The following is a 144,179-nucleotide window of genomic DNA, read 5'->3' as shown; positions in this document are numbered from 1 at the left end:
TGCCATAGTTTGCTAGGGTGGTTGCAACTGATGCTAATGATTTCTAGAAACCTAGACGCTGTAGAAGGAGCGGAATTCAATGGGAAAGAGGCTCCACCTCCTGGCAATATTCAAAACCAACATTTCTTCAGCACTTCACAGTTTATAAGCTTGTCAGCTTGTGGCGAGCCGGGATGGCCATGGCTTACTCAGCCCCAGGGCGCCTTATGTGCCACGCCAGCTCAGCCAGGTTCAGTGACCCTGAGAGGGGCGGTGAAGGATTGAGAAAAGACAGACAAGAGAATGAAAGCTGGGTCTGGGTGGGACGCTGCTCCCGGATGGAGAGACAGCGCCACGGACTACAAGCCGTGTCTTTATTTTATAGCCAGATGCCACGAGGCAAAGTAAGGGCGTGGTCAAGATGTTTACAACATTCTCGTGAGTTTTGATCCTGCTCAATTACATGCACCTGAACTCTATCAAGCCCACATCACTCAGACACATGGGGCCATGTATTCGGACCATAGGTTCAAGCTGACAACTATTGCTGTTGGCTATAATTGTGCTGGGAGGGCTCTGCCCTCCAAGCTGGGACTTGCACGTGGCCATGAGAGGACTGTGCCCTCTCATTAGTCCGAGGCTTGAACCTGTCCAAATACTGTAGCCGCTCTCCACATCAGCTTTCAGAATCTCACTTAGCTCTGTATCTTGATCTGGGTAGTGGTGGCCTGAGTATGTGTGTGTGTAAAAAGATTATCAAGCGTACATGTATGATTTGGGCACTTCATTCTATGTTAGTTACAGGCAGTAAGAAACTATAAATGCCTAGGTGGATAAATAACATCTCATTCCATCCTGTAACCATCCTATGAAGTCAGCATCTTTGTTTATCCACAGTGGAAACACCTGAGGTTAGGTGACTCACCCTAGATCCAGGGCTGGTGAGTGGAATGACTGGGGAAACAGAATTGACTAGCACCAATTCCTCAGGCCCCACTTAGATGTGGGATGATAACGACATGAGCCAGGCTTGACCCCATGAAGGTCTTTGGGGCTGAAATCTACTGTCGCCACCCAGCCCTCCCTCTGCCTCTGACCCAGGTTTGGCCGGGAAGATGATTTTTCTGGGTGCATATCTCTACTTGCACAGGAAGTCAGCATGGACAAATCCCAGGAGCCTCGGCATCTCAGGAGCCCTCCAAGCTGCTCCCCACTGGTCTCTCAAAGCCCTTTGGGGGTTTGTGCAGAATGAATAATACAAAGGAAAATAAATCAGCTTGAGGCTGCCAACTGTTAGGTGCCATGCCTTACTGTTCATTCAAAAGGGAACAGAATCTACTGGGTCCTTGGACTCTGGAAGGAAAGAGGCCTGGCAGCTCCCTCCTCTGCTTGGTGTTGAAAACAGACCCTTAGAAGGGGGAAAGGCAATAGACTGTGAGAAGGAGAAGAATATGCAAAGCGCTGTGGGAAGCCCCAGCAGAAAGTAACCAACACTGCCAGAGGGAGGTCCAAGGGAGTGTGACGCCAGCTGGGCTTCTAAGCATAAATAAAAGTTCAGTGGGCGAAAGAGAGGCATAGCCACTCCAGGCCTAGCACAATACCCGGAGGCGAAAGGGTTCCGGGTGAGGCTGGGGAGAGCGGAGTTGGGGGAGGCTGGAAAAGTAGAGACGGGGTAAATTAAGAAGGGCCCAGTACCCTGGTTCCTCTCCCTCCACCTGCAAGGGCCCATTCCGGTTAGAGGAGGGCTGAAGAAGACGTGCCTGTGGTCTCAGCGGACCTTTAGACACGCTTGCTGTCCCGATGGGGCAGGCTTCTCTTCTTGTCCTCGTGCTCGTGGGCTCTGCAGGACTTAGAAATTCTGGAGTTTAACGCCACGCAGTGTTAGCAATTGAGCTTTCTTGTGGTTAATGCACCTTGTACCTCACCCTATTCCTCAGTTTAGCAAAGGTCTGTCCTGAGGGACTTGACTTCCTCTAGGCGCTGACCCATCCTCAACTTAAAAGGAAGCACAGCGTCTGTATATATTTTTCCCCATCCCAAATAGCATAGTCAGTTCATGCTTGGAATGCTCCTGTGTAACATGCATCTGAAGAATCTTCTAGAATCACATTCAGGCCCTGGTTTGCCACACCCAAGGCAGAGCTATCTAGCCATGTGGCTTACGGTGCTGCTTTAACACGTGGGAACTTTTCCCAATGGAGCCTGGGAAAATTAGTCCACTCCATTTCTCTCCAAGTTTCCAGCCTCAAGACAGGATTGAATCTCTGTCCGGTTTCAGCTTTCAACGTGATGAATGGGCCCTTGGTTTCTGTCTGCACGGGTGGAAGGTCTAGATTCCCAACTGGGGTGGCCGGTCCACCTGGGGAGAATGGCATTTGATAGACATGAGGGGCAGAGACTGACCCATAGCTGCCCAGGGTCAGAGTGGAGGCAGATACCTGACAAGAAAAAAATTAACGTCATTTTACTCAAGCTAGATGCTCTTGAAATAATATTCTCTAAGCTCTCTAGACCAGGGGATTTATTGAGATGTCGGCATCTGAGCCTGAAATAAACCACACTCAGAGACATTATGTTCTAACTCACTCTTCCTCCTTCCCGCCTCTAGCCCAGCGAACCGCTTCCCTCTTAACCTGATGCACTCCAGGCTGGGAGTGACCAGGGGGCTGTAACCTGCCCCTACACTCTGGAAATCCAATGAGAGGGTGAATGCCCTGTTGCCCTGTGAATTACACCCACGTGCATCTTAATTATCCACATTAGTCCAGCGATCGGACGCGCAAAATGCTTGTGACAGGAAACCACCATACTGTTTAGGTGCTCAGCCTTGGTGGTTAGACCTGGGCCACTTCCCAGCTGGGTGTCCAGCTCTCTAGCCTCAGCTTCCCATCTATAAAACGGGAGCAATAACAGGTCTTTCCACAGAGGGCTGTTTGAAGGAGTAAATGGAATAATGCACCTAAAGTAGTTCGCAGAACTGGCTGGCACGTAGTAAGTGCTCAACAAATACAAGATGTTGATCACGATGATCTGTATTTTCAGAGCAGAAGCTCTAGCACCGCAGCCCCAAACCAATTTCCTCTCCCGGAAGGAGATGACAGTCAGCGAGCTGGAGCGTCGCGCACGGCGCCTCGGTGCCTCGCGGTGACATGGGTTTCTCTGTTTATCCCTCGAGGCATCCTTTCAGCATCTTCTTCCCCAGCAGCTGCTCTGTCAACAGTCCATATGCCGCCTCAGCTACGGAGCAGCTTTCGAGATGGGGCTGCCAACCCTGTAGGAGAACTTGACGAGGAGTTCAGGGGCACGCGTGCCCTGTCATCCATCACTCCGCCCGCGGCGGGCCTCCACTTCCTTCCCTGCTCCTGCAGCCTCCCCCACGCCCTCCGAGAAGCGAGGGGTGGAAATGGGCCGGAGGAGAGGCAGGCAGCTGGGGGCTGCTTCCTGGGAGGGTGCGCACGTGGCAAGGAGGCCAGCTGGAGGAACAGGAGGGGACAGATGCCACGGGGGCCCAGATTTGTTCCTGCAGGAAGAATGCAAGGAGCTAATTGTCTCATTACCCGGGAGCGATTTCTCCATGGCCCTGCCACGCCGTGTGGAAAGAGCCCTCCGTCTGAGCATATCTAACGGTGAGTGGGCAGCTCCCAGAAGAAAGGGGGAGGCTGCCCTGGACCTGGGTTTCATCTAAGCCTGTGCTGCAGAGTAAGTTCTGGCTCTGGGCCCCCAGGCCTTGGAAATACCGCTTCCAAAAATTCACCCTGGGCTCCCCATCCCTTCTGCGTACTTGATTGTCGGCGAAAACTCCACCTGGTGCCTCCCTCTGTCCCACATCACTCTGGACATGAACACACACACACACACACACACACACACACACACCTTACCCATTTATACCATTCGCACTGAGCAGTGGCCTGGTTTCCAATCCATTCTTTACCACGTGAAAGCACTTGGGGCCTGGCCTGGCTCTTTTTGGCACTGGTCCTCAGCTGGTCCTCAACTGGTTCGAAGCTGGTTCACAGCCTTTCCTGTTGCCCGGCCTTTGCCCTGCTGGGTCCCCCGGCTCTGTACCCTTTGTATTCAGCCTTCTCTCTCCATCGCCATCAGCACCATCCTCCAGGGCCAGTTCGAAATCCACCATCTCCGTAGGCTTTCATTCTGTGTCTCCTGTCTCGCTCCCTCTCATTTCACACTGCCGGGTGTTAAAGAAAGGGAGCTGACCTTCCATGCAGCACCTTAGTTTTACAGATACCCACCCCCACTCTCCCACCTCCTCCTCGTATGTGACATCCCTGTGGAGCAGGCATGATACCCATGCCATCCGATAGTAGATGGGACAAGGACTCACAACCCACACTAACATGCTGTCTACATTGAAACGTAGGAGACTAGACCTTGCTTTGCTGGCCAGCCCTTGCAGACATAATTCTGAAGTCCTGGCAGTTGGCCATTTTTCCAGGCTCCTATCACCCCTTCGAGAGAATTCTGGCCTCCTAATCTCACGCCCAAGATGCGATGAGTTTATCAGTAGGGACTGTGTGTAAAAGAGATGCAGTTACTATGTGTTCAACCAAATAGAAGGGGCTTTTTTCTCACTTAACAAAGCTGCTTGCCACCTCATGGTTGCAACACGGCTGCTCACTTCTAGCCTCACATTCACATTCCAGGAGAAAAGGGGGAGAAAGAGGCAACAAGATGGAAGGGGTAACACCTCCAAGAAAACAAAACTTCCCTGCAGTACACACGGCCTTCCACTGAGCATGTCAAGGGCCGGAATGTGTCATGGAGCTACACTTGGCTTCAAGGGAACCTGGGAAATGTCATTGGTCATTTGGGCATGTTGCCACCCCTCACAATATCAGGACTCAACTAATAGGAAAAGAGGAGAAGGACACAAATGTGGGACTGTGACTCACGATGTGACTCCCTCCCTGGAGAACAGGCTCCAGAGGTTAGAGAGCATGTGTGTCCCCAGAATTAAACCTAGCGCCTGGCACACAGTGAATGCTCTATAAATATCTGCTAAATGGCAGAATGAATGAATGAGTGAATGGATGAAATGATGGATAACGTCGCCATTTCTAAAGCCTTTTAAGGTTTAGATAGGCTCAACTGCCAGGCCCTGAACTCCTGTCAACCCAGAGTTCAGAGGCCTCTTCCCCTCCTGTTTCTGTGGCTCCCCCATGTTCTTGGTGTGTAACTTGGATAACCTCTAAGGCGCATTCTCAGGTCACAGTAAGTCAAATCTGTGGCAGCTCGCTCTGGGTTACCTGGGATTCAGGCTCCATATTTTAGCTCATAAATTAATAGCTGAATATGAAGCACAAGATAAAAAAAAATACCCAACATTGGCACTTATCATCTGTAATTACAAAGACAGGATCAGTATGTCTATGCATAATAATCGACTAGAACTCAAGTTTTTGATGCAAGTATTTATTGCTAGGTACATATCATTTTGAAGAAAGGCCATTTTTATCCCTCTTAATAGAAAAAGACACCTGCATAGATAAGAAATACCATCATCATAAAATGCTGCAAATACGATAAATGTATAGAAGCATAAAATTTAACCAGAAGTACTCTTGGATGAATAGGTTTTTAAATAGTTAATTTAAGATGGTGTTTTTATATGACAAGAAAGAATAGGGCACCCAAATCAAATACAGAAACCCTTTTAAAAGATTACCATTTAGATGAACTGTTGGGGGGGCGGGGGCAGGACGGGGAGTCTGGCTTTAGTTTAATTAACCAGGACCTCCAGGAACTGGTTGTGTGTGAGTTCTGGGAGGCCTTGACAGCCCCGGCCCCAGGAGAAGCCACGGGGGGGTCAGATGGCCTCCTTTTCCCCCACTGACTGCAATGTCTCAGGGCACAGGGTCGGAGCTAGGGGTTCTCTTTCTCCTGAGTGATACCCAGCAATGTTGTTGACTTGGCCCATTAATAGCACTTCATTACAATGATTCCATTGATTCCTCAGACTCTTAATCCTGAAAGGTAATGGAAGTGCAGCCTTGTGAGCCCTAACCTAGGAACCTCGGTTTCTTCATCTGTACAGTAAGTGTGGTTGTAAGGATCCCATAAGAAGAAGAATGTGGAAACATGGTGGAGATGGAAACACACTGTATCCGTGAGGATTTGGGAGGTCAGTCATGAATTTCATGGGGAGCATCTCGATGGGATTGTTTGGGTTGGGGGTTTCATTCCCAGCACTGAACGTGGATCATCCAATAGACATCCATGGCAAGCAGGTTTATATTACAAATAAGGAAGGAGTGTTGTCCCACTAACAGAGGCTACATGATGCCCAGGAGTCTGGAAATCTGAGCTCTCATTCTGCCTCTGCTACTCCCTTGCCCTGAGACTTTGAGCTATAAATCTCAGTCTTCTCATCTGCAAAATGGAACGAAATGATCTCGGGGGACTCTTTTTGCTCTAACATAGTAATTCTGATGCTGCAGAATCCAGAATCCCAGAATAGGGGGATTGGGACTGGTTCACCCTGAGACCCTCTGAGGCCCTTTTGGGCGCCCCTGCCCTACCAGTATCAATGTCTCTCCAATGATTGTCTCTAGGCTCTCAGGGTTACTCCTCCGGCTCAGAACCTTCGAGAGCCCCTGGGAGTAGCCACGTTAAGGGTCTCGGGAAAGGGCTGAAATGTTGCCTTTGCCTCAAGCTGTGTGGAAAGGTTCTGCCCACCAAAAGCATGACTGAGGGATGCCCAAGGATCTGCAAGCAGGTGCTGGCTCGATAAGCGAAATAACGTCTATGCTTCCCCACTCCGACCACATTAGTCATTCAAGTGCTGAGGAACCATATAAATTCCTGTCACCCTGGTTTATGTGACCACTAAGATTTATTCCAGGCGACAGGTCGTTAAGGTTTCTTCTCTTTATTTTTTTGTCTCAGATTCACTGAAAACTCATATTTCTGCTCCAAGTTATGGACTGCTAACAGCTATGTTTTTGGTCAGGGAGGCAGTAATAAATCTGAATTTAATAAACTGACAAAAGATCACTATCCCAGAGACAGTCTGAGCCCCTATTCCTCGTCTCCTTTATACAAACACTCTTGTATTGAGATGTCTTTCACATAAAAGCCACATTTGCCATCTAACTATGCACCTCCCCCAATCGATGGTTTGCGGTACCGAGGCTGACCATAGAGTTACAGATGGTCGGAGTCAAGGCTAGTCATAACCCTTGTGTGGGGGAACCTCCGAACTCCAGAATCTGCCAGTCCCGACCCTGTGACCTTGGCGTGTCTTCAAACCTGGGCCTCCGTTTCTTCATCTACAGCGTGGAAATCTTCAGCCTATGCACCTCTCAGGGGTCCTGGGAAGATGCGATTCAGATGAGGGCAGGATGGGCACCATGAAGCCCTGTGCAGTTGGGGAGGGTGGTGGCTGCTCGGTTGGTTTTACATTTTCAGCATGTTAGAGCTGGGGGGCCCTGAGATTCTTCGCCTTTCAGTAGACAACATGAGTTAGCAGCAAATGGACATCTACCCCCAGGGCAGCCCACTCCCCTTTCTGGGGCTTTTTGTTACACCTGCCTGCTCCCCATCCCACCTGCCTGCTCTGGGGCAGGTTTAGGGGAAGAGTTCTCTGCAGTGCTGAAGTTTTCTGGGAAGTCTGACCCACTGGAGACGGCTTGGCCACAGGGCCTCAAAGAGCTTTCTGGCTGGAACTGGAGTCAGCACCCACCTGTCTATCCACCCCTCTGCAGTCGGGAGGGGCTTCGGGGCAGTGTCTGCATAGAACAGGCCTTTAGGAATGTCTATTTGACTGAATTCCAAATTAATCCAAGGAGGCTGGTGTTCTGGCTAAACTCCAGGGGGCATTCTGGTTGGCTGGGAGGCATTTATTCTAATATCCCATCATCCCTTCCGAAGGCAGCAAAACTGTCCCCGGCGATGAAGGCCCACCCCTTTCTTACTGGGGCTTTCAAATGCACCCTCAGAACTTGGACAACTCCACTCCCTAAAACTGTGGAGCAGAAAAAGAACTTTTAGAGGATTAGCATGCAAACAAATACATCAAGCTCTCTATAAACTTATGTCTTCAGGTGCCAGGGGTCTTGTCCAGCATCTAAAAGGGTTCAGGAATCTGGAGAAGGGATGCGGTAAATTATTAAAGAGTCTAGAGACGAAACATAAATTTGGAAGGCATTTTGGGGGGCCAGAGGAGACTTAGCTAAAGAAACCAAGTCCTTCTGTCTCTCTGGACCCCTTGCCTTTTTATTAACACACATTGTCCTAAGGCAAGGTAGATATACATATCAAAGGCAAGGTTTAGTATACAGAATCCATTGTCAGATTGGGGGAACTGCCTACGGCTGTTCAGGTGTTTGGCCAGCAGGAGGCAATAACATGTAGATTGAAATGCCCTCAGCTGTCTGGCAGCAAGCGAACATTTATGCATCCTTTTCAGGTTTGGGGAAATGCCCTCAGCTGTTTCCAACAGGCAATAACATGTGATTTTCCAGCCCTTGCTGAAGGCCCAAGGTCCACCAACCTTTTGATGAACTTCTTGCATTTATGACCTGCTGGAATTAGCTTCCAGCATTCAGGCCCTCTGTAAGCTTCAATCTTTAAGCCCCCTATAAACGCATCTGGATTTGTGAATACCAACCATATAAGAATTTTTCCAGTAAACAGTGGAGACGGAAATGTGTAAACCTTTCTGAGAGCCTGTTTCTGACTAGTTGAGTGAAGCTTACAAAACTTATACTGTGTGTCCTGTCACCCTTTTTACTGCTTCGTAACCTCAACCATAAACCTAGGACAGTGCTTGTTTACAAGCTGTAGTGTCCGACTGAAGCTTGATGCAAATGGTGGGAAAATGAATCCTGTTGACTAAAATTATTATCCTAAAAATAGAGTTGTTTTCAAAAATTGAACGGACTCCTCTGAGCAGTAGTGAGCCTCCCACCACTGGAGGCATGTAAGCAGAGACTGAAAGAGTAGCTGCTGAATGGCCTAAAGAGGAATTCCTGAAATTGGGTGAACCATTGGGTTAGACATCCTCCGAGTCCCTGCAAATCGGAAACTCTGGACATTAAAAGCATCTGTTTCTGCAAAGTTTTTCTGAAGGGCTAGTCCGTGCCAGGCTTTGAGCCGGGGAGAGATGAAGTAAAGCCAGCCCCTGGCAATCCTCAGTGAGATCCCAACTCCGGAGAAGGCAGACAAGCCGACAAGTAACTCAAGTTCAGGTGTGGGAGAAAGGTGAGCCACAGTCAGCTGGGAGTTGGCAGAGGAAGAACCACCTGGGACTGGAGAAAATCCCCCATATCCTGCTTCCTTCCATTGGAAGTCTCTGTCATTGGGAACTTATCTAGATACTAGAGGCCTGGTGCACGGATTCGTACACCAGTGGCGTCCCTCGGCCTGGCCTGCGGACATCCCTTGAGGGGTCCCGGATTGTGAGAGGGCACAGGCCAGGCCAAGGGACCCCACTTGTGCATGATTGGGGTTGAGGAGGAACCAAGGAAGGACTCCAGGGCGTGTCCAGCCCATCTCGCCCAGTCCTGATCAGCTGGACCCCAGCTGCAAGCTAACCTACTGGTTGGAGTGTCTGCCCCCTGGTGGTCAGTGCACATCATAGCGACTGGTGGAACAGTCAAAGGAACAGTTGGACACTGAGCATATTAGGCTTTTATTATATAAGATAATGATTTGATTGAGCACTTAGTTGGTGCCAGGCATCTAACAGCTTTCAGTTCATCTGCATAATGGTCCAGTGAGGTAGGTTCCATTGTTTTCCCCATTTTGCATATGAGGAGATCAGGGTAGACTGGTTAGGTGTGTGCGCCTCTTCACACATGGTGTCAGCTTCCTAAAGCTGCTCCTGCATCTGGCACAGAGGAGGAGAGCCTCATTCAGGAGTCCAGATACCACCTGGGATTTTCCACAAACTCCCTGACTTCCAGCTGGATCAGGTCTGGTTTCTGGGAGCCGCTCCACGACTCTGGAGAGCAGAGCTCCACCAGCCCTGGGAGGGAGGGCCGAGCTGGAAGGCCTGGCACCAGTGTGGAAGAGGCTCCCATAAATGTGGGCATGCACAGGGCCAGGTGAGGAGCCACAGGTGAGCGCTGAGGCCACCAGGCAGCCCATGGTCCCAAGTCAGTGACTGCAGCCTCAAGGGCAGTGGGCACTTGGTCAGTTTTGCTGAGCTGGAATGTGTTTCCCAGAATTCCCTTCTCTGCCTAGTCCCAGGTTAGCTTTGGCCACAGGCACATCTTGTGTGAGATTTGGAAGGAGGAAATGAAGCAGAGCACATTCTTTCTTATACACAGAAGGGCAGGGCGCAAGGCCTGATGCCCCTTGCTTGCTTGTCTGCTGCTCACCTGAGTGTCATGCAGCAGCCTCTGGGCTTCCAGCTCTCCAACTCCTGCTGGTCCCCCACCCCCACCCCGCCTTAGCTTCTCTGCCCCCTGGGCCAGTGTTTTGCTCCACCAGGAAAGACAAAACTTTTCCTGTAAGTCACCCCATCATCAAAAGTTGGGATCTTAGAGGAAGTGAGATACGAAGAGGGTTCCAGCCTATCCTTAGAGGCTCAGTGCATCCTTGCTGCCCACCATCCTGCCCTCCATCCTGCCCAACTCCCCGCCCTGATGACTTCAAGCGCCAGCATCCGACTCAGAAGTAACCGGGAGGGGGCGATTGAGGCTACCAGCTCCCAGGTAGAGGGTGGCTTGTGCGCCTGTCAGAGCCCAGTCTGTGTGGTCCTGGGAGGGCCGGCTGGGACCTCCTGACTTCAGAGGACCTGCAGGGGAGCGGGAAGCGGGATGACTGCTCCTGGTCCCTGAGGAGGAGACTCTGCTCCCTGGACTTGGGCGAAATGTGGTCAGAAGCTCCCTCCCTCTGCTCAGGGGAAAAGTGAAGACTGGCCGTTTTGTTCGCCACTGCCCCGTAGGACCAGAACGGCCCATGCCACGCCCGCACAATTGGTTAAAGGAAGAAAAAGAGGCCTTGACATAGCTTGGTAAAAAAAGAAAAATTAAATAAATGAATGCTGAGTTCCAAATTCTCCACTGTATAACTACTGTTTTTCCCCTAGCAAGTAACAGAAAGAAAAAAATAGATTTAAAACCAGAACCAGACCAGCACTGAACTTTTCAATGGCAATATAACAAGCTATAGAATCACACCTACAGGGTCAATAAAGATAAGTGCAGATATGCAAGGGTGCTGAGGTATGTCACCCATACACCGTGAGAACCTATCAGCCTTGAAATGTCATTGAGCACTGCTTCTTACAGTTGTAGCTATTTTGTGTTTCCCAGGCAAAAAATGATGTGATAACACTGAATATGCTTTTTCAACCTATATGCCCCTCAACCCATAGATTCTAATATCCCAGTATTACCTTCCCCCCAAGAGACTTTCTCTACTCTTCTCACCCCTTGTTTTCTGAGAATTATACCAGCTTTCGCAGAAATCTATAAAATGCAGACTCTGTAGGAGGTGATATGTTGCAGGTAACCTGAAGTGACCAACAGGGAAACTCCTCAGAGTGACATGTCCCAGAACAAAGGATTTCATAAATCTCCATAACTTTAGAAGGAAAAATACTCTATAAATGACACTCTGTAAATGTGGATAAAAAGGATGCATCACATTAAATTCACACCTACTCTGCCCACCACCCAAGGGTATTAGCATTGGAGACATGACTGTTTTACATGTTGTTACGAGGGAAATAAAATCAACGATGACTTTTAACATTCAAAATAGGGGTCGGGGAGGGTTAGAGAGCAACCAAAGGACTTGTATGCATGCATATTAGCTTAACCAATGGACACAGACACTGGGGCAGTGGGGGCTTGCCCGGGGTGGGAATGGCTAGGGGCGGGGGTGGGGGGTTCAAGCGGAGGGGGGTGGGGGGAAGGAGACATATGTAAAACTTTAGACAATAAATAAATAATAAAATGATAAATGTTTCACCTTGAATCTGTATTGAATAAGTAAAAAATGCCATATACATCTTTATTTCTCATATACTGTAACTGTAATTTTACATCAGTGAGCACACATTAATAACTGGTCAAGGGTCACTTTAGACTCAGCAACAAACAGATTTTCACGGTTTTGCAAAACCCAACCTCTTCGTTAATGGAGGAGCCTCTGGATCCAGTTTAGTCTGGGAGAATTTTCTCCATTTTTCAACCAACTTGTGTTTTTATCTCTATGCTTTTTCTTATGACCTCTTATCATGAAAGATTTTTTGCAAACACTACAGAAGAGATCCAAGGGATTTCGGAAAACTGGTTGACAAGTGAAGCCCACAGCAAAGGCCTATCACAACTGTTTCCGACCAATTCACTTGGCTTATTCTTACTCTCTTTTCTACCGTGGAACCAACTATTATGAAGCAGGTCTTTGACTCCTCTTCAACCAGACCTAACAATAAGCTTTTAAAATCAAGTTATACAAATCAAACTCCCAGCTGGTGACAAACACGGGTTTTTTATTGATGGCGGTAGTGATTGCTTTGCTTTTGCTTCGGTTTAACTTTGCTTCTGACATTAAAAAAGCAGTTATGGACCTGGCGTTAGGGACCTCAGGTATGAGGGTGGACAAATAAGGCATCCACAGCGACCTTGTCCCCACGTTGTTATTCTGTCTCCAGTCTCCTTGTTTGTGTCTCAAACAAATAGCTCTTATCTTTTGACACCCAAGCCCAGCGCAGCACTGAAGCATCCTTCCTACACGAGAGGTGTAATTAATCATCTGACAGTGTCTGATGCAAATGATTCCTCGCCAGCCCTAAATGAGGCCAAGTGGACTGATGAGGGGCAGCAGGGAGTAATGAGAAGATAAAGCATCGGAAGGTAGAAGACTGGATCCCAATCTCGCTCTGCCTCTAGCTCACTGTTTAACCTGGAGCATGTCCCTGCCCTGCTCTCTGGGCCTCAGCTTTTCTATTTGACCTGGATGCTCTCTGGGGATCCTCGCAGCTCAGGGAAACTCAGGCCTTTCCTAAAAGGGACTTTGGTCAGAAGTTGGCCTCAGGGTCTCCAGGAGCTTTGCTGGCCTCAGGGAGTAATGCCTACACAGGCAGGAGCGAGGAGTGGTCCAAGAGAATGGAGGCTCAAATCCACCCAGAAGACTAAAGAGATAAAAGAATGCTTAGGCAAGAGCCCTTCCCTGACAGTGGCTGGCTTACAGCAGAGGATGCTGGGAACTGGTGCTGTCTCTCAGCTTTGCCAGCAGTCACAGCTCAGCCTCCGTCAGCAGGACCCCCACCCACCCAAGCAGAGGAACACAGCTTGATGCAGTGGTCATGGTTTTATTGGCATCAATGGGATCAGACTTCACGTAGAGTCCTGCAACCTGCTATTTTAAATAGTGATTATGGACATTACTCATTTGTATTATGAACATAGAGATCTACCTCCCTCATTTTACAGGCTGAGTAGTATCCCATTAAGTGGATGCTTATAGTTTATTTACATGAGCTGCTCTTACTGGACATCTGAAATATTTCCAAGTTCTTCCAAAACTACAGTGGCAATTCTTATGCATACATTTGTGTCCTTTTTTGTTAGCATTTTCTAGAAGGCGTGAAGACCTTTTCCTTCACTTTTCTCCTATAATAAACAATTAACACCTTTTTGCATATATCTCTGCATATGTGTAGCATTTCAAAGAATATATCCCTTGAAGTAGAATTGCTGAACCAAAGGGGATGAGTACTTTATAATTTACTGTTAAATTGCCCTCCTAAAGACCTTATGGATTTATATACTCTTACCAGTGAGAATATGAGAGAATCTGCTTCCCGCTTTATTTTTAAGCTTCTTTCAAACTTTTTAATTTTTGCCAATTTTTCAGGTGGAAAGGGGACTTAAAAAAAAAAAAAAAGAACTATGTTTCCCTGGTTATTGTTGAGGTTGAGCATCTGTTTATATCTTTGTTGACATTTTTATTTCTTCAGTAATTTGCCTGTTCAGAGCCTTTGCTGTTTTTTCTGTGGTGTTATTTGTGTTTTTCATGTTGATTTGGAGGAGCTCTTTACACAATTAATGCTTTATTAATGCTTTATCTGTTTATAGCCTCAAGCATTTTCTGCTGGTCTGTCACTATCCTTTAACTTTGCTTCTCTCTGCCCAATTTTCAAAATTTATTCAGATTAACCATTGATTTGTAAATCTTAATGATATCTACCTTGGTCATTATCTTGCAGGCGTGTTTGTGTTTTCCATTTTGTTTTGGACTTTTGTTGAGTCAGAGAAGATTTTATGTTTATTTAGACACATATACCTTTGCATATCATAAGTCTTTAGAATTTTTTTCCCCACTGTGAGATGAGACAATCACGTTTTTACTGTCATAAACAGTTAGCACCTGGCTGCGATTCTTTAACCCACCCGAAATTTATTGCGTTATGTGGCATGCCATAGGCATTTCACTCTTTGTTTCCAAAATAGTTGGTCAAATTTTCCAATATATTTCATTAAACCAGTCATCCTTTCCTCTCTGGTTTGCAATCTCAACTTACTCATATATTTTTTATTTGGACTTAAAAGAGGCAGAAATGATTATTATCAGCAATCTTGACTTGATTTGCAGGGGTGAGATGAATTGTTATTTGTTTTGGATGGGAAAGGAGAAGGATGTGGGATAAAATCAGGGGGAGGCAGTTAAGACAGTCATGGAATTTGTTGTGAAAAAAAGAAAGTCTGAGGAGGAAATGGCAAAAGAGAAAAGTACTGAGTCATAGAAGGAATGTGTTATCAGGAGAAATGATGGCCACGGGGAAAGAATACTTGGGAGGGCCTTAAAAAGAACACGATGCAAACAGAATTGCGTTGGTTCTCCGGGGCCCCAGCGGGACCTAGCACAGAACGCTGTTAGGTCACGATTTGTTAAATAATTGACAAATATAAAGAAGTAGCGTTGTGGCCATACATATTCATTATTAAAGAGAGAGAGAATATAGAGAAGACTAGAGCGGTTAGCTTCTCTCGATTGAGCATCTACGATGGTCCAGCACTTTATTAGCTGCTTAACATGTATTGTATTTTATAAAGAAGAAAATTCCAGTTCTTGTCATCCCGCCACCCGAGATGAACCACCATTAACACTGCTGAATTCCTTCCAGTCTTATTCTTCTGATGTGTTATGTGACAGTAGGTAACATTTTTGAGCCCTTACTTCCATGCCCAGAATTAATAAAATACTTTATTTAAATCTCTTTTTTTTTTCAATATGTTTAAACCTTGTAAGAATCCTAAGAAGTAGGCACTATTTTTTTTTAATTTTTATTAAATTTATTGGGTTGGCATTGGTTAATAAAATTATATAGGTTTTGCCCTAGCTGGTTTGGCTCAGTGGATAGAGCATTGGCCTGCAGACTGAAGGGTCCTGGGTTTGATTCCAGTCAAGGGCACATGCCCGGGTTGTGGGCTCCATCCCTGGTGGGGAGCGTGCAGGAGGCAGCCGATCAATGATTCTCTTTCATCATTGGTGTTTCTATCTCTCTCTCCCTCTCCCTTCCTCTCTGAAATCACAAAAAAATATTTTTAAAAAATTATATAGGTGTTAAGTGCACAATTATATGATACATCGTCTCTATATTGCATTGTGTTTACCACCCAAAGTCAAATCTCCTTCTGTCACCATATACTTGACCCCTTTTGCCCTTTACCGCCCCCTCTTCCCCTCTGGCAATCACCATATTATTGTGTGAGGCACTACTGTTTTAATTTTACATATAAGGAAGTTGGGACTAGAGAGGTTTTTAAAATGTGCCTATTCTGTATATCTAGTTTTGTAGATTAGTTTTTATCACTTATATCAGTAATGTTTTCCCACAAAATTAACTATTCCACAGGAGAGCTCACTTAAAAGTTGCATAATATTCCATCACGCTGGGCATGTCATCATTTATTCAACCATTTCAGTATTTCTGTTCAGTGGTTAGTGATTTTTTTATAGAATAAGTACTGCTGTTAGGAACACCCTTGTACTTAAAACATTTTGTGCATATGTAAGCACTAGATTTTTTAAAAATAACAGTGGAATTAGCCTGTCAATTTGTATTCAGGCTCTTTCTACATATTGTCAAATTGCCTTCCAGAAAGTTCTACCATTTTACACACCACCAGCAATAAATGACTTCGCCAACAAAATTATTAATTTTAAATCCTAAACAATATAAATGGGTAAACAATTATAAATCATCATTTTAGTTCATTTTTATCTTAAAGGAGAAACAAAACAAACTGGTTCTTCCAAAATATTTAATTCAGTGTCTCTCATATGCCAGGCACTCTTGTGGGAGCCAATGATGGGACAGTGAGCAAGACAAACTTGCCCTAACCAGTTTAGCTCAGTGGATAGAGTGTCAGCTTGCAGACCAAAGGATCCCGGGTTCAATTCCAATCAAGGGCACGTACCTCGGTTGTAGGCTCCTCCCTGGTCAGGACTGGTGCAGGAGGCAACCAATTGATTTGTTTCTCTCACATTGATATTTCTCTCTGTCTTTCCTTCTCTCTTCCACTCTAAAGTCAATGGGGAAAAAATATCCTCAGGTGAGGATTAAAAAAAAAAAAAAAGACAAACCCAATCCCAGCCTTCCTGGGACTTGCAACCTAATATCAGGCCATTCCACACATCATGAATGAATCCAGTTGTAAATTCTATAATGAGCCCTCAGTGTTTATCAGTCCCTTTCAAAGTAAAGTACGAAGAACTCATTTAATCCTCACAACCACCTTTCAGGAAAGAATTACCTCCATTCTACAGATGTGAAAACTGAGTCACCACGAGGAGAAACCAAGATGGCGGCATAGGTAAACACCTGAACTGCTGCCTCTCACAACCATTTCAAAACTACAAAAGAAAAAACGGACATCATCCAGAACCACAGGAAGGCTGGCTGAGTGGAAACTCTACAACTAGAAGGAAAGAGAAAAGCACACTGAGACGCACAGGAGCTGTGGAAGGCAGAGGTATGGAGGCACGCATGCAGAGAGGGCTGGCAACTGAGTACTCGGCTGGCTTTCTCAATCAGGAGGGAGACAAAAGCTCCTGACTGCTCTGAACTACAGTTCCGGGTGAGACTCTGGGGACCCAGACTCATACGGGGAGAAACTGGACTGTCTGGCAGCGGGTGAAACTCGAGGGCAGCTTTGTCTCAGAGGTGCTTGCAGCGATTACCGTGGGACACTGAGACCCAGGGGCCTCTTAGGGCAGGGCTGACAGGAAGCCATTGCTATTTGCTCCGCCCTGAGGCTCTGCCCCATCCAAGCTGAGCGCAGAGGCTTTTGCATATGAATGGCCTGGTCCTTTGAATTCTAAACTTACCTAACAAACTGCAGCTGAGTCAGTGAGACCCAGAACATCCAAAAGAAGGCCCAAGGCCCCGCAGCAGCTTATGTTGCTTCACAGCTGGGCCTCATCTGGGCACCTCCAAAACCCAAACAAAGAAGAGGAATCTGCAGATCTCTATGTAGCTCCTGATGGGTGGCCTCAGGCAGAGGCAAAATTAGCACCTCCTTGGAGATCCAAGAGCCAGTGTACCCCGGGGTCAGAGTGGGACCATCCAGATTACAACTCCTCAGATCCATAAGGGATACACTCAGGGGACAGACTCAGTGAGCACCAAAGCCCCACTGAAGCAAGTCTTGCCTCATAAGGGTGTCTCCAGCACAGAAGTTCTCCCATCGTAGACACAGCTGATCCTCACAGCCAATTGGCCTGGAGGTCAATTCCCCCCAGTGATACCAACAACAATCAAGGCTTAACTACAACAAGACTGTGCACACAGCCCACAAGGGGTGCACCAAGAGTGTCCACCTCAGGTAACTGGGGAGGCTGAGCCACTGGGCCCTATAAGACCCCTAGCACACAAAGCCACTCTATCAACTCAGGGAAGCAGCCAAAATGCAGAGACAAAGAAACAGGTCACAAATGAAAGAAATGGAGGAAAGCAAATGACTGGATATAGAGTTCAAAACCATGGTTATAAGGTTTTTCAAGAATTTTCTAGAAAAGGCCGATAAATTTAGTGAGATCCTTGAGCATATGAAAAAGGACCAACTAGAAATTAAGCATACACTGACTGAAATAAAAAATAACATACAGAGATCCAACAGCAGACTAGAGGATCTCAAGAATCAAGTCAAAGATTTGAAATACAAAGAAGCAAAAAACACCCAACCGGAAAAGCAAAAAGCAAAAAGAATCCAAAAATATGAAGATAGTGTAAGGAGCCTCTGGGACAACTTCAAGCATACCAACATCAGAATTATGGGGGTGCCAGAAGAAAAGAGAGAGCAAGATACTGAAAACCTATTTGAAGAAATAATGACAGAAACCTTCCCCCACCTGGTGAAAGAAATAGACTTACAAGTCCAGGAAGCACACAGAACCCCAAACTAAAGGAATCCAAAGAGGACCATACCAAGACACATCATAATTAAAATGCCAAGAGCAAAAGACAAAGAGAGAATACCGTATTTTCCGGCATATAAGATGACTTTTTAACCCAGGAAAATCTTCTATACGCCCAGTCGTCTTATACGCCGGAAAATACGGTATTAAAAGCAGCAAGAGAAAAACAGTTAGTTACCTACAAGGGAGCACCCATACGACTGTCAACTGATTTCTCAACAGAAACTATGCAGGCCAGATGGGAGTGGCAAGATATATTCAAAGTGATGAATAGCAAGAACCTACAACCAAGATTACTCTACCCAGCAAAGCTATCATTCAGAATTGAAGGGCAGATAAAGAGCTTCAGAGATAAGAAAAAGCTAAAGGAGTTCATCACCACCGAACCAGTATTATATGAAATGCTGAAAGGTATTCTTTAAGAAGAGGAAGAAGAAGAAAAAGGTAAAGATAAAAATTATGAACAACAAATACATATCTATCAACAAGTGAATCTAAAAATCAAGTGAATAAAAAATCTGATGAACAGAATAAACTGGTGAATATAATAGAATTAGGGGCATAGAAAGGGAGTGGACTGACAATCCTTGGGGGGAAAGGGGTGTGGAGGGTGTGGGAAGAGACTGGACAAAAATCGTACACCTATGGATGAGGACAGTAGGTGGGGGGGGAGGGGTAAGGGCAGAGGGCGGGGTGGGAACCGGGTGGAGGGAAGCTATAGGGGGGAAATGAACAATTGTAATAATCTAAACAATAAAGATTTATTTAAAAATAATAATAATAAATAAATAAAAAGAAAACTGAGTCACCAAAAGGTCAAGTAAATTGCCCAAGATCTTACAACCAGTAGGTAGCAAAAGCAAGATTCAAACCCTGGGCAATCCAGCTCACTGCCCTTAACCACAACCATGCTGCCCTCCCTCGGATGGAGGACAGAGAGTGCAGGGTGTTCTGAGACATGAAAATAAGGTGAAAAGAAGATAGAGGAAAATATAAATAAAATGGACTCAAATAAGCAGTAAAAGAATCAGAAATGGAAGGAGTTCATTTGGGTCAGAGGTATTATCATGAGGTGCTGAGCTGTATCTTTCCTCTCCTTTTTTCATAGGAGCAGGTGAGCACCACATGGGGCAAACATCAGCAGATCATACATACACTGGACAATAAACCGGGAACAGTCTAAAGGCAGAGGAATGGAATGGTTTAAATTCTCCTGCAATGAGGCAGCAGAGGAGGGAAGGAGGGAGAGTCCTCTGCCTTTCTAGACCTCAAGGAAAGGGAAATATAAACAAACAGCTTGATCCCAGCAGCATTCAACACCGAGCCAATGAGGAAGAGGAAATGGAATATTGTACTTTTCCTGGGTTTCTGGCCAAATGATCTCCCATCTTGGCCTGACGCTACCACCCCCACAGGCTGACCTGCACTTTTGCAGACCTGGGAGCGACATTCCTGTGGGCTGCAGCGCCATCTAGCAGATGTGATGGAGAAATGGCACCAGAACCACTGGGGCCATCCTGGAGTCCTTCTAGACCAGTGGTCGGCAAACTCATTAGTCAACAGAGCCAAATATCAACAGTACAATGACTGAAATTTCTTTTGAGAGCCAAATTTTTTAAACTTAAACTTCTTCTAAATAGACTCGCCTAGGCCGTGGTATTTTGTGGAAGAACCACACTCAAGGGGCCAAAGAGCCGCATGTGGCTTGCGAGCCGTGGTTTGCCGACCACGGCTCTAGACAAGCACCCATCCTGCTAAGTGCTGAGGTCACCATGCACAGACAAATCCCTGTCCTCGAGATGCTCACGGTCCCTCTGGGGAGAAATCACAGGTTCTAGAGGAGATTTATGCAGGCGTTTGGGGAACAGGGTGGAGCGAGGCTACACAGAGGAAGCAATATTCAAGTCAGGTCTCAAAAGATGAGTCATTGCTTGTCAAGCAGTAAAAGTTGGGAGAAATTTCCGGGAAATGGGACTGGAAGCTCAGAGGCCCAGCGTTGTGAAAGGGTTTTGTTCATTCAGGGAAGGTTGAAACGTTCAAACTGAAAGCCAATAGCAGCCTCACAGACCAGCTCCTTTAACTGCTGTGTTTTCAGGCGAGGAGGGGACCTCGAGCAGCCACACCACACGCTAGGGGTGTCCATACTGGAACCCATGTCTCCTGACTCTTGGTCCAGTGTTCCTTCCGTTGAGCACAGGAGGACAAGGCCTGCAGCCAGCTCCCTGGAAAGGGTCACTGCCGCAGGGAGGGCTGGATGTTTAGGCTGTGCGCACAGAGGTTAGACCTTATACTCAAGAAGATGTGTTGGGTTCAAAATCCACCTCAAGCAGCAGCCATGTGACTTTTTCAAGTCATTATGCTTTGTAAGTCTCAGTTTCTTTATCTGTCAGGTGGGAATCATAATTGTCCTTGCCTCATATGGTTGTTGTGAGACTGCAAAGAGTTAATCTACGTGAAGTTAATCCGGTTTGGCACAATGCCAGGCATACGCTAAGTGCTCAATTATAAGATATTAAAGACTATGATTGTAATCATAAAATGATAAAAAAAAAATAGTCACTTTTATTATCATATTATTGGTATTTCTTACTCAAAGTCATTTATTATTATTAATTATTTATGACTTACTAGTCTTACTGTTTCTTAAGTATGGAGAACTTACTGAAGCCACCGGGGCTAGTCTGTCTGGTAAGAACAAACACAGAGCCACAGTCCTGCTTTCAGACGTGCAGGAACAGAAGGAATGGGGGTGGTCTGAAGGCCCCGTGCGGCCGCGCCAGGCACAGTGGCTGAGCGCTGCAGGGTGGAGGGTTTACTCCATATAAAGCACTCCCCGCCCTTCAGGCCGCCTGGGGAGGAAGGTATCTGCTTGTTAGTGGAAATGTCCGCCCTGAGACCAGATGACCGTTTGTCAGGGCTGCGCCTTACCTTGGTGAGGCAGGAAGTCATCGCGTCCATTTCACTATCTGATGCCTTAAACCGCCTAATTGAGCTCTGCTTTCCAGGGGAATATGATTTGGTTGGTCATCTGGGAAGCTAACTGTCTGTTTATAGATTTCAAAGTCATGAGCAATGCTCAAAGAAGTCGGGACCCAACATGCATAACCTTGTTTTTCAGAGTCACTCATTCGATTTTAGCTGGAAATGTGAGGAAGAGGCTGAGGTGCCCGTGCCAGACTGGAGACAAGGATGGGCCAGAGGGACAGAAGGCAGCTCAGCCTTCCTCCCCGAGGGCCGCCTGGAGGACGCATCTTCATTCTGAGAAGAAGGGAAGGGCCTTGCGATCCCGACAGCCACGAAGGACATAGGGATATCACCCTAAAACCATTAAATAACAGGACGCATTGAACACTCACTACTCTGACATGTATTTAGAGTCTGTCACATGCAAAGCACTTGGAATATTAGTAAATTCAAACTGCAGAGTCTAGATGAGGCGAGGCGTATAGTCTAGGAAGGTAAGGAGACGTGGGCAGAGAATCCTGCAGCCCAAAGCCTGGTGTCAGGAGACAGGCAGGAAGGGCAGCCTGGCTCTCCCAGCAGGAGGCAGCATGGGAGGAAGGTGTTGAGAAAGTGACAGTTGAGATGGGCCTTAGTAACACACAAGATTTGATAGGAGGAAAGAGCTTCTCGGGGGAGCAGCAGTGTGGGCAGATGTGTGAAGGCCTGAAAGTATGAGTTGGGGCCAGCGGGTAGAACCCCACCATGCCCTGACCGACTGGAGCACAGGGGGTGTGAAGGAGTGGTGTGGGATACAAGGCCAGAGAAGTAATCATGCAGCAATTCCATCCCAGGGGTGCACCCGAGAGAGTGGAAAACATGCCTCCACACCAAAGCCTGAACACCAACGCTCACAGCTGCGTTACTCATGAGAGCTCAAAGTGGAAACGCCCCACATGTCCATCAGCTGATGAATAGAACGTGGTCTATCTATAAATGGAATGTCACTTAGCATCTATAATAGTAAAAGCGTAATATGCTAATTAGACCGGATGTCCTTCCAGACAAAGCCGGGGTTGCGAGGGAAGCCCGGGTCCCAAGTGCCAGAGGGAAGCCGGCGCAGGCGGCTGGAGGAAGGAAGGCCTACTCTTGCACGAATTTCATGCATCGGGCCTCTAGTTTGACAATAAAAAGGAATGAAGTACATGCTACAACATGGGTTAACCTTAGAAACTTGCTAAATGAAAGAAGCCAGACACAAAAATCTGCATATTATATGATTCCATTTATATGAAAGGCCCAGAATAGGCAAGTATATAGCAGCAGGAAGACTGGTGCCAAGGGGGATGTGTGTGTGTGTGGTGCGGGGAGGGGGGGCAATAAGGAGTGATGACTAAAGAGTATGAGCTTTCTTTGAAGGAGGATGAAAACGTTCTGAAAGTGATTATGGTGACGATGGCACTCCATTAATATACGAAAAGCCATTGGATTGTAGACTTTAAACGAGTGAATGGGGAAGTGTGTGAACTGCATCTCAATAAGTCTATAATTTTAAAAATGGCCCTTTCCCAGAGCCAGTGTGAGGAGCAGTGGAATAGACCACAGAAAACGCCTGGTCTGGCAGCTCCGGTGCAGGAGGGGACATCAAGGCCCAGAAACTAGAAGGATTTGTCCAGGGTCCCTCAGCAGGTCAACAATAGAGCTGGGCAGAGGATGCAAGGCTCTGCCCACAGGCTCGGGGTCCCTCCCTCGCACGGTGCTATTCCCGTTGCTTTTACCCTCCTGGAAACAGGTCCCTCAAGGAGACTTCCTAGCCACACTGCTGAGAGTCTACCTGGAGACACCGGGGAAGAGACATGGAATCAGAAGACTTGTTTTCAGATCGCAGGGTTGGAAGAAAGGCCACGGTGAGGGCTGCATCCCCTTTGCAGCATTCCCACCAGCTGGTCACCTAGCAACATCTGAACATCCTGATGGCAGGGAACGTGGTACCCCCTCGATGTCCTCTTCCATCTTTGAGCAGTTGAGTAGTAACCAATCCCATCTCCCTTCAGCTTTGTCTTTACGAAGGGAGACCTCAGGGTCGTACTTCAGCCAGACCTCTGGGAGGCCTTACAAGGAACTGCAATTGTGTTTGCCTCTTTCCTTCTGATACCTTCACCCCTATCTTCTGCCCCATGAATGATGGCATTTTTGAACGTTAAACTTCAGGTTTTCTGGCTCTTCCCACTCTTCGAGAGTTCCTCTACTCTCAGCTCACTCCAGGGCTCTCCAGCCAGACGCGGCCCTCGCCACTCGGTGAACTTGAGTGGCAATTCCGAGTGTCCCCGGACGTTTCAAGTGAACGTCCCCCGATCGCTGCAGCTGTTGGGGACTGACTCATCATGCGTTTACCAAAAGCAGCGGCCTCCCCAGACTTCCCTGCCTCTTATTAGGACCAAATGTAGCAGAAAAATATTTTGATAAGTTAACAAGCACATTTTCATTCTCTTTCCTTTTTTCAATGCACAGCCTTTCTCCCATTAAAACAAAATCAGGAGGCTAAGACATTCAGGACTTAGTGCCTTTGAGCAAAGCTGGCATGGTTGAAATGTAACAGGAAAGCAAAGAATCAAAATTCCTGGCTTTTGAAGTGGGCTTTTGAAATTCATAGCAAGAAGAATTTTGAGAGCCAAGATTTTGGTTTGGGAGAGCCAGGCTTTTGCAGATAGAACAGGGCTGTGAGTTCTAGAAGCTCAGTTGGGGGCATGAAAAGCAGAGTCTAAGGAATCAGGGCTTTAATTCCAGCCGTTCCATGAAACACTTCCTTACCACTCCCACATCTTCACTCCCTGCCACCTGCCCTGCTCCCCACTGAGCCCTCCCCACTCCAGGCCTGGGACATCATAGCAAAGCCTTACCTGAGCACAGGCTCTAGCTCACTCTCCCCCACCCCCACCTGTCCATCTTACACAGCCCACCAGTGATCTTTCTGAAATCCTACCTCAGACCCCTCCAGTGTCTCCTCGTGGCCCCCTAGAAATAATTATAACAACTCAATAAATACTTACTTGCTGGAACCATCAAATAAGTATTTATTGGGTTGCTGTGTGTCTGTGTGTAGCTATGTGTGTGCGCACGCGCGCATGTGTGTATGAGACCACTCATGAAAATCCCCCACCATGGCTGAGATGAACATGAAGCAGCCCATCATTTTTGCATGAAGCTAAAGAGAGCCGAATGTGGCTCGCGAACCGCAGTTTGCTGACCACGCAGTTTGCCACATGTGGCTCTTTGGCCCCTTGAGTGTGGCTCTTCCACAAAATACCACGGCCTGGGCGAGTCTGTTTTGAAGAAGTGGAGTTAGAAGAAGTTTAAGTTTAAAAAATTTGGCTCTCAAAAGAAATTTCAATCGTTGTACTGTTGATATTTGGTTCTGTTGACTAATGAGTTTGCCAACCACTGCCCTAGACTCTAGGCAAACTGATTTACTTTGAATTACCCGACTCTGTTATGAATCTTCCCATGCAACTTTGCATCCGGAAGGCGCCTCCCCCTTCTCTCCTGCTCACCGTTCAAAGCCCAACTCAAAAGGAACAGGTTATAGGGTTCCCTCTGGCAATAACCCCCGGGCCCAGCTGCTCAGACCAGCACCCAGGCTGCTGGCCGCTTGGCGAGTGATAAGGCTGTGAGTACCTGTCAGCCACAGAGCACGGGGACAGCAGTGCCAGGAGGGCTGCCTAGAGTGTGGCCCTTCCCCTGGCAGCACCATCTGACAGGCCTGCTGACAGCTCCAGGGCCCAGGTTCACAGCCAAATGCCAGAGAGCTGAGCACCAGCTTCCTGACCAGTCCCTCACATGACCGGGATGCCATGCGGGCCCGGAGGCGCCGCCAGCCCAATCAGCAGGTGGTGGCAGAGCCCCAGGACACTGGAGACTCGGTGCTCACACGAAGCTTCTGGAACCCACTTAAAATCTATTATAGCTCTGCCATGAAGCTAACCCCACGAGGCCTGGTGCCATGCCCACTGTTCAGCCTGACTTTCATTCAGGGACAGACAAGCATTCTCCAGAAGCTCCACTCGCCGAGCCTTGGAGTGTGCGTACGTCTGTGTGTGGCTGTGTGTCTGTGTGTAGCTGTGTGTGTGTGTGCGCGCGCATGTGTGTATGAGACCACTCATGAAAATCCCCCACCACGGCTGAGATGAACATGAAGCAGCCCATCATTTTTGCAAGCAGGAGAGGGGCAGCGTTTCGGCAGCCGCCCTCCACGGTAGAGGTTAGAGGTTTCATTGTCCTTCTAAGCCAAGCTGTTCCCGTTCTCAGTCATTCCCATTTCGTCCGTTTGTGAGACCCAGGGTGAAGTCAGGCTAAGTTTCCAGGGGAAATTAGAGACCCTGAGGCCAAACTGGAAAGAAATGTTGAGCTCACCTGGCCCAAACACCTCACGCTACAAGGAGGGAAACTGAGGCCCGGATAAGGAAGAGAATTGGTCAAGACCCACTGGTAGATCTGGAACAAGAAATAAGACCAGTTTGGTCAGTCCAACCCTCTTCAATGGCACACTGAAACGTCCAGATTATCATTCTCCATAATCCAGAATGAAGGTCGTTTTCCTTCCAGAAAATGGGAGAATGAGTGGCAGCTCAGACACAGGACATGGCGAGGAAGGGGAGGCTGTGGGGAAGGGACAGCATGTTCAAGGCAGCAGACAGTTACGCATCATACACTTCACCTTCATAGTGAGATTTCCATTAAAGGCTGAAGGAACAGGTCCTGACATTTGAAGAAAAGACACCACAAGATTTGTTCTCTTAACTAACACCTTCATATCCAGACCAGGTGGGGAAGCCGAAGTCCCAGGAAGGGACAGGAACCAAGTGAAGGTCGCACACAGCCAGGTGGAGGGTAGGATCAGGGGTTGGACTCAAACAGCCCAGTCCAGCTCTTTCCTTGGCGGAGGGTCAGACCATCAGCAATCTGTCCGGAGGCTACCTGCCAGTCTTGAACTTGAGGCTTCATCTCAGCTTTCTTACCAGAGTCAGCTGTTCTTTCAGGCCAGTTGGTGCCAGGTTGATATTATATTTCTCTCCTGGGCCCCAGAGCCAGGGACACTCTTTCTCAGAGCCCAATGCCACCCCCACGGTGTGATTTCTATGTAGTGGCCCAGGGAACAGCTCACTCCCGGCTGGCAGGCTGAAGCTCTGAGTCAGGCCTGGCTAGCAACTCAAGGATCACCTGCCCGGCAGGAGGGCTTGGGTTTGCTGCCCTCCAGCCATGTGTCCGGGCAGAACAGGCCAAACTCTCCAGTAATCCAGGCAGCACCCCTCTGCTGGGGTGTCCTCAGGGCATGTAGAAGGAAGGATCCAGTCGCGTCTCCTGCTTCCATTCCGGACAGTCTTGGCCTCAGAACCCCCAGTCCCAGACTCGTCTCCAGCACACCCTTCTGTGGGGCCTGTCTAGGAAACCAGCAGGCCAGCTCAGCAAAGGGTGGGGTGGAAGGATATGGCTTCTCCAAAGAAAGAGCCACAGGCATCAGAAAGTAACACCCTGCCCATGGACCAGATCCCCCAATTTCTGTGGGCTGAAAGACCTCAGAGATCTAGCCCAAGTCCTCCACAGTACAGGAAAGAAAACAGAGGCCCAGAGAGGGAAAGGAGCTTGCCTGGGGTCACACAGCACTTAGAGCCAGGCTGAAATCAGTCATTCTCAGCCCACAGGTGCTTGCAGAGCACAAAGGTGACAGACCTCACTCAGGCCCCCAAAACGCCACGAGGGAAACATCTCGGAGCCACCAGTGCCCTTGCAGCATCAAGTGCAGTTACAGCTGAAACCGGTTTGGCTCAGTGGATAGAGCGTCGGCCTGCGGACTGAAAGGTCCCAGGTTTGATTCCGGTCAAGGGCATGTACCTTGGTTGTGGGCACAGCCCCATTAGGGGGTGTGCAGGAGGCAGCTGATCGATGTTTCTCTCTCATCGATATTTCTAACTCTCTATCCCTCTCCCTTCCTCTCTGTAAAAAATCAATAAAATATATATATATTTTTTAAAAGTGCAGTTACAGTCATTGCCTTTTACAGCCTCGGGCATCGCACAAAGCACATAGATACACGGCCTTTTTTCATATGTTCAGTATTCCTGTAAGTGCAAGTATTATTACCATTTCCATGAAAATTAACCCAAAGGCCCCCACTGGGCTCTCTCTAGCCATCCCTTGTCTCTGTGTCCCCTCACTGACGAGGCCAGGCCATGGAGTGGTGAAGCCGGCCATCTCTAGAGCACGCCTGAGACAGGAGGGAAGGACCGCAGACTTTCAGGAGCACAAGATGGACTCTCTGATAAACACCATCCGAAATCCCTCTCCAGCCACTGGAGGGCACAGCCTGGGGATGGCCAGCACTCCCCGCAGGTGGCTCACCCTGAGACCAGCACAGGGCCAGCTGGGCTCACCTGAGCATGAGCCTCCTGGAGAGCGCATGCTGGGAAGAAGCTTGGCCCACAGTAACCCCGGCTCCTCTATATTTGTTCCATCACACAGGCCAGGGCTCTGTTTCCTGCCCCTCCCCTCCCCGCCCTCTCCCTCCTCCTCCTCTTCCTGCTCTCCACCCACAGTCAGCTGCCTGTCCATCTGAGGAAGCCGCAATTAGAGCCTCTGCAGGCCTCCTGCCAGCCTGGTGATGCCCTGTCATGGCTGTGCCCTCGCTGTCACTCAGACCCAGCCAGGAGCATATCTGGAGAAGGTGGCCCAGAGCGGCAGGGCTGGGCTTCAGGTACCTGGAAAAGCCATGGCGGAGCTTGAGGGCACTGGAGCCAGGCACCCTGAGGAAGGGGAACGCGTCACTGTTGCCATGTCCCTGGAAGGATGTCCGAGTGTCAGGAGCAGAGAGAGCAGGGTCACTCTGCCAGGCTCCACGGGACAGCGTGGGAGGGTAGTCACAAGGGGAACATTTTGTTCAAAACAAGAAAAAACTCCTTCTCTCACAAGGTGGCCAGGGTACTTCAGATCAAAGGGCACGCACATAATACTTTGAGTCAGGGAAGTCCAGACTGGGGCCCCTCCTACCTGTGCCCCAGGGAGCAAGGTACTCAGTAGTCATCTTCTCCAAAATGGATCTGGTGAGGTGGATCGCATAGACTCGCTTGGAACTCCGTATAACACATCCAAAGACAAACTTGAAATTCTCCAAGAGGAGAGAGGCTCAGGGTCACATGTGCCCGTCTCAGCCTCCCACACAGAGGCTGTGATGCCAGCCAGGGCGGCCACAAAGAGCAGAGCCTACCAGGGCAGTGGGCACTGAGAAAGGAGCCCTGGTCAGGAGCCAGACCTTTCTGGGATCAAGTCCCAGCTCTGCTTCTTACCATCTTGACCTCTAGCAAGACACTAGGCCTCTCTGAGCGAGTCTCCGGTTTTTTACCTGTAAAATGGAGCTGTAGACCCGGCCCTACCTCCGTCATAGGGCTGTACAAGGATCAAGTGAGAGAGAAGAGCAAAACCTTGGAGGCTATAGGTTACATATACTCAAAGCAATGATGTGTTGAGAATTTCTGGCTATAATTATTTTTATCCCAGGAAGAACATGGGCGACACACAATCGCGTTCAATAATTAATGCCCATGTAACAAACTTTCCCTTGGATACCTGTTGTGCCGGGTTCTAGAATTGCAAACATAAATAAGACAAAACCCTGTGTCCTCTAAGAGAAGCTAACTGGGAAGACAGACTATAAATTCTTCACTACAGCAGAATGCAGTACACAGAGTGGACACAACTTACAGTGAAAGCACAGAGGAGAGCAACTCCACCAGCGCTGGGGGAGGCAGGCATGAGGGCAGTGGAGGAGGGAGCATTAGAATAGAGTCTTACAAACTGAGGACTAACATTTCCGCATCTAATAACAGGCCCCCAAGATACATGAGGCAAAAATTGACAGACCGAAGAAAGAAATAGACAATTGCATAATAATAGCTGGAGACATCAACACCCCACTCTCAGTAATGAATGAAACAGCCAGACAGAAGATCAGTAAAGAATTAAAGGACTTGAGCAGCACCATAAACCAACTGGAGATAACATGGCACAGACATAATACAGAACACTCTACCCAACAGCAACAGCACATACATTCTTTTTTTAAATATATTTTTATTGATTTCAGAGAGGAAGGGAGAGGGAGAGAGAGAGATAGAAACATCAATGATGAGAGAGAATCATTGATAGGCTGCCTTCTGCATGCCCCACACCAGGGATCGAGCCCACAACCCGGGCATGTGCCCTGACCGGGAATTGAATTATGACCTCCTGGTTCATAGGTTGATATTCAACCACTGAGCCACGCCGGCCAGGCACATATACAGTCTTATCAATTACACCTGGGACATTCTCCAGGACAGACCACATGTTAGGCCACAGGTGAAGTCACAATAGCCAAAAGATGGAATCAACCTAAGCAGCCATGGACAATTGAAAGAATAAACAAAATGTGGTATATGTACAATGGAATATCATGCAGCCCTTAAAAGGAAGGAAGTTCTGACACATGCTACAACATGGATGAAATGCCAGTCACAAAAGGACCAATTCTATCTGATTCCACCCCTAGACACATCCAGAGAAGTCAGATTCATAGAGACAGAAAGTAGAATGGTGGCTGCAGGTACTACGACGGGGAGAGGGGGGTGGGCAGTTAGTGTGTAATGGGTTTGGTTTCAGTTAGGGATAATGAAAAAGCTCTGGAGATGGATGGTGGCAACGGTAGCACAACAATGTGAATGTACTTAATGTCACTGAACTGCACACTAAAAAATGGTTAAAATGTTCAATTGTATGTTATGTGTATTTTACCACAATTTTAAAAAATAAATAGTTTTTGGGGGCGGGACTTGGTGGCCTCGGTGGCAATCGTGGACACGTCGAGCCGGTCACTAGTGGAGGGGGTTGATGAAGAGTCGTGAGGGGATGACGGGTTAAGGTTCTGAAAGGGAGGCGCCGGTGGCAGGACTCGATCTAGGAAGAATCTTTTGCTGATTCTCAACTTTTCCTGGAAAAATGAACCATTCCCACCATATGGGGATGAGCTCTGTGGGCCACACCATGCCATCTTCTCACCATGACACGGCCACTTCAGCCTCCCACCTCCACGGAGGGGGAGACGGCAACATGATGATGATGCACATGACCTTCTACGTTGGCTTTAAGAATGTGGAACTGTTGTTTTCTGGCGTGGTGACCAATACAGCTGGAGAAATGGCTGGAGCTTTTGTGGGAGTGTTTTTACTAGCAATGTTCTATGAAGGACTCAGACAGCCCAAGAGAGCCTGCTACACAAGTCACAAGTCAGCATTCGCTACAATTCCATGCCTGTTCCAGGACCAAATGGGATCATTCTTATGGAGACACACAAAACTGTTGGGCAGCAGATGCTGAGCTCCCCTCGCCTCCTGCAAACAGTGCTGCATATCACCCAGGTGGTCATCAGCTACTTCCTCATGCTCCTCTTCATGGCCTGCAATGGGTACCTCTGCGTTGCTGTAGCAGCAGGGGCCGGCACAGGAGACTTCCTCTTCAGCTGGAAGAAGGCAGTGGTAGTGGACATCACAGAGCATTGCCATTAACATCAAACTCCAGGGTGTGGCCTTACCGATTGCAGTGGGAAGCAGTTCAAGACTGGAAGACAATATTCCTACTCGAATCTTCCCTTCTTGCTCCTTAACTCCTTACACACACACCTTCTCAACAGAGGTTTAGCTTCCAGTCTCTGAGCTGAAGTGATAACCCCCGACTGTTCTTCCTGCGCTGAGATTCCCATTTCTCTTGAGGTGAAACCACCCATGAGATGTCTTCTCCTCCACCATCATCTTAGGTCCAAGATACATGTTCTTGTCTAATCCAGGTAGCTGTCTCTCCCGTGACTTGATCACCTGCTTTCTTTTTTTAGTTTTCTGTTTTTATTTTTAACAGACAATCTGAATTTGGTGGGGTTTTCCTGGGTCAGTGGTGGAAAAGGATTGACTTCAGCTAGGATCCAAGGCATCTGAGGGAAATTCTTGCCCAACTAAACCCAGAACCCAAACTTAACACTAAAAAATAAGTTCTAGTCTTTGGACTCAATGAGAGGGAAATACGTTGTGCCTTTCCCTGGGTGTGATGTGTCGCACCAAAACCTGAGTAGTGCACAGAGGGTGGTTTGAGACTCTGAGTCTGGAGCTTACGGAAGTGTGCATTTTGGGGGTGGCTGACTCATCTGTGGTGTTCCCACTTAACATTTTGATTAGAATGAACTTGCCAATAAAAAAAAAGATATGACAATCAAGTTGAGAAAATAAACATAAGTACTTTAAAATAAAACCATTGACATTTTTAAAAATAATAAAAAAAATAAATAGTTTTTTAAAATTAAAGAATGAGGAGGGAGCATTCCAAGTAGTCCAAGTGGGGGAGAAAAGTCTAGAAAAAAAAATTGGTTGTGCAAAAGCACTGAGGTACAAAAGCAACCGAATTAGCAAGGTGCCCCCAACATGTAAGACACACAGAGGCACGGGGCGGGTGGGGGGAGCGGGCTGTACAAGGTCCCCAAATGTCCTGCTAAGGAGTGTGCAACCCGCTCTGTGGGCTCTAGGGAATGACAGGATCGCAGTGTAGCTTAGAACAATGAAACAAGGAGGAGTCTGGGTAGGACGGACAGACAGATGGGGGAGATGTGTAGCGAGCAACACCTGGTCCAGACAGATGTTAAAAGGGAAACTGCTTTCCAGACCACCCCAGGGCTGCGGTGAGAGTGACTCAAGCCATTCGCCTCACGGGGCCACCAGCTGAAGGCGGACGGGATTCCCCTGAAAATGAAACCAGGACCAGATGCGTTGGTGGGGACCCTGAGCGAGAAGCAACTCTTCCGTGTGGTCCTCTCGGCACCGTGCCGCCTGTTGGGGTGACACTAAGCCATGATGAAGGGGCTTGTCTCCCTGAAGTCACACTCTGTGGTTTCCACCAACTCACAGGAAGACAAGTTCAACTGCTCAAATGTGCAAATGGGCATAAGGAGTGGGCGGGGGCCTCTGTGAAGTCTTTGAGTCAAGTCAGTGTGGGAAATCCCAATGCTGACATTTACAAACGGTGACCGTGGGCTGCCCTGTGTCTATGTGGGTCTCAGGTTGCCAATCTACAAAATGAAGGAGTTAGACCCGTAACTCCATCGTTATGCCCCTACCACGAGGAAGGGCAGGACGTTGCCAGACACGGTCAGTAATTAGACGAGCTAGCATGCGCACAGATGCCCACGGATGGGGCACCATGTTCTTCGCTTTTCCCCTTGAGTCGTTTTGGTCTACGATTAGTCTCCCCCTGCCAAGTGTAGGTGAGTGTCCCCTCTGTGATTTCCCTTCTCTCTTTCCCTCTCTCTAGTTCCCTTGTGTTTTTCCCCCTGAAGTTGTCTTCCTCCTATGAGTGGGGGGCTTGGAATCCTATGGATGGAAGGAGAAAAATAAAGGCAAGTCCTCCCCACCTACCCACAGGGCAAAAAAAGCTATGGAATATTCTGTGAATAAAATCAGCTGCCTCTTTGCTAAAACTGGCCTGTCATTCCACTCAAAGCACCACTTGGTCTTTCCAAAGGAAGCAAGCCAAGTGGAATATACATACATAGATGTCCTCGAGGCAGAATTTGCTGCAAACCGGATTGTCCAAAGTCAGTTTGCCAGATGATCAATTCGCTGCCTTGCTGAGAAAGTTCCTCACATGACATTGTGGTTTCTCCACCACCAGAGCCCTCAGGAGGTGGGCTGGCCCCAAGTAACAAAGGGGCTCCCATGTCACCAACTGACTTCCAGGATTGCCCGGGGGGGTCATCTACAGTCCAGCCAGCTGGAAGGGGAGAAGCCCATGTTGGAGGTGAACATCGCCGCCACTTACACTCCATGGCCTGGCTCTGGCTCTCATGTCTACCTACCATGGGGACTGGGAACGCAGTCCCTGCACAGGCAGCCTCTCCCCAGTGGCAACTCTGGGGAGTGACAAGCCCTGCAAAGGAAGCACTTATCTTCAGTGGGCAGCTAGCCATCTCTGGCACGGATGTGCCTCAGACACCACGCTCTTCTCAAATGCTCCATCACACATAGCCAAACGTGGGCCTTTTCTTATTATACACGGCTGCCTCCTCTATTTTGGCAAACTTACAATGTTCCTGCCCCAGCCCCAGCCCCTGCCCCTGCCCCTGCCCCAGCTGTGGACCACGCAAACAAGTGGGCTTTTCCTTAAACACGGCTCACACATGGCCTTATGCTCTGCCCCAGCTTTCACGTCTTCGTCTACTTGGCCTCAGCCTGTGTTTCCACCCCAGCCCTGGTCTGCCCTGGCATCTCCCCCGGCCCTGCCATTTCACCGATGGACTTCCCCTTCAACACAGGCTCTGTTTTCTCTGTTTTTAAAGAGCTGTGCCCATCCACCGTGGAAGGGAAGGCCTGTGGAGCTCTAGGAACCAGTCTGGAGGCAGAAAGCTTAACCTAAGACACCACGGGAATGCACAGAGAGGCCACATTTTGAGTTCTCTTTGGTAACGACGGAAGAGGGAGCCCTTGCATCTTGAAACTGGGAAAGCTAACCTGGCCCCTCTTTGCCCTCACCACAGAAACCTCCCTAAATAGACCATTTAAATTTGGAACCAAAAACAGAATGTGGGGACTTCTGCTTCTAGCCATGATGGGGTAACAGGGACTGACTTACCCTCCAGTCTGAGACCACAACAACAACAGAAGCAGAAAGGAAGGGAGGGCAGATGCTGGTGTCAATATTTATGATTTGCACATGTGGCTCTTCATGGGATTAGCTTTCTGTGGACACAGGGTGGGGGTCAGGGAACTGGCAGGAAGGGTGCGCCACACTGCAGTGTGTTCATACAATCAAACACTCCTCAGCCATCCAAATGAACACACCATCGCCACATGGCCCAACACGGCTGATCTCACACACGGAACAGTAAAACATGCTGGTCACAGAAGACATACAATATGATTTCATTCCTATAAAATTCACAAACAGGTGACTTAACTCCATCATACGAGGTCATAAAACAAAAAGAAAGGCAAGAAAATGATTCTCCCCAAAGTGAGAACAGGGCTGACCCGGCATGGGGAACGAAGGGGCGTGGTCAGGGAGGGGACCCTAGGAGATTACAGGTGTTTGCAAGGCTCCAGTTCTTGACCTGGGTGGTGGTTATACAAGGTTTGCTTTATAATTACCCATTCCAATGTATAATTTTTAAAACTTTTCTCTTTGTATAAATCACATTACTAAAAAAAAATAGGAGAAAAGCTAAAGAAAATATGATTAAATATTAACTGTTCTCAATCCTGGCGAGTCTATGTTACATCATTAATCACACTTCTTGGTAATTTGGGGTTTTTCCTTTTCCAAATTATTATTTATTATGATAATAAATCAGGAGTGAAAGAAGTCAGGCAAAAAGAGAGAACATGCATGACATGTGAAATTTTCTATGCCATTTGTATAAAGTTCAAGAAAATGCAGATCGATATTTTACATTAATTAAGCAGAAAGCAGATCAGTGATTCCTGGGGAGCGGGGGCAGGGAGGGGGCCCAAGGGAGGGAGCAGGAGTTAACTTGTGGGGGTGACAGATATGTATGTTCATTATGTGGTTGGTTTCGCATGTGTATAGTTATGTCAAAATGTATCAATTTATACAACTTTAAATTTGGAAGTTTATTGTATGTAAAATATACATCAATAAAGCCGTTTTTTAAAAAAATAAACTTTGTTGTGCCTTTCCATGCTTCACATAGTCATCAATATATATATATATGTGTGTGTGTGTATATATACATTGTTTTGAAATAAGGGAGCTGTTTTTAAAGTCAGAGGAACCTGAGTAAAGAGCGGTGATGCTGGCTCCCAGAGGCTGTGTGTGCCTTTCGGTCAGTCATGGCATCCAATTATGTCAATGTAATTTTGTTCTACCTTTGATGTTAAAAGGGCCTCCACTCTTCTCCCTCCCTCCTTTCTTCTCTCTCCCCCACCCCACCCTCCTTCTTCTCACTCTATTTCCCTCTCTCTCTCTCTCTCTCTCTCTCTCTCTCTCTGTCCCCCTCCTTCCTCCTTTTCTCTCTCAGCTTTAGGAGACATGACAACACTCATAATAATGATAAACGATCATTTCTGTCATTGAATAGCATTCTATAGTTTATAACATGCTTTCTCATCTCTGTTAATTCTCACAACAATCCTTGGGTGTAGTAATGGGAAAATAAAAGGCAACTGTAACCGCTTCTGCCTCCTAAGGAGGGTGGTAAACTTCATACCAGCGGGGAAATCAATCTCTCTGCTGCCCCTTCCACTTTCAGACACTGATAATGAAGACAACAGATGAGAGATGCAGCCAGTTCTTTAACTCCAGCTCCCTCCCTTCAGCAGTGTGACAGACTGTTTTAATGAAAATTTTTTTAAATTTTTATTGATTGCCCTAACCAGTTTGGCTCAGGGGATAGAGCGTCGGCCTGCGAACTGAAAGGTCCCAGGTTCGATTCCGGTCAAGGGCATGTACCTTGGTTGCGGGCACATTCCCAGTAGGGGGTGTGCAGGAGGCAGCTGATCAATGTTTCTCTCTTATCGATGTTTCTGACTTTCTATCCCTCTCCCTTCCTCTCTGTAAAAAATCAATTAAAAAATATATTTTAAAAAATAATAAATTTTTATTGATTTTTAGAGAGAGGAAGAGAATTGGAGAGAGAGAAACATCATCAATCCTCTGCCTCCTGGAGGCCCCCTACTGGGGACCGAGCTCACAACCCCCAGCATGTGCCCTGACCAGGAATCGAACCAGTGACTTCTTGGTTCATGGGTTGATGCTCAACCACTGAGCCACACCAGCTGGGCATAAATATTTTTTTTAATAAAGTAAGATTACCTCTATTAAGCTCTAAATGGAAATAAACGCAGCTTTACATAAATGTACGCTACATAACAATGGGAATCCACTGTTTCATAAAGCACAGCTCTTGGGAGCACAGCGTGGATCTGCAGTTAGATGAGCCGTGAATGCACAGGCACTCATCCCTACCCTGCGCTCTCCTCAAGCATCGCCTCACTGTCCTCATACACGTGACAGCACATTCTAGCTCCTCACATACAGGTCCGAAGGTACGTTTGCATGGACAAATCTGCTTTACACCTTGAAAATCATTTCCTTTAAGTAAAAACGAAACAGGCACAATGGGAATTTAAAATACATTCCGGTACTGTCCCAATCAAGAGTGTGTGGCTGAAGCTGGTAACATGGGCAGGCCAGGGGAGGATTTTATTAGACAAGTCAGGCAGTTGGTTAAACACCCCAGGGCCTTCTCATCATAAATGCAGCCACGCAGCCCCGGAGTGATGGGGACGGAGTCCCTCCTGAGCACTAAGCTCTTTGTTCTGGCAGTTAATGCGTATGAATAACCAGGGATAGATGGGACCATTTATGAGTCCCTGTGAACGCAGGGAGGGGTGATTTCAGAGGTTCCTTTGGGACCAGGGAGGCCTTATCTAAAATACGCCTGGATGAGCTGGGCTCCTCCTCATCCTCAGGACCTTGTCTTCCGCTGGACTAGACTCCCAGGCTGGGTAAGGACAGAGAAGAGACTGGAGCCCTCACCTACGAGTGTGCCATTGAGTTACTTGCTGAATTACCCTCCAAACGATGATTTGGCCCTGTTCTCTGGCCGCCTGCATTAGTGCAGTTGGGTAGGGAAAGCCTTCCTGTTCTCCGCAAGTGGAAAGCAGTTTAAATACAGCAGGCCTGTCAGCAGAGCTCCTACATCCATAGAGAGGCCCCAAGAAGGCAGAGATTTCCAAAGAGCAGTGAGCTCCCCATCGCTGGAGGTATCCAAGCAGAGTGTGAGACCAGGTGAAGGATTTCCTATTCAAATGGGGGGGGGGGGCGGTGGAGGGTGGCCTAAAGACTTCAGTTTTCCTTTCAGTCCTCAAAGTTGGGGCTCCTAGGACATATAGGACCAAATGCTTCCTTTACTTGTTATGAATATTAGGTCTTGTCATTTAAGTTGATCACATGCCAGGCCCTGTGTTGAATACTTTACTGAACCTTCATTTAACCCTGAAAAAAATAAATAAATAAAAGTCAGCTTTTCGCCCCTTTCACGCGGTACTATGCCCGAGTGTGGCAGACAGTGGAACGGAGGCTCAGGCAGCTGAGCAAAGGTGTCACCGCACTCCTAAGTGCCAGGCTGGGCCTCGGACCCCAGGATCTGTGCTCTCTGCTCTCAGGGCGCTTCACTCACCCAGGGGCAGGGCTGCAGCAACTGGATCACACAGGAACCGGTCCGGAGCCCCACCTGGGACTGTCCCTCTTCCTCTGGCAACCGTTCAGCTCTCAAGGCTTCTATGCAGAGACAGAGATCAGGGTAACGGAGCTGGGGAAAACAGAGCGTGTGAGACTGGCGGGGGTGGGGGAAGCAGTCTCTTAACCTTTTGCACTCAGATGTCGAGATTAAAATTACTCTTTGAATGTATCAATAATTTGAAATATAAAAAAAATCCAAATAAATAAGTTTGTATGAAAAGAAACTCCAGTTTTTTATTCTACTGCCGCGCTTTGTAAAATCTGGGGTATTTAAAAAACTAAATCCCGAGTGGAATAAAGGAATCGAGAAAAAAGCAAGCGAGTGCAAAGGGTTAAAGGTCAAAGGGCTGCTGTACTGAGAACTGGACAAGGACAGCGAGGGGAGAACACTGAAGCTCTGGTTTCCCGAAGTGGACAGTCCAGGGGAGGGAAATCCTAGCCCAAAGCATTTCCGTTCCTTTGGGCTACAGCCTTGGTTCCTCTGAGAGACCCAGGCTGGGTGGGATGCGTGAGGCCAGAGCCAGCTCCTGCTGCCCCTCCTCACCATCCCACAGCCCTCCTGGCAGAGAACCCTCCACCCTCAAGCCTGGGCTGCTGCCTGCAAGTCCCCTCCCTGGGCATGGCCTGAGCCCTCCTGCGGAGCCTGGGTTTGTCCGGCGACTCTCAGATTCTGAGATTAAAGACAGCAGAAGGTGGAAGAGAAATGTCAGAGACTTGGCTCTCTCTCTCTCCACAGGCAGCCCCCAGCGGTGTTCGTCCTCAGAGAGGCCCTGGAAGAAGGATGGTTACTTTCCTTTCTTCCAGGGATAATTAAAGAGAAGTAAGAAAGTACCTGTGTTTGAAGGCAAAATGACGACAATTAATCTCTAAGCACCGGGCCTGGCCGTGAAATTCTTCAGAGAAACAACTTTAGGAGCTTAACGACAATCAAGAGCAGGAAATTGAATTAAGAGAAATAATAATTAAATCAGGAGAGAAGTTTTTTGCAAAGGGGATGGTAAAGGAAATTAAAACCAGTAACGCTGAAAAATGTGGTGAGCAGAGCAGGGAGAGCAGAGGGTGTGAAGGGGAAGAGCCACCAGCAGAGCGGGAGGTGCAGAGAGTCCGGCACTAAGGAAGGGAACTTGGAAACTGTTCTTGAGAGACCAGGTGTCTGAGCTCTTCCAATTTAGGTCTAAATATGCCCAACTCCTAATGGGGACCCGCTCTCCTTTAAGAAAACAGAAGCATCCCGTCAGATGAAGTATTAAAAAAAGCTGTAGACTTGGAGTAGAGTGGCCAACTGTCCCCGTTGGCCCCGGACCATGCGGGTTTTAGCACTCAGAGTGCCATGTCCCAGCGAAGCCCTCAGTCAAGGGCCAATGGAGGTGGTCGGTCACCCTCGGGTGGAGGCAGATGGCCCTGGCTCCCCGCTCGCTATGCAGTCAGCAGCTCCGTGGCTTTGGAGGAGCCACTCCATCTCTGTGGGCCTCAGGTAAAATGAATGGCAGGGGAACCTCAAAAGATAAAAGAAGCTGTTGTGTGTCAGTATCGTTGGAACAGTGTCCATGAAGTAAATGGGAGTTGATAAATAGGAGCTGAACTGAAGAATATTGACAAAGAAAACATAAAATATTAACAAACACAATGTAACAGTACCTTAAAATAATACATGGTGAGTATTTCAGGGGTCCACAGATTTTCTGGAATGACTTAGGGCAGTGGTCGGCAAACTCATTAGTCAACAGAGCCAAATATCAACAGGACAACGATGGAAATTTCTTTTGAGAGCCAAATTTTTTAAACTTAAACTTCTTCTAACGCCACTTCTTCAAAATAGACTCGCCCAGGCCGTGGTATTTTGTGGAAGAGCCACACTCAAGGGGCCAAAGAGCCGCATGTGGCTCGCGAACCGCAGTTTGCCGACCACGGACTTAGGGAATTCAGCACACAGTTGTACGCACAGCTAAGGTTTATTAAGTGAAAGGATACACAATCGGATAGTGAAAGGATACACAATCGGATCATGAGGGGGAAAAGACACAGGTGTAGTCTGAGAAGTTCCATATTTTGATTTCTCCTCGAGGGGAGGTGATAGAAGAATAAAAACCATGCAGGCTAGTAGCGGGGGAAGGATTTTTGGAGTTTAGAGATCAAGAAGTTCCAGAGTCACAGACATGAACAAGGAAGACGGAAAGGGGGTTTCTAAAAGCATTGCTGAGGGTTGTGGATTGGCTTCCCCTTTGATATATGTGCATGTTGTCTTGCTAGGGCTGCCGTGACAAAGTACCACAAATGGGGCGGCTTCAGCAACAGAAATGCGTGGTCTCCCAGTTTTGGAGGCCAGACGTCCAAAGTCAAAGGTGCTGGCAGGTTTGGTTCCTTCTGAGAGATGCGAGGAAAAGAACTGTTCCAGGCCTCCCTACTTGGTTCGTAGATGGATGTCTTCAAGTTTACATGATGCTTTGTGTCCAAATTTCCCCTGCTCATAAAGACATAAGTCATAGCAGGTGCGGGACCATGCTAATGATCTCAATTTAACTTGATGACCCCTGTACTGTAAAGACCCTATCTCCAAATAAGGTCCCATCTGAGGTGCTAGGGGTTAGGCCTTCAACATATAAATTTTGGGGGACACAATTCAACCCACAACTTGGAAAAACGTGTAAAAATCAGAATTACTTTCAAAAAAAACTTTCATTGGAGGGTTGTGTTTCTTTGTACATTCTGTTTGCACACACAATAGCCCAGGAATATTTGTGTTGTACAGAACAGAAGAGAGTAGTGGGAGCGTGGAAGGAGAGGAGGGTCTGGAGGAAGAGCAGCTAGAAGAAAAGAAGAGAAGGAGAAGGAGGAGGGGGGGAAGCGGAAAAAGAACGAGGAAGAGCCGTGGGCTATGTCAAACACCACGCCTGCACCAGTTTTACCTAAGTTTGTTTAAATTTTGGTTTATTGCTAGGCCCACCAACAAGCATGCAAAAGATGTACACGGAATTAATACAAATGCCCATGGCTCCCTGACACTGTCCCTGAGGTCTCACAGAGGTGTACCCCCAGTCCGGTAGATTCAGCAGGTCTTCTGTTGCACTGAGGCATCTGCCGGGCACAGGAGTAGAGAGCCATGGTTCCCCGCCTTTGACACCATTGGGATGGATGTGAGGGGGCCACATCAGCTCACCTAGTAAGGGAATCCTTGCCTGGCACAATCATTACATACTTGTGCCTTTCACTTCTCACTGCCTCCTGGAGCCCACTGAAGGTCTCAGTGCAAAGCCTGCTATAAAAGGAAGTCTGACAAGACCTCATTCTGTTCATTCGGGCGGCACGTCTTCTATAAAAAGAGGCACTGCTGAGTCAAAGGGAGAAAACCGAAGGGAGAATCAGGGCTCTGCAGTCTCTCAGCGCCTTCCAGCCCCACAGCTAGCTGACCAAGCATAGCATCAGGTTATGAATACGCAAAACGCAAAATCACAGAAGGCAGGTGAAATTCCCCAGGTGCAGTGCAGAGGCTGCAAAACAAACAGCATCGTGAAAGAAACTTCAAAGAAGGGCAAGGGACAAAATGAACACACTTGTACAGGTGATGGGCCTGGAATAAACTATAGGCCCAGCCACCTCGGCCCCACGTGTGACTGCTGCTTTTGAGAGCAGGGACTCCCAGTCTGGTGCTGGCCAAAAGTGCTAGGTAACAGAGGCAAAGACCTTCAGGATGCACGCCAACATCTGAGAACCAATGATTAAATTTCCACAACCCAAACCAAACTAGATAGGGTCCTGGGAGAATGAGTTTGCTTTCTTTCCAGAAATCACATTACTGAGTAGAACAGGTGAGACAATGGGGACACACAACCACGGAATTTATTCTCTATACTAGTGGCCCGGTGCACAAAATTCATGCACATTAGAAGGGAATTAATTAGAGGAAATATTTTAATATTGCTATTTGCCCTTTCTCTGTAACAGAAGTGTGAGAGATGAAAGAAAATTAGTACAATGTATATGAAAATCTCCCTCCTGTCAGAGTCTGGGGCACACCATGGTACCCAGAGGCAAGTCCCCGCTCACCCGCATGCGCCTCAAAATCGTGCAAGACCCAGACCTGGTCAGCTCCACCCCCATCAAGCCCCACAGGGAGGGGGGCTCGGCCTCAGGTCCCCTGGTGCAGCCTCAGGTCCCCCAGCCCCGGCACGAGGGCGCGAGGGTGTGATGACCATTTGCATATTAGCTCTTTATTATATAGGATTGCTTATGACAGTCAATGGGAAAGGAAAGCAAGTGTGTTTGCAGGACCAATTTAACCCTTTCATGTGTAATTCAAATTCTTCCCCTTATCTCTTCATTTGCTTTCTGAGTACAAACTTCTAGATCATTCCCCAAAAATAAGCGATCTATGCCTACACCTTCGATTCCCATTTCGTTTATTTGCATGCTTGATCTTGTTTTAATGGTTTTAGCATGGCAAAAAGACCTAGTTGCCAGAGTGACCAGGAAGTTATTTAAACAGTTTGGCCTCTACCTTAACCCTACTTGGTCAACCTGCGTCTTGGCTCACCTACTATTTATGGTCGAGAGAACGCAAAACAGTGCCATTCGGCTGGCTGCCTTTCCCTATTTTGTCTCTCCATTATTAAGTCTCATGCACCTGTTGACCTCCTATATTTACTAATTCATTGTATTTTTACTAGCTCATCTTGCTGCCTTTACTCCCCCGCCCCACTTTGATTAACCAGCAATCAAAGCACACCACTCCGTTTACCTAACTAGAGAGCCTTGCCTCTAGAGAAGTGGGCTGGCTCATGCACAGGCCCAAAACAGGGGTCACAGTGCAGTTCTAGAAAGCAGCCCTGGGCTGGAACAGGAAGCCTGGTTCTGGCCTCTCTTCTGGTAAGAAGATAATCTTGAGCAAGTCCCTTCTCTGGGCCCCAGTCTCCTCTGCTGCATAGGGGAGGACACAGTGAACTCTCAGCACTCCAGCTGAGGTGTCCCAGGGTTCGCTGGCTTTGCTGTCTGACAGGTGATCATATAGTAGGGACTTCCTGGGGGCTAAGGGGAGGGGAGAGTGCCAGTTTTGCAATCCCTGGCACCACTGCCCACACACTATGAGCATACCAGTTCTTAAACTGTGGTCCCAACTATCGATTTCACTAATAGTTGAGGGGGCCTTGAGAGAATTTCCTGTCTGGTTTCTCCATAATCACGTAGCTATTTAGAACTTGTAGCTCCAGGCAGGACTAAGATCCTAGCATCCAAATGTCCAGCCCTTTTAAGCTGTAAGAGACCAGGCCAGGTCCTTTGTACAACCCCAATAGAAGGGCAAGGCACACAACAATCAGTAAATGTTTGTTGAATGAATAACATTGTGCTTTCTCTATCACCGCAGTAGTCCCACACAATGAACAAAGCTCAGGGCTGAAATAGAGAAACCAATTCCTTCTGCGGCACCTCAAACCTCAAACTAGCTATGTAATGCCTGAAGTACACCAAATGGCTGAGTGGCGCGTTCTTGGAATTGTTGTGGGACCTCTAATGCTGTGACACCCTTCCCTTGCCCTCACACCAAATACTCAATAGTCCATCTATGTGACACTAGTAAGTCAGAGACCTGGAGTTAAGTCCCAGCTCCTTCACTTACAAGCTAAGTGGTTTAAGCTTCAGTTTGCTCTTGTGTGAATGGGGCGAAGAGTAAATTCATTAGACTGTTGATTGAATAAGAAACCCACTTCTCTAAAATTATTGAGAATAAGCACTGTGGATCATTCTTCTCATTTAATCATCCTATTTGATGGATCATACAGTCATTTACACATAAGAAAAATTAGACGCAGAGAAATTGGGTCTCCCACATTCTCACAACTGGTAAATTGCAGGGCCAGCAGTTGAACCCAGGTCAGGCAAGCTTCCCAGCCTGGAAGACGGGAGTTAAGTTTGGAAATCCTAGCATTGCAGCTCAAGCTCCCCAAGGGCAGCTGTAAGGGGATCATGCACATAGGACTCCACATACCGTATTTTCTGTTGAATGAAGCCAGCTTTGTAGACCTTTTCAACATTTTAACTTGATGCCAACACTGCATGATTTCAGAATGTTTTTAATTCTTCCTCTGAGGACATTAGCACCTGGGGAAAAACTGGAGTCTAGACTAGGTCAGGTGTGAAAGGAAGTTATGGCATGTTTCACCTCTCCCAGGAACAGATCTTTCCTCAACTACTGTTTTACTGAAACGGAATTTTTGGACTGGAACCCGGATTCTTTGTCTGCCGGAGTCAAAGAATGAATCCATGGACAGAAAATGGTATAGTAAAGGTGTAAATTTATTAAAGAACAAGTACAGAGTCCCACAGAATGAACTCCCACGGACTCCCACGTGGGGAGGGGAAAGGGTCCCACTGAGCTCCTTTTCCCTATGGCTTATAAAGGCTACAGATCCTTGTGCCTTGATATCCCCTCTGATTGGTCACTATTCCCTTAACTCCTGAGCTCAATGGTTGAACTTCAAATGGGACATGTGAGGTTCTCCCCCACTCCTTCCTTATTGTTTTCTTATTCCCTTTGGGCTTTCTTTTCCTCCTTCTGGATGAAGGGCTACCTTCTCTTTATTTTGTAAATATAGACCTTTTGCTGTTCCCAGCTCCCTCATTCTAAGGAAATGTACCTGTTGCAGCTTTTCAGCTCCCTCATTCTATGAAAATATACCTTCTGCTGCTCTGCAGCCCTGTGCTTCCTCCATGGTCCCCTTAATTTCCAAAATTTCTAAAATTTCCTAAAACCTGTCTTTTTCACCCCAAAAAATTCCTGTTTTGTTACCAAAATGTGTTCAGGACACTATTGTGTCCAGAGGTCCTCGTCTTTCCATCCCCCGGCAGTCTCAGGAACTCACCCTTCCCTATGCTGGTTGTTCCCCAATGACTTAAAAGGCTCAGCTCGAGCTGCATTATAATAATTCATTTCCCTAGTTTTAAACACTTAGAATAGAACTGCTGCCAGCATGTGATGGCTGTGTCCATCATTCAGAGGTGGCTAGAATTATAGCTCATAGTCAAAGGAGCCTGAGGATTCTGTGGGCCAAGATAGCCTTAATGGTCCTAAATTTGTTAGGCTTTCAGAATTACTATAAATGGCTCAAGAAACAAGTCTAGGAATCCCTATTTAAAAAGAAAGCAACACAAAATGTGTTATATACATACAATGGGATATTATTCAGCTTAAAAAGGAAGGAAATTCTGACTGGCTATAACATGAACCTTGAGGACATTATGCTAAGTGGAGTAAATCAGTCACAAAAGGACAAAATACTGCATGATTCCACTCATATTAAGTACTTAAGAGTCAAATTTATAGAGACACAAAGTAGAATGGTGCCAAGGGCTGAAGGGGGAAGGAGGAGGTTATTATTTGGTGCATTTAAGTTTCTGTTTTGCAAGATGAAAAAGAGTACTGGAGATGGATAGTGGTGATGGTTGTGCAACAATATGAGTGCACTTAAAAAAAGTTAAGATGATATACTTTATGTCACATGTATTTTACCACAATTTTTAAAATTTGGGGGGGAAAAAAAAGGCAATCTTGAACACTAAGATTGCATTAGCATTGTATTGTCAGAGCCAAAAGTAGCTACATAATAGATGTTGTACATCTCTGTATCCAACCCCCAATTTTCCTTCTGCTGAATGAAGCATCTCCTTGCTCTGCCACTTTAAGTAGCATTTCTTATAAATTACTAGCTCAGAATTCAGTGACTTTCCACTATCAGTCCAGTAGAGACCACAGCTCGGCAGACAGGGCTAATAGGCAGCACTATACAGTGAAGAGAATGCACCCCAGACAACACAACAGCTCCCCCAAGTGGCTCCAGCAGCTCCCCCAGAGAAAAACACACCCGTCTGGATAGAGGAACAGATGTTTTCCAAATTAAGATCATAACTTTTAGCTGTTATTGGTACCACCAACCTGAAAAAAAAAATCCATTATAGATACTATCATCTTTAATTTCTCCAAAATGAAATTAAGACACTTTCCCCCGAATTTCAAAATGAAGATACCCATTTCACACAATCAGCAATTCCCGGGATCCCAGAGGACCAATTTTTCATCATTTTCTCCCAATAATTGCCCATTTGTTAGGATTTACAAGAGCATGCTTACCCATATATTGCCCTAATAAATCTTTTTAAAAAATACATACTTTCAACACTTAAATTTGGTACTCTGGACCTAAATTTACTTTATAGCCAGGACCTAAAACACTTATAAAACAGCTTAACTGTTCTAGTTTTTTTTTTAAAGCTTCATTTATGAGAAAGTCATTGTTAAAATTATCTGTTTTTAACTAATACACCTCTTTATCATGTTGTGATTCTGCTGGGCAACTAAGAGGATTTCACAGGGATATCTTACTCCTTAGAAAATCTGGCTTATATCCTAGACTCCTGAAGTATGCACCTGTAAGCTATTCTTAGTATTTCCTAGGGTCTACCAGAAACTGAATGCTTATTCCCAGAATGGCAACATAAGCTAAGTGAAACTTCAATTTTTTTAATTTTTTGTTTGGAATTATATCAACTCAGTTTGGAAATGCTGATACCTCACTCTGATTAGAGAAGTCTTTAATTTTCACAATGAAAACAAAATTTTATTTGAAAAATCCAACTTATCAAATGAATTCTTCCAAATGGGTTTAGCGACAAGTGATAGAAACTCCTGATCTATATTCACAGAATATAAAACAGGGAGAGAGTTCTTAATTCTTTGTCTCTGAAACCTATGGTTTTAGAGACAAAGAAAAGAATAAGCAAACATTTCTGATTTCTATGACTATTCCCTTGGGTACCAGCTGCCTTTGAATACAGATCTGCCTGATGCAATCATGGGCACACTCCTTAAAAACCTCGGAACGCCCAAAATGACAATCACCAGGACAGAAATACCTAGAAGAAAACAAGCCAAGGCCAATTACAGTACCTTGGATTTGAACTACATGGTCATGTAAGAACCTGTCAATCCCACAAAGAAAACAAGCTCCAAAAGACGTGTTTTCTTCATATTTATTTGTAATTGAAAGGCAGAGGTTAAAGGATAAGACTTGGTATAAATGAATTAAAATGTTTATTAGACATAGAAAAAAAATTGATCCTTAAAATCAATTCTCGTTAAATTCCCTGTAAAACAGTAAGCTTACAGAAAATTTCTTTCTCATGAACAGAAAATCACAATGCTTTTGGTCCAAGATATGATGATTTTTTTTTCTCCTTCTTCAGATGACAGATGGATGTAGCCAAATCTATGAACGAGTGTACTTGCCCCAAATGTGCAACATAAATACAGAAGCGATGAACAGAAGACTCATAACCAATACTGGAACAGGGCCACTGAAAAGAAAAAAGAAAAGGCATGTTTACTTACTTTTAGTAATAATACATCACCATATTTCTTTTTATTTTTAATTTTTTTCTTTTTTTTCTTCTTCTTCTTTTTTTTTAATTTTTTTTTTTCTTTATCTTTTAAATTTTTTTAATCCTCACCCAAGGAGTGAGTATATTTTTTTCATTGATTTCTAGAGAGTGGAAGGGAGAGAGGTAGAGGTGTGGAGTCAGCATTGTGGTTATTTAGATAGGAGAAATCCTTCTCTTCTAGTAAAGCATACTAAAATTATACAAGTAAAATGATTGGATGTCTTAGAGATACTAGTCTCTCTAATTTCATGTATTTGATATTTTCCATAATAAAAATAAAAACTTCTCCAAACTTTTTAAGTACAAATGATCCAATTATAAAACTATTATTTCAAAGTAAGATAAACAATGCAAAGATATCAATGTCCTTGCTACACTATTTTGTTCTTCCAAAATTTGTACAATTATAGGAGTAAACAAATTTAAAAACACATGGGAAGAGAATGTTATCATGCTGCACTCAATCAAAGCCCCTATTTTAAAGCATTGTTAACATATCATCAGCCATAAGAGCACAAAGCTGAGAGTGGAGCTCTCAGAGTCCAAGTGCCAGAGTTTGCAAACCCACTCTGTCCTTTATGAGTTGCGACTGTGCCCCATTACCTATCTTCTCCAAGCCTCAGTTTCCTCATCTGTAAAGTATGGATAATCACAGTACCTCTCTCATACAGTTACTGAGGTATTAAGTAAATTAAAACACATGGATTATACAAGTTTATAATAAGCTCACCGGAAATGCTACTATTATGTTTTTTTTTTAAATTCTAAAATCCTACAAGAGCCAACAACAAACTCTAAGATATTACTTGACTGCTCCAAGATGTGGATTTGTGAATACAAATTCCCAATTGTGTCCTTTCACCATCTTTCTGGTGGGATGAGACTGTGCTTTACAACACTTCAAGGAACAGTTTCTAGCAATTTCTGGGAATACTCAAGCAATAGCAACAAGCAAGCCTGGCTGCCCAATAGCAGAAAGCCCAGAGCCAGCACAAGCCAGACTCACCCACAGGAGAACAGCTTTTACCACCTTAAGGGTTTCAAAGGAGTCCCCTGGATACCCTAAAGAGCAAGGGGCTTCAAAATTTCTCTCTGAAATACCGTATTTTCCGGAGTATAAGACGACTTTTTAACCCAGGAAAATCTTCTATACGCCCAGTCGTCTTATACGCCGGAAAATACGGTACTCAGAAAAATTACCTTTAACAAAGACCAAAAGGTTGTCTGAATACAGCAAACTCATATATCCATGACCCCCTAAGAAGTACTTCCTGAATACATTCTCATCTTACCATACAAGTCTTTAAATTTGTGATCCAAGCCAAGCTACTGGTCAAGTTAAACTAATCCAAATAAATCTAATTTTGTCTCTTTTCTACCAGATAGACGTATGGAGCACAGGATTGAACAGTCAGATTATCTGGTTCTGGCTCTTGCTAGAACCTTGCCTCTCTAAACCTGAGCTTCTGAACCTGCAGTGTTCCTATTCCCCATCCACTGGTTGAGTCAGGAAGCAACTGTAAACAGTCGTGTCCTAGACCCTACCTGATCAGAAACCTGTGGGATTAGGTCTGCCACACACTATCAGAAACCCTGGAAAGTGAGGTGAGCAAGGCATGGGAACAGGGGTCCCCCAGATGCCCATTTCCTATCACCTAAGGAGCACTCTCAGACCTTAAGAACTTGGAAAGTGATATGTTCACCCCAAGGTCTACTCACCACCCACAAAAGGCAAGAAGGCCAAAGAACCTTCGTTAACACAGCCTAATGCAGAAATGTCTATTAGTTGTAATAATATCAGCTTATGGTTCTAGGAAAGCTTTGAAAAACCACCCAACTCATATTCAAATGATTATTCCTCTCAGTGTCGGACAACCAAAACAGAACAATTTCATCTAATTAAGCAGTTTTTCCTCCAGTTCTGTGTTCCCATTGTTTATTCTGGCATAGCTACATGAAGATTTCCCCTTGCTTTCACTCAGTCCATGAAGAGAGATCATTCCAGGCCCTAAACTAATTGGTTGATATACGGACAAACCAACCGAAGCTGTGTGTACTGCAGACTTCCTCAAAGCCAGCACCCCTGGTGGCGGAGACAGTGCTGCCCATCAGCTCTGTGATACCTGACAGAAACACAGGTCTGCTGCCAAGACTTACACTTTGAGGCCAGGTGAATCTTCCGTGTAGAACCGCCACATCCCCCCAGTGCCGGCTGAGGTCGTGCGGCCTGCGCTCCTTGTTCCACAGCTGGCATTTTTCCTGTTAAGAGAAAAAACGTTACAGTCTTTTTTTGGGGGAACCCTTTTAATGGCATTATAACATATGCTACCATTACATTGTTAAAGAACCAAAATAATAATTAAAAAAAAACACATTTTCTTTTGTGAGCACACCCCTAATTCTTGTTTTCACCCCCCGGGTCATGATAACTACCATGAACTGAGTACCTGCCACATGCTAATGCACACACTAACCCTGGAAAGCAGTTCCCATTTCTGTTTTATAAGAGGAAAATGAGGCTCAGAAAAGGTTAAGCCAAGTGCCTACATAAGACCACACAGCCAGCAGGTGGCCAACCTGAGCCGAGGACCCAGTTCTGACTCCAGAGCCCATCCTCTTGCCCAAAGATATGGCACCTCATTTGGACAATGTACTTCAGTTTCTCTTCACATGCATTTTTGTGAAGCCAAGTAACAAACCTCTGCTCTAAAATGTCTGGAATCTACATACAATCAACCTTTGAACAAGGGTTTGAACTGTACTGTATGGGTCCACTTACATGAGGTTTTTCCCCCAATACCATAAATGTATTTTCTCTTCTTTATGATTTTTTAAATATTTTCTTTTTTCTAGCTTGCTTTATTGTAAGAATTCAGTATATAACATAACAACATACAAAATATGTGCTTATGTTAATCAATAAAGATAAGGCTTCTAGCCAACAGTAAGCTATTATTAGTAGTTAAGTTTTTGGGGGAGTCAAAAGTATACGTGGATTTTTGACTGCAGGGGAAAGGAAAGTGTCCCTAACATCCATGTTGTTCAAGGGTCAACTGTAATCTGACTTTTAAAATGTTTTAAAATTGCTGTATTTGCTACAAAAGAGACAAAAATATTAAACTTTAATTATACACTGAGTGGCCAGATTATTATGATCTCTGAACACATAATAATCTGGCCACTCAGTGTAGATCCTATATAATAAAAGGCTAATATGCAAATTGTCCCCTCAACCAGGAGTTCGACCAGCAGGCAGGCCGGCCAACCACCCATGTCCCCTCCCCCTGGCCAGGCTGACCGGACCCCACCCATGCACGAATTCATACACTGGGCCTCTAATACATACATATATATATACACACATACACATACACATACACATACATATATATGTATGTGTATGTGTGTGTGTGTGTATATATATATATATATATATATGTGTATGTGTGTGTGTGTGTGTATGTGTACACACACACATACACACACACACACACTCTGAGTGGCCAGATTATTATGCATTCAGAGATCATAATAATCTGGCCACTCAGTGTAAGCCAGGTCCCAAAATGGAACATATATTTTACCAAAAAATCATTTTGTAGTCTTTTTTCACTATTTTGATATGCCATAAATCTTGGACAGAGGTAGGATATGAAAAAAATGCAGAAAACACCCAACTAGAACTTGTCCTTCACAAGGAAACCAAGGCTGGTGAGATGAGCTGTGTGACGGAGGCAGCCTTCGCATACAGAAGGAGCTGGACAGCACTTACCCAAGCACTGCCACGAACAGGGGGAAACCCTTTCCCTCCTCTCCTCAGTCACTGGGGAAGCCCACCCAACAACCACCCTCCCACCCAGCACTGCTGCACCCCACTTCTCTCTCGCCCGTGCTGGAGTGCTACAGTGCGAGAGTAAGCAGCAAGCACGAGAAGTCAGAAGAGATCTTCTTCAGCCCACTCATAAGAAATCCTACGTAAGGAAAGGAAGAGAGGGGAAACCCTGCCCCATTACTGCCCCTTATCATGAACCAAATCCCAGCACACCCTACCAGACCGCTGTACTGATTTTTCAGTAATTTCCGAATCTGCCGCTATACCGCTGTACCTAATTTTCGGTACTTTGCCTAGTACGTGAAAAAAATGCATCACAAACTAAAAATAACCAACCAATTGTGGTCAAACCTCATGGTTAGCCATTGCAAATGTCTGCCCCCATGTGTTTGAATTGACTTTGTGTGGCTTATAGGGGACAGTTAGGTTCAGGGCCTCAGGTCTGGTAGGGTTAAAATCCCATTCCAGTTATCTGTGGGCTACTGATTCTAAATTTTTTGAAATTCAGGAAAGCTTGTTTACGATCTCCCACATAGGAAGAAAACAGAAATGAAAACCTTATCCCTACCATCCCTTTACTAGGCGTACCAGTTAATAATGAGGATTTTTTTCAATAGGTGGAGTTACACATATGTTGATATATATGCAATTTGATACGTATGCTATTTTTGTTGTATTGCTCCTTCAGATGACCACTTGTTCCAATCAATGGCACCCACACTTTCTAAGCAGCACTTCAAAATGAACGAAGAAGTGGAAAATTGGGTCTCTGAATGGTCTGCCTCAAAACAAAAGTTCTATTGGGACGGTATCCGTAAATTACTTGAAAGATGGGGGAAATGTGTAGCTAGCGATGGACATTACTTTGAATAAAGCACTTTTGATGTTTCTCTTGAAACTGTCGTGTTTTCTTTGATTACAAAATCTGCATTATTACGGTTATGCGAATTATTAACCAGTTAAAAATGCAGATTATTAACCAGTTAATAGTGCAGATTAACCATTAACTGGTTTAAAATGCAGATTAATTATTAACCGGTTAATAGTGCGGATTAACGGGTTAATACGGATTTTTGTAATCCAAAGAAAACACGATAATTTCAAGAGAAACATCAGTTATATCAGAACTTTCAATGAGCTGAAATCTGTCTCTGCTAAGTTCACATTATTAGTTTTACATTTACCTACGGTAGCCAACAAGAAAAATCTCATCACTCTTCACATCCTTATGAATCATTTTCTTGTATCCCTTCAAGGTTTTACCCTCTCTGGATAAAACCCTAGTTCCTTCAAGTATCTGAAGACAACGGGATTGTTTGATTCCTTCCTTCATTCATCATTTATTGTGCAACACCTCACATAGAATAGATTGACTTGGGCAGTTTCTTTCAAAGTTTAATACCAAAACAAATGTTATTACCACTATATGAAAGAAATGCTTTAGGAGCAAAAGGGAGGAGTAATAGCTACTGCTACTTTTTGAGTCAGAGAAGGCCTCCAAAAACCTCTGAACTTAGTCTTAGGAGAATAAATAGAAGTTGTGTGTGGGGAGAGGAAGGGAGGTTCAGAAAATAGTAATAAGTTCACTATTGCTGGATACCAGGAGCGAGGGAGAAGGGAAGCTGATAGGCCAAGGAAAAAAGTCACCAAGAACCTTGCTATCCGCCCCTCTCACCCTTTTTTTAAAGTTCAGCAAAAACAAACTTAATAGAGAAACTAAGCTGAAGAGTGACAGAACCAGAGCACAGGAGGGACTGGAGTGGAATGGCCTGGAGATTAGAAGAGTAGAAAATGCAAAAGTCTATGCCCTAGCCGGTTTGGCTCAGTGGACAGAGCATCTGCCTGTGGACTGAAGGGTCCCAGGTTCGATTGTGGTCAAGGGCACATGCCCAGGTTTCGGGCTCGCACGCCGATTGATTATTCTCTCTCATCGTTGATGTTTCTATCTTTCTTTTCCTCTTCCTTCCTCTCTGAAATCAATTAAAAAATAATAAAAAGTAAAATAAAATGCAAAAGGTCTAGATGAGAAGATGACGGCTAAATCAGGGCAGTAGAAATAGAGACGAAAAGAAGTGATGAGCAGCAGATTTTTGTGTATAATTTAAAGTCTGACAAATGACTGGATGGAGACAGAGCATAGGAAAAAAAATCCAAGATGACGCAGAAGTTCTGGCTCTGGGTGAAGACGTACAGAGCAGAGCAATGAATGGGGGGGGGAGGGGGCAGGGATGATCGGGGACAATGAGTTGGACAAATCTTGTTAAATTGATAGAAATGTGAGTGCAAAGCTCAGGTCCAGCGATGCCAGTTCAATGATACCAGTTTTTTCAAAGTTGTCTCTGCCCCTATTGAACTGTGCAATGAGAATAAAATGTCACCTCCCTCTCTAGACACAAAAGACCTAAAGGCCACGTCACCTGAGGCTCACTTTGTCTTCGTGAATCTTAACATTCTGGGTGACCTTCTCGGGACCAGCGGATTCTTGGGTCCCATTTCTCCCAGCCCACAACCAGTGGGGTCACCGGGATCCTTACCTCTGCCGGACCGTGCTACCCGCCGCCCGGGCGGCCACTGCTTTACTGGGGGAGCGTCCGGAGGAGCCCACGTTGGTGCCACTGGGGGTCGGGCCAGGCTGCGGAGGGAGACAAGCAGACAGACGGGTGAGCGCCGCCCGCAGCCCCCCACCCCCCCGCACCCCAGGCCCCGACAGCCACGACACCCGCACTGGAGGGTGGGGAAAACAGGGGAGCCGCGGAAGGAGGGCAAGGCGCAAGGTACAAGTCGGGGCGCCTGGGATAAGTGGGGACTAAGGAGGGACGGCTGGGGTCACCATACCATTCTGGAAACTGGAGGTGGCAGGGGACCGAAGATGACGGCTGGGAAGCAGCGGAGCCGTCACAGAACCAGCGGCTGGAGAAACTGGTTCAGTCCCGCCCCCGGACCTGCTGGCAGGGCCTCGGGCTCCAAGGACGCCAGGGCTGTCCTTCTATCTGCCTGTTGGAATTTTGCTACCGGCGACTTGGTCCGCTGCTGCGTGGGGTATACAGATCTTCCGTCTTCTTCCTTTAGATCACAGCATCCTTCATAGAGTCCAATTCGTACCAATGGGCGGGTATAGCCATGGTCTGAAGAGAAATTTTCTCAGGCGGTTACTAGGCACCCACAGACTTGCGCTGATGTGGCCTAACCTACGTACGCGCCGGGGGGCGTGGCCAGCCCCGCAGACGCCCACCGGGTGCCCTAGGAAGGAGCAGGCGCGCCGGTGCCTAAGGGTGCGGGACACCCGGGCCATGGCAGGGAAGCGGGCGCGGGATGAGTTGGCTCCCAGCCCGTCCGTGCTGTTTCTGCACCCAGACCTGGGCGTGGGCGGCGCCGAGCGGCTGGTGCTGGACGCGGCGCTGGCACTGCAGGCGCGCGGGTGCAGCGTGAAGATCTGGACCGCGCACTACGACCCGGGCCACTGCTTCGCCGAGAGCCGCGAACTGCCGGTCCGCTGCGCGGGGGACTGGCTGCCGCGCAGCCTGGGCTGGGGCGGCCGCGGCGCCGCGCTCTGTGCCTACGTGCGCATGGTCTTCCTGGCGCTCTACGTGCTGTTCCTCGGCGACGAGGTGTTCGACGTGGTCGTGTGCGACCAGGTGAGGTGACCACGCCGGGCCCTCGCCACGCCCCTTTGCGCTCCTCTGGACCTCTCTCCGGGTCTGCGGTTCGGAAGCACTGGGACTGATCGAGAGAGGTCAGAGCTGGGAGTGGCTGTAGTTCTCGGACGTTAGTGTGGACACACTTAAGTTACACATGACAGGGCCCCGCCCTGAGAAGTTTCATCCAGGAGCCCCGAGATATGGGGCCCCGAAATCTGCATTTTTCACTGGCACGTCGGTGATTCTGATGCAGATGGGCCTGGGGGCTCTCTCTAAGAAACACAAGCATTAGAAGTCAGCCTTCAGTCACTTTTTACTTTTGAGTAACTCGTGTGTCTTCCCTCTTTGCATTATTTCTGTTGACACTAGTTCTAGGCCTTGCGCATCACACTGTCTGTAGCCTTTGCAGCCGGGTCATGTTAAAACACCAAGCCAAACATGTCCCGTCCCCATTAGGACTTCAACGTGGCTCTCCATTAGTCTTCGTAAAAAAGTACAAATTCTTTCACTTGGTAAAGAATGCCCACATAGATCTGGAGTCTATTCTAAACTCCTTGTCTTCCTCCCACCCGCCCCCCCCCCCCAAAAAAAAATATTTATTTTAAAAAGTGACAATTTATGACTAAAACATCAAGTAGTATAAAAGAGTATAATATAAAGTTCCATTCCAGTTCCTCGCCCTAAAAATTGCCACTGTTGAACAGTTTCTCCTATGTCCTTACAGAAATTGTCTATGGCTATACCACCATATGTGTGTCTGTTCATAGATAAATCTTATCTATAATAATAAAAGCGTAATATGCTAATTAGGCCGAAGGACCTTCCAGGCTGCTAGGGAACCAGGTGCCGGCAGCCGGGGGAAGGAAGGCCTACTCTTGCATGAATTTTGTGCAGCAGGCCTCTAGTTTGTAATAATTAGGATTATAACATACCTACTATTAGACAACTTGCTTTTTTTCGCCAAAAAATTCTATTTGGAACATCCTTATCTATAATAATAAAAGCATAATATGCTAATTAGCCCAGATGACCTTCTGGATGAAGCCAGGGGCTGTGAGGGAAGCCTGGGTCCTGGGTGCCAGAGGGAAGCCCGGGTCCCAGGTGCCAGAGAGAAGCCTCGGTCCCAGGTGCCAGAGGGAAGCCAGTGCTGGCAGCAGGGGGAAGGAAGGCCTACTGTTGCATGAATTTCGTGTATTGGGCTTCTAGTATGTCAGTATTAGAGCTGCACTTAATTCTTCATAGTGGCTGGAAAATCTCTTTTAAAAATGTACAGGTAATTTATATATTCTTCTGTTAAAGGACACTAACATTGTGGGGGTTTTTTTGTGAATAGATCAGTTTTGTAATGAACACCCTTGTACCTTCTTTTTGTACTTCTGCCAGTATGTCCTTTGAGTAACTTCCCAGAAATAAAATGAGTAGGTCTAAGAGTTGTTCATTTTAAATGTCAATAGCTATTGTCAAATTTGCCTTCCAAAGAGATTGTGTCACTTTACTCTCCCACATGAATGACAGAGCATTTTGCTTCATGTCTGGTGCATGTTGGATGTTATCAACCATTTTAATTTTTGCCACACTGATAGGGGAAACAGCATCACATTTGTGTTTGTGCTTCTTCATAACTCTTGAGTTACTTTTGATCATCCTTACTTGTGTGGAAGATAACGTCTTTTTGAGAAATGTGGACATTTTCCAAACACCCTGCATGTCTAACTAGTTAATAAGCATGAGGCAGCCGAGACTGCAGCAGATAGAGAAAAAACTGAGCTTGGAAGTAAGAGACCCGGATTCAAGTGCCATTCATCTGCTACTTTCTAACTAAGTAGCTTTGGAAAGCTCACCTTCAGGTGTTAAGTGAGCTGGAGATTAAGTGATTTGTAAGATTATCCAACAGGAAAGTCTAGTAATGCCAGCTAGTGATCATGCTCAGTAATGATTATGGTTAATATTTATTGAGCACATATTACAAGCTTAATTCCTAAGCGTTTTACATATCCCATTGCGTTTAGTAATTATAAAAAAACATGGGGTTTTTTGGTAACTATAATTGCCACCATGTTACAGAAGAGGAAACTGAGGCCCAGAAAGAGGTAGATTACTTGATCATGGTCACACACCTAGCTAGTGGAACTGAGATTCAAACCCTGGCAATCTTGATTCCAGAGACTGCACTCTGAACTACAACAGTTCATTCAGTTTCTTAGAAGGCGGAATATGCTGGAGCTGCTCTGTCCGGTATGGTAGCCACTAGCCACAGGTGGCTATTGAGCACTTGAAATGTGGCTAGTCTGAACTGAGATGTGCTGTCAGTGTAAAATACACACATGATTTTAAAGATTTAATGTGGAAAAAAGTGTAAAGTATCCCATTAACTTTTATAGTATTGATTACATTTTCAATGGTGATATTTTAGATAAACTATATTAAAATTTATTTAACCCATTAAAAATTTTTCATGTGGTTATTAGATTTTCATTTTCATTGGACTGCTTATTCTAGAGAAAACACTCAACTTGCAGCTTTACATATTTAGCACACATCCAGAAAATGGCTACCAGCCTTTAATACACCAGGCGTTGGACTGGGTGAGAGTCTGTAGGAACACAAAGCAGAATGAGACATTGCCCACGAGGAGCCCACAGACTGGTAGGCAGCATGTGTCTGTTCTTTTGATCTTCTTGAAGTTTATTTGACCAGTTACTTTACCTGTTTTTGATCTTTGCTTTGGCTAGGTGTCTGCCTGTATCCCAGTGTTCAAGCTGGCCAGACGGCGTAAGAAGATCTTGTTTTATTGTCACTTCCCAGATCTGCTTCTTACCAAGAGGGATTCTTTTCTTAAACGTCTATACAGGGCCCCGATTGACTGGGTAGAAGAATACACCACAGGTATGGCTGACTGCATCTTGGTCAACAGTCAGTTCACAGCTGCCATATTTAAGAAAACGTTTAAGTCCCTGTCTCACATAGACCCCGCTGTCCTCTACCCATCTCTGAATGTTAGCAGCTTTGACTCAGCTGTCCCTGAAAAGCTTGATGATCTAGTCCCCAAGGGAAAAAAATTCCTGTTCCTCTCCATCAACAGATATGAAAGGAAGAAAAACCTGACTTTGGCGCTGGAAGCCCTAGTAAAGCTGCGTGGAAGATTGACATCCCAAGATTGGGACAAGGTTCATCTGATTATGGCTGGTGGTTATGACGAGAGAGTCCTGGAGAATGTGGAACACTATCAGGAACTGAAGAAAATGGCCCAGCAGTTTGACCTTGACCAGTCTGTGACCTTCCTGCGGTCTTTCTCGGACAAACAGAAAATCTCACTCCTCCACGGCTGCACATGCGTGATTTACACACCAAGCAATGAACACTTCGGCATTGTCCCTGTGGAGGCCATGTACATGCAGTGCCCAGTCGTTGCTGTGAATTCAGGTGGGCCCTTGGAGTCCATTGTCCACAGTGTCACAGGGTTTCTGTGTGAGCCTGACCCCGTGCACTTCTCAGAAGCAATAGAAAAGTTCATCCATGAACCTTCCTTAAAAGTCACAATGGGACTGGCTGGCAGAGCCAGGGTGAAGGAAAAGTTTTCCTCTGAAGCATTTACAGAACAGCTCTACCAATATGTCACCAAACTGCTGGTGTAATCAGACATATTAAAGGTCTTTTTGCTACATTCATTAATATATGATAGAATGTAGATCCAGTTTTGAACCATAAAAGAAACCTAGAATCTAATGCCGAAGAGATGTTTTTTTAACACATTTGATTTTTGAATCTGAGCCACCTTCCTATACACCACACCTTCCTGACTGTTTCATAAAACAGTATCTTTTATGCTATAATAATTCTCTCTTATCAGTGTTAATTAAAATGTGATACAATTCCATGTGTTAATTATATTTTCTCTAGATTATTGCTGCTCTAAGTATAAATTTTGAGTCATATTGTGCCTTAATTGTTTTTGACAGTTTGTGTATCATCGTAAAAGTTGAAGAATTTGGCTTTCTAACATATTGAGAACAGGGTCACTCTAGTTCCCAGAATCAGTGCACCTGTTCCCTGTCCTCTTGGGAAATGTTGGTTAGTCATAACTTTGCCTGGTTCCATAGCAATGATGCTCTGTATGTTTTGTATAAAACATATTCTTGCATACTGAGACAAGTCAATAAAAGATATTTATCATAGGAAAAGACAGTACAATATTAAATTTTGGCTCCCGTGATCCATACGTAGATATGACAGCCAAGCCTGAAATCAGAAACTTAGAGTAAACTGGATGTTGAAAAAGGATTGTTGTCATGCATGTAGTGCTTAGGGTTTATTTCTTAATGCCAACTGATTCATCAGCTCTGTTAATATTTGTGTCGTATTAAGTATTTGTGCCTCCTAAGTGTAAGGCACAAATGCTTTTTACCCTTCAAGGCTTGCCTCATGCCACTGCTATGGAGCTTACCTTGACCCTCCACCCACCTCCCAGAGTGGAAGTGATCTTGCCCAAGAGCACACAACTGAAAAGTGAGTGAGCCAGGATTCAACCCATGGGTACCTGATCCATCCAGGACTGCACATACCAGAAACTCTCACTGTACCCCTTTAATACCATAAATGTCCTTTAATACTTTATGAAATTAAAAATTAATACAGTATTCTGAGTCATATCAAAGTGAGGAGATAAGATGCTCTTCTGTCTTCAAATTAATCCTCTGGTCCTAAAAGATCCAGTGTCCGCACCCACTGCTTTATCCCAGCCCTTTGAGAATCACTGCATGAGGCCATATTGCCTGCCCTCCCTGTAGCAGACATTGGTTCTTTGAAAGCCCTAGTAGAGTTATCAGCGTCATTTACTTGCATGAAGCAGAAATTCAAGCTTAACTAAAAAGATTTTGAGTATTTGAAAGAATCCAAGCCAGATAATACAGTCATGCTCTAGCTCTCTATCCTTAACAAGAGAGGACTGGGGATTGGGTGGGGCTCACAGTAAGGGTGACCTGGCCTTGTTACCCAGAAATATGACCACAAGCAAATGCTAAAATATATTGCAGGAAGCGCTATCCTAGGCCAGATGTCATTTAAGACAAATATAGTCTAGAAAAGGTGTGTGTGTGTGTGTATGTGTGTGTATCGAGGTTTTATAGGGGCACAAGTGTAGCACAGGTGTGACCTCTGTGGCCTGCCCCTCTCCCAAGAAGTCATCAGACGGACTTAGAACAGACTGCTATGATGATGAACTCAGATTGGCCTTTGGTTTTCTGTGTTACTTGCCTAGAATTCCAATTTTTGAGAAGGTGTCCTGATGGTGATAATCCTAAAGTGTAAATTTCCTTATCTGTTAAATGAGTATAATTGGGTCTAAGTAGCCCACCCCACAGGGTGTTTGTGAAGAAAGGACAGAGTGCAGTAGAGGCACCGAATCAGTATATGAATGATGGAGACAAAGGGCGTGAAGCTGATTTGTAAACAGAGTATCATAAACTTGTGAGAGATGAAGGCAGCCTTCCACAGGCCTGGATGAATTGCCCCAGTCTGTTGCCACCCTAGCGAGGGAAAGTCACAGTGATGACACAAACAACCTCAATAAAGTGTATTTTCCTCTCAATGTTTAACTCAGTATCAGGAGTTTTCCCAACTGTCAAGACAGTGGGACTGAAGTAAAGATAAAGAGACCCAACCAACAGAAGAGTCCTAAAATAGATCTGCACATATGTAGTCAATTGATTATTGCCAAAGGTACTGAGGTAATTCAATCGGGAAAAGAGTCTTTTCAAGAAATAGTGCTGGAATGGATAAACACAGTGTGGTATATTCATACAGTGGACCACTCTGCAATAAAATGGAATTAACTACTGACAAGCCCGGTGACATGGATGAATCTCAAAAATACTGAGTGACAGAAACCAGACACAAAAGAGTTCATATTGTATGATCCCATTAATATGAAACTTGAGAGAAAAAAATACCTAATCTATAGCAACAGAAAGCAGATCACTGTTTGCCTGAGATTAGATATGAAAGAACACAAAGGAATTTTTTTTTGAATGATGGAAATGTTTCATATCTTTATCGTGGTGGTTATAATGCTGTAAAATTTGTCAGAACTCATGAAATGATGCTTAAAATGAGTGCACATTATACGTAAATTATACCTCATACAGTTGAGGTTTTTAAAAAAGCACATGTGATGTAGTCCCATTTTTATAGGAAATAAGAGTTTTTCAATGAACAAATGTCAAAGTCTATATGGCTATATAATTATAAAAGTTTATAAAAATGTATACCCAGGTGGTAACATTGATTATAAAAGTTTATAAAAGTCTTTTAAGTCTTGCCCTGGCTGGTTTGGCTCTGTGGATAGAGTGTCGGCCTGCAGACTGAAGAGTCCCAGGTTCGATTCCTGTCAAGGGCACATGCCTGGGTTGCAGGCTCAATCCCCAGTAGGGGATGTGCAGGAGGCAGCCAATCAATGATTCTCTCTCATCATTGATGTTTCTATCACTCTCTCCCTCTCCCATCCTCTCAGAAATCAATAAAAATAAAATAAAATAAATTTGAAAAAATGTCTTTTAAGTCTTAAAAGATGAGTGTGATCATCAGTATGGATTAAATTTTTCTTTTGTTTGCTTGTATTTTTTTATTTCTAGTAGTTGGTTTTCATAGAAAAAAAAAATAATGAACATGAGAAAAAGTATAAAGTAATCCTATTGGTCACGTACATTTTTACAACATAGCTTTGGACATTTGTGTTTCCAATTATTGCCCTACTTGGGATGTATAATTTGTCCTAATTAATCTTTTATTATATATTTAGATTACTCCAACTTTTTGCTACTACAAGCAGCCTAGAAAAAAAATAATTGACTTTATATTCTAAAAGCAAATATTTAACATTTTAAAAAGCAAATTTTAAAAACAACAGAAAAAAAAGTAGGCATATGACATATGACAAAATTGCCTAGCAGTACAGAAAAGAAAAAAAGCAGCCGAAACCAGTTTGGCTCAGTGGATAGAGCGTCGGCCTGCGGACTCGAGGGTCCCAGGTTCGATTCCGGTCAAGGGCATGTACCTTGGTTGCGGGCACATTCCCAGTGGGGGGTGTGCAAGAGGCAGCTGATCGATGTTTCTCTCTCATCGATGCTTCTAACTCTCTATCCCTCTCTCTTCCTCTCTGTAAAAAATCAATTAAAAATATATTTTTTAAAAAAGCAATTTAAGAAAATCACTAACTGATTATGTCATTTTCAAACCAAAGTACCATGTTGACAGCTTGCTTTCTGCCAAACTGTATGCTCCCTTTGCATGTGGAACCAGGAAACCTGATTTAATCAATTTAATAGAGGAATATAGTATCATATGTCAGGATGTATGTACCATTATTTAAAATTTTTAACAAGTACTATTAGGGCTCTAGGTTGCAAGCTAGAGCTGGCTTTCTGACTAATACAGTTTATAACTGTAAGAGAGAAAAAGGCAGAAAAAGAAAATTCTTAGGAAGCTCTAGAAATAGATGACGCCATTCAAGGAAAAAGTGCATACCTACACCAGGGAAGTGCAGGCCTATGGCTGGTCTTGAGGTTCCAATGCTACCAGAAATCCAAAAGCCACCAGAGCCACATGTTTTTATATAAAACTTCATTGTAGATTAGTTTCTTCCTCTTGCCAGGGAACATGGCAACCAATAGCAACCAAGACCTCCGTCTTACTGTCTATAAGAGGAACCAGCCCACTTTCCCAGAGTTTGAAAAGACAAAAGAGAAGATTCTGATGTCTTCTCTTAAACTAATGAAGCAAACCAAGGGGCAAGGTCGTGTGGTTCCCTGACTCAGGTCGACTCCCGTCAACTGTGTTGGACCAGCATCACATGGCCCCAGCGATCCTATAGCTGGGAGAAAGGAGCCCAGGTGCACAGAGGAAGGAGGAGGAAGCAGTTGCCAGAAGAAGGGGACTTAGGCAGATAAAGTAGGTATCCTCTCCAGTATTCAAAGCAGAGGTCCCTTAAAAACTTACACCCAAGGGGCCCTGGCAGACAAGCCATCCCTTCCCACATACCTTTCACCCACTGCTTCCCCTTCCACAATAAATCTGGCTGTTACTATTTAGGACCTACGTTGTGCATTTGACTGGGGATAAAGAAATGAAATAGTTACCAGTTTAATACTCTTTGACTTGTATAATTCTACGTTGCCTGATATTAAGATTCCCAGACCTTGCTTTTTGTTCACATTTGAATAATGACATTTCACCCGTGTTTTAATGTTGACCAATTCTTGGGGATGGGAGTTGTCTAATAAACAAAGAAACATTTTTTGAGTAACATTTTTTTTCAAAGAGAACATATGCATTTGCATAATTAATCCCTGCTGCCTTTATGTGTCATGATTGTATATAAAATTCTTGAATCCCATGTTTTTCTTTCAAAGCTTTGTAAATGTTGTGTATCACCTCCTAGGGCAGCTTGTCCTATAGTATGTTCTTGGGAAAGTAGGCTGTGAAAGATGCTTCAGGAAAAAAGCTTCATGGTCATATAAGGACTGGAAATGTTCCCTACAACTGGAAACAGACCTGTAGCATAGTACAGGTCATGTGACATCCAGAGGTAATGGAGAGGCCTTAACTTTATTCCCAGGATATCCAACCTATTTGACCAGAGTAATATTGAAAGAAAGCAAATGACCAATGATATGGCAATAGTTAACATTTGCTGGGACTTATATCAACTCGTTGGATCCCCACAGCAGCTCTGTATGGTTGATAGAATTTTTCAACCCATTTTAACACATGAGAAAACTGAGGCACCAAGAGCTTAATAAAATAAGCTAGAAAATGGCAAATTCAAACCCAAGGAGTCAGCGCCACATGACTCACACACAGCCTTAGGAGCTGGCAGGCAAGGGCACAATAAAGGCAACTTCTCTACCTTTCCCAAATCTGAAAAACATAAGGCATCACTGCATCAAAAAGGAAAGAGACTTTTCCACCCTACAGTTCCTGTAACAGAATTTGCCACCGAATTACAGCAAAGGCACTTTGGGGGGTAATCTGATTATCGTCAGCGCAAGTGCTCAAACTCTGCTGTTGGCCAACGTCCAGGACCCATCACTGAATACTCATCGCCTCATCAATGCAGCCTCCTGGACTGACGGGCAAAACAACATCCAAATATTCATTGCACATCTGTGCCAGGCAGATTATACATTAGCAATTCAGATCTGGCCTGTGTACAGGCAGTTGCTGAAAATGTGTCTGTTTGGGTGAGATGGCTCGTTGTCTGGGACGGATAATAAGGCAACTCGGTCTAATCTTGAAGAACAATCAACCCATCTTGCGAAGGTGACCGGCTGTGTGTGTTCTTGCCCTGGCAGCCTTAGAACAATGGCCCCATAATGCACTCGCCTCAGCTGGCAATGAAGTCCCTTCCTGATTAGTAGCCCTGGCTGATGTCAATCACCACGAGATGCACCATTGTCCGCTGGTCCCCAACACAGTTTATTTACAGGAAAACAAAGGCTTTGGGGAGCTATGGCTGCTTCTCAGAGATTGCAAAATAGATTGAGCTGTCAAGCACACAAAGTAGACGAAGATTAATGAGTTGTGCGGACAATAAATATGATGAGATGACCATGAATATGCTAATGGGCATTATCCATATACACCGTAATTGCTACCAAAATTAAAGGGTGGCATGAAGGAGATGGGTCACGAGGTGACAGGGAGATAATCTTGGATGCCTGAGACGCTCACCCCAGATAAGACCCTCTACAGGTTTCCTTTCCCCGATTAAACCATCTCTCAGCGTCATTGTTCACAGGCTGTCTGAATAGGCTCCTTTCACACGGGGATGTAAGGGTGAGGTGAGGGGGGACCTGGAAAGTTACTTCAGGAAAAGGTGTCATTAGAATAAGAAAGGTGCTTATCAGAGGCAAGAAGTGACCAGCTGTCAGGCTCCCGCCTCAACCCCAGGGACGGAACTGATGAGGGATGTCACTTCAAACTTCGGACCCCTTCCCACCCCAGAGCCACAAGGATTATTACAAACATGAGAATGTTATTTAAGATCCCTTTCGGGGAGGAGCAAGCGATTTTTCAAAGTATTCGGATACTCTGATGATTTTTTTAAAAAAATAAACATCGTAGAGCAATTTGAAGAACATAACGTTTAAAGGAGAATGACATTTTGTTTCCGTGAATGATTTGATTTGGGGAAATCTATATATCCCCGTAGAACCTTGGCGTCGCCCCCAGGCATCCTCTGACCCCATTCACCCCCTTTCTTCCTTTTTACCCTCTAGTCTGTGGGTGGAGGCTAAGTTAGCATAATCATATACTGAAGCAATGCTGAGGCCAGAAGCACTAGAAAGAGAACGCCTCTCTTGTTTCAGAGTTTCTCTCCCCTGCAGGACCTGGGGACCTGGATCTCATCCCCCAGGGGTCTGTGGCATCACCCCTGACTGTCAGGGGTCACCTTCGATCCTGCAGGATAGAGAGCAAACATGTATTCTTGGTCTCCACCAGGCGAAGGGGAGCAGGATGAAACCAGGGTGTCGGGAAGAGGGCAGAAGGGTAGGAAAGAGGAAGGGAGATCCGGAGAAAGAAGGGGTCCCAGAGACTGACTCCATACGGGCTGAGAGCCCCCTCACGGAGGGAAGAAAAGAATTGTTCGCAAATCTATGAAACAACCTCACCGAAAGGGGCGGGAGGAAAGGCGCTGCCCTAAGCAATTGTGGAAACTGGTGTGTAACACGAAAGGCAAGGCGTGGCCCATAAGCACTTCATTCCAGTTGACAAGTTGTTCCCCATGAGGGCAAGGATGAGCTTTTCTGAAACCACCCTACCTGGGGCCTGGGGTTGGACAACTAAATATAAATATAAACGGATGGCAGAGAGTGGGAGCCAGCTTCTCACTGTTGGAGTGGGAGTTCACAGATGAGCAAGGGGATGAGGCTTAGAACGATGAAATATGGGAAGATGTTAATGCAGGGGTAAGTTTGCAGGTGAGCGCCTTGGACAGAACCTCCTTTTCCCCGAGGTAAGCACAGGAAAAGAACTCCAGCCTCTGCCAGCTTCCTGCCTTCGAACGCAGACGGGGGACCAGAAGCCATCTTGCAATCCTGAAGGAATAGCTCCGAGGAAGGATGGCAGAGCAGAGGCTGGAGTCCTTGATCCGATCACCGAGCAGCTGAAGAAGCAGCAGCACCTCCTGCAGACTCCTGTTAGGGAAAGGGTGCCGTCCCCCTGGTTCACACCGCTGCTGGCTGGGTTTCTTGTTATTTGCAGCCTAAAGCATCATAACCATACGGTTATTGAGAGGACTAATTAGAATCTTCCAGGTGCCTGGCGTGCAGCGAGCGCTCAATAAGTGGGAAGTTACTGTTCTGACTGTGGACACGCTAGCCCCCTATGAGGGAGCTCAGTGCAGTTAAGAAGACAGAAGGGAGGGCTGAGGAGGAAGGTGAGGGAGGGAAGGCAGAGGGCAGGGAGGATGCCTGGGGAGGTGGGCAAGCACAGAACCACAGAACCTAGGGGAAACGGGAGGGGGGTGAGGGGAGGGGTTGGAGAGAGAAGCAGGAACGTAGGAAAGAAGACAGAGAAGGGGTCCCCATAATAACTGAAGCAGAAAGATAAAATAATCACAAAGAACTCAGAGCCAAACGTTGGTTGAAAGGAAATAAAGAACAGTGCTATTTCTTGTAAACCTGGGTTTCTCCACTGAGACTCGGAACCACTATATGGCTCTGCAGAATTTCTGTGTGCTTTTAACTACAGAACAAATGGGAAAGGCCCCTGGGTATGGCAGACACTTAGTAAATGTTTGCGGAGTTGAATGGCATCTGTTTGAAATTGCCAACTGCAGAAGGGTCCGAAGAACCTAACTGGTTGCAGCCCATTTCATCCTACCTGAGTGAATATGGCCCATGAGATGAGAGCCGAAGCTCTTCCTATTGGAAAGAGGACTCGGAAAGGGACCGCTTTCCTTATAAGACGTGGTGCTTGTCACTCAATATGTCACGAAGGCTAACACTGTGTGACGAACAGGAATGCCATTGGCTGCACTCATCCAAGTCAGTTTTACTCCAGGTAATTGAACAACAACGACAACAACAACAAAATCAGAGTAGATTAAGACAAAACAGCTTTAAAATGTCTATTTAGAGTCATTTGAAAACAGACAATATTAGATATTATAGAATTTTTATTAATTTTCTTAGTAATAATAGTATATGTGATGTAAGAGTATGTTCTTATTTCTGGGAGATTTACGCTGAAATATACAGGGATGGGGAGTCATAATGTCTGAAAATTACTTTCAAATGGTTTTGCAAAGTAATTTTAAAAGAAATGGAAAGCGGATAAAGCAAATATGGGAACATGTTAAAGTCGATAATAAGCTTATTGAAACTGGTGGCTTTGATTTATTCATTTTTGTGATCCTCTTCATCCATGCACCACTCCCCACCCAAATCCATTCTCTGGTAGGCCTGGCGCATGGTGGACATTCAATATGTTCACTGAATTAATATTAAAAATAAAATTATCTTTACAGGCTAACATTTGCATAAATAAATAAAGACGTGGTTTCAAGCCATTTGCAAAGAAATACCCACAACTAATCGCATTCTTAAGTAAACATAATCTGCTTAAAATCACAATTGAACATTGAATTGTCCTCCCAGAGTCTAGCTAATGTCAAGCCTACTTTTCCTCTATCCCAAGATGCTCAAACCTGACCATCCATTCGCAGAAGGCTGGACTGCTGCACCCCACACACCTTTTCCAGGGGCCTGTTCCTGCTGCCCCCACTCACAGTCCCTTCCACGTCAAGAGGTTGGGAGCAAACCATGTGGGCAAAGGCAATTTGATGGAAAACAGTACATATGTTGTATGTTTTTTTGTGTTTTTTAAAAAATATATTTTATTGATTTTCTACAGAGAGGAAGGGAGAGGGACAGAGAGCTAGAAACATCGATGAGAGAGAAACATCGACCAGCTGCCTCCTGCACACCCCCTACCGGGGATGTGCCCGCAACCAATGTACATGCCCTTGACAGGAATCGAACCTGGGACCTTTCAGTCCGAAGGCCGACGCTCTATCCACTGAGCCAAACCGGTTTTGGCCATATGTTGTATGTTTTAAAAAAATGGTTAAAAAAAAAAAACTGGCAATGAAAAACATTTATTTGCAACTAACTTGTAAAAATTAAAGTAATGAAAACATTACCCAAGAAGCAATGAACTCTAGTTCACTGAGAATGAATTAGACATTTTTAAAACACTTTTCTTATTCCAAAGGAAATTTTATCCATTGTAGAAAAATTAGAAAATGGGGAAAAGAAAAATGAAGTCATCCTCACCCTGAGATGACTGCCACATTATTGTAGGTCCTTTTGTATAATCCTATATAATAAAAGCCTTATATGCAAATCGACTGAACAGCAGAAGGACCAGTCGCTATGATGCACACTGACCACCAGGGGGCAGATGCTCAATGCAGGAGCTGCCCCCGGCCCACAGGCCCCAGGCCAGCCAAGGTGGGTGCCAGCAGGGGTGGGCCCGATCACCCCACCGGTCGCCCCACAGATCAGCCCTGATTGCCAGCCAGGCCTAGGGACCCTATCCATGCACAGATTTCATGCATTGGGCCTCTAGTAATAATAATAATAACAATAACAGTAATAATAAATAATTTTAAAGTAATGGGTATTACTATTCAGTGGGTACTGACTATGTACCACGCACATTTTGGTCCTCACAACAAGAATATGAGATACAGATAAAGAAATCCAGGCTCAGAGAGGGCATGGCACTTGCCTAGGATCACACAGCTACTACGTGTTGAGCCAGAGTCAGACCCTCAGATCTGTTTACCTCCAAAGCCCAAACTTATCACCACTATACTCTCCCATAAATGTCTATCATTTTTCACCGGGGAAAAAAAAAGAGTCTAAACAGTCCCCTCTTGTTGTATCATTATATTGCTTTCAGCTTGTGCTCATTTTCTATTGCTGTTGAACAAATGACCACAAAAGTAGTGGCTTAAAATCTCCAATACCATGTCCTCATACTATAGGGCATCCTGGGTTGGGGTCTTCCTGGGGGGGGCCTAGTCCTGTCTGGTCTCTGGGTATCAGGCTGGTAACTGAAGACCTGCCATAGCCTGAGATCCCACGGGCCTGCACTTTGTAGCTTCCCTGGGCTGATCTCTAACCTATATAGACCCGTAGTTCTCCCAGAGCTTCCTCATCCCCCTCCAGGCATGTGAGAAGTCCTCAACCTCTGTCCAAGGATCGGATATGCATCCAGGAGCACTATCTCTCTATCTCTCTAGCCCCCTCGCCTGTCTGGTGCTGTCTTACCACTTCTGGGCCACAGGAGACGTGGCACCTCACTACGTGTGGACTTCTCTGAGAGGCCTGGAGACCAGCCCCGACAGTCTGTAATTCCTCCAAGCTTAGCGAGTGATTTCCTCTACAGACAGTTCCACTCTGAGGTTTAACCCCAATGTGAAGTGGTGTATTTGTCAGCTACTGCCCACCAATGCTGCATAACAAACCACTTTAGAACTAGGTGGCTTCCATCGACAGAATCTATTTCTTTCACTTACAGGTCTGTGCTTTGGCTGAGCGGCTCTGCTTCCCACTGAAGGAAGCTGGGGTTGGCTCCAGGTGTGGGCTGGATTCAGATTTGCTCCACATGGCTCCATATTCTCCTTGGGAAGGCAGCTGCCTGAGCCAAGTTCTTCCTGGAAAAACCAAAGAAGCACCAGAGAATATAAAAACACATCCCCCTTTAAGGCCTTGACTCTTCCATTCACATCCCTCTGGTCTAAACAAGCCTCTTGGTCAAGTCCAACACCAGTGAGGCAGGAACTAGGTTCTGTCATTCTGTGTTCTGCGAGGTCACAAGACAGAGGAGGGGGAGCCACGTTTGGGGTGAACGAGAAAACCCGAGGAGGGAGAAACTCTCTTCCCAGGAGGCTTGAGAAGGTTCCTAGAGGAGATGGCTTCCATTGCTGTTTTTCAGAAAACAGCATTTGTTTACCAAATGGCTCAACAAAGAGGGACATTTGGGCAGAAGTTGCAGGTTACGGGACCAAGAAGGGGAGATGCTAGCTTGTGTTGAGGCGAAAAAGCCATGAGCATAGAGGGGGGGCGGAGTCGAATCACGAGGCTTTGATCAGCCAGGCGAAGGATTCGGAGGGTTGATGGACTTTGTTCTAGAAGCCCTGGGGAGTCTGTGATGGGTTTTTAAACCAGGAAGAAGTCTGATTACTTTTTCCTGGGGCTGACAAGCAGGAGGCGAACATGGGTCTTCTCACTCCTGAAGCAATGCTGGGAGGACCATGAGGTCCTCCGCTGGACAACCGGTCATGCAAGGCCCCAAATACCAACACATCTTCCTCCGTCCCCTCCTGCCGAGCACCAACACCAGCTCTTCACCTCAACAGTGAAGAATGACGGTGAAGAGGCCACTTTTTAGGGTCCTAGAAAAAGGAACTGCTCCATCCCACATGACCTACTTACAAAACTTGGAGGCAATATACCATCAACATAAATGCCTCGTCCCCATCATTGATTTTAGCTGGTGACTAGGAATGTTTGAGCAACATACAAATCTACGGTCAGAAAATATTATCTCCTGAACATTGCAACCCTGCCCCCAAACCACCTCTTTAAATACAGACTGTATTCTCATTTCATCATTTCCATCAGAGTTTCCATCGTGGACAGATCTTCACAGGTCAGCCCTACACCACGGGTTTATTTGTGCCCATAAACAAAACCCTGATTTTAATCGCAAACTGTTTCTGATTCTCGGTGAACGCTCTCAAACATCCTTCGTCCCAGGGGGCTCTTTGCCCTGTCACATGAAGATGATATTTCAAGATTTATACTTCCCCGAAGAAGCGAGGAGATCATAAAGCCTAATGTATTCCGTGGTTTGGAATGGTAATGTCGCAAAGAGGTGCGGGAATATTTCACTGTGGATCATTACAACATCCCTGTAAGTTGTTAATAGACTACTTACTACTTCCCTTTAAATATTCACCCAGCTCCTGTTTATGGAATGACTCCTACGCCTCAGTGTGGACAATGGGTTGGGGCTAGGGGACTAGTGAGGACAAAGCTGTGGACAGCTCCCTGGCGTGAGGGAGGAGGGTTGTGGATGGCGATAGAAGGGAAGAAGCTGCCAGAGGCAAAATGTCCAGTCATGGGCAGTGTGCGGAGACCAGAGGGGAGAGGGCTTTGGCAAGAAGCAGGGGGAACAGCGGGGTCCAGGGCTGATGCTGGATGTGGCCACAGAGATGTCTATCCCTGGAGGCTTGGCCGGCAGAGGCACGTGCAAAGCCGCACGCAGGGAGGATGAGAAAGGGGGTAGGAAAAAGAGGCAGGAGATGCAGGGAAGCTACCAGAATGGAAGGTGATTCCATTGAACCAACCTTTCTGCGTATCTCGACCTCAGCCCTGGGCTTGAGTCGCTGCCAATCTAGTGACAGAGCAGAGAGGCACACGGCAGGGACCTTAGTAAGGAAACCCGGAGGTGAAGAAGAAGAAACCTTGCATTCTGTCCCTTGGGGAAAATCCCAGAAAGCACCTCAAAATGATAAGGTGGTATTATTCCGTGTTTAGGCACAGTCTTTGAAAACAGGATTCAAATCCCAGCACCTCCCTCCCTGCCGGGAGCCAAGATCAACAGTAATTAATATAAATGTGAGAAGTCAGGTCAGAAGGCTGAATGGGGCTTTGATATTCACAGGGCTGAATATCTGCGTTTTATTACCTGCTGCTGACTCAATAGCCGAAGGCAACCCCCCAAACCTGATGATCTCTTTACTGTTTACCAAACATTACCATTGTTATGTCTGTTTGCATTCCTAAAAGGCAACTGTGTATTCTAGTAAATAAAAAGCAGATGGGAACGGAGACTCAGTGGAACTTGGTCCCTCGAACCAGGTTCACAACTGGCTTCCCCCATAATTTCCAAATTTATATTTCTTGTCTTGTGTATTAATTTGCGCGTCAGCCCTTTGTCCAGGTCTTTGAACCCAGGCCACACTGGCCATGGCCTCACACTCCCTAACTAGGTGACCTTGAGCCTGGGTCTCTTAGTGCCTCGGTTCTCCCATCTGCAAACTGCAGATAGTAATATGACCCATCTCTTCAGATGAGGTGACCTGGAACAGCAAATGCACTGCACTTGTCGAAGGGCCTGGCACAGAGTGAAAGCTTCGTACCTGTTAGTCTTTGCTGTTATTCTAAGTGGTGATCGCCTAAGAGCACTGATGCCAGGATTTATTCCAAGGCGAGGAGGAGCCATCCATACCTTCAGGGAAGGGAGTGATGGGATCGTCTTTAGTTTAGAAGGGAGCCTGGAGGCAGGTAGTGCTGGTGTCACAGCTGGGACAGGGAGGCGGGGTCTTGTTTGAAAGTGGGAAGAACTGAATCTGCATAAAGCAAAGAGGTGTAGGTGGAAATGAAGATCTTGGGAGAGAAGGCAGTGGGGGTGGAGGGGTCGAGGGTGGGGAGAGAGAGGGAATCCCGGTTCCAAGTGCTGAATTTTTAGACGGATTCTCCTTTCCTACACTCCATAAGCTTCAGTTTGCTTTAAATTTGCACTAAAATTTTAAAAAATCGATGGGAGTATTGGAAGGTAGAACTGGAGAAATGCGGGCTGCACAACGTATCAACGTTCCACCCGCGACAGGAGCCACCGAAGGACCAGGACCCTGTGCTCGCGGAGCCGGCCAGCCTCGGCGGCTGGAGATGAGGACACCAGAGGCCTGATAAGGGCAGCTCAGCACCCAGGCCCGGAGCCCGTGTCAGGAGGGCACCCAGACCCTGATCCTCACTGCAGCCTGTGTTCGCCCGGACGTCCAGTTGGTTTAAGTGTTCTCCCCTTTTCCCTCTGATGCCGATGGGGAGAAGGGCTCCACGTGCACTCCCGGGAAAATTTTCCAGCCAGACTCAGCTGGGACACTTTGGGGGTACCCAGAGAGGCCAGGAACTGTCAAAGGGCAAAGCGTTTCCTTGTTTAATAGAATCAGAATCAGGACATTTCAGTGCCAATATGGGCTCTGTGTGTATTAATGGGACGAGTGGGGAGGGGGTAGAGATCACCTAGTCCAACAGATGAGAAAATCAAGACCCCCAGGTTCCCTGTGCACCCGGGCTACTCTTCACCTCCTCCCCCAGCTCCCCATCTCACTGATCTTTCTCTCTCATGTCAAACAGCTCTGAGACCCTGAAGGCTGGAAGGTTCGGGAAAGGCAGAGCTGTAAGAGCACAGAGAGAGCCCATCTCCCGCCCACTGTACAGACAGCAAGACGCAGCTTCGATCGGTGAGACGGCGATGGAACCAGGGCCGGGGCTCTCCTTCGTGAGCTGCAACCAGCCCTCGCCTGGTCCTTGAGGTCTCAGATGTAGGGATGCGGCTCTGCACCTCTGCCCAGTGCACGGCCACCCCGATGACAGGAAGGCAGCTCCACCCCAGCGCACTGCGGGCTCCTCAGTCTGCCCCCCTCTCCAGGGCGGGAAGGATGCTGGAAACAGGCACCTTCGATCAAAATCTCTTGTCTTCACACACTATGTCCCACAATAAAGTTCACTTTTTAAAAATCCCGTGTCTTCATACACCATGTCCTTCAGCGCTCCTTCACTTCCTTGTCTCATTTAAACCTCAGGACCACTGGCGAGATAGGACTGAAATCAGTACGTTCCCATTTGACAGGTGAGACCCCTAAGGCTGGGGGTAAGCACAGCCTCTGAGCATCAGAGCTGGAGTCTAAATCCAGTTCTTTGGACTTCCCAGATCAAGTGTCCTGGTACCTAAGGAGAAATCCTTAACTTGGACCGCTCGCTAGGATTGGAAGATGCCACTTTAAAGGCTTCAAAAGCTCTGGAGGTGGTGGGAGCCCTCCTTGTCTTGAACAAAGTCCTCTTTTACAACTTCCCAGATCTCCCAGGCCGAGCTGGAGCTGTCTCTGTAGGAATATCCCATGTGTGGACGAGCATCGCCCTCTGGTGGCCAGTGGACAAAGTGCATCATAGTCTTAAATCCCAGAACAAAGACAGGGAGGGCAGTCTCCCAGCCTCCTTTGGTGGGCCAAGTGAGATCCTGGCAGTTTTTTATTCTGGGCACTCGACTGACTGGCTCAACCATCTAATGAGATGTCCATCAGCCCAGGAAAGGGCTACTGAGAACCTGGCTGAGGGGCTGGGTCTGAGGGCATTTGTCAGAGCTGCTCCAGTGCTCACCAGGGGGACTTCAGCTTCCCTGAAATCCACCCTCAAGGCCCCACGCTCACTCCTCCTGCAGGAAGCCTTGCGGGTTCCCTCCGGCTCTCCTGAAGCAGGTGACAGCTGTATGCCCTGGCTTGTGGGCTCCCCCCCCCCCCCCCGGCCACCTCTGGGCCAAAACGAGCCAGGATGGTGGGTGATATCTCCTCAACTTTTAAATTTCTAAAGGCAGGGCCAGTCTTGTTCGGGACCTGAAATAAAGCCAGATCCAGCCCAGATCCAGTGAGTAAGTGAATGAATTTGTTGGATCAGAGAAAAGTTCAGCTCAGCCATCGTCTCGCAGGCCAACACCGGGCCCGACAGAAGAGTGAGGCTCCCATGGAGAAGCACGGGGCTCCCCTGGAGAAGCACGGGGCTTGTAGGTGGCACACCTGTCGGTGCTTTGCTGCAGGTTCAAGGATGAGGCCAGAGAAAGAATCTCTGGGTCGAGTGGGGTGAGCATCGGGCCTGCAATGCTTGTCTCCTCACCCACGTTTGCTGCCTCCATTTCTCCAAGGAGTCCCCTGAGTGGCTGTTTGGGACGTCTTCTCCAGGCAAGCCTCGGCGAGGAGCGAGCCAGCAGACCTGGGATTGATTCTGGGGAATTATCTGGGTGCCTCTATTTTCTCATCTATCCAATAGGAGCAAATAAGATGATCAGTTTTCAAACATAAAATGAGACAATTCATAAAAACCTGTTCGCGTCGTGGTCAGTCTTTCTAGTAACTTCTGTGTTCTCAGCCCTGGGTAGGCATTTCCTACCAGACGTTCATTCAGTCACTGCTGCAAAATACGGGCTGGTGGTCAGAGTCTGCGCGCTGGAGGCAGCCTACCTAAGTTTGAGTTCTTGCTCTGACACTTACCAACTCTGGCCCCTTCTGCATCTTATCCAATGTCTCTGGGTCCAGACAGCCCAGCTAGAAAAGGGAATGATGGGGGCACTCACTTCATAGGAGTATTGTGAGCGTGAATAATCAAACACACATAAAGGCAGGAGAAGAGTGACCGGCTCTTAGGAAATGCTCAGAAAAGCGGACTCCTCCTGCATTATTATGTAGAAGCTGCTTGCTATGAGGTTGGCTTGGCCTGGAAGGATGTATCTCAAAGATGGAACTGAGCTGCCTTTTACATAAAAACTGATCTTCCTAATGCACGCACTTGGTATAAACTTCTTCACCCTGTGGCCGACAGGGCATGGATGTGAGCGAGAAAACAGTATATGCCTTAAAGACATCTGTTGCTCTCATGTTTATTGAAGTAAGTAATTAATAGGTTCTTTATTTTTTCAACAGGTTTGCACTGCATGCATGAATTTGTAAACGAGGAAGCAATATAAATGGAAATACTGGGTGTGATCTCCACCCAGTGACTGCACCAGGCGGAGGCGAGTGGCAGAAATGGGAGCCATACATCTACTGAGAGCCCTGGAGACCTTCGTGCCAACCCAGGACCATTTAATATTTTCATTAATGACCTGAAGGATGGAAACGAGACCCAGCTAATCAGATCTCTGCATGATACGAAGCTGGAAGGGATCTTAGCTACTTTGGAGGCCAAGATTAAAATGCAATCCAAGCTTGACGAATTGCAGAGATGGGCCTAAATCAATAAAGAGAGTGGCAATAAAGATAAATGCCAGCTGCTCTGAACAGGGCCCAGCAAATTACCCAGGTACCAAATGGTGTGGAGAGAAATGGGTGTTGAGGGGGCTGGGAGGAGCTACCTGGATGCAAATTCATCAAGCATTTGTACAGTGGAGGCTCAGCTCTGCCCCCTGGTGGTGTAAGAATAACCCGGAGAGCTTGGCGAGATGCAGATTTCCAGGCCACAGGCCCAGGGATGGGATTCGGTGGGTCTGGAAAGGGCAGTGCTTTAAGGAAGCCAAGAGCCCAGCAGCCTCTGACCACATGCACCACTATTTCCCAAATGTTTACTCTGGGACACTTATTCCATGGGATGCTATGCAAGAATTAACTTCTGTGGTCAAATACGCTCAGGAATGCTCCCTTTCAAAAAAAAAAAAAACCCATAAGGTAAGTGATCATATTCATGATTCCAACATTTTTCTGCAGTGACATAAACATCTTAACTTGGTTTAATCCCAAACTTGTTGGCCAGGGAGCCACTTTTCCGTGTAACATCGGCAGCATCTTGGGGACACACTTCAGAAACTGTGATTCCCACCAGGATTTCTCAGTCCTTTCACTGGCCTGGGTTGAAGCTTATCCGGGGTCCTAGAACTTGAAATCCTCCTAAATGCTGCTCCGTCCTCGCCTTCCCTGGGCCTGAACTTCCCTCTCACATTTAGAGAAGATGGAGGCAAATCAGCTTGAGCTTCCAGTCTTAGGTTTCCTCTCGTCTAGTCACAGTGCACCCGTGTCCCAGGCTGGGGAGGGGAGGGAGAGTGCTTTTCCTGCTTTGGTCATTGTCTTCCTTGCTCTTGTGTCAGACAGAACCCCATGTGCCACGGGCCCCTTACAAGACCTCATTGCTCAGCCTCCTGCGCAGGTGAGGTGGTTAGACAGAAGTATACAGAGGTCACTGGGGGGGTTCCTGGGGGATTCCACTAACGGGCTGACCGATCGGAAGGCACCCTTTTCCCTCTTCCCCTCTCCCTTCCTCTTCCTAGCAGGAGCCCCGGCAGCCGTCCTGGGCCAGGAGGTGAAGTTGCAGGGGGGAGCCATTCCCGGAGGATGGAAGACTCTGTGATGGCGCTGTGTAGCCACCAGAGCAACCCCGCTCTGCCCGAGAGAAAAAGGTCCCCCCTATTGTGATTAGGTCATTGTTTTTTCAAGACTCTGTTATCAGCTGTGAAATGCACTTTTGAACTCATACAGAGCAGAACCAGCAAAGCCTTTTGGTTGTTTTCCACAAATCTCAGCCATGCTGGGTTACCATCCTGTGTCCCTACATGTCCTTGCTGAACCTCGTGTGTGTGTGTGTGTGTGTGTGTGTGTGTGTGTGTGCGCGCGCGCACTCTTATCCTCTCTTTGGCATAAAGTGTTATGCCCAGAGTTCAGGTTCCCCAATAATCAACCACCAGGGAGCCTTTTCTCCGATGCAAAAGCAAAGAGTCTTTATTCAAACCCGGGTTTGGCTCCCAGCCTCCTCCTGACGCAGCAGTGGAGCCAGAGAGCGATTCCCGGGGGAGCGATGGGTTATAACGGGTTGGACATTTGGGTGGGCTTAGGGAAGTGACGTGGGTTACAGAGATTGCCTAATAGGCCAGGGTTTTTCAGCAGGGTCTTACAGCACAAAAGTCAGGAAGTGACCAGTACATTCTGAGGCTGGAGCCGTCCCCCATAGTTTCCTGATTGGTCAACAGTGATGTATAGGGAGTATCCTGTGGACCTAGCTGCCCTCTGGAGCTTCATTGGTCCACTCAGGTGGTTGGGGGGGAGTTAGGACATTCCTGGTGCTCCCGTGGCCACTCCCAACAAGGGGTGGGGGGTCCTTCTACAAGATGGAGGATAGCCAGTTTTGCTTTGCCCTTTCAAAAGCAGTTATATTGCCTGAGCCCAGCACAGTTTCCGGGCAGCCATGCCTGTGCCTCTGCCTTCCTCTTCCTCTTTTCCCTTTTATTGGGATTAACTACAGAATGGAATTAACTCAGAATGACATTTTTGAGAGCCGCACATCCAACTAGAATGAACTTCCCTTTTGGCCTCTCTGTCTTTAGAACGTTTTTTCTTCTAAAGCCCTGTCATCTTCATCCTTATCCGAAACCAGTGAGTGACTCCTGAGAAAAAGTGGGTTGAATGGAAACTCCATCTCACGAACCCCCTTTACATCACCGATGAGACTTGTTGAAAAGAAAAGAAAAATCATGCAGCTGCAAAGAAAAGCAAGAAATGAGCATAATCAGGAGTCGAGGGCGGGGGGGGGGGGGTTTCGTGTGATTCACTCCAGTGATGGATCAGAGGGCAGAAGGGTCCCCGCTGCAGCTATGTGCTCCCTCCCACGGGGCCACCTCCAGCTCCAGGGGCCCGTGGAGGTCCCTCTTCGCCCAGAGCTGGCCCTCATTTCGCCACCCAGGTGCCTGCCAAGGAGGAACGGAGATCCACTGGAGTGTCTTTCTGCTTCTGCCCTGTGGTCTCAACCGCCACACAAAAGTCTTTGAACTTTTCCTCTCCTGTTCTTTGACTGGGAGCTTTCTTTGCAAGGAACTTTTTTTTCCGAGTTCAAACCTAGTGAGACCGTTGCATTTTCTGAGAGATTCAAATGGGAGGCTCTCCTGGGAGAAGGAACTGGCGTCTACCGAATGCCTGTGGCTGACCAGTGCATACTCATCCCCACTGTCTGTGTTCAGCCCCTTCTCACCATCTTCCTGTCCCTGCACAGGCCTCACTAACTCCGCTGCAAGGCCCCCGTAGGCTTCCACCAATGTACGGAATACACGCCTGCACAGGGCATCCATTTTCTCCCAATGATATGGGTGGCATGTCTGTGCCTTAAAACGGGCAGAAGCCATGTGCCATCCTGCGCTCTTCATCCCCATGCCTCCTGGTGATCGAATGAATGGACGAACAAATGAATGGATGCTGAATAAATATTGAACAAGTTAAATATTTATAAACATGCACAAACTCAAAGGGTTTCGCTGGAGAATTCCTGGGCTCTTCCTCCCCGGCACTCCAAACAGAAACCACACTCTTCTTTCCCGATGGATGACACCCTTCTCCTCGCAGAGAACACTGTCCCCCTGAAAACCCCCGGAAACAGAAGAGGTGGGTGTCTGTAAAATGTCAAGTCCTTTTTCCAATATACTCACCGGGCTGCTGACCGGATGCCTTGTGCTTCATCTTCTGCATCCTTTGGCCAAATACGCCAGCCGGTGCTCAATTCTCCAATTGCCTGGGCGGCTCGGGGAGCAAACCCTCAAATCTGATTACGGGAAAATTCATTACTTGAAGTCCTCCCTCAGGGTTCCGAGCTCATAAAAGAAACCTCCAGAGGCCCCTGCTTAGGGAAAGAGAGGCCCCTGTGTTGCAAATCTGCAGATGGGCAATAATTAACCTGAACTAATTACGGCCTAGCCCCAGGTCAGCCTCCCCAGATCAAGGCGGACTCCTGACAGACAGGTTTTCAGAGGAAGAACTTTTCGCTCAGATACTCAAGGAACATTCAGCAGATTTTAACATAACCGAGCCTGACCCAAATAGCACCCTCTACCAGGCAACAGTGGAACCGGCTGGCGTGCACTGTGGTGGTGGTGGTGGGGTCGGGGGGAAGCGTTCCACGCTGGGGCCCCAATAAAGTGAACATGCGGCAATAAAGTGAACATGTGAGCTGCTTTCCCTGGAACCAGCTACGCAATTCTTAAGGATTTTGAAACAAACACAGCCACAGATGTCAACACACAAAGACATACAGCAAACTATGAAAGCCACGTTTTACTTAATATATTAAAAGGTGACAGCCCTTAGCCGGGGGGCTCGGTCAGTTGGAGTGTCCTCCCACATCCCAAAAGGTTGTGAGTTCGATTCTCCGTCACAGCATATAACTAGGTTTCGGATTCTATCCCCAGTGAAGGCACTAGGGGAGGCAACCGATGGATGTTTCTCTCGCACATCAATGATTCTCTCTCTCTCCCCCCTTCCTCTCTCTCTAAAAATCAATAAAAACATATCCTTGGGTGGGGATTTAAAAAAGATGACATGGAAAAATAAGGGGAGGGGGGATGAATACTCCAAAAGAAAAAAGAGTAAATTATAAGGAAAGATAGTTTGCCACAGAAACAATAGCCAGTCAGCACAATCGGCATGGTTTTTTAAATACTCAATCTCACCCCGGTAATAAAAAAAAAAAAAAATCGAAAATGGGAACTTTTTGTCTTACCAGCTGGGTAGTTTCTTCTGTTCATGGTAATGCTCGCGTTCCTAAAGGTGAGAGTGAATAATGCAACTTTGGAAGGCAGCTGGCAAACTACGCACATCCTTTAACCTCTTGATCTCAACACGTTATCCCCAGGGCAGTGGTTCTCAAGCACAGGCCACTTTGCCACCCAGGGGACTTTTAGCAATTTGGAGATATTGACTGTCGGCTACTGGGGGAGGGTGCGCTACCCGCATCAGTGACTAGAGGCCAGGGATGCTGCTAAACACCCTACGATGCAGATGCACGGGACAGCCCTCAGAATAAGAATGATCGGTGCGAGACATCAATAGTGTCACCGTTGAGAAGCCCTGCCTGAGGGGAGAAAGCCAGGCAAGTACACAGGGATACAGATGCGAGGGTGTGCAATGCAGCATTGTGTGAAAGGGTAAAAATGAACCACTGCCCATCACCAGGGGACCAGTTAAACAAACCACACTCCGTCCTGCACGAGAATACCATCAAGCCACTGACTATCACATAAACCTGTGTTTCCTGACGCGGAAATACATTCATCGTGTAGTGCTACCTGAGCGGACCCAGCCTCCGAAGCCCATGCCCAGCATGGTAAGATGTTTTTTTTGTCGGCATATATGTTTTTTAAAAAAAGTCTGAACCCTTTTAACCACCACATCACATGTTTGACAGTGATTTCCTTCAGGTGGAAACACGACAGGCGATTTTCATTGTTTGCTTTAGCTTGGCAATGTCTCCTATTTTTCTTCCATCTGCACGGCTGACGGGGACCTGGTCATGCACCGTTTAAGAGCAGAGTCAGCCACCGCGTGTTCCTGCTGGGTCCTTTGCCACCAGCGTGGCACAGGAAGCTCTGGGACCTGTGAGGCTGTGTCCCCACATGCCACCAAGCAGCTGGGGCTGCCCCCCTCGGTTAATCCCAAACCCCATAAAGTCACCTGATGGCATGATGTCAATCGTTCCCTTTTCTCTTCCTGGAAATCACCCCAAAACAACAGTTTTCGTTGAACCCGGGACATGTAAAACTCCAGAACCAACATCATCCGGAAGGACTGCCCAGAGCTGTGGGAAGAAACAGGGGGCTGGACAGGGGACACGGGAGAGAAGTGGAGAGGCTAAACCCGCAAACGGAACTCTGAAGCCGGGGTGACCCCTGTCCTGCAGAACCGGAGCGGCTTGTTCACAGCGGTGGGAAAGGAGGGGGTGGGGGCTTGCCTGAGGACAGTGTTTGGACGTGATTTGGTTGTCAGAAGCAAGGGGAGGGGGGGCTAAATGAGAGATCACCCAAACTAGCCATATTTGCAGGGAGCTGTCTTCCTCTGAAGCAGCTGAGAAGAGAGTGAATTTGAATGGCAAAAACAAACACCACCATCTCTCCCATCTCCCCCTCCCCCCCCCAAAGAAATAAAATAAAAACCAACTTCTTGCCTGGCTGGTAGGCTCAGTGGTTGAGCATCGACCCATGAACCAGGAGGTCAAGGTGACTGGGTTGCAGGCTGGATCCCCAGTAGGGGGCATACAGGAGACAGCAGATCCATGATTCTCATTCATGATTGAGGTTTCTCTCCCCCTCTCCCTTCCTCTCTCTGAAACAAACAAACCAAAAACCCCAGCTTCTTACCTCCATTGGCTTGGGAGCCACAAAGGCTAAACAAACCCATGGACAATACTTGTATCTTTTTTTAAAAAACGCTGGGCTGGGGACACAGTGGGGAGCAATCAGACATGCTTCCTGCCTTTGCAGAGCCCACGGTCTGGTGGGGAGCCAGACGGTAATTAAATAATTGCACCAATTGCAAATGCAATACGGTGGGTAAGAGCTTAGACTTCGGAGGCAGGTAAACCCAGGATCGAGCCCTACTCCTGAGGAGGCTCTGCTCACCTGCCAAGGTGGAGTCATTGTGGGGTTTAGTGAAGGCACCGCGGGCAAGTCACTTAGCACAGCACCCAGCCCAAAGTAGGTGCTCTCAGGTGTTTTCGGTTGTTAGTAAGACAGCTAACACCATCAACAGCAGCAGCAGGAGTGAGAAGAGTAAGATGAAGGTAAAACAAAAGTTGTAAGGGCTCACAACGGGGTGCGGGGGAGGGCTCGATGAGATGGTGGATCAGGCAAGTTTCTCTGGGGAAGAGCTAGAGGAAGCACAAAGAACATAAGTCTCCAGGAATTTACAAAAATCTTGGGGATGATTTGGATTCCACCAGTGCACGGCACTGGTATTACAGCCGAGCTTAGCTGGATCTCAGGGGCCATGAGACCCCTGCTGACACCTGAGCCCATTCTAACACAGAGGGCCCCTCCCCGACCCCATTCTGCCTCCGCTGACAGCAGGTGGGAGCAGCCTGGCAGGAGCTAATGAAATGTTTACTGAAAAGATTAGCTTGTCAGTGGGGCCTGGGCAGATGGCTATTGATCCTCTGCTGTCTGTCACCCCCATTCCACCTGAGACTAGGTGTGGGAGCAGGTTCCCTCTGCCCCAGAACTCGGGCCTCAGGCGCCGTGGCAGGCAGGAAGAGAGGTTTGCAAGGTGGACACGTCTCCTAGGTCTGTGCTGTGGTCAGAGTGGTCCCTGAGTCCCCAGAAGCCCCACCTCTGCTCTTGTGGATTGTTTAGCTGTGAATCGTGGAAAGAGCAAAAGAAATATCAGACTGAAGTTCCAATCCTGCCTTGATTATTTTGTGACCTCTGACTCTTGGAGACGCAATTATTCTTATCTGGAAAATGGGGACAATCACTACTTCATGGAAGTGTTTCAAGACAAATCAGGAAGTGGGTATCAACGTTCTAAAAGCCAACATTGTTGGAGGGATATTTGATTTTTTTTTTTTTTTTTTAGATGAGAAAAATGAGGCCAAGATGAGAACTCTTGTCCTGGTCCATGAATTTTTCTGAGGTGTAGTGCCCGTTAGTGGCCTGGAGTAATCTGGCTTGTCGGATGTCCTAAAAAGCATGACCTTTGACATGTGGGCAAGGCTGAGCCACTGACGGGTGTGACTTGATAAAATATGAGAGTAGCAAGATCGCTCGGGCTGAAGGGAGCTGAGACTGCAATTTGTCACCGCTGAAGTAATGGCAGTGGGGAGAGGCTCCTTGGAGACTGAATGTATAGGGCTGGGTGATTGATTGATTGATCGATTGGACGTGAGAGATGGGGGAGGGATGACTCCAATGAGCATGGTAATACTTTCAATGAGGTGTGGGACTCGGAGCACCTCCACAGGACAGGGAGGAAGGGGGGCTAAGCAGAACCCACTGATGGTCTCTATGTTCTTGGGGAGAGAGGGGAGGGTGTCTGACCAGGACGTGAATGGAGAGTTAGGGCCTTAAGGGAAGCCAGGAAGTTGTGGAGCAGTCACTGTGGGAATGGAAGAGAGAGGACTCACCTGAGCCACATGAAGGGCCTGCCAGGCGGTGGGGGCCCGGCTGGGATGGAGACCAAGAGCGTGTCTAGGAAGAGAAGAGCTGGGTCTGAGTGGTGCCCCGGCTACACATGGGCAGGACCTGGGAACTGATGGCAGGTGGGGGTGGGGGAGGAGCTTGCTCAGATTGCTGGGCTGGGGGATTTGGGTGTCACTCAACCCAACTGCACCTATCAGGAGGGGCGATGAGAGCAAGTTGGGGACATTTTAGGACAGGCAGCCTGAGGCTGCTTTCAACTTGTGAGCAGGTTTCCACCCCTTCTCATCAGCCTCTTGCTTGTCACCCTACCCGTGGTGTGAAAATTGACAAACCTGACTGCCTGCCACCTGGAGACCAGAGAGGATGCTGCCTCGGCATTCCAAAGGCCCCAAATGCACATGCAGGGTGGAGCCAGGACCAGGCCAGGAGGCAGCCAGCTGCCGCTGACCCTGTGACCCTGGGCATTTCTCTTCCTCTTCCCTTTTCTCAGCTTTATTTTCCCCACACAGACATTAAGATTATTTCCAGGAATCTAAGGACTCCAGTCAGTGCGAACTTCTTCAAAGTGCAGTTTTACTTGTGTGTTTTGTTTTTATTTATAACCTGAAGTGCTGGGGAGGAGGACGCGGAGCTCAGAAACACACACAGTTAACAGCCAACGTCTCAACAAGATCTGAACCTACAACGTTTCCTGTTAATTAATGGCTTCTTTTGAGGTTATTAAGTTAGACTGGGTAGGTGTGTGGCCTTTCTTTCTACTGCCCTTCCAATTAACAGGCACTTTGCTTGGTAAATGTTAATTTAGAGTAATTGGGCGTGCAGAAGAGGGAAGTGCAGGCAGGGGAAAACAATGATCCCACCACTGTAGGTTAATTGCTAGTAAGTATTGTTCCTGCAGCCCTGGTCCTGGATGATTAATGGCCTTGGAGTCCAGGCTGAAACCCCTGAGAGTTGGCAGAGGCGGTGGCAGGCTTAACCCCTCAGTGACTGAGAAAAATCACAGTGGGTCTTCCTGGGCTTATGAGCGAGACTTGGGGTGAGCTCCCCACCTGTGAAAAGGCGAGTTGGATCTCTTCCCCTATCTGTTAATGAGAGTCAGGTATCCATCAAGATAACGTGGCACTCAACTCAACGCTACAGTCCACTGATACAAAGAATAGCTACATGGACCAGTGGTTATCTGCTCTCTGTCAATCATTTTCGGTTGTCAACTTGGCGAGGCTAGAGTCCCCAGTTATTCAAATGCTAGTCTAAGTATTTGCTGTGCAGGTATTTTGCAGATGTGATTAAAGTTTATAATCAATTGACTTTGAGTAAGGGAGATTATCCTAGGTAACCTGGGTGGGGCTTTAGGAGCAGAGTTTTTTGTTTGTTGTTTTAATTTATTGAAGGGAGAGAGAAAGAGAGAGAGACATCGATTTGTTGTTCCACTTATTTATGCATTCACTGCTTGACTCCTGTCTGTGCCCTGAGTAGGGATGGAACCAGCAACCCTTGTGTATTGGGACAATGCGCCAATCAACTGAACTACCTGGCCAGGGCTTAAGAGCAGAGTTGTTGAGGGTTCCTCGAAGAAGAAAAAACTGTGTAGTAAAGAAAACTGGGAAGACACAAATTTCACAAATCTATGGCGGCCAACGCCACACAGAAAGAAGCCCCCGGAGCCCCTCTGCCCTGAGACTGGTCCCACCCACCTCTCTCTCATACACAAACCTCTCCCCTTCCCCCACAATCCTGGGTGGATTCCTGGCTTCTCCTTCCTTTTAGGAAGGGCACAAAGGTCAGAGGAGAAACTGTCCAATCTCCAGTGCTTTCGGTCACAAGATCAGACAGGACCCTGGAACCCAGCACGGGGACATGGCAGCAGGAGGGGAAGACAGGCAGAGAACAGAGACCATTCAAGGCCTTCAACATCCTCCCCGATCCCCAACTGCCATCAGTTCCCAGGTCCTGCATCCTTCACCTGAGATATCTACACTCAGGGCATTCGCTCTGGGCTGAGAAACGGGCAAGCCCACTGGGCATCCACCCCAACACCAACCCCTGTCATGCAAACTCCCCAGATACAAGATGGAAAAAGAATGAATTTACTGGAACTTCTCATAAGCAGATCATGCTGTGTGGCCGTCACATTTCACTAAACCTGTTTTAGGGGGAAGGAGAATTGACTCCCCTGAGGGACTTGCTTCAGTAAGAAACTGTCTCAGCGTGGAGGGGATTGGGTTTTGCTTTCAGTAGGGGGCAGTGTGCACACTGGACACAGAGCTCGATTTGTCAGCACAGAAGAGGAGAAGCTGGGCTGAGGGCTGTCACCAGCAACCTCCTACGCAAACAGATTCAAATGCTAGTCTAAGTATTTGCTGTGCAGGTATTTTGCCTCACCTCTTTAGAGAATAGCTGTTTGGCACAGCACCATTTAGGTAAAAATGGAGAGGGGGCTATATGTATGTGTGTGTTTGTATGTGCATGTAGATACATATGTATGCATTCATGAACGTACCTGTGAATTTGTTCATCTGTGCATGAAATATCCCTGGAAGGACCCAGTAATATGTTCTCATTGGTTACCTCCAGGGAAGAGAACCGAGTAGTCCAGAGATTGTATCAGGTAGAGACAGGATAGGCTGCTGTAAGGAGTGACCCCAGAATACAAGGCTTAAACAAGATAGCATTTCCTTTCTCTCTCACATTCCAGGGCTGGCATAATGGTGACCAAGTGTCAGGAACCCAGGCTCCTTCCGTTTTGTTGCTCAGCCATCCCTGCAGTGTTGCCCTTCTCAGGACAGACAGGGATGGCTCCCACCCCTGCCCCTGCAATTGCATTCCAGTCAGTAAGAAGAGGGGAAATATGCCTGTTAGATGCTGAGCAGGCTACTTCTGCTCACCTACCATTGGCCAGCACTCAATCACTTGGCCACACCTAGGAAGTGTCTTTCTTAGCTGAGTAGTCATGAGCCCAGTTAAAATTAGGGGCTTTCTTTTTAAAAGAAGAAGGGGAGAATAGACAGAAGGGGACAACCAGTATAGGAATAGGGTGAAAGGGATCATTTCACCTCATAGATCTGTCTTATACCTTTTGAACCATATGAATGAAGAAAGAACACTGAAAGTCACAAATTGAGCACATACATTCACCTCTCCACTAGGCCATGGGCCCATTAGAATAAAATATAAGGTATTTTTAAAAGAATTAAATCATATTAGTGCTAGAAAACAAGAGAAGTTGCCAGCAGATCAGAAAGTCTGAGAAGATACAGAAAACTAGAAAGGTAAAGCATAGCTCTAAATGCCGGGACCAAGAATATCCCTTCTCAAGGTAATTCCAGAAAAACTCCCAACTCAGAGCCAGGAAACAGAAAGCAAGAGTAGGCCACAGGGCAATCATCAGGATAGCTGAGCAAAGAACTATATTCACAGTGGCTGGGCCAGTGAGGATTCCACCTTTCCCCTCCCTCTACCCCCAACATACTCTCAACCCGTAAGGAGCAACTTTGCCCAGAACCCAAACATTACTCTCCAAATAATGAGGGATCTGTCTAGGAAGGGATCCTAATATGGATGTTGAAACTCAAGAGAGAAGTAGAATAGAGATTAAAATTGCTCTAGCCATGTATGAGAAACACATATGACAAGGAGAAGGGGGTGGGGAGGGATGGCTCTGCCCAAGAGGAAAGCACTATTTTTGCTCTAGTCCATTATTTAAGCCTCTCTGTACATCGGCAAGTGTGGGCATCTCCAGGCTGTAATCTAGAGGTGAGCCTGCTGACAACATGGACCAACAGCCTACAGGAGCCTGTAGCCAGCCCTCCCCTTCACGGGGTGGCTCCCCCGGAAAACAGGCTTTACCAGCGATCTAGACATATTAATGTCGTCCTTCATTATGAAAGTGGATGAACGGCCAAACATTAGAGGAAAACCAATAGCATGAAAGAGCTAAACAAAGATGAGTAAACGGAAGGAGCCATCCTGGAAAAACAAGACACAATAGGGAATATTCAAGAAGAAAACTAAGGAGAGATTTGAGAGAAGGTTAAGCCTCTAAAACAAGAGCTAGCTGCCATTACAAAAGGAACCATCAGTGAACAAGAAATCATTCCTGGGAATTTAAAATGACTGTCAAAAAACTATGTTCGGCAAACAGAAGGAATTATAGAATAGCCAAGACTAAAACCATACCAGCTATCTGTAAGTCAATGAGATCTCCTACATCACAGGAAATGCACAAAGCAGTGAAAAATTAAAGTCCAGGAACAAAGAAAGATCCAAGAGGTCAACACACATTCATTGGGGAGTTTGAGAAAGAACAAAAAGAGAGGGGATGGGGATCACACATAATAGAAACACTTTCTGAGCTAGGAGAAAACACAAACCTTCAGATAAGCCCACCAGGTACCAGGCAGGATAAATACAAATAAGATCCATACCTAGACACCTGTAGACATTTCAGAACCCCAGGAACAATGAGAGTCTTAAAAAGAAAAAAAATAGGTCAGCTACAAAGGAATGAGAATGTGACTGAAATGACTTCCCAGCAGAAATACTTTTAAACTATGTCTTTAAAATCCTAACCATCGCCAAAACCAGTTTGGCTCAGTGGATAGAGCGTCGGCCTGCGGACTCAAAGGTCCCGGGTTCAATTCCGGTCAAGGGCATGTACCTGGGTTGCGGGCACATCCCCAGTAGGGGGTGTGCAGGAGGCGGCTGATTGATGTTTCTCTCTCATTGATGTTTCTCTCTATCCCTCTCTCTTCCTCTCTGTAAAAAATCAATAAAATATATTTTAAAAAAAATAGTGGTTCCTGTGAAAGTAAGGAAAATAAAAATGAAATTAAAAGACAGCTTTGAACCTTGACAATTGTGGGGTAGGGATTAAGTGCATGGGATTAATTTTATTTCTCTACTACAGGCCCGATGCACGACATTTGTGCAAGGGGCTTGGCCCCTGCCGTGGCAGCAGCCGCCTCTGCCCCCGAGGCTTTGTCCAGAAGGACGTCCGGTCTAATTAGCATATTATGCTTTTACTAGTAGCCCTGTGCACGAATCCGTGTGCCAGTAGCTCTCTGAGGGGCCTGGCTGCTCTGCGCCTGCTGCCCAGAGGCACTCCGTGGCCAGGCCACTCACGCTGCCCGCCCCCCTCCCCTCCCCCCCGGGACTGGGGGACTGCGGCAGGGCTGAGAGGACTGGGCGTCGCCATCTTGTGACTATGGGTGCTGCCATCTTTGTGATGGAGTGATGGTTAATTTGCATATTATCCTTTTATTATATAGGATTATTATAGATAGATCTGACCACGCTTTGTTCTACAGTGATTAGTATTTACACAACCATGATATGGTAAATGCTATTTTTATTAGATTTAAGTATTCAGGAGTTCACTGAGATGACTTGACCTTAGTTCTGGAGCAGAATGTAGATATTATAAATTGTGCAAGTGGGAAGGATGGAGACCATAGCTATTTGTGGAAGAATGAGCATGAGGACAAAAGCACAGAGAAGCTGCAGAATAAATTGAATTATATGACCCCATTTATATATGTTATATGTCTATTTTACATGCATAGTAAAACAGCTGGAAAACTTACAATCACTTTTACTTTCTACACTTCCACATATTTTAAATTTTTACAAGTATAACTTTGGCAATTAAAAAACTTTAACTAGAATACTAAAGATGTACTTATTTTATTAGCTTGCGAGGGCTCTTAGGGTTTTTGGTAAGGTCCTGTAAAATGAACTGCATTTTGTGAAACCCACAATCTAAAGCTAAACAGAAGCCTGCAGTTCTAAATCTAATTAAAAAACAAGACAAAACAACTCCCCACCCCCACCACCACCACAAAAAAAAAAAAAAAAAAAAAGCTCAACACTGCCATCTACTGAGGATTTCTTGGAGAATCTGAGTTGGGAAGGCTTTTTGTTTTGTTTTATAAATAACACTAGAGGTCTGGTGCACAGATTTGGGTCCCTCGGCTTGGCCTGCAGGGATCGGGCCGAAACCGGCTCTCCAACATCCCCTGCGGGGTCCCGGATTGTAAGAGGGCACAGGCCAGGCTGAGGGACCCCACCAGTGCACGACTGGGGTCAGGGAGGGACCGTGGGAGGGCTCCAGGGCGTGTCCGGCCCATCTCACCCAGGCCCAACTGGCCGGATCCCAGCTGCAAGCAAACCTACTGGTCGGAACGTCTGCACCCTGGTGGTCAGTGCGCATCATAGCTACTGGTCAAATAGTCAAACGGTCGCTTAGGCTTTTATATACAGTAGGTCCTCGGATTACATCAGAGATCCGTTCCTACGGTGTGACGTAATACGATTTTTGCCGCAAGTCAGGACACACCTACACAAGCACCTACATCACTCACTGCATTAATACATACACAGCAGTAATGAAGTGAAACAGTAAAAAAAATTTAAAAGAAAGATAACAATTCCTGACCTTTACTTGTGGTAAATAAATAATAAAAAACATAAAGCACATATGTACATATGTCGAAATGACGGAACTTTTTTTTTTTAATAAAAAAAAGGGAGATGGCAACGTAACCACGAAACGATGTACGTAGAGTCTGATGTAACCCGAGGACTGCCTGTATATAGATTGCCTTTTGACACCTGCACAAACTTGAAATCTGGCTTATCTTCTACCAGGAGCAGGGATTAGTAGCAACATACATACACAATCAGGATGGTATGGAGAGATGCTTGGGAAAGTCTGGGCAACAGTATAAGACATGGAGTTTGTTCACCTCAGCAAAGAACTGACCCAAGGACATGGCCTCGTTCCTGACACGGCCGAAGTGTACGGGACCAGGGAAGAGGAGGGATAGGGTACCAGAAAGAACCTTTAATAAGTCTTGCATTCCAAAAATAACTTGTCCAGTGAAATAGTGAATGCATCCCTGGTCTCTGAGAATGGGAGAACAGTGTAAGCCTGTCCTGGGAGTTACAGAAAGAATGCTGGTGTTCCTGAGTTAGATTACATGGCCAAGGCATTCAGCTCATGTTTTGGAATGACTCGAATATACCAAGGCGCCAGAGTCCAAGAGGAACCAAGCTGCATCTGATTAGCCATCTTGCCATACCCAACCTGTTAGCAGGCACTGGATTTGCATATCACACTTACCCACGCTTAGGACACGTTCCCTAAAAACCCAGGCCCTGGAATCTAATAAACCAAACTCTTGTACCTTTTTAAAGTAAAGGTTGAAAATATCAACATCCCAGTAAGATCAAAGCAACCTTCACTCACTTATGGGTTTAAAAAAGGAACACAAAACAAAACAAACAAATAAAAACGCCACCGTATTAGAATTACAAACGTAGTGGAACTGAAAAGACTTCTAAAATCATCTGGTTCACTAAGCTCATACCCTGGGCTGCTGTAAATAAGAATTTTCAATGTGGTTGTGTTGTGTTGTGTTGTGTGTGTGTGTGTTTTTTTGGAAGGCTAATACAAGAAATAGGAAGAGGGGGGTGATATGGTGATATGTACAAGATGTTATCTAGTCAATGCTCATTAAATATGTATTGAGAATGTAAAAATGTTTTTTCACATTAATTTCAATCGAGCTCCCAACTTCCACTTTATTAAAAGTTGCTAGGTTCTAAGGAGAGCCAATTGTTTTAAAGAAAACGACATCAAGTATGAGAAAAATACAGACTAATAAGACAACAGAAGTAGAGCCCTTGCTGGCTTGGCTCAGTGGACTGAAGGGTCCCAGGTTCGATTCTGATGAAGGGCACATACCTCAATCGCAGGCCAGATCCCCGGCCCTGGTTGGGGTGTGTGTGGGAGGCAACCAATCGATGTGTCTTTCTCACAGCAATGTTTTTCTCTGTCTCTCCCCTTCCCTTCCACTCTCTCTAAAAACCAATGGAAAAATATCCTCGGGAGAGGATTAACCAAAAAAAAAGAAAGAGGGAAGCCAGGCCCTCCACTTGGAGAGCCCCAGAGTGAAAGACTTGCCCCTTTAAAGTGAACATCCAGCTCCACAGCTGCGCTCAGATCCATTCATGCTCATTTAGGATTCCTTTAGCAGGATGACCGTTCGTTAAAACTCTCCTCGGGGCCTGCTCTGATGCAAACCTTGGGCTAGGCAAGAGGTTCCCAGAAATGAGTGACAGGTGGTCCCTACTCTTGGAGTCTTCATTTCCAGCTGCAGAGGCAGGCCTCAGAACCATTCAAGGACACAGAATTTGCATAAGGGCTTAAAGGGAAGCATGTGTACAATATGACATGGCTTCACAGAGCTACACAGACTCCTTGACAGGGCACCCCAGACATGCCTGGGACCCTAGAAGACAAGGGCCCCAGCCTTGGTTACATCAACTTTTTCTACTCATTTCTCAGAATAGCCCCATTTTATAAATCTTTGATTAGGAAGCCAAAAAAAGTGCAGTTGCCAGATATGTCTAGCAGGCCATATATGTAAAAACACTTTTTCCAAATCAGGAAACACCAGAGGCAGAAGAGACCTATATAAAGCTAGTCAAGCTGTTTTTCTGAATCTATGATGTTTTAAAGAAAATGTCAGTTTTTCCTATGAAAGCTCTACAGAGGTGTCTTATTATGAAGAAAGAAAAAAATCCTAAGTCCAGTCTTTGAGTTGAAGTGACTAGTCTCTGCTTCAAGGGCAATCTAACCTGCAAACCCTCTGTCCCAGCCAGTCAGGGGCCACACCTCCTCCAGCAGTTCTTTAAGAATCAAAATAATAATACCGCTCTAACACAAACTTAGCAAATGTGCTGCGTCAGAAGCAAAGCAGTTCCCTGCAGACAGGTCCCATCCTGACCACTGGCAGCTCAACAGCCCCCAGCAGGTGGGAAGAAGCTAGCACAGAGATGCACCCTGGGCAAGCGAGCACTTCTCCAACATGTTTCGGTATTGTAATTTGTCCCGGGTAGGAATCCAAAGATTCTAGTCTCTAACTTTAGCAACTACATTTCATAACAGCATGGCTCACTAGGACAGACACACTTTAAACTAGAAGCCTGGTGCATGAAATTCGTGCATGGGTAGGGTCCCTAGGCCTGGCCAGTGATCAGGGCCAACTGGGGCCTCCCTCCCCCAGCTGCTGGCTGCTGGCCTTTCTTCATCCTGCGCCACCCCCTGGTGGTTAGCGCATGTCATAGAGAGTGATTGGTCTCCTGGTCGAACTCCCATGGGGACAATTCACACATTAGGCTTTTATATATATATGTATATATATAGGTGACGCCACTGGCACTTGGGGGAAAAGTAATTTATTTGCATTGCTTCCATTGTTCTACTGTAGTGTTAGGACTTGACATTAAGTATCACTCTTCTACTTCCTATTTACAATTCATTCAGAATATTACTACAAATACAATATACATACTTTAAAAACTTATGAGGAACTGCAGTTTTTGTTTTTCTCTCCTCTTTACACGTTTCTCAAAATCATTCAAATTAAAGGAAAATTTATATGGACATTTTCTGTACACATCTGAAAGGGCAGAGATTACATGATAAAAGCCAAAAGGATTTTGCACAAATACAATAAAATACAGAAAACAGAAAGTAGGGTGATGTTATTTGGGGTACAAATATAAACAATATAGTACCATTTGAGTAATGTAACAACATAATACTCACACTTTATAGAAATAAAACTGCAAACCTGGAGAATGCTCTGACAAATATTTAAACATATATATACAATGAGGTAAATGTACCTTGGTCTCTTGAGAGGTAATTTAAGTTTAAAGCAATTGACATTTTGAAGCATCTCCTTGACATATAAAGAAATAGCAAACACCCCACTCCATTGGCACAATGTGAAAAAGGGATATAAAAACACAGTTCATCATATTCATTCACAAATCTATTTAAAAAAATAAAAATAAATTCAATGAAGTTCTTTTTAAGTTTAAGAAACAGGTTGAATGTTATTAACCACATTTTTAAAGTTTACAATTAAAAATGAGATTGCATAATGGGACTGAAATCTTTGAATGTACTGACAATCCTCAGAATGGACTTCTAGGAAGAAGTCCATACAACATTCCTAGACAGAGGGCCCATGGCTAACCCAGTGTTCCAAAACAGACATAAGAAGATGTACTACATGCCTGGAGCTATTCCTAAGATCTCAAAAATATGTGAATTGACATTTTTTGCCAAGTTGTAACAGAATCATAATTTGGAATCTCTATTATCTGGAGCCAAAGCACCACCACAATCAAGAAACAAAAAAGAGGTGACTTACAATCGCTCTTTCAGTGTGAGGATAAAAATTAACTCTTGATGTGACATGTCTAATGGGATACTGATTTTGTTGTGCATTTTAATTAGCACTTTGCCATCATATTTTACAAAATATTCTATGTGACAGTTCTCAGATGTAGAGAAAAATAAAAAGTAACTCATGCATAAGCTGCAAAGTGGCCAAGTGACCAGTTACATTTTGTAATAAGAACTGAAATTTGGAATTCTTGATGGCATGGCACTCTACACCAACTCAAGGCACTTCTTGAGCACTATTATTACCGCAGAATTATAGGCTCAGCTCTTCGGGCTTCACCCTGTCTTATAGGGGATACAACTGGCCATGGCTTCTGGCATATCTCCCACTGCCTTAGCTGCCACTCCTTGACAAGGCTGAAGTCAAAGTAGGGCAGCCAGCAGAACCATCATTTGCCCGATCTCCAAACTTGGAGACCCTTCTCAGTAACATCTAATATTCAAGGAAATGAAAAATGAAAGTATGTCCCACAACTTCCATCAACCATTTTAGATATCAGGATAGATATCAAAGTCAGCTATTTAGTTGAAAGGCTGCTGGGGAAGGGGGAGGAGAAGGTTGGCAAGGTTATGGTCTCTGAGTCAGGGATCAGCGGGAAGGCAGGTTGAAAGAAACAGCTGAAGCTATAAAAGGAAGGAGGACCATGCGCGTCTGTGCCCCAGTAGGCCATACCTCCCCGTCCTCATTCCTCCAGGGTATTGACAAAATGGATGTGGACAGGTAATTAGCCTGAAGGTATATATTAGCCAAGTTGAAACTTAGAAGGTGAGCATCTGAAGACAGGCAGTATAAACAAAGGCTTAAGTTTCTAAATGACAAAATTAATACTCTAGTCAAACTTAACTGCAGTTGATCTGTTTCATCTTTTAAATTACTTTCATTTTCAATATTAGCCAATTGAGGTTTATCAAACTGTCATTAGCCAAACAAGGAACTAGCTGCAGTAATATGTAAATCAAATTTAGAACTAAATTTCAACTTAAAAAAAATTCCCTGACTCATTAAAAATACATTTTATCGACTTAAGAAAAGTATAATTGTAACTCAATCTTTGACTTAATAAACAATATCATCAGCAAAAAATTGATTACCTTGTATGAAAGTGAGCAATTATACATCACAACTTTAAATCAGACAAGAACTTTTGGTAGGTTCTTAAAATTATATAAAAATAGTTTTAGCGATAAAACACATTGGTCCCCTGGATTTCATAAAGCAGATCTGGTAGGTTTAGAAATGGCAGGGAAAAAAAGAGTGTCTAGTCACAGAGCTAGAGATTATTAAACAAAAAATATAACACAATTATAAAAACAAACCTGTCAAACTCATATATTTGCTTTGATGAAATTACGGAAACTACAAAAATAACTCAAATTTGAAGTAAAAATATTAACCTCTAAGCACATTTCCTCTACGACATTTTTAAACACATGAAATTGACACTGAATTCCTGTGTAATGTCATTCTTTCTAAAATTACTTTGGTTTTAAGACCAAATAGTCTTTCAAACTTAGTCTATGTATAAGAGATAAGACATTATCAGAATGCAGTTCAGTCAGCGTCAATGGCCACTACCTCTTACTGACCTGAATACTGTAAAGGTTATTCTAACCCTTTCACTGGGAATCGACAGCACTATAAAGTCAGAGTCTTGCCTCACAGCTAAGATAGTTTTGCCCCCTCAGAATAAGATCACAGTGATAAAGAAAACTTTAAAAATTGTAAAAGCTCTGCAAAGACTTTTAGCACTGGAAGTAAAACTAGTTGTTATAAGCTTTTTCAACTTAATGTGAGAAGACCATGACCAGTTTATTTTAAACATTCAATTTAACCAAAAACATCTGTAAATGGAGAACCTTTACTCAGAATATGCTTTAGCTACCACTCTCCCAAATACCACGAGTATGCTGAATTTATTACAGAACCATGTAAATTAGCAGTTAAAATATCTGCACACAGAAGGAAAGACTGAATTAAAAGCTGCCTTCCTCAAAATGTAGTGAGACCTCAAAACCACACTAACTCTAACCTCAGTTGCAGACAGAAAATCCACCAGTGACTCCTACATAACAAATGTGACTCTCTCGCACACCTGTTATCTACTCAAATTATTAACTACCTTTATCTTCCTAGAAAAAGGCCTATAATTTAACAATAACCATATTCTAACTTTAAACGTAATTCATTTCTTAAAAAAATAACACTGTCTTTGATCAGATACAGAACAAAATGGCTTACAGAATGCCACACAACTTTCCACAAGCAGCTAGACAAATTTTCCTTTTTAATAAAATTAGTCTGTATGCTACCAATTTTAAATTAGAGTACTATAAGCATCTAGAGTGCCACTTGATATTTTTTAAAGTATACTTAGACAACACAACTAAAATGCAAAACCCTGATGAGAGACTAGCCAACGTGACCATGATAACAATTTACCAATTAATGCCACTTCATTTCTTTAGTGGTTTAAGCACATTCTGGTAGAAAGGCATTTTTAAATTGGAATACTAAATGACATCACAAAAACTCTTAAAAAAAAGCAAAAAAGAAAATGCCTGGTTTACCCAGATAAACTATCTGAATTGAAACACTACAGGTTTTAACACACAGACTTTAAGCAATTCTACTCATTTCCATTACAAAGACACAGAAGTGGCACTTACTGGTATAGTACAATCCCATTTGAAGGCATGTAATATTCTGAATATGTGAAAGAACGATAATCGTATACAAAATAAAATTGCATAAATTATGTTCTTCACTACTATATGAGGTCATTTTTAGACTCAAGCTAAGAGTTTTTTAAGTGTTAGTTTTAAGATCCTGAAATTTACAGAACAGTACATTCAACGTCTGAATCAAGGAAACTCTTTAGTGGTTCAGAATCCTCTGAGAATGTACTAACCAGGAGGAAATTACTTTCTTTAAAAAAAAGAAATGCTTCGTATAACTCAGCTATCCAGCTCCTTTACCCTTAAAGATGATCTTCAGCACAGCAGAGTTACCTAACGTTAAGACCAGCAATTTTAGCTTTAAAAAACAAAAAGTTTTGTATTAATAAAAAATAAAGGTAGACTATACAACACTTTGTAACTGTCCTGGGAAAGAAGAGTTCATAGTGCACAGAAAGGACCCACATTGCTGATTCCTGGGCCCAAAGAAACCCTGGGAAGCTTTAAATTGACCTATGACACTGTTGCAAAAGGAGCAATATCCTTCTGTTCCCTCTCAGTGAGGTAGAACAAGTGACCTCCCAAATTAGAGCCCAGGAGCAGATCTGAAGAAAAGGAGAGTTCAGTCAAAGCCGCAGAATTACATTTTGATGCCTTCCTGTTGACTGAGTTGTGACAAAGTTTTCTTAATCCGTAAAGCTGTAAGCCTCGCTGCTCCATTGGCATACCAACATTCTCTCATAATTTTAGCCATTACTCTCAAGGCCTACAAGAAAAATACAAGAAAAAGAATTAATGCATGCACCCTTTCCATCAATCTAGATAAGAATATAATTTATCTGTGAGTTTTCTTTTCTAAATGACGTTTCTAAATGTACAAGTTTTTTGTTTGAGCATTTGTAATACCATGTGAATAGAAATAACCTAAATTCCCATCAATGAGGTACTGATGCCTGCAGCCGGAAAGGAGACACAGAGCAACTCACTCAGCACACCTGAAAAAGCTGAACCCTAAACCAGAGCTACGTAAGGCAAAGAAGGAACTTGACTCACACTAATTTAGAGTGAAATTCAGGAGAAAAATAGGAGCATTAGCCAGGGGAGGAATGAGCAAACCAAGAAACAGGAAAACGTGTGATCCAGGAAGGAGAATTCATGACAAACAGGCAAAGGGAATCCCAGGACCCAAGGTGAGGGATATCCCAAGATGAAAGCTGTACAGCTGGGCTAGAGAGCAACCAGTCCAGACTGGAAAAGGTCAGAAGGTTCTGAAAGGCACTTCTTTAGTCAGTTTCATATATATATATATACTTTCATGTGTTTCAACTATTGAGAGAAGATTTATAAAACCCTAGGAAAGTGAAAAACTGAATTAGTGATAAGTACATAGAAAACTAAAGGGAGAAAAAACAAAACTGAATGGCATTAATTCAGCATGATGTGGTAGTCGCTGCAAGTTCAGGTGTGCTCTTAAACTTTTCTTCATGGTTAAAAAGCCACCTATCTGTTCAGGAAGAATCTGTTTGAATTATAGAGTAAATATACAAATACTCAAGTTTGTACTGCAGTATTTAGATAAAAATTTTCAGAGGCAAAATCCAGCCCAATTTCATTTGTTAAACATGCCGATTCTTTGCACACATAAGATGTATCTGGGTCTAAGTACATGATTTTGTTGGAGGTAGCTAAGGAGCTCTCTTGATGTCAAAGGTTCTACTGAGTCCTACATTATTTTGAGATGTAAAATCAACTACTTGGTGGTCAGCTTTTAATTCCTCCAAATCTGGAGGGCAATTTTCTGCCTCATCAGTATTATGATTAGTGACAGGCAACAATTAAAGATAGAGTCCATAAATTTGTCTTACACGTTCTTTAAATTTACAACTACAAAAAAGATTTCTAAAACTTTTTGTAAGAGCTAGGGTTGAGAAGCGCAGAGACTGTGGGGGAAGCATTTTCCCCAAATTCCTGGTGAGTGATCATATGGGCAATGAGATGAATAAGATATAAAACCATCTGAACCATCTTCATAATCATCTTATCCAAGTTCTCCATTTTACAAAAAGTCATACTAAAGTTAGAGAACTGAAGGCATTTGCCCAGCATCACTCTGAAATGGTATCCAGGCTTGACCTAGAATACTGGTCTCCTGATTCCTGTCAGTACACATCTCACTGTTCGGGACTGCCCAGATTGAAGGTAAGTATTCATTTAAAATGCAGGTGCTTTGGTTATTGGCAGATCCAAATAAACACTGTTCTCATGGCCAGTGCAAATTCACCATGGCCCTTTTAATGTGCTTAAAAATTAACATGAAAAACAAATTATTCTGTTTACTCAGTTTAACTGCTATGAAAAAGAGAATCTGTGTGTTTTCCTTAAAGAAAAGTAGCAAATTTGCAGTTACTAAGCTGGAGTAGTTTAGAAAACTGCATAGTATCTAAAAGAAATACTCACTTCACAGCTCTGCCATCTGTTTGGAATATTTGGCCTCAACTTCTGTTCACAAACAACTTTTCTCATTTCTTCAACTGATGGATCAGAAGGTACAAGATCATAATAAGGCAGCTGGTAATCTTCATGAATTCCTATATTGGTAAAAAAAAAAAAGAAAGAAAAAATCGATTTTAAAGAATTTACTCAGATAATGCCAGACCATTTGACCAGACAGGAAAGGAGGTTACTGAACTTGGTGAGTGAACAGGGTTCACAGCTTGCTCTGTCTCATCCACATCTATATCAACAACCCACCTCCCCAACTTGATTGGGCTCACACCTTGAAACTAAATATTACTGTGGGATCACAAAGGCTATTTGAATGATGATGAATTATGAGGTGTGGGGACTAGATTGACAGTCTCCTCTAGAACTCTTAAGAGTTTTAATGAATTTTCCTTCCATGAGTGCACGGCCTCTCACTTGGTATGGGAATATATCCTCTATCACTGAGATGTGAATCCTACAAGACAAGCCTGAGGTGCAAATCCTATCCTCTACTTGCATCTGTCAATAACCTGTTCTCTCTGCTACAATGCAGAGACACACTCTGCCCCTCACTGCCTCAAAAACCTAAGACCCTAGTCTCAGCCAAGTGTGGGCTCCCAGATAAGAGCCTTTCTCAAGAAAACATCAAAAGTGTTCAATCTAAAACTAAATTTAAAAGTTAAAACAAACCTGGTCAGCATGGCTCAGTGGCTAGAGCATCAGCCCACACACCAAAGGGTCTCAGGTTCGATTCCCGATCAAGGGGATGTACCTGGGTTGCAGGTTTGATCCCCGACCCGGTCAGCACATATGGGAGGCAACAAATCAATGTTCCCCTGCCCCCTCTCTCTCTTCCTCCCTTCTGCCCCCTCTCTTAAAAAAAAACACAAATGAAAAAATTTCCTCACCTCTTGAGTGAGGATAAAAATAAAAAGTTAAAGCAAACTTACTTTAAAAAGTAATGTAATGGTGGTGTAATTGTACTATACTCTGTATACCTAATTTCCAAGTTGGGAAAAATAACCACAATCTCAGGGGGGAAAATCATTTTGACGTAGGTGCATGCTAGACAGTTTCCTGGGTGGCCACCAAAGCAGTCATCCATCCAACGTAACTCTATTTCAAGATAATAAAGGGTTAGATTCTGATGCTTTCCAAGATTCAAGAGGAAACAGAAAAAGAATACATTAGGATAAAGCTGTGCATTAGGTAAAGCATGTCACGTTGTTTTCCCCTCATTACAGGTTTTGGCTCCTTTATTTTCTTGGCACTCTCCTGATCACCTGGTGAACATAATTTCAGACTGTTGATGTGTTTAATTTCATTCAATAAAAGAGAAAGCAATTCTTAAACAACTTCTGTTCATGACAAACTGTTGAGGAAAGGGGAAGAAATTTACCACCAATGGAACATCTTCGAGCTATTTCCCAGAATACTAAGCCCATTGCATAGATGTCAGCACGCTTGAAGGATTCAAAGTGTTTCATATTTATGGAATCATCTAGAACTTCAGGGGCCATGTACCTAAAAAAGAAATCAGTATTTTATTTACTGAATGGTGGCCATATTATTTTTGAACTGTTTCATAAATTTTCTTTTACCCCTGAGAATTAAAATTAAAAAAAATAAAAATATATATATATCTATATATCTATATATATATATATAAACTTAAGACTTTCCCCCTCTTTCAGCATGGTTCTGCTGATTTTTTAAAATGACCCATTCTTATAGATATTTCCCCAAAGTACATAAAGTACAAAGTGAAAAATCATTCCATTACTACCACACAGTGTTAACATTTGATGAATATGCTTTCGGACATCTCTCTATTCATACATATACAGTATTACATAACTGAGATCATATTAGATTCAAGAAAAGTATTATATAACCATACTAGTCTCCAAATTAATGATGTCAATTAAATCCTAATTGCTACCTGCCTTAATCTTAGTTTTCAATGAAAGCCACAAGAAATAACTGTGACTGTTAACAAATGTCCTAATGTACACCACCTACTTTGTCATGTACTCTGCAGGAATTATATATTTTAATCTAGAAGTCTCCTCATTAAAATCAGATGGACAATAGGGCTGGGACATACCCCAGGAGAGAAAATAGTAGATTAAAATGAATGCTAATTTTCCTATTGATGCCACATTGTGAAGTCCTGAGGTTTCAAACGCCCTACTAAAGTTACAGATCAGGACCTACAAAGACCTGTGGCAACCACTGTACTGTAACCAGAGTTTAGAATTCTGAGAGTCCCTGTTGAATCCAGAAGTCATAAATACAACTTAGATAGAATAAAGCTTGGCTCACTTCAAGGCCAAGGCGGTAGTTTGAAGATATGTTGTGATATAGAGCAAGCTTATGTTCACAGGTTCAAATCTCAGCTCTTCAGCTTACCATCCATTTAAGAGGTTGGCCACATTACATAACCTCTATGAGGTGTATTCCTCATCTGTGACTTGAGAATAATGACACCTACCTAGTTAGATTATTTTGAGAACTTGTGGATTCAACAAATATTTACTGAGTATCTACTATTGAATTAGGCACTGTGAAAGATGCTGGGAATATAGACTGCTTCCAAGTGGCCTACAACCCAATGGAATATACAAATAAATAATCCTCTCTAATAAAAGAGTAATATTCAAATTAACCATCACTGTGCTACATAAGCCACGCCCACCAGCCAATCAGGACGAGTTTGCAAATTAACCCCAACCAAGATTGCTTCCAGAAGGGAGGCTTGGGTTTCCCTGGCATCAGAGGAAGCCACGCTTTCCACACACTCTGGCAAGCCCAGGCCTCCACTCAAGGATACAAAGTTTCAATTATAGAAGGTAAACAAATCCAAACAGAAATGGCGGCAGCCACGGAGCGAGCAGGAGACTTGGCTCCGCTCCAGGCTACAAAGTTTCTATTGTAGAAGGTAAATAAATTGCAGATACCAGGGCCTCTGCTTGGGTCGCCAGGGGAGTGGCTGGCCTGCAAACCACCACAGGCCCCTTGCCCAGGCCTCTCCACGCCCCAAGGGAACCCCACCCTGATCAGGACACCCTTCAGGGCAAATCAGCTGGTCCCCACCCATGCACCAGGCCTCTATCCTATCTAATAAAAGAGTAATATGCAGACTGACCATCACTCCAACACACAAGATCAAGATAGCTGCCCCTATGTGGTCAAAGATCCTGCCCCCATGTGGACACAAGATGGCCACCACAAAATGGCCAGCAAGGGAGGGCATTTGGGAGGGACCAGGCCTGCAAGGGAAGGCAGTTGAGAGGGACCAGGGCCTGCAAGGGAGGGCAGTTGGAGGTGATCAACCCTGCAGAGGAGGGCAGTTAGGGGTGACCAGGCCGGCAGAGGAGGGAAGTTGGGGGCAAACAGACTGGCAAGGGAGCAGTTAAACATCAATCAGGCTGGCATGGGAGTGGTTAGGGGGTGATCAGGCTGGCAGGCAGAAGCGGATAGGGGAAATCAGGAAGGCAGGCAGGCAAGCAGTTGTGAGCCAGCAGTCCTGGATTGTCAGAGGGATGTCCGGTGGGATCGGGCCTAAACAGGCAGTCAGACATCTCTCGAGGGGTCCCAGATTGGAGAGGGTGCAGGCTGGGCTGAGGAACACCCCCTCCCCCCGCCCCGTGCACGAATTTCATGCACCGGGCCTCTAGTTACACCATAATGTGTTAAGTGCCTTAATGGTCCAATTTCAGCATGCTATAAGAGCTATTGGCAAGAACACCTAACAGTCCAGAAAAGGATTCCTATGAAAAAGAAAGGGTGAGTACAAGTTAGGGAAACAGTAGGGGAAAGTGGGCTCTAGGTACAGCACATGCAAAAGTTCTAAGGAAGAAAGGCAGGCATATTTTTAGGAACTGAAAATAGTTGGGATAGCTAAAGTAAAGCATTTGAGGAGGGCATCAAATGAGATAATATATAAAAAATTTCATTAAAATGATTGGCACACAGTAGGTACCCTATAAACATTAGCTCCTATTACTATTATAATTAACACTAGGGGGCCGGTGCACGAAATTCGTGCACTGGGGGTGGGGGGGGGGTCCCTCAGCCCAACCTGCCACCTCTCACATACTGGGAGCCCTCAGGGGATGTCCTACTGATGGCTTAGGCCCGATCCCCATGGAAAGCGGGCCTAAGCCGCAGTCTGGCCTCCCTTTGTGGGAGGCAACCGGGCTGATCAGGGGAAGGCACCAGCCCCATCACCCCGCTGCTGCAGCCACTGCCAGTCACCACAGCCACCAAGGTGTTTTCATCAACACGACTCCAGTCCCTTCACCAAGAAAAAATGACAACTTTCTTTAGGCATTTTTAAGATGTGTCTTTCATAGGATATGCATTTCTTTTTCTTTCTTTTCTTTCTTTCTTCTTTCTTTCTTTCTTTCTTTCTTTCTTTCTTTCTTTCTTTCTTTCTTTCTTTCTTTTTCTTTTTTCTTTCTTTCTTAATCCTCACCTAAGGATATGTTTCCATTGACTTCTAGGAATGTGGAAGAGAAAGGGAAAGACAGAGAGAAACATCAAAGTGAGAGGAACACTTTGATTCGTTGCCTCCTGCATGAGCCCTGATCTGGGCCCCGGCCAGAGAGGAGCCTGCAACCTAGGTACATGCCCTTGATCAGAATCAATCCAGACCCTGCTGTCGGCAGGCTGAGGCTCTATCCACTGAGTCAAACCGGCTAGGGAAGGATATGACATTTCTTAGCCCTCCAGCAGCGGACCTTCGTTTTTTTCTCCAAAAGTGTGGTGAAAAAACCCTAGATCACCTTTTTGGATTCTTATTACCCAAGTTACTAAGAATATTACCAGTGGCATACAGGAAGTTTAGCCAATGTGCAGTCAGAAAAGGTGTTACCTCTATAGTTCACACCAATCACGGGCTGTGCCCTGCCCAGTCCTAAAGCCTCTGGCCAAAGCTTTAGGCCTAAGCAGGGAACCTCCAGCTCCCTGTGATCGCAGACACCGCCCATTAGGCAGGGGACCCCAGCTCCCTGCAATCCACCACAGGAGCAGACCCCTTCGCAGGAGCAGACCCTCAGTTCCCTGCGATCCATCGCAGGCTCCCCGCTGTGCCCAAGGCGGGACCCCAAGCTCCCTGTGACAGATCAGGAGCAGACCTCCAGTTCCCTGCAATCCATCACAGGCTCCCCGCTTGTGCCCAAGGCTGGAAAAGCCTCCATTGGATGCTTTACTGGTGGGTGTGGCAGGTGGGCGTGGCTTGTGGGTATAGCAGAGTGATGTTAATTTGCATATTAGTCTTTTATTAGGTAGGATAACTAATGAAAATATTTTCTGGAAGGACCATCTTTCATTAGCAGGCTTCTTTTTAAGTCAGGTAACCTTGGTTTCAGAGCAGACAAAACCATAAGATCTTCCACCTTTGGCCAATCTAATAAAGGTTGAGTTTCAGAGAAAATATGTATATGCAGATGAGAAGGAAAAGAATTTGTTTTTAGAACATATTAAATACTATTTATTCACAAGTATACCGTTTTGTTCCCACTCTGTGGTTTGGAGCAATATCAATTGTATCTGTGGCTGAATCATGCCTTACTGCCAGTCCCAAGTCTGCAATACAACAAGTTCCGTTCTTCTTTACCAAGATATTTTTTGATTTCAAATCTCTGTGCGCAATGGCTGGTTTTCCTAAAGAAAATGAACATAATTGCTTAAAAGGTAGTACCAATCACAATTTTTACCTGGGTCATTACTTAACAACCTCAAGTGAAACAGATAGCAAGTGGATAATCACTGGACCATAGAGATTTGTTGGTGTCTGATTTCCTACATAGCACAAAAATCATAGCATAAACATTTCATAACTAAAACAAAATATTTAATTTTTCAACTGTAAAAGGGTCTCATGCAGTGTTATCTCAAAGTCAAATATAATTTTGTTAGATGGCAAGATAACATTTATATAGCATGTTGACATTTATAAAGCATTTTCACTTTCATTTGATGAAATGAAAGTGAAAATATAATGAAAAATTAAAAAAATACATCTCTTAGACTTGAATTCTAAAATCAATATCCTCAAAAATCACGAGTAGGAAACTGAATGCTATTTTTAAGAACACACAAAAATATCAGTATTGTTACAATGACTACAGGCTCTCTAAACAAATTCCCAGATTCCTGACTCCATGTGAGATTTTCAACAGAAAGATAACATCTCCAATTTGACTGACTTCTTACAAAAATGTTCTGAACAGACACTAGATCCATGGGAATTGAAAGTAAAAACAGGATTGCTTCAAGTTACCTTGGGTACCAACAATCTCCATATGAAGATGAGCAAGTCCACTTGCTGTGGACAGAGCGAGTTTTATCATTCCTTCCACAGTAACTGTGTATCTGTTCAAATAATCAAAAAGGGATCCATGCTCATGATAATCTGACACCAACCAAAGCTGAGTCCATGTACCATTGTCTGCAAAGTATAACAACAATATTTCAGACAGTCGGTAGAACATTTACAATTTATTTGTTCAAAAGGTATCACTTTACTCTCTATCCCAAATCCCACAACTACAATATGATCGAACCTTAAATTTGTAAATATTTCTTTCATATTTTCCTGTATTTTCATTTTGTCTTATACTTTTACATATGTATCCTTTAGGTCCTCAGAGTAAGCCTCATTTCCTGAGATAAGGCTGGATGACTAATCCCATTTAATAGACAAGGAATCAGTGAAGGGCTGAGGAAGGGGAGGAGGGGGCCAATGGGGGGGAGGAGACAATTTCTAATGCTTTCAACAATAAAGATAAATTTTAAAAAAAGAGAGAAAGACAAGAAATCACAGTTCAAAGATGGTAATCTTGAGTCTACACAGACAGTGGTAGAGATGGGAACTCTTTAGTGCCTAGAAAAATGCCTGGTTCGGGTTAGGTGCTCAATGATTGTTCCTGGGAGGAGGGAAGCAGGAAAATGAGAAGTATCAGGATCCTAGTGTGGCCACAGTGTGGAATGGAGCAGTATGGAACAAAACTCAAAGTAAGGTGAAATGAAGAAATGCAAGCTTTAATGAGAGGCTCTGAATACAGTTAACAAAGAAGCCACACGAGATGACTATGACTCTAAGTCTAAGGTTTCATAAAAGTATATCACTGACACACGGAAAAGATGAGACAGAACTGAAATGTCAGGAGAAGAAAAAGTTGGGACTGAACCCAGTTTTACACACACAAGGTGATTTTAAACCTCAAGAACTAGGAATGTATGTTCCATAAGTTCACTTGTAAGCTGATACATGAATTTGCAATGTGTTTTCCCATGGGGATCAAGGTAAAGGTTTTAGATAGGCTGGTCCACAAAAGCCTATTTAACCTACAAGTAGCTAGAAATATATGAAAAACCACATTTCATGAAATTGTGAGCCCTAACTGGTTTGGCTCAGTGGATAGAGCATCGGCCTGCAGACTGAGGGTCCCAGGTTCAATTCTGGTCAAGGGCATGTACCTTGGTTGCAGGCACATCCCAGTAGGGGGTGTGCAGGAGGCAGCTAATCGATGGTTCTCTCTCATCGATGTTTCTAACTCTCTATCCCTCTCCCTTCCTCTCTGTAAAAAAAAATCAATAAAATATATTAAAAAAAAGAAATTGTAAGAAAAAGTATTACAATATCAGGAGGCAGCACAATTCAGTAAAAGATACACACCTGAAGTCATTGTGACCTGAATTCAAATCCAGGGGCTGTTATTGACTAAGTGACCTCAGACAAGTTTCCTAACCAGTGAGCCACAGTGTCTCCCTTTACACAACAAGAATACCTTACTTTGTAAGACCATTAAGAAGATTTTAAAAATAGAATAACAGATTTTTTTTTTAATGCATTTAGTACATCAAAGCACTTAGTTCCATAGCATGGAACATTAGAATTTAAAATGTGCTGTTTCTGTCCTCATTAGTTATAAAACAAAAGACAAAACCCAAATTGACATAAAACAACTTATATATTTTGAAGGCTGTTATCTGACGGAAAGCTCTAATTAGAAGAGATCAAGAAAGATATTTTCAGAAGATTCTGAAGGAGATTTTTTGGTACTTTCAAAAGGATTTAGAGATTCACGATACTAGTTCTTTACAAACTTGTTCTTCATAAATTGATTCTGTTCAAACTGTACCTTGCCTCTTCCTTGACACAGATATATCACTACTTTATCTGCCTGCTTATTATCCATGACTGAATTATGAAATACAAGAAATAAATAGGAACACAGGCAGAGGAAGAGAGAAAGATTTTTCTGAGGTAATTGACAAGAAAGGCAGAAGGAAATAAAGGTATGTAAGAGGCTGTGCATATATAAAAGGTTGTCTGGGTAGATTTAACTAAACCAGGAGAATGAAGATAAAGGAGAAGAGAACTGGGGTAGAGGGGCAAGGGAAGAGCCAGCAAGGTCAGTTAGTTCCCATGGTGACCACCAGATGACAGCACCAGCTTGGCTGCTGCTTGAACAAATGCAAAGAGAAAGCTCAGCACACAGCAGCAAGAGCATTTTGTGCCAGTTTGCGACTTAGAACATGCCTAACACATGCTGGGCTTGGGAGAGGTTTGAGCTCCAAAATGCAGATTTGAAAGTCATCATCACAGTAGAGTTTGAAGCCATGAATGTGGGCAAGTTCTTTAAGGGAGCAATTACTATTTGTAGAATTAGACCCTTCATAAAAATCAGTAAGACAAGTTTCAGAAAACAAAGACAACTATTAAAGTCTAGAATCACAGACTATAATAAAGGTTGTATTAAGAATTGGGGGAGAAGCGAAATGATGTCAGAGACAGAAGAAAATGAAAACTAAGAATTTGGTAAGACTGCTTTTATTTATGTTTTGTTTTTAAATTAAGTAACATTGAACTGGTACTAGCCACTGATAATCACCGCCTCTATCCATTATTGACTCTTAAGCCACACACACACACACACACACACACACACACACACACACACAAACAACAACAGATAATCAAACATTATATGTCTCCTGATGTGATACAACAGAAAATATATATTATACAGAAAATATTTTCAGGAAACCAATAAAATGTAATCAGATTCAGTCTCTAATTCTATCTACCAGTTTTCAAATAATACAAAAGGAGCAAGTTCAGAGACAGAAGAGAAATTCAATTAGTAAAATCCAGAATGTGATAAGCCCTACAGGACAATCTAGTTTCTTCAACAAATAAACTGCAAGAAGAAAAAAAACAAAAGATGGAGAAGGAACCTAGAGATTTTAAGGGACTTAAGATTAAAACCAACCAAATGCAATGTGTGGACTTTGTATCCTAAAATGAATAACCAATTGTTTAAAAATAATAATAATAATAATAATAGGAGACAGCTGCAGAAATTTAAAATTGACTAGATATTTGATATTTTTAAAGTGACAATAGTAGTATGATTATGTTTCATTAAAAGTTCTTTATAATCTAAAGATACAAATGAGAATGTTTATGGATTAAAAGATATTATCTGAAACTGGCTTATAAATAATTTAGTTAAGAGGCAGTGTAGGTGAAATCAGAGAGTAAATATGATTGGCAATGAACTAATAATTATTAAAGGTGAGTGATGGAAGTTCATTATACTATTCTTTTTTATATATTGGAAATTTTCTCTAAATAAAAGTAAAAAAAAACAAGTAATAAATGCTTGTTGTATATAAATTTGAAAATACAGAGAAGCAAAATGAAAAATCAAATCATCCATAATTACCAACTGAGTTTAAACACTGTTAACAGTTTGAAGCAATAAATGTTGTTGAAAAAAAATGGGAAGGGAGAGAAGGAAAAAGATAACTATGGTTCTGGCCAATCTCAAAAAGATAATGATAGCATTTTTTAAAAAACAGGAAAGCTGGAAAGCATTTGATTCAGGTTAGGAATAATGAGAGTTGAGTTGTAACATAAGTCTCTGACAAAAGCTATAAGAGCAGAAATTGTGGATAAAAGATGGTAAGTGTAGCCAAGAAAGTAGTTGAAGCACAGTCCGAAGTCACCGCTCACAGTCACCACTTATTCTGACTCTCCCCTGACAGGGCTTCCTTGCTTCCTGATCTGACCCTGGACCGTAAGCACCTGAGCCACAAGCAAGGAAGTGTCAATGTGGTTTTGGAGAAACCATGTGTTTACTTAATAATCTATTTAAGCCCCAGGGAACTTAAAACAGACTACACTGATAAGTTTTTTTACTCTCCTTATAAATAAAGTTATCTATACTAATAAAAGAGTAATATGCTGCCTTAACCGGTTTGGCTCAGTGGATAGAGCATCGGCCTGCGGACTGAAGGGTCCCAGGTTCGATTCAGGTCAAGGGCATGTACCTTGGTTGCGGGCACATCCCCAGTAGGGGGTGTTGCAGGAGGCAGCTGATCAATGTTTCCCCTCTCATCGATGTTTCTAACTCTCTAACCCTCTCCCTTCCTCTCTGTAAAAAAATCAATAAAATATATTTTTTTAAAAAAGAGTAATATGCTAATTAGACCAGATAGACGGGATGTTTTCTGGATGTCCTTCCAGACAAAGCCACAGTGATAAGGGCCGAGGCAGAGGTGGTTAGGGGTGATCAGGCAGGCAGGGGAGCAGTTAGGGGAGATCAGGTTGGCAGGGGAGCAGTTAGGGGTGAACAGAGGCAGAGGCAGTTAGGGGCAATCAGGCAGGCAGGCAGAGAGGTTAGGGGCAATCAGGCAGAGGCATTTAGGGACGGTCAGGCAGAGGTGGTTAGGGGTGATCAGGCAGGCAGGCAGATGGTTAGTAGCCAGCGGTCCTGGATTGCGAGAGGGATGTCTGACTGCCGGTTTAGGCCTGCTCCCTGCAGGATTGGGCCTAAACTGGCAGTCGGACATCCCCCGAGGGGTCCCAGATTGGAGAGGGTGTAGGTTGGACTGAGGGGATCCCCTTTCCCACCCCGTGGATGAATTTCGTACACCGGGCCTCTAGTTAGTATATATCAGAATGCTCTTAAGGTCAGGAAGAGGCTAAATGGAAACAGATATCTGGGCTCTATCCTACCTCAAAATGTTGAGCAATCCGAGTTTATAAGTTTTTCTGTATTATTACTTCATTTAATAACTAACTATCCAGAAGCAAAATAAAAAAAGTACGTGGCTTTTAAAAAAATTAGCTATTATTAAACAATTAGAGATTTAGGAACAGGTTGTCAAGAGTCAAGGAAATCTTTAAGGAGTTCTTGGTTCTAAAGACTTCTAATATATTCCATTTGACCAAATGGGTCTAATCTACTACTATATGACACACATCTATTTTTCTCATTAAATTTGACAGTGCTTAGTAGCCATGTCTGTAAAAAGGCTTTATTAAATAGATTTTGTTACACTCAAAGGAGAAGTAAATGTTACTGACCTTTATTGTCTGCTGCTATAAATCCCAAGATGTTTTCATGACGTAACATTACAGTTTGATAAATTTCTGCCTCACGGAACCATGAACGTTCTTCTCTAGAAGAGAATATTTTCACAGCAACTTCTTCTCCTCTCCACTTTCCTCTCCAAACTTCTCCAAACCGACCTTTGCCAATGCTTTCTTGTAACACAATAGTTCTTGCAATTGTTCTCTGAACAAGCAATGGTAAACCTGAAAATAAAAATAACTAGTAGTCAATACAATCAACAAAAGTATGGGTATTCAACAACACCATAGGAAAGGTGTAACTCTTTTTTTTTTTAATATTTTATTTATTTATTTTTTACAGAGAAGAAGGGAGAGGGATAAAGAGTTAGAAACATCAATGAGAGAGAAACATCAATCAGCTGCCTCCTGCACACTCCTCACTGGGGATGTGCCCGCAACCAAGGTACATGCCCTGGACCAGAATCGAACCTGGGACCCTTCAGTCCGCAGGCCGACGCTCTATCTACTGAGCCAAACTGGTTAGGGCAGGTATAACTCTTTTAAGCTCTACTTTTAAGGAATTTACAATCTCAATGAAATAAAGACCACATTTGCAAACACAGTAATTCATGATAAAAGATAAATAATAAATACAATAAAAGAATCCAGAAACTCCTGCCTAGAGGGTCAAGGTAGGCTTTGTAAAGCTAGTTGAATTTCGACTGGCCTTTACAGAGAGATATGACCTAACGAGAAGAGAAGGAGGTAAGGTAGTCAGGTAAGAGGAATATGCAAGCATAGGTACAAGAAGGAAATGAATGACACATTTTTAGGGAACCAGCTTAGATAAACAGAAAGGAGGTGCATGTAGTAAAGCAGTGGAAGAGAATGTAAACCGTCACCAGTATGTGACAAATACTAGAGACGCCAAGCTCAACATGACCAATGAGAGCTGTGGGTAAACGAAGAATTATTAAAAATTTCTAAAAGAGAGAAATAATTTTTTAAAAACCACCTGATTTTAGGAAGATGAATCTGATAAGTTTTAATTGTGGGAGGAGAAAAATATGTGAATACAAGACACATAAAAATAAATTCTAGCCCAACTTTTAATAAATCAGTAAAAATTATCATAGAAACAATTTCAAGATAGGCAATTTACTTGCTAGGAACTGGCTGCCTCTGCAACAGTAGTATCTTAAACAAGTGTCTAGCAATTTACTTTGGTAATTTTTTTCACCAATTGAACTTGCCTTACTCGAAAATACATTTTTTGAAATATTGCCACACGTATTTCATTTATAGAAAAGAGTTTACTACCTACCTACAGTATTTAAGTAACACTATATTTGGGACTATTCCAGTTCACCTAAATATCTGACCATTCAGGACCCATGTAAATGGGATGGTCAAGATAGGCTAATGGAACAAGACAAGTTTTTGTCATCCCCATCACCCTTAGATTCTAGATGCAGACCTAAAATTAAAAACCACATCTAGATTCATCATATTATCTATATTTGGTTACTATAACCCACATGAATACCTGAGCATTTTCAAAAAGTAATAATTTTTTTCTAAAGACAAAAATAAGTCTAATTTAGATTTCTATGTTCTCTGCCTTATTCTTCTGTACCTTGAAAAGAGTAAATTTCAATGGGGAAAATGCTTCAATAGTGAATAGAAATAAGACCTAAATAACATGCATACATTATAACAGATCATAAGCATGAACAAGATATAAGGAACACTGGTATGAGACTCACTCTCTTTCAAACACTGGCACACATATGCATGCTCACACACACTTTATGATCCAATGACAGCTTAAATATGGACACATGCACAATCTGAGATTCAAGTTAATGCAACAGGGATTAGGTTAGCTCTCCACTGTCTTCCCTGAAGTTCCCAAGTTGAAAGTAGACTCTGAGAGAGATAGGACCTTTCCTCAATTATAGCCATTGTACTGAATAATAGGCATGTAAATTCATAATATGAAATGTTTGGTTTTAACTTTTCCTCAATGAGTAAAAGAACTAAAAGGGGCATTATGTATACACATTTTATTTACTCACAAGCATGAGTCCCATGCATGAGGTAGCAGGCAATAAGGCTTTATAATGAATAGAGGGGAAAGAGATGGCATTTTCTGTTGTCATTCAACAGACAAAGCTTCTGTCTGGATTAATCTGTAGGCCATTTAGCACCCAATGAACTATGACAGGGAAAGGAGGCCCTTACACTAAGCTTTTCGCACAATGCAGCAAATAGATACTGTATGTCAGATTTTCCCTCCAAATATCTTTTCAATAAGAGTAACACCTGTCATTTGGACATACATTACCATTTACCACGTGTTTTCACACAAACATCTTTGTCCCATTTGAACCTCACAACAATCTAATTACTTTCATTTTAAAGATGAAATAACTCAGACATGAGACATTAGCTAACTGCCCCAAACCACAGCTACTAGCAAAAAAATGTAAACAAGTTTTTGCAGGGTAAGGCATAAAAGAAGAGAGTGAAGCTTTCACAGAGATCACAGAGCTGTAATCCCCGATGGATCTATAACAATAGATAAAATGGAAAAAAAATAACAATTCAATTCTTTACTTCATATCTATATCTTTAAGATAAATAAATGTATTCTTTTTAAAAATATATATATTTTATTGATTTTTTTACAGAGAGGAAGGGAAAGGAATAGAGAGTTAGAAACATTGATGAGAGAGAAACACTTATCAGCTGCCTCCTGCAGACCGCCTACTGGGGATGTGCCTGCAACCAAGGTACATGCCCTTTACTGGAATCGAACCTGGGACCCTTCAGTCCACAGGCCAACGCTCTATCCACTGAGCCAAACCGGTTAGGGCTAAATGTATTCTTGAGTCACCAGGCTGACGCTCTATCCACTGAACCTAAATATATTCTTATTTTTTTTTTTTTTTTTTAAATATATTTTATTGACTTTTTACAGAGAGGAAGAGAGAGGGATAGACAGCCAGAAACATCGATGAGAGAGAAACACCGATCAGCTGCCTCCTGCACACCCCCCACCAGGGACGCGCCCGCAACCAAGGCACACGCCCCCGACCGGAATCGAACCCGGGACCTCCGAGTCCGCAGGCCGACGCTCTATCCACTGAGCCAAACCGGTCTCGGCCTAAATATATTCTTATTGGAAAACCCAACTGCCATCCAGACAGCAATTTTTTTTGCTCCTTTAGGTAGGCTTGTTCCCCTGGAGCCTATGCCAAGTGGCATGAGCTGTTTTAATTTCCCTGGGTGTAAGTTGGGCAACAAGAGAACAGGTCCAAGGGATTAATTCCAAATGATCTGTAGCCACCCTGATTTCCTGTGACTTTTGGTCCTTGCTTATCATATTTTGGCCCAGAATAACTTTTAGAATAAGCCAGATCTTCTTTGGGAACTCTTTGGATAACTCAGAATCAATGGGAAATCCCAGGGAAGCCCTAAAACAATCTCCACTCCTCTACCACACCTGCCCAAAGACTGTCGCATCTTCAGTACTAAGGCTGCTGCATCTCAATTCAACCTCTCATTGCCTCCTTCTTCACAATGTTCTCAGGGGTCCCTAAAGGCTGCCCTAAGAGATGTGGGCTCCAGTGCAAACTACATGTATCCTAGAAGTCATAACAGCACTCACTTACTAAAAATATATATATACATATATAAAATATATATATATATATCTCCAAATTCTACTGAAGAAGACTTCAGGTCATGAAATCAGTTTCTAAATGAACATAGATATATGCATCTTTCCTGATGCATATACATCGATATATGTTAATTTCCTTAAAATAAATAGGCATTTGACATTTATGTGAACTTTATTAGCAGATGTGATTTTGTGCTTCAAAGTCATATTCTTCCCCTAGTCACAACTACTGCCTTAACGTTCCTTTAGTCACTTGGTGATAAAATTAGTGAAATTTTCATTATATATTTTCAAATCTTCATTTTATCCATAAATATAGCCCTTATTTGAAGTTGATTTATACCTTTCAAAGGCGATAGTATATCGCGTTTAAAGTCCTAACAAACCACTTTAAGTAGTATTACCAAAAGTATCTGTTCCTTATTTCTGATGAAGAAATAGAAGCCCAAAGAGGAAATATGGCTTGACCAAGGTCAGAGAGCCAAGCAGTGACAAAGCCTGCACTGGAGTCTAGATCTCTTAATTCCTACCTGAGTGTCAAATTACAATACTATAGAGGATAGAAGTCTTCCTCTCTTAGTATCCTTCCAAAGTAAGAAATAAAAAATAAATCCCCTTTGGTTTAAACATAAAACAGTGCTATATCAAAATCCACTTCTGAGAATAATTCTGGCAATTCCTTTTTAAAAAAAATATATTTTTATTAATTTTTTACAGAGAGGAAGGGAGAGGGATAGAGAGTTAGAAACATCGATGAGAAACATCGATCAGCTGCCTCCTGCACACCCCCTACTGGGGATGTGGCTGCAACCAAAGTACATGCCCTTGACAGGAATCGAACCCTTCAGTCCGCAGGCCGATGCTCTCTCCACTGAGCCAAACCGGTTAGGGCAATTCTGGCAATTTCTTAGTCTATTTCTGTTCCCACAAAAAATGACCAGAACTGAGAAAAGCAAACATCACAGGGGCCATGTTTGCTAATAACTATCCAGTTATTATATTAAATAATAAGGTGGTTAGACTTTTTTCTGAAGTGAGAAAATGACTAAAAATTCATAAAAAAGTAAATAACCTTCACAATTCAAAACACATTTTCTGTCATGCCTGTTTCTGTTCAAAGACAAAAATAAAGCTGTTAAACAATCCTAATAGAATGGGTAGCTGCATATCATTTGAACATCTTTGAACTCAGCCTGACCTATATGAGAATAATTCTTCTTATTCTTACTATCTCATGGAGTCCTGAGAAGGTGAGAATACTTTGAAATTTACACAAACGTGAAGCTAATATACTGACTTATTTCAGTAAAAGTAGTTTTAATCTGTCTACGCTAAAGTAGCCATTGGCAGATATAGAGCAAGCTTAAGGACCTTTACTAGGCTCAAAGCTGGACTAGTATTCACACTATTCCAAGTTTTAACAAACCAAGTCAAGTGGCTCAGCCAACTAGATAATGCAGTTAATTTTTAGAAGATTTCTTAGGAAAAAAGGAAAAACAATTACATTACCTGATCCAGACCCCGATGTTGTCATATCATAAATTAAATCTTTTAATGTAGTACCCTCTGAAATAAAAGGGCGATCTAATGAAGGGTCCTCTTCATTTGGCACTCGATGGTGAATGACAGTGCGGTTATGGCAGATATAGACCATCAACATGAGTGAGATGCAGACGAAGCAGACTGGTCCAGCAATGACAGCTGCCAGTTCAACGGGACCAAGGCCAGGTGATGGCTTTCCTGAAAAAGGGCAAGTGAAATAAACATAAAAAATACGATAGGTGGCACCTACAATTTCCTAATTCTCCACATTTCCTGTAGTTGGCCACTACCACCATTAGTCATAGAGCCTCATTATAGCAGCTCACAGGGCTGGAAACCAGAACAAGTGAGTCATTCAGCCTTCTCCCATTGGATCTCCTTTTATGATCACCAACTTAGTCAACATTCACTTGTTCTTCCTGCATTTTTCAGCCATCTAATTAAATAACAAGGCCAGCTACCACCAGTATTCTAGGACCTCCCTATTTATTACTCTCAGGGTCACTAATAAAAGAACCACATGAGCAAAAGTTAAATAAATAAATAAAAATAAACCTATATACAGCCTCACTACTCCAAAACAATTCAGTTTAGTGTAGGTATGTGTGTGTGTGTGTATATATATATATATATATATATATCCATCAATTTTGTTCAGGCAAAATATATTCTTTGTTTTTTATAATAAAGTTAGCATATGCATACTTTCTACTCTATTTTAATCACTTGAGTTTTTAATTCAAGAGCACTTATTTTCTTATCATCTATTTTAATAATTATTGCTTTACATTGTTTCAGAAAAATATCTATAATAATAAAAGCATAATATGTTAATTAGACCAGACAGCTGAACGACCTTCCAGACGTCCTTCAGGACGAAGCCACGACGGTGGGGGCCGGGGCAGAGGCGGTTAGGGGCGATGAGGCAGGCAGGTGAGCAGTTAGAGGTGATGAGGCAGGCAGGCAGAATGGTTAGGGGTGATGAGGTAGGCAGGCAGAGGTGGTTAGGGGCGATCAGGTAGGCTGGCAGAGTGGTTAGGGGTGATGAGGCAGGCAGGCAGGCGAGTAGTTAGGGGCGATCAGACAGGCAGGCAGGTGAGCGGTTAGGAGCTAGTGGTCCCGGATTGTGAGAGGGTGCAGGCTGGGCTGAGGGAACCCCCACCCTGTGCACAAATTTTGTGCACCGGGCCTCTAGTTAATTATAATTATTTTGGCATTCATCCTGAGCCTTGCTGGTTCACTGCACACCACCATTTCTTTAATAGCACATCTTCTCCATTCTTGATACCCTTATTTGGATTTATTTCTTATAACATAGAATTCTAATTCTAAGAGTACATGTGTGTCCTTATATGCTGAATACTTAATTATCTAAAGATGCCTGTTGCCTTTATATATGAAAATGGCTTGTCTAAAGAATTTTAAGTAACATTCACTATATGATGTTCCACTGCCCTCTAGTATTTAAAAAAAGCACAAAATCTGAACATTTTTCCCTTTTATAGTTCATCCGTGTTCACTTGTGCTGAATGCATATGCATTTTTTCTTTATTCTTGAAATTGGTATGTCTTTTATTATATGTATTTAGATAAGTATTTTTTCATTAATTTTGCATAGTATTCTTTTCTGTCTGCTCTTATGTCTTTTTCTGGAATATTTATACTAAGCATATTGGATCACCTAGATCTGTCCTCTGTATCTCTTAATTTGCTCACCAACTGTCTTTTTCTCTGAATTGTAACAGTTTTTCAAGCTCATCTTGCCTTAAGCTTGTCTCACACTTGAATATAAAATTATCGTATCCAGTCTGCTGTTCATTTTCAATACTGCATTTAAAAAAACAATTCATCAATCAAGCTTTTCATCTGAAAGTAATTATCAACTGTGAAATGTCCCCATTTTACAGTAAACAACTGAAAAATAGACCTTGGTCTGTCTGAAAGTTCTTCCCTATCATGTGGTAAGTCTATTTCAAAGGGTGACATCTACTCTGCTTTATCCAGTTCAGTTCACTCCTTTTATACCACTGAAGCTTTTCATTTGGTAACTTTTTTGTTCTTTGTGTATCAAGACCTGGGAATAAGAAATTTGTGCTTTTTTAGCATTAGAAATGAAGTGAGTCCTTCTCAAGGTTTTATGAGTTTCCATTAAAATATTTCAAGTCCAAATAATGGAAATGGAGAATTCTGGAATTACCATATTGTCATATTAGAATTGCAGATGCTTACAAAAAGAGCCAGAAAAAGTTAAGAGTCTGACAGAGCCTGGCCACAGGGAGCTTCCTGGTCATGCTGCAGACTCAGTTGCACTTTGCTGCTATCACACGTACCAGGTGGGGACTGCTGCCCTTCTCTAACTGGTACTAGTAAATTGTCAGGTTTCTCACAAGTGTAGGCATGTGGGCAGCATTCTTCCATCAATTCTGCTAGCGTTAATATAGGTCCCCCTATTTTTATATTCCTTTTGATTACAGTAGAAACTTGAGGACAGAATTAAATGTGCTTCTACTGACATCTTAAACCAGAACCTTAAATTAATCTAATCCTAAGAGTTTATCCTTGAAATTCCTAGCTTTTTCAGGACATTTTAAAATGTAAACTATAGTGAAGGACCTAAAGCCTAGATGGCCTATATAATATTTTAAACAATGAAGATCATAAGGCAAGGTGAAATTACAAAATGAAGGCATCTGGACTGTTTAGTGCTGCTTTCAATTCCCACCCATTATTGATTGCTTTAAAAGGACAGAGCATTAAACAAGGAAGAAGAAATTCACTCTAAAGACAAAGTATGACATTCTGAGGACATACCGCTGTGGTAAGCAGAAAGTATCATGGAATCAACTTCTCAAACAACACACACCCCGGAATCAGGATCTTGGCTACTCTTATAACCCTGCCACTGTGGACAAGTTTGTTCTTGCCTCTAAACTGAACAAGCTGGGATAGACAATCTCTAAGATCCCTTTCAGTTCTAAAATCATAGAGTCTAAGGTTTTCCTTTGTAGTATCAAGAAAAACAACAACATCTTATGCAATAACTTACCAACAGTTGGAAGTTCTATTTTATTGCAGTGGTCCTGATTGCAGCAGTATGTTGTAGTAACAGACCCTGTTTTTGAAGATGGTGCACATACAAAAGGCCTGTCTCGAGGAATTAGGTCGACTTCAGCTATACACATGCTATTGTGTATAATTTTGTCTGTGGTCTCTGTGACAGAGACAAAGCAGAGTCCATCTGTGACACAAGTAAAATTGTCTTTTGTGCAAAGGTGGCAGAAACACTGTAATGCTAGGAAAAGAGAACAAGATTTTATTAGAAAAAATTCTCAAGGTTAACATTTTGAAATTATTCCATATTCACTATAAGACAGTCCTGATCTTATAGTAATTTCTTTGCACTTTCAAAAAACAAAACTCTTTATTCCTCTTAGAAGAGTTGAGAAGCACATATCTGTAGGAGCCAAATATGATAAAATTTGGACTAAAGTTCTTGTCTAAAGCTTTTTTGCTTCCAATTATAGAGAAATTATTACATGTAATTTCATCAAGGTAAGGCAAGCATTTGCCCTCCCATTTGAAACAAAGTACATTTAAATTTTTACTGGTTATACTTATTCTTACTAATCCAAAACTATGCATTCACATACTCCTCCCATTGAAGAGCAATGTATGAAAATACTACAATCTTCCAATGTAGGTTGGAAATGCTATTTGGGTGGACTTATGGTAATGAAGTAATGGAAATAGGTTTGTATTGCACCACTCTTTTCTCTTGTATAAACCCTGGGAAAGACATTTCTCTTCTAGCCAGGATTACGGTGCTTTTTCAGTAAGCTAAGGAGACTGCACAGGTAACAATACATATGTGCTCTAACAAAACAGGCAACCTGGCTATAGAAATGACTAGAGAAACACCAGCTCCATGCTTATTTCTATCTATTTGATCTTTATGGCTCAACTCAAGGAGTCCCTTTATGGGAGTCTTCCCCTAATTGTCACCAATACCTTTCCGTGCACACACAAATAGACCTTGCACCATGCTCTCCAATGATTAACTGTTTCCCAAAGCACACACTGCTTACCAGAATTGCTACTGTTGTGTTTCTCTCCCCTATGAAACTCTAAGCTCCTTGAGGGCAGGGACCCATATTAATCATTTCTGTAAATCCACATCTAGCATTGAGTCTGGTACGTAGTAGCATTAAAAAAATACTCATTGCCTGAACAACAGAATAGGCACATACATTTCACTATGATCTCATGAAACTACAAAGCACATTTACTTCTTTAAGTCAAATCAAACTTTCCAATTACTTGTTGACAAGAAAAAAGGAAGAGTCCGTGTATGTAGAATGCCACCTATGATGAGGCCAAGGAAGTATTTTATCTAGAAAGAGTGGCTAGGCAGACAGGCAGGCCAGAATGAAGCTAAGTCTCTGAACAGCTAACTTGCTGTGCAGGCCTGAGTTGCTCCAACACTTCACATTCCCAAGAAAGGCCTTCTTCATTCAGGACTGGCCCTTGGCCAGTTCCTAGGAAATGAACTCTGAATCCCTGAAATATTCTCCCTGATAAGAATGCTGCAAGCCTGTGTGACTGGGCCCCAATAAAAATCCTGGATACCAAGGGTCTGGAAAGCTTCCCTGGTTGACAAGTGCTATCACATCATTGCTGAGCTATGGAGTGCACCTGTGTCACTGCACTGGGAGAGGACACCTGGAAGCTTGCACCTAGCTCCTCCTGGATTTCGTCCCATGTGCCTTTTCCTTTTGATGATTTTAATCTGTATATTTCCACTGTAATAAACCATAACCATTAGTATAACAGCTTTTCTTAGTCCTATGAGTCCTTCTAGCAAGTCTTGGAGCCAGAAGTAGTCTTGGATACTCCCAACTCACCTGCTAAACCCAAATTCAGGAATGTTAGGATCTTCTCAAGCAACTGATTCTTGGTTGCTGGCTTCATTAGCATACTTGTCTATTCTATTTCTAGATCAGAAAAGTTTTACCTTAATCATTATAAAAAATTTTGTTTTTCTTCATAGATAGTTCAGCTATTTCTTTTTAAAAAAATATATATTTTATTGATTTTTTACAGAGAGGAAGGGAAAGGGATAGAGAGCTAGAAACATCGATGAGAGAAACATCGACCAGCTGCCTCCTGCACACCCCCCACCGGGGATGTGCCCGCAACCAATGTACATGCCCTTGACCGGAATCGAACCTGGGACCCTTCAGTCTGCAGGCCGATGCTCTATCCACTAAGCCAAACCGGTTTCGGCTAGTTCAGCTATTTCAATTATCTCTTCCTAAACAGGAAGAGAACTCAAGTATAAGAGACACTATCATAATCTGACATTTAAAGACTGTTAAAATACGGTAATTACTCCTGGTGAGGTTTGGTGGTAGTTATAGGTTCCTTCAGTAATCCATGGACTGGCTTCAGAGCGCATGAATCCCATTAAACTGTAGGCCAAATGTTGCATGTATTTATTTTCCTTTTCAAGGAGAAATTTTATAGAATTACAAAAGGTCTGTCACCATAAAAGATTAAAACCACCATCATAGGAGATTGTTGTCATTCTCTCCTGAATCCTCTTTACCCATAAGTAGTCATTCAACCAAGGTTTTCTAAGTATTAGCTTTATCAGTTACTCTACCAAAATCTTAGTACACAAAGATTAATAACTCATGATCACAGCCCTTGAAGAGTTCCAAAGACTAGTGAAGGAGAATGTTACAATATAATATGGTAATTGCTATATATAAAACTTCTGCCATGAATACTCTCCCAGTTCTAAGATCTTCACAGCTCCCTTAGCGTACATGAAGTAGCTGTTCAACACTTGATCTAACAATTAAAAATTACTTTTGGGTTCTAACTTACCACTCACTTTAAAAATGCTATCTAGGGCCACACATGTCTCACCATTATGATAATCATGTCTTTCATGACTGTGGTCTTTACACATAGTATCTCTCTGCTAGTTTAAACCCACCCTTTGAATCTTTAAGACCCTGTTCAAACAAGATTTTGAACCCCTCCTCTACCCTTAAGATAACTAACTGGGCAGTTTCTTTCAGTAAGTTCCCATAGCTCTCTTAGCATACCTTTAGGATAGCACAAATCCAACTATTTATAGTTTGTTGTTAAAGTGTCTCTCATTACATTAAGAATAGCCAAGTTGCCCTGGCCAGGTCGCTTAATTAGTTGAAGCTTCATCCCATGGACCAAAAGGTTGTGGGTTCAATACCCAGTCAGGACACATACCTGGGTTGCAGGTTCGAATCCTAGTCAGGGTGCATGTGGGAGGCAGCCAATCAATGTTTCTCTCTCATATCAATGTTCTCTCTCTCTCTCAAAAAAAAAAAAAAATTTAAATCAATAAACATGTCCTCAGGTGAGAAAAAAAAATTGTGTGTATATATATAAAATGGCCAAGTTTTTTTGGTGATTGTTTGTTTTCTTATCTTTAAATCCTAGATTCCTAGATAGTGATCAGAAAAATATTTTCTAAAGCAGTGTTTCCTAAACAGGAGGTCACAAATATGTCAAGAGAAGGAGGAGTCTAAGAATTGTGTACAATTTTTTTAATGTTTAATTTAAAAGATAATCTAAAATGAATGACATTCTGGGTCATGAGTAACTACCATCTAATCAAATATTGCCAGTAGGCTTTCCCTGGTGATTCTTCAGTTGTGTTAAGATCTCCTTCACGCCAAATATCCTCACAGCACACTATACAAGCAAAAGTTTCATAGTAATTGTAATTGAAAGAGTGAAAAATCAGAGCATATGGCAATACAGGCATGATATATTCAAAGCCAATAGCTAACAGCCAATACCATGGATCCTATCTTTGTAGTACAATTTGCAAAAGTTCATTCGCAGTAAATGTGGTTGTCTGAAACAACATTTTCCCATTCTCACGCCAGCATTAATTGGTTTAGAGAACCATTTAATAAAGATTTCAGTAACGTCACAATGTTAAACCTCATCTTCAAGATAGCAGACAGTTTATTAAAACTGGTATTTGAGGAATGCTTGCTGGCAAGTGTTTTGCTTAGGTATGTGGTCTGATTATCCTAAACTTACAAACAAAGTCTTGAAGTCATTGTTACCACCTTACACAACATAACTTATGAGAATGGGCACTTGTAGCTTTAGATAATTAAGTTAAAATATAGAAACAGATTTCAAATAGAATCACACCTAAGGCTATTTTTTTCTACTGTGAAAACTAAACGTCATCAGTCAGACTGAATAATGGTATTAACTGGAAGGAAAAGAAGGTTTTTCTCACCAGAGACTAAATTCCAGTCTTTTTACCACTCTGACTTGGCTGGTAATGACCCTTCTTTCCCTTACCCTGCCTATTACAGCACAATTATATTTAACTATACAGTGAGAATATTTCCAAGTATGCACCAGCAGGCAGGTAAAGAGCCCAACATGCACAATGCCCTAGCTACCGTCTGTTTAGCCATAGTTAAAAGCAGATCACACCACTATTGGCAAAGGTGAAGGCAAAAGTTAGAATTATAACGAATCTTTTCAGGTACTAATGTTAACATTTGTTAGTCTATTTCTCCACTCCAGTTCTGAGTAATCTGCCTTTCCCCTCTTCTCTCTGCTCCCAATACCATGCCCCACCTCAAGGAGGCCTGTCCTCACTTCTCTTCTCCCTCTGGGGAAAGTATACCCTATAGGTCCTCTTCTTTTTAAAAAATACGCTGCATATTATCCAAAGAAACTGGAAACACTAATTCAAAAAAACTATATGCCTCTATTTTCACTGCAGCGTTATTTACAATAGTCAAGATTTGGAAGCAGCCCAGGTGCCCATCAGTAGATAGTAGATAAAGGAGTTATGGTACATTTACACCAATGAAATATTACTTGGCTATAAAAAGGAAGAAAAATTTACCCTTTGCGACGACAACATGGACGGGCCTGGAGAACATTAGGCTAAGTGAAATAAGCCAGTCAGAAAAACACAAGTGAAAGATGAGACAGAGGGCGGAAAACATGTTCCCTCCATCAGATCCTCCTCGCGAAGTCCTCTTTGCCCTCTCAAACCTGTCCTCAGCCCCTTTCTCTGTCTTCTGACTGCTCTTTCGACCCAGCAGATCATTCCTCTCCACGTGTCTCACTCCCGCTGCCCCCTTACAACCCTGCCACAGAATCCGCACCCCACGCTCTACCTCTGAGAATTCTAACCACCCGCCTTCCCCTGTGCTCTCCGCCTAATCTCTGCCCCCGTGACCGCCAGCAACTGAATTGACAGGTGGCTGGCCATTCCCTTCTCACTTTCTGATCTTCCTGAGAGCCCATATCCTGAGAACGTGAGCTCCAAAACAGCCTTTCCCATCTAACACTCATTCTCAGGCCACCCAAAGACTGCCTTCCGCAACAGCTTCTTCTATTCCCACGTCCATACTACCCCTGAGGGAGGCAGCAGGAACTGGGGGCATAGTCTGAGTCCACGTCCCATTCTCTATGTCCAGCCTCACAGATTGAGAGGCATCTCAGGTTTCTTTTTCCACTGACCTGACCACCTTTACTCCCCGACATATGCCGCAAACTTCAAAAAATAGATACAGGTCCACAAACCCCTCAAAAAGACCTCGTTAACCTGATCTTTAAGATCTTTAATAATAGAGACAATGAGACCCAAATCCAAAATCAAAAGCAAGATCAGGCCAAGGCTGAGGCCCAGTAGGAGGCCTTCCAGCTCCTAGCCACCGCTTTCAAACCCCAAACGAAGTGCCGGTCCTCCAACCGCGGTTAAGTCAGGGGCTAAGCCTCCTCCGGGCCCATGCTTCAAATGCAGCAAGGAAAGATACTAAGCCAAGTCCTGCTCAAACCCGAGACCCCAGCCTGAGCCCTTCCCAAGGTGCGGAAGGGAAGGCCACTGGAAATCAGACTGTAGCCTGGCCCCTCTGGGTCTGGCCTCAGCCAGTCCAGCATGGCCGCCCTCTAGATCCGGTTTGGAGCTCCCAGACCTCCTGGGACTGGCCACCGAAGAAGCTGCCCAGGCCCTAACAGGGCCCCACAGACTTACATCACCAGGACAGAGCCTCGGGTAACGACTGTGGTGGCAGGTAAGCCGATCTCCTTTTTAATTGACACTAGAGTCACTTATTCTGTCCTCCCCGAATTTGCTGGGACCCTTGTCCACTCCTCAGTCTCTATTATGGGGGTTGACGGATTAGTCTCACAGCCATTAGCCACCTCACGTCTACATTGCATCTTACTAAATTCCCCCAACTGATGAATGGAGTATGACATAACCTGCACCTGTGGCCTGGACATTCCTGAGCACCTAACCAGGCACCTTATATGGAATATACATTGAACCACCAATCAGCACCTGCCAAATACCCTAAGCTTTTGATTCCTAAGTACCTAAGTGCCTAATCATGTGTCTTTTATGAAACCACCAATCAGCGTGTGCCGAGTACCCTAAGCCCCATCCCTTCCCATTCCTCCCCTCAAAAGGCGTGTTCACCTCTGCACGAGCTGCTGTTCTCCCCTGTGAGACAGCCTGGCAGGGTCTTTCTCTAATAAAGCCTGTAGTCCTGGTTTTCGGCCCTCTGTCTCATCTTTCAACAAGTACCATATGTTTTCACTCATATGTGGAATTTAATGAACAAACTGAACAAACAAGCAAAATAGAGACAGACTCATTGATAGAGAGCAGGCAGACAGTTCTGATGGTGGTGGGTGTTAGTGGGGGTGGGGGTGAAGGAATGGAGCAAAAAAGAAAAAAAGAGAGAAAGAATTCATGGACACACAGACAACAGTGTGGTGATTGCAGGGGTGAGGGGTGGGTGGAGCTGGAAGAGGGTATAGGGGAGATAAATTGTGATGGGGGAAAAAACTCCCTCCAGCCACTGCCCTGGGTTTTGTTCCTCAAAGGACTCAGGGTTCTTCTCAACTCCACCCCCTTGGGGTTACCCTGCAGTGGCAATGTCAAAGGAAGCTGCACCATACAATGTGAAAGTAAATTCTCCAGTAGTCTAGATAACATTTCACTTCCAAATTTAGGGCCTGAAACAGAAATATGATTTATCCAGACATTACTCCAAAAAAATTTCGTTTACTTCTGCTACCTTTAAATCACTTAAGAAGCATTATTTAATTCAACAGACACTTCCATCTTGGAAGAATAGGGGACACTCTTAAATTCTCAATCACTTCTTTTTCCACAATACCTGCATTTTTAGTCTCCGAAGCTCCATGAATTAGCTGATAGAATGTTGACTGTCATCAGAGCAAAGCACACTAAGAATAGGCTGCCTAAATGGCAAGATGAGATTTAATAAGGGCAATTAATACAAAGGATTTCATTTAGGTTCAGTATCAAATAAACTGCACAAGTACAGGATAAAGATTTGCTTAGCAGATTTGGGGAATCTGTTTAACAACAGATTTTTTTAAAAGTCAACAGTATTTACTGTTAATTGTAGCCATGGTGATGGGGGAAACAGAGGGAGAACTGGGCACAAAATCTCACAAATGTCCAATATAATAAGTAATCAGTAAGTGTTGTTTGAATATCAATCTGCCATGTAAATATGAGTTAGAGATTCAAAGAATTAACTCAACCACGGCTAATCTGAAAGGTCTCTTAGCAGTGGATACAATCACCTCATTTTATAGATGGTGCAACTGAGTTAATTATCTTAACCCTATATATACTAAATCAGACCATGAGGTCAGGATGTGGTAAATTTTGTTTCATAAAAAATCATTTCCTAACTACAGCTCCTCCCTACAAAATGGAAATGGCTGCCTCAGAAAGTTATGACTTATCTGCCATTAGAGATATTTAAGCAGAATCTTAAAGACCAACAATGAGAGTTCAAGAAGTAAGGATGTCTCGCACTAAATGAAAGGTTTGTTTAAAACTCTACAATCCTTTAAATGGTAAGATTCTATTATTTTACAAGTTACATCAAATATTAAATCATCCATGTTTTCATGTTTTGACAAATTCAACTTAACATCTTCAAGGCACAACAATTACAGTAAAGCACCTCACTGTCTAATTGTTTACCTATTTCCATCATTAAACTGTGAACTTCAGTCAGGGGCTGGATTAATGCTTTATGCATTTCTGTATCCCTAGGCCTTGCATGCCAGGAGATCCAGTATGTGTTTCTTTCTTTTTTTAAAAATATATTTTTATTGATTTCAGAGAGGAAAGGGAGAGTGAGAGAGAAACATCAATGATGAAAAAGTATCATTGATCAGCTGCTTCTTGCACACCCCACACTGGGGATCAAGCCCGCAACCCAGGCATGTGTCCCCACTGGGAATCGAACCATGACCCCCTGGTTCATAGGTAGATGCTCAACCACTGTGCCATGCCAGCTGGGCCAGTATGTGTTTCTTGAATAAACATTCAGGAAATATCTCTTTAGTATGTTAGTTGTTGCTACCACCAAGGTCTTTATAAAATGGCCAAGCAAGCCTGGCCAGCGTGGGTCAGTGGTTGAACATAGACCCAGTAACCAAGAGATCGTGGTTTGATTCTGGTCAGGTGCATGCCCAGGTTGCGGTGTGATCCCCAGAAAGGGGTGTGCAGGAGGCAGCTGACTGATGTTTCTCTCTCACTGATGTTTCTCTCTCTCTCTCTATCCCTCTCCTTTCCTCTCTCTCTAAAAATCAATAAAAAACATATTAAAATGGCCAAGCAAGCACATTTGTTTTTTACCCTTTACTACCTTCATTTTTTTAAGTCCTTTTTCTATCTCTTAGTGCTCACCTTTCAACTTTCCAAATTCATACTTAGGTGCATCTCTCAAGCCCATATGATGTAAAATATCCCATTGTCCAGAATAACCTAGCTCACTCCATATAAATGGAGGGTGACCCAGCACTTTCAAAATTACAAATGAACATAACCTCTGACCCAGAAGGAATGTAGCCTATAGATATACTTGTACATGGATAAAGTGTTTTACACACATGGTTATTAATTTCCTAATGGTTTATACTAGATTGTTTTTTATCTTTCCTATGCATCTAATCTACCAATAGAACTGATAAAATAACATGATGTACCAATACAAAATGGAATACCATACAGCTACTAAAAAAACGATAATGTTTTCTATGTACTAATGTAGACTTTAGCCCCTTGAGATGTATTAAACCAAAGTACATAATGCAGAACAGTATATTTGTACTAAGGAAGGGAGGGAGGGAGGGAAAGAAGGGAAGGAAAGAGAAGGGGGGAAGGAAGGAAAAGAAATACACATTGGCTTGTACTTATTATAAAGTTATCTCCTGGAAGGACACAAAAGAAATAGTAACACTAGCTTCCTAGGAAGGGAACCGGATACCCAGAGGATAGGGGTATTTATTCAACAAATATTTATCACCTACTATGAGCCAGTCTCTGTCCTAGCACTGGCCAGAGAATTAGAGTAAACCTGCATACAACTCTAGGATATAACTTAAACAGTGTGCACATAAAACCATGAATGGTAGCTATTATTCCTTTTCTCCATTCATAGATACCTGTGCAGAGTTTTTTTGGCAATAAGACTTTTGGAACAGGGTTAGCCTAAGAACTTCATGGTAGTAGCATGAGAGGTACCTACAGGGAAGTAGATTTTCAGTTCCAAATTAACAAAGTGTTGGAACACATCCAGTGTGTACATTTATATGCAATAATCCTAACTAACAAAGAATCATAACTCATTAACCATAAAATGTTCATGCTGGAAGGAACCTAATAATTACCTGATCCTAATCCCTATTTTATAGACAAGGAAACAGAAATTTTCTACAAGTTCTCTATGAGTTACATCAACATAATCTAGACTTATTCTAAAAGCACAGAAAGAAAAAAATGGATTAGATAATCTCTGGTGATTTCCCCCAAGAAAGACAAGACAAAAGGACTCAATCCTTTCCCTTTGGGAAAGCAAGAGTGGCTATACATATAGTTGTGACTTGACTGCATAAATATTGAGGTCTACTAATAAACCTAAATGAAAGTGGCAGATCATTCTGGCCAGGGGAATGAAATAGAAAATGTGGTAAGAGAAGGAAGTAGTAACCACCCACCAGCTGCCTTTGAATTAAGGGCAAGAGGAGAGTTACATCTAGGCCAGCAAACAGCAAAAGAACTATGGGAGCCACAGTTGAAGAAATTAGCTGATGGGGCTATGCAATTAGTAATTTTAGAAGCAGAGAGCAAGGCCTGAACACCTTTTACCAGAAAAGAACAGTGTACATACCCTGTGTAGAAAGGAAGAATACACCTTTAGGGGGACAGAGATGATTAGGAGGAGATTCCTACTCTCAAGGAGTTCACAATATAGTGCAGAGAACAAACATGCCACTGATTAGGGGAAATGCAAAGGGAGATTTCTCTCAAAGATTAACCCTACACTGAGGCTTAAGAAAGCCTAAAGAAGAATGGGAGTTCATTCCAGGGAAATGATAGTCAAAAATATTGTACACAGATTCAGGAATAAGAGTTAGGCAGTTTAGGAAACTATAAATAGATCATATAATCATCTTGATGTAAGCAAAAAAAAAAACAAAAAACAAAAAAACCTCCACAAAACTTAACACCTATTCATGATAAAAACAAAAAAAGTAACCAGCTTTTCTTAAACCAGCAATAATTAGAAAACAAAAAATTCTAAAATATATAATTTACAAAAGCATCAAAAAATCCAATACGTAGGAATAACTCTACCAAGACATGTAAGACATTCACAGAGAAAGTTTCAAAGCATTCCTCAGCACTGCTATTTCCTGCTCCACAAAAGCAATTACACTTTCTACTCTTAATTGAGTCTCTTGGTGTTTAGCTTTATGTCATTCCCATCCCTTTGTAGGACAACGAAAAAAATTAACTGAATTTAGCCAAAAGAAGGATGATAGATATTGTCAGAAATCTCAGAGGCTTGGTGAACAACACATACAGTTAAATAAGCTTTCATTTTCTTGCCTTCCCTAGTCTGAAATGTTCATGTTCCTTGTCAAACAAGATGTCAAAGCAAGCAGTTCAATTCTGGTTGCAGTCACCTAGATCAGTGGTCGGCAAACTCATTAGTCAACAGAGCCAAATATCAACAGTACAACGATTGAAATTTCTTTTGAGAGCCGAAAACCAACTTCCGCGCATGGGCCACGAAGTTTCAATCGCACTGTACGTGCGCACCCACATGTGGTATTTTGTGGAAGAGCCATACTCAAGGGGCCAAAGAACCGCATGTGGCTGGCGAGCCGCAGTTTGCCGACCACTGACCTAGATGAACATAACTGAATTAAACCAAGCAAGGATATTAAAGCCCAGCCAAAACAAAGGGGCTTTAATAGCATTTTATAAAATTTCTAACCATTGAATCCATGGCCTCCCTTGGGGCATAAGTATGCAAGTATCTAGTGTTGTCTGAATTCCTTTCAAAGGAACATTTACCCTTTAAGGCTAAACCAGAGCTTGGGATGCTCTGTAACCAACCTAATAAAGTTTTCAAACCTCAGAATCTAGATGTACAGAGATAGCATTAGGAATATGGGTTTCAAATTGCTTATAGCATTGATGCTAGCATTCTGGTTATGAAAGAAAGCCTCTAGGGGGGTGAGGTTATTAAAAGATAAGAGTCTGCCAGGGCTTGATGTTACTTATCCTTCAGAGAATTGAAAATACAGCACAGAATTATGCAGCATATGTATATGCAGCATGGAATTATGGCATCTACACACAAGTCAATAATTACTAGGTCCTAGCTATGGCTTAGAATGTTTCATAAGTGACTATATCCATTTGCTCCATGAGACTTTTCCCCCCAATTTCAGGATCTCTAAGCTAAATTAGATGCAAACAGCCAGTCACTCAGAGCAGCTATTTCCTTAGGGCACACCATCTGCTTGCAACAAACACTAATTCTGAGACTGGTGGTCCTTAAAGAGTATCCCTTAAGGTTTCTACTTGACTCCTAAAAGCCAATTTATTAAAACTCTTCCCTCCTTCCCCTTCTCCCACCATAAGGCAAGGGAAGGCTGGATTTGACAAAGCTTAAATGACAAATAAGAAAGAGCAGAAAGGCCCTAGCTAAAAGATTAACTATATGGCCTTAAAAAAAAAGAAAAGAATTTGCCCTAACCAGTTTGGCTCAGTGGATAGAGTGTCGGCCTGCGGACTGAAGGGTCCCAGGTTCAATTCCGGGCAAGGGCATGTGCCTTGGTTGAGGGCACATCCCCGGTGTGTGTGTGTGTGTGTGTGTGTGTGTGTGTGTGTGTGTAGGAGGCAGCTGATCAATGTTTCTCTCATCGATGTTTCTAGCTCTCTATCCCTCTCCCTTCCTCTTTGTAAAAAATCAATAAATATATAAAAAAATAGAAAAATAAGAAGAGAACAAAATTAAAATTTACCACAGGAAAATAGAAAGCAAAGCAACAAAAAGAAAAATAAATTAGAGCATTTGTTCATGGGAACAGGATCTACAGTGCTAATTGGCTTGTTTGTTGTTGGGTTAGGGAATTTCAAATCTGCAATGCACAACTATCATTTGTAATTTTTTTTTTTTTAAGGCGAGAGAAAAGAAAGAAAAGGACAAGAAAAAGTCAAGGTAGACCTGGGGTTCTTACTCCCTCAAGAATGTCAAGGAAAGGCCCTAAAATGTGCACTCCCAAAGGCTCTGGCTCCAGGGTTATTTTACTTCCCTTGGCTGTAGCAAGTACTGCTGCTTTGTCTGTGTTTAGATCAGTAAAAGAAACACTCTGGGGTAAGGAGATTTTTTTCAATTACCCCCAACCCCAACATTTTATTATGAACATTTCAAACATTCAGAAAAAAATGACAGAACTGTGAACACCTATATACCTATCACCTACTTTCTATAAGTTACTATTTTGCTACATTAATAATATTGTCATTTATCCATCTATGCTTCCATCTGTTAGATGGTCTAACTTGACAGTATTCTTCCATAAATTTAGGCAATTTTCAAAAAATCACTTTCCCTAAAAGAGGTCTGAGTCAGAAAAGGGATGCTAAATGAAGTTCTAAAGTGAGGAGGAAGCCAGATTCCTGTTCAGTCATTAGCTGAACTATTATCCTGAAATGCCACATGACTTCTGAGCCCCAATTTCCTCACCTGTAAAAAAAAGTCAGATGATATGATAAACACAGTCCTCTGAGTTGGGTTTTTTTTTTTCTAATCTAAAAATTCTATGAAAAACTATCTTCTTCATAACAACTATCATTTACTTCATGTATTCTATGTGCCAGACATATGTCACAGTTTTATGTGCACATCTCATTTAATTTTTACAGGTCCCTTAAAATTTTTGAGATACCATATTCATGAAAACTATTAACTGTTTTTAGTAGCATGTAGCCACTCTCCATGCTCCTTTCTATATTTTCAGTACCCTTCACTAGCATCAATTTTACACTGCTTTGGTGGAACTAGATGGAACTAGCAATCAGAATTATATTTCCTCATTGACAAACATGAGCAAACTCTGGCCTCTGGTTTGTAATTTTTTCCAAATGGGAAATGAGATAAAAGAGCTAAAACTACTTTAACTTGTTTATTTGGGTAAAATAATTACATATAATTATTGTTTAAGAAAATCTACAATACACAATCTTGGTGTTTTTATTTAAATCTGTTGCAGATTAAATAACAAAATTAAAAATGTCAGTTTTCAACTGGAGAAAGTACTCAAATCAACAGCCATGTGCTAAACAAAGAGACTCAATTAGAGCACATTATGGTTCAATTTGGAAATGAATACATCAAGCAAAAAAAAAAAACAACCCAGAAACCCTCCATACATATATTGTGTGTGTGTGTTTGTACAGATTGAAAAGCCAGTTACTGCTTTTCCATCTCTATATTCCTCCTCAGGTTTAATTATCTCCTCCATGTTCAGTGCTCCCGAATATGTGTATAAGACTTCACTTCCATTATGAACAACAAATACATATCTATCAACAAGTGATTCTAAAAATCAAGTGAATTAAAAATCTGAGGAACAGAATAAACTGGTGAACATAATAGAATCAGAGGCATAGAATGGGAGTGGATTGATAATTCTCAGGGGGAAAGGGGTGTCTGTGTGGGGGGTATGAGAAGAGACTGGACAAAAATCATACACCTATGGATAAGGAGAACGGAGGGGAGGGAACCGGGTGATGGGGAGATATGGGGGAAAAAAGGAGAAACAATTGTAATAATCTGAACAATAAAGATTTACTTAAAAAAAAAAAAAAGACTTCACTTCCAGTAGAAAAAGCCATTTATTTGTTTTTGCTTTTTTCCATGGGAGCTATTTGTATTTTATTGCATATTTAAACATCTTATATTGTAGATGTAACAGGATGCCTGCACAAGGTGTCCTAGAACTATAAATATACACTATTATGTAACCAGTGAGGTTCACACCTAGGAAATCTAGATGGAAGGGTTATCCTGAAGCAAGTGAACAAAAATAAGGAGGTGCAGCCCAGCCAGCATGGCTCAGTGGTTGAGTGTTGACCCCTTCGATTCCCAGTCAGGGCACATGCCAACTGCGGGCTTGATCCCCAGAAGGATGGCTCTCTCTCTCTCTCTCTCTCTCTCTCTCTCTCTCTCTCTCTCTCTCTCTCCCCCCACCCCTCCCTTCTTCTCTGAAATCAATAAAAGTATATCTTAAAAAAAATGAGGAGGTTCAGCCCTGTTGGGTATAACAAGAATACACAGGAACAGGCCTAAAGTAGCTCAGTAACTGCAGAATAAGAAAAGAAAATGAATCCATACAAGTCATGGAGAGTGATAAACCCAAATTCTTCACTTTATTTCCCAATGCCCCTTATACAAAGACTTCTATAATAGATTCTGCTTAAGAGCAGAGAGAAACCTGATTTTCCCAATGAAATCAGCCTATTCCTAACTAAAGAGTGTCCTTCATGGTAACACATGTGGCTATCTTTTATTTAAATACTAGAGGCCAGATGCACGAAGATTTGTGCAAGAATGGGCCTTCATTCCCCTGGCTGCTGGCACTGCATTTGCTCTGGCCAGAGCCACCTTTCTGCCTTCTCACGCTGTCCAGAGGCCCGGAGTGGCTGGGGTGGTATGGCACGCCTGCGTTGCCCCGCCCAGCCCCCACCCGCTCAGTGCCTGTGTATGCAAATTAACCCACCATATTTGTTGGGTTAATTTGCATACTCACTCCTGGTTGGCTGGTGGGTGTCACAAAGGTATGGTCAATTTGCATCTTACTCTTTTATTAGTGTAGATTGGGGTTACTAAGGAAACTACATATGTAGGACCACTCTTTCTGAGTAAAGGAAGTCATCATTCCCAACATCCATTACCCACATAGGAGACAGCTCTTCAAACAAGAAACCCAAGCAAAGACACCCTCTAGACCTTGCTGTACTGTGCCTGTTTGCTGAAAGGTATACGTCTGGCTCTGTTCACCTTTGGTTGAAGTACCCAGATGATGTCTGCCAAATGGAGACAGGCCAAAAGATAAGGACATGAGGAAAATGTCTTTGTAAAGCAGGTTGATCAGTTTCATGTTGCTCTCTATTCATTATCCCCTCTAGCTTTTAGCAAAGCTTGATTTAAATGTTCCAGCCTTACATCAGCTGTTCTGTTGGCATTAGGTTAAGACTAGTGTGTTCATACTTGGATCAGAGCCTTAGAGTGGAGAAGAAAAATGGCAGCAGCAGCACTAAATTGAACCCTCAAATACGTGTTAAAGATGAAGTCTAAGAAAATAAGAATCAGGGCAGCCAGGTTCAGGAACCCTTACCACTTGGAGATTCTTCCTGAATTGCAACCTTCCTGTTTGGAGTTCCATATTACTAATTAAAGAAGATGGCAGCCTCCTCATGAATTCTCAGTAACAGGCAATGAGATCTATGTAAACTATCAGGTTCCCTTATTACTTTCACTGCTAGAAAACTCAGAGCTAAGCATTGTGCTCAACTTCAAAAGTTTTCTTCAGCTAAAAGGTATAGATAATTGTTCTCTTTCTTTTCCCTTTTTGCTGATTGGTTCTTATCTTTCTGATCATTAGTTTTGATCTTATGTTTTATTTCACGCTTCCTAAGTCCGGTTTTGAAAAATGGTCAAAGTATACAAGCCAATCTAGGAATAAGTAATAGAATGTCCAATATGAAGAAGTCAATCATATTACATTAAGCAAGTTACAAAATAGTGCTCATCTCTAAAGCCATAACTGCTAGGGAGGTTGAAAGCCTGTATACTGGCTAAAAACAATGAGCAAGGAAGCTTGGATTACAGATCCAAGAGTAGAAACAGAACTTGGAGTTAATTAATTCCAACCTCCTACCTAACACAAGAAATTCCTTCTACAACTTCTCAGACAGAAGGCAATCCAGCCTCTGCCCACTTTTTGACAGTTCCCACTGATAGAAAGTCCTTCCTTATTTAAGTGAAATCTGCCTCTCAGTCTACCAGTTAATCATAGTTCATTATTATAAATATATTTCTTCCAAAAGACAGTCCTTCAGTTATTTAAATATATAATAAGTCTCATTTATTAATTATTTACTGCTATCAGGCTATGTGCTAGGTCAGTGGTCGGCAAACCTCGGCTCGCGAGCCACATGCGGCTCTTTGGCCCCTTTGAGTGTGGCTCTTCCACAAAATACCATGTACCCTAATTAAGTTAATAACAATGTACCTACCTATATAGTTTAAGTTTAAAAAATTTGGCTCTCAAAAGAAATTTCAATCGTTGTACTGTTGATATCTGGCTCTGTTGACTAATGAGTTTGCCGACCACTGTGCTAGGTATTTTGTAAACACTGCACTATCTTCACAACTATCATTTAAGTTAAGTGTTATCCTCCTGTGAGAAGTGAGTTCCAGAGAGATACACTAATTAGAATCTAATTCCAGGCAAATATATGGGGGTTCTTATATCTACTACTATAAATAAAGATTTTATTAAATTTCTGGCAACCAAGTCACATGATTTGAATGCCTTCAAAACTGGAAGAAAAACAAGTAAAATCAATCCAAAGAGAAAAATAAAGATGGTCTAGAAATACAACTGCACCAATGTTTGGTCCATGAAGAAAAACAATAGCATGAAAAGCATTTAACAGGGAGCTCCAGAAGACGGTTTGAGGTTAGACCTATGAAATCACAACCACGACCTAAAGCAGTGGTATAAATGCAGGCTAGGAACCAGAGCAGATTCCTAAGAGGTCAATCCTATTACTGCAGAGAAAGCAGCACAAACTAAAGGCTAATTTCAGTACAACCAGAAGATCACAAATACTTCTAACTATATACTTCTTTGGTGTTGGGGGTGGAGGGCGGGCAGCAGCAGGGGCACAGCATGGACATGAAATCCAGGAGGGAAGTATATCACAGTGAAATGAACAAGGCTCCAGATCCAAGCTAGGAGTTTGGGGTCAAAATAAATACTAGTCCATTTAAGGTGGCAAAGAATGAGGTGGAAGGTGAAGGATGATAATCATTTCCTGACCTAAGATTCTCTCTCATTTCCAATTATGTTCCAGTCTTATATGTTTGCTGCCTGCTGAACAATCCCATTTGGCTATACTATCACCTCAACCTCAACATGCTCAAACTAGAATTCATTTCCCCATGATCTTTCTCTTGCCAAATTCCTTACTACTTAAAGGCATTATCCAGGAGTAAAAATCCTGGGGTCATTCTTTTTCTTTTTTTATTTCATGGAGTCCTTCTTAATTTTTATACTCCATTTTATAGCTAACAGGTATTGCCATTCAGCTAAAAGCACTCAGGCAAGAGAGCAGCAATGCAAAGGCACTATTATCAGCTCTTCCAAGTTCATTTTAAAATATCATAAAGCCATCCTTCCACTCTATTCCCATGCCATCATACCAATCTCCAAATCTCCTACACAGCCATCTTGCTGCATGTTCTCTATGGTACATTTAGACTTCTTTTTCTACTTTAAAACCATCTTCCTGATTTCAAGACTCATAATTCTCTGAACTCACCTTTTATGTGCTGAACTTTCTAAAATTCTTGAAACTAGCATGCTCCTTCTTCACACATATCATCCACAATAAACTCCATGCATCCTGCAAGGCATGAAGAACAAGCCCTACCATCTCTAAAAAGTAGTCCCTGTGGTTGCTAGTATTGAATCTGTATTCATATTTCCACAGCATGTTGTTTCTTGAAAGCAAGCCTGTTTCTTTTTCTATACTTCCCATGTGTTGATCACTACTAAAGATTTGCTGACTGAGATTAAATGAACCATTTCTTCTGAAGCTCTTCACCAACTTACAAACACTTTTATTAGTTTTGATAACTACTGAAAGAGACAGAATGATTAAAGAATGGTCTTATTATATTAATGCATGGGGGGTAGAATAAGCCAAAATATTAATCACAGATAGTGACAGTTTTTTTCTTTTCTCTAATTCAAATGTTCAGATCTATATTACTTTGAGAAGCAAGGAGTTTGCTACAAATCTGCATAAAACAATACAAACAGTGAGTGATCTGGACTCATCAGACAGATTCAAATTACCTAAAAATATAATGTCAAATAAAAACTGCAAGCATCTGAGTAACTTGCAGTTGCAAAGAGGCAAACTGTAATTAAGACAAGATAAAGCAAATTCTCATGGTTTTTAAAAAAAAAAAAAGAAAGAAAATCTTCCTGATTAAGAAGTAACCATAACAAGGTATCCTATATAATAAAGAGCTAATATGCTAATTAGACCAAACAGCAGAACAACCAGACAACCTTCTGGACAAAGCCGGAGCTGCGAGGGCCAGCCAAGGCTGTGAGAGCTGACCCCCTTGTACAAATTTCGTGCATCAGGCCTCTAGTTTACTATATATGAAAGCAGCATGATGTACAGAAGAGTACACACTCTGGAATACTCAAATGCAGGCTCCACCATTCACTATGACCTCAGTTTCCTGGTCTGTAAAATGAAAACAGAAGCTCTTCTATTTACAAACTTTCAGATACAAACAATGTTCCAATCTGAGCAGAATCCTGCCAACTCTGCTTACCCAGGTAGGTGGGGTTAATGGTAATGCACAATCACTTGAGTGTCTCAGTGGTTAGTCTAGCCATCTGTTTGATCTGAAGCAGTGTCCTCCTTTTATAAATGTATTCATAATTAAAAGATGAAAGACAAAATTTAACATTTTTGGATAATGTAAGAGAAGTGAAAAGAATCCTAGGTTAGAACAAATGTCATAAAAATCTAGTTATCTCCTGAGCACTGGTCATCTGGACCTAGGAACAAATAGACTTACAAAGTCTTGGAAATTAACTGGTACATAAGTAAGAAGCATTTGTACATTACACAGCCACCACACAGGGTTGTTTATGAGCATTAAATGACACAAGGCAGGTAGAATGCCTGGCACATTCTTATAATGTACACCAGATTGATAAAGTGGTGCAAGGACCACTGAACCTTCAAGAAGTGTCAAAGCAAGTAAAAAAAATTTTTTAAGTTATACATCATTCTTTATAATGTATAATCCTCTCAAATTGTCAAAATGAGAAAGCAGCTTTACAAAAGGCCAGATCTGATATATAAAATTAGACCCATAAAACCAAACTTATTTCAATCACTAGTGTTTGAGAAAGTGTTTATCTAAAGCAAAAAAAAAAAAAAAAAAAAGGCAAGTCAACCAGTTATAAGTTCATATCAAAAAGGGATAACCATAAGAAACCTACTGCATTATCTGAGCCAAAACCATACTGGATTTAATTCAGAGCAGCAGCACATCTTAATGTTTATGGAGCTGCTTGGATTTTATATTGAGAAAATTCAGTTTTAAAAAGGCATTAAATGTTATCCTAAGTATTAGCGTTAGGTTGGGTCAAGATATACCATACATTTTGAGAAGATTCCAAAAGTTTTCTTGAGCCAGTCCTATGGATCAAAGCATGAAAATCCCTGAGAAGTATGCCAGCATCTGCCCTCAATTCCAGAAGCAGGAAGCAAAGATGTGACCCAATCACATGATATCAAACCACAGTCCATCTGTTCTGAAAACTTGTATTATGTAAGACACCACCAAGAAAGAACAGTAAAAGCCATGCAGTTTGTCAACATGTGCAGAGAGCTCTGTGGTTTGAAGAGACACATTCTTTCTCACATCAAAAAGGCCATCCACAGGACAATGACATTTTAAAAACCCACTTCATTAGATAGACATAAGCATATCTGATACAATATAACAGTTCAAGAATGGTGTCAAGTTCAGGTAACTATTTTAACTAGGCCTAGAAGAACCTTTCAAAAAGGGCCCTATCCACAGGAACAAGATTTGTCTTCCTCTTGATTATTTCTATTATGTCAGTTCCCCATTTAATTTCAATAACAAAGTGAATCATCTAAAATTCTAAACCTGACCATGTACTGCAAAGCCTTTCAATTACATCCCATTTCAATTAAACTCAAAACTGTTTTACCATCTTCCAAAGAACGATAAGCCTGGTTTCTCAACCAATCAACGCTATACCAGGTCCTTTTATCAGCAATATAAAAAAAGAGACTGACCTTCTCTTGAAGACTTTATATCTTGCAATCATTCCCCCCTCCCTCTCACCTACAGAAGCCACTTTTCTTAAGTTCTCTGAAATTCAAGATAACTTCACTTAGGTAAGTCACCCTGTGGTAGGTAGTTAAACAGACATGAGCAGAGCAAGGACAATAGGCCAGGTAGAGAAGGTCACCAGGGCTGAAAACCCCAGCAACAGACAAACTGAGAAAACAAGGACCTACCCACAGGGTAACCTTTCCTCCCCTAGCATATTGCTGGTCATTTGGTTTAGACCCCCTGATCTTTGATATTACTGGCTATGTGGTTTGGACACTCCCGCACACTCAACACCTTTCCTCCCCTGGTATGTCACTAGTTATATGGCTCAGACCCTTAGATGGGGATGAACAAGGGGGCTGGAGAATAGTCCTTAAGCATTAAGCCCCCCAGGACAGTGAAGTTCTGACCAGCATCAAATACACCTAAAGCCTCAGTTGTGTTTCAGCTCCAGGCCCAGAAAAGCCAGACAATCAAAGCCATGGCTGACCTCAGCACCAGATGCACTGACTAATAACCCCCTGCCCTGGGGCCCACCAACCAGTGGAGGCCAGGACCCTGAAAGGATACACCTGGAAAGCTGATGGATATTCTATTGAGATCCTCTTCTGGGACCTCCCCTAAAATCTCCATCCTTAAAAGCCCTTAGGACAGAAGACCCAGCAAGCTCTCCTTCTCCCCTTTCCTCGTCTCTCTCCTCCCCCCTTCCCCAGCACACTGTCTTTACCTTCTCTCTCCTAAGTCACTTCTGTGACTTTCTAAATAAACTTTCTCTTATAGTTTGAGTCTTGGCTCTGAATTCTTTCTTAGCCAGAACTCAAGTACCAAGATTGCTGAACCTTGGTTGGGTCTGACTCCACCCACTGGTCTAACACCTGTTGCCATTTTCACTGCCAACAACTCCGTTAACCCTGATCCTCCCCACCACCATTCTGTGCCCCAAGTCATTCATATTTTAAAGTGCCATATAGAGCACAAGATTTGGAATCAGAAAATCAAAGTTCCTATCTTGGTTCTGCCCAACCCTGAGATGATCACCTTACCTCTCTCAGTCATGTTTTCCACCTATAAACTGAAGTGACTTCATGACTTTCACCAAGAGAATGCCTATTCCTGATGGGCATCCCATAATATTATTCTCCCTTACTTGCAATACCTTTCTGATTTGTTTCCAATCACATATTATAGAGGTTTTAGAATTGCAAAAAATAAAAAAAATAATAGTGTTATTCACAGTAAAGAATAAGAAACTTAACTCGAAAGAGTAACTTGTCAGCCAGTCAATAAAAGCTTTGGTTTCTGCATTGGGGTAGGCCCTGGGACAGTTGAGGGATACAGTTTGCAAAGACAGCTTAACACGCACCAAATCCCTCTTTCTGCCCACCTGAATTCTAGCCACCCTTCAAAGTCAGTTTAAGTCCTAAAGTGTCCAGGAAACCTCCCCCATCACTTCAGCTTACATTAATCATTTCCCTCTTTGAATTCTGATGCCTCTCTACTGGGAGTTATATTAAAAATATTTATCAACTGGCACCACAATGGTACTAAGCAATCAGAAAAGATATCTGACCAATCAAAACACACATGGCCAATGAGAATTGCTGGTTGAACATCAGTCCAATCTATTACTACCAATACCAAATAGCAACCTCAAACTCTAACATAACTTTCTCTTGATATTCATGATCTCATGAATTAGGAAAAGTAGATGTCATACCCATTTTCTGTTTAACTAGAGGTAAAGTTAGGACTAATAACCAAACCTAAGAACCAACTGCTTATTTCACCACATCATACGACTCATTCTGAATGCACATAGAATTACCAACTAATATTGCATAACTATTAATATAACAGTATATTACATGAATGCTCAGTCAAATGGAATGCATTTAATCAACAAGCATTTAAGTGGAACAGAATATAAAACACAGTGCTAGGTTCTGAGAGCATAAAGAAAATAAAAGGCATAACCTGGCCCTCTGATTACCTATAACATGTTCAAGAGTATAGTTAAATAGTACAGGATGGTAGAAACAGGCAACAAAATCTGAAGTGCTATATACAGTTCAGGGGAATAGAGAATAGGAAGGAAGTCAGCACTGAGAACTTCTCTCCTCACACTCCCAAAAGGGGCAAAATCAAGTATGTAATTTTGAAAAGGCTGAAAAGCCAGGAGCAGTAGGAAAACAGAAATCGCTGGAATTGAGGGTTTGCAATAGTGAGAAGTGTTGGATAATCAGAGATGGCCCTAATCATAAGCCTCAGGTGTTGGTCTAGTGCTGAATACAAATGGGAAATCTTGTAAAACCTTTGTAGGGATGACTGAGGATAATGAGCTCAGCAGTATCCTATAGAAAAGCCTAGAAGAGAGAAACACTGGAAAGCAACTAGATTTTGAGGGATGACACAGGCAGGAGGACTAAACTGATAGATGGATACAAAGATAGGAAGAGACATCCAACAGATACCAATATAAAGAAGAGTTGGTTTGGGGGCATGTTTGTAAAGAAAAAAGTTATGAATTGGTAGAAAGGAAACAAGCAGCACTCTCACATGATATACATGTAGACATATAGTGGTACTAAACTGTGTATTAGGGACAGGGAACCTTAGAGAAATCTATGTTGGAGATAGCATTAGCTGAGAAATACAAAACCGATACCCAGACAATAAGGAACTGTGAGCTCTTAAAAAGGAAACCAAGTTATAAACTTAGAAAAAGCGTTGAGCTTCTTCAGAATGTATGCAAGGATGGACGGAAACATCAACATACCCAACAAGGGCAGGCAGAACGGTAGTCTATACTTCAGTGCATTAGCATCCGAATCAGCTTTGTATTATATAATGTATGCCACCACCTGTAAACTCCTCCAGAGCCTGGACTAGGCAACGTTCTGTACATCAATTACTCCAATATTATTACTTGATTCCATGAAAACTTTGTGTGCTAAGTTAGGTGAAAAAGAATGAAGTGTTATTTGAGTTAGTAGTGGTGTGGACCTGTAATTTATGCTTGAGGAATAACTATATTGATTCTCCCACCTGTCCACCCATTTATCTTGCCCTCCTCCTCCTTAGACCAATGTCAAATATCGATTGTTTCCCCTAATGTAGGCCCAGTGAGAGGAGACTCCAGGAATGTATTAGGAGTCAGAAAGCCAATCTGATTTTCAAATGGTGAGGGCAAAATCTAAAAGTGAATAATAAAGCTTATGCTCATTAGAAGACTGAAAAAGACAAAAGGGCCAATTAGGTGTATGTATTAAAGTGTATAGGCGTAGGAAGCACTAAACCCCGGGTGCAAATCCTAACTCCAGCTCTTAGTAATTGAGTAAAAACAAAACCAAACAAAAAACACCTCTCCACACCGCAGTTTTACGTGTATAAAATGGGGCAAACGCTACTAGCCCTGAGGATTCAGTTAGGAGGATCAGATAATGTCCTTCGGTGTACTTTTTTATGCATCCACATCATAGGAAGCTCTTGGTAAACAGTAGCTATTGCTAATCATTGGCACCCTCAGTCCTGAGTTTTTGTTTCTGAAGACACCTGGTATTCAACTTCAGAAACAGAAGTGTGCTTTCGCTGTATTTTAGTTGCTAACACTAAGGCTCTATAATTTAGTTTTTTAGTATTTTAGTTTGAATGCTAACCAAGTTGTTCACATTCCTCGGTGGTAGGCAATGACCAGCAGCTACCCAGTCCTGATTTAATATTTTGGAAAACGGAGCGAACATTCCCCCCCCCCCCCCCCCCCCGCTTGAAAACCAGCTACACAGACGATTGATTCAAACTAACTGTCACTCAAGAAAAGGAACCTCACTAGCGATGTTCCTTCGAGGAAAGAAAAGCGTTTGATCAATTCCCAGAGCCATCCCCCATTCAAACGTCCCGAACCCCGCAGAGGGAACAAAAGTTCAAGTTTCTACGACGAAAACAATCTGTAGCCTTCTGATGACTGGGTTCACTCCAACGATTCCCAGGCGCACGGAAAGAAACAGTCCGCTCATGTTCGCGCCCCCCGCTCCGCACACAAAGCTTCGCAGCTCCCCTTCAAAGCCGCCGCTGGCTGGAGAGGCGGCCCCTCTCGGCGGGGTCGCCCTGCTGACCCCGGGGTCGCCACCACACGCCGCCCCCTCCGCCGCTCGGGGAAGCCGTGGAGGTGCAGGGCTCACTCCCCGCGCGGGAAGCCTGGCGACTCGGACCCCGATCCTGCCCCGGGAGCCTGGCGGGCCAACCCGCTCCGGGTGGGGCGCCCTGACGGAGGCCGGCCTCACACCCCTCTGCCCGCGCCCACTCGCTCCCCAGAGGGCAGTCCCCCATCTCAGACGGGCCGGACACAACACCTTCCCCGCGGGGCCGAGAGCGGGGTCGGCTGCCGGCCGCCAGGCACGTCCACCCGCGCTCGGACACACACCCCCGCCCCGCCTTCCCTCTCCGCCCGCGGCTCGCGTGGCGGCGGCCCGGCCAGGAAAGCCCGGCCCCTGCCCGGGCGCCGCCACCTGCGCCCCCGGCCCCGCGCCATGTTTGAGAAAGAGAAGGAGCGAGCCAGAGGCCGGGCCCGGCCCGCGCGCCCCGCCGCCGCCCGCTCGCCCGCCCCGCCGCCGCCGCCGCCGCCCGCCAGCCCCGCCGCTCACCCGTCGCCCCCGGGACCAGTGTCATTGCCGCCGCCGCCGCCAGCACGAGGAACAGCCAGGGACGCGGAGCAGCGACCGCTGCTTCCATGGTCCCGCCGTCACCGCCTGTGGCCCGGCCCGGCCCGGCCACTGCCTCGCCCGAGCAAGCCCGCCTCGCCCCACCTCCCCCGCCGCGGCGGCGGCCTGGCTCCGGCCCTTTGTAACTGCTCGGGGGCCGCGCGTCCATTGGCTGCTGGCTCCCGCCGACCCCGCCTCCCGGCCGTCTGCTAGCCGCTGAGCGGGACCCAGCCCGGAGCCCCGCCCGCGGGTCCTCGGGACAGCCAATCCGGAGCCGCGGGTGCCCGGCCGCTGGCCACGCCCCCAGGCTCCCCGGGAGCAGCGCTTCCAGAGACCCCTGCCCCAGCCAGAGCTGCTGCACGCTCGCTGGAGACCGAGTGGGGGCAGGGTCCACACTAGCCCGGGTCCTGCCAGCCCCACAGTCCAGGAGGGCCCAGGCTGAACGATGGGTGTGTCTGGGTGTGAGTCACTTTCGGAAAAAGAAAAAGGCTGTGGTCACTTGGACGCTCTTTTCTTCTAGCCTCCTCTAGGAACCTAAGATCTGGTACTGACCCCAAAACGTCGCCGACCCCATTCACAGTCCTACACTTCTAGTCTCCAACGCATTCACCCAGATCCGCAGTATCGGGCAGACTTCAACTTCCCTCCGCAGATCCAAGCCTCTGCTTTCAACATTCCTCCTAAGATCCTCCCTCAGTGCCCTTCATAGATGACTCAGTCCCCTGACTCCCGCTGTCATCTTCTACCCCCCAACCTAGGCACCCCCTTCCCCCAAGTTTCAGGTCCAGCAAGTCCCCAAATCTTGGCCTCATATTCCAGCCTCAGACTTCAGATC

At 44.1% G+C, this 144,179-nt stretch overlaps 3 protein-coding genes, 1 long non-coding RNA gene and 1 pseudogene across 6 annotated transcripts; 2 read left to right on the top strand and 3 right to left on the bottom strand.

Annotated features, from left to right (window-relative positions):
• The first annotated feature begins 30,342 nt into the window (after window positions 1–30,342).
• On the top strand, window positions 30,343–30,908 carry LOC103286394 (high affinity copper uptake protein 1-like; annotated as a pseudogene).
• A 15,795-nt stretch (window positions 30,909–46,703) lies between these two features.
• SEC61B (SEC61 translocon subunit beta) lies at window positions 46,704–53,979 on the bottom strand. Its single transcript, XM_028145939.2, has 4 exons — window positions 53,735–53,979; window positions 53,434–53,531; window positions 49,225–49,326; window positions 46,704–46,983 (listed from the first exon to the last, which is right to left on the bottom strand). The coding sequence occupies exons 1-4, from the start codon at window positions 53,735–53,737 to the stop codon at window positions 46,896–46,898; spliced, it is 291 nt and encodes a 96-aa protein (XP_028001740.1). The 5' UTR covers window positions 53,738–53,979; the 3' UTR covers window positions 46,704–46,895.
• A 145-nt stretch (window positions 53,980–54,124) lies between these two features.
• Window positions 54,125–58,879, top strand: ALG2 (ALG2 alpha-1,3/1,6-mannosyltransferase). Its single transcript, XM_008142135.3, has 2 exons — window positions 54,125–54,534; window positions 57,270–58,879. The coding sequence occupies exons 1-2, from the start codon at window positions 54,190–54,192 to the stop codon at window positions 58,170–58,172; spliced, it is 1,248 nt and encodes a 415-aa protein (XP_008140357.2). The 5' UTR covers window positions 54,125–54,189; the 3' UTR covers window positions 58,173–58,879.
• An 18,723-nt stretch (window positions 58,880–77,602) lies between these two features.
• LOC129151739 (uncharacterized) lies at window positions 77,603–79,669 on the bottom strand. Its single transcript, XR_008558399.1, has 3 exons — window positions 79,632–79,669; window positions 78,565–78,677; window positions 77,603–77,625 (listed from the first exon to the last, which is right to left on the bottom strand). It is a non-coding gene; the product is annotated as an uncharacterized LOC129151739 (long non-coding RNA).
• A 12,595-nt stretch (window positions 79,670–92,264) lies between these two features.
• On the bottom strand, window positions 92,265–143,477 carry TGFBR1 (transforming growth factor beta receptor 1). Of its 3 annotated transcripts, none has more exons than XM_008141863.3 (9): window positions 143,288–143,476; window positions 118,115–118,360; window positions 115,036–115,266; window positions 109,851–110,081; window positions 104,751–104,918; window positions 103,975–104,131; window positions 99,861–99,985; window positions 98,435–98,565; window positions 92,265–96,743 (listed from the first exon to the last, which is right to left on the bottom strand). In XM_008141863.3, exons 1-9 carry the CDS (start codon window positions 143,373–143,375, stop codon window positions 96,618–96,620), a joined length of 1,503 nt encoding a protein of 500 aa, XP_008140085.1. In that variant the 5' UTR covers window positions 143,376–143,476; the 3' UTR covers window positions 92,265–96,617. The 3 variants fall into 3 exon arrangements, with proteins under 3 accessions (XP_008140085.1, XP_054582697.1, XP_054582696.1); XM_054726722.1 differs by lacking the exon at window positions 143,288–143,476 and adding an exon at window positions 141,424–141,461; XM_054726721.1 differs by lacking the exon at window positions 109,851–110,081 and having other exon boundaries at window positions 143,288–143,477.
• Between the last annotated feature and the right edge of the window lie 702 nt (window positions 143,478–144,179).

The sequence above is a fragment of the Eptesicus fuscus genome, chromosome 15 (genome assembly GCF_027574615.1).
Source record: "Eptesicus fuscus isolate TK198812 chromosome 15, DD_ASM_mEF_20220401, whole genome shotgun sequence".
Lineage (NCBI taxonomy): Eukaryota > Metazoa > Chordata > Mammalia > Chiroptera > Vespertilionidae > Eptesicus > Eptesicus fuscus.
This window is presented reverse-complemented; position numbering and strand designations above follow the sequence as displayed.

Coding starts and splice junctions, on each gene's coding strand:
- SEC61B (XM_028145939.2), bottom strand. Junction 49,327..53,433: donor GGTAGCACGGTCCGGCAGAG/GTAAGGATCCCG, acceptor TTCTCTTAACAG/GAAAAATGCCAGCTGTGGAA. Junction 46,984..49,224: donor GATTCACCTGGCCTCAAAGT/GTAAGTCTTGGC, acceptor TTTTCTTTTCAG/TGGCCCTGTTCCAGTATTGG.
- ALG2 (XM_008142135.3), top strand. CDS start 54,190: ATGGCAGGGAAGCGGGCGCGGGATGAGTTGGCTCCCAGCCCGTCCGTG. Junction 54,535..57,269: donor ACGTGGTCGTGTGCGACCAG/GTGAGGTGACCA, acceptor TGCTTTGGCTAG/GTGTCTGCCTGTATCCCAGT.
- TGFBR1 (XM_008141863.3), bottom strand. CDS start 143,375: ATGGAAGCAGCGGTCGCTGCTCCGCGTCCCTGGCTGTTCCTCGTGCTG. Junction 104,919..109,850: donor TATAGCAGCAGACAATAAAG/GTCAGTAACATT, acceptor TATACTTTGCAG/ACAATGGTACATGGACTCAG. Junction 104,132..104,750: donor GGAGATTGTTGGTACCCAAG/GTAACTTGAAGC, acceptor CATTTTCTTTAG/GAAAACCAGCCATTGCGCAC.